Source organism: Pholcus phalangioides, unplaced genomic scaffold, assembly GCF_987345545.1.
Source record: "Pholcus phalangioides strain wild (caught in Gottingen) unplaced genomic scaffold, Ppha-v1.0 ptg000015l_1, whole genome shotgun sequence".
NCBI lineage: Eukaryota > Metazoa > Arthropoda > Arachnida > Araneae > Pholcidae > Pholcus > Pholcus phalangioides.
In genome coordinates this window covers 15,618,523-15,762,701 of record NW_028301608.1, presented here as the reverse complement: position 1 = coordinate 15,762,701, position 144,179 = coordinate 15,618,523, and the positions used below count along the sequence as shown (strand labels likewise).

General features: G+C 36.6%; 7 protein-coding genes across 11 annotated transcripts in view; 3 read left to right on the top strand and 4 right to left on the bottom strand.

Annotated features, from left to right (window-relative positions):
• Positions 1–5,881, top strand: part of gprs (speckle type BTB/POZ protein) — a 15,651-nt gene extending 9,770 nt beyond the window's left edge. For both annotated transcript variants that reach the window (XM_089242916.1, XM_089242915.1), the window contains exons 3-7: positions 707–857; positions 976–1,093; positions 1,918–2,075; positions 4,966–5,223; positions 5,361–5,881. In XM_089242916.1, coding sequence (XP_089099042.1) covers positions 707–857; positions 976–1,093; positions 1,918–2,075; positions 4,966–5,223; positions 5,361–5,651 — 976 coding nt within the window. In that variant the 3' untranslated portion in view covers positions 5,652–5,881. The remainder of the gene's footprint in view (positions 1–706; positions 858–975; positions 1,094–1,917; positions 2,076–4,965; positions 5,224–5,360) is intronic.
• A 3,519-nt stretch (positions 5,882–9,400) lies between these two features.
• Positions 9,401–19,156, bottom strand: LOC149075533 (vacuolar protein sorting-associated protein 26C). Its single transcript, XM_089242914.1, has 9 exons — positions 18,809–19,156; positions 16,118–16,261; positions 14,585–14,734; positions 13,980–14,060; positions 13,481–13,555; positions 12,697–12,777; positions 12,407–12,503; positions 10,199–10,324; positions 9,401–9,877 (listed from the first exon to the last, which is right to left on the bottom strand). The coding sequence occupies exons 1-9, from the start codon at positions 18,857–18,859 to the stop codon at positions 9,795–9,797; spliced, it is 888 nt and encodes a 295-aa protein (XP_089099040.1). The 5' UTR covers positions 18,860–19,156; the 3' UTR covers positions 9,401–9,794.
• Positions 19,157–19,384: 228 nt separating this feature from the next.
• xit (ALG6/ALG8 family glucosyltransferase xit) lies at positions 19,385–36,053 on the top strand. Its single transcript, XM_089242913.1, has 12 exons — positions 19,385–19,514; positions 19,788–19,866; positions 22,266–22,459; positions 25,042–25,231; positions 27,132–27,258; positions 29,055–29,155; positions 29,992–30,112; positions 30,264–30,394; positions 31,566–31,705; positions 33,088–33,185; positions 33,387–33,459; positions 35,673–36,053. The coding sequence occupies exons 1-12, from the start codon at positions 19,447–19,449 to the stop codon at positions 35,920–35,922; spliced, it is 1,572 nt and encodes a 523-aa protein (XP_089099039.1). The 5' UTR covers positions 19,385–19,446; the 3' UTR covers positions 35,923–36,053.
• Positions 36,054–38,256: 2,203 nt separating this feature from the next.
• On the bottom strand, positions 38,257–69,185 carry LOC149075531 (bestrophin-4-like). 3 transcript variants are annotated; one of them, XM_089242911.1, is made up of 10 exons: positions 68,621–69,185; positions 62,084–62,218; positions 55,509–55,675; positions 53,927–54,084; positions 52,676–52,753; positions 51,740–51,898; positions 48,752–48,832; positions 46,397–46,548; positions 44,786–45,061; positions 38,257–40,201 (listed from the first exon to the last, which is right to left on the bottom strand). In XM_089242911.1, exons 1-10 carry the CDS (start codon positions 68,797–68,799, stop codon positions 39,580–39,582), a joined length of 2,007 nt encoding a protein of 668 aa, XP_089099037.1. In that variant the 5' UTR covers positions 68,800–69,185; the 3' UTR covers positions 38,257–39,579. The 3 variants fall into 3 exon arrangements, with proteins under 3 accessions (XP_089099037.1, XP_089099035.1, XP_089099038.1); XM_089242909.1 differs by having other exon boundaries at positions 52,676–52,756; positions 68,621–69,127; XM_089242912.1 differs by lacking the exon at positions 68,621–69,185 and having other exon boundaries at positions 39,433–40,201; positions 52,676–52,756; positions 62,080–62,215.
• A 10,920-nt stretch (positions 69,186–80,105) lies between these two features.
• LOC149075530 (glutamate receptor ionotropic, kainate 2-like) lies at positions 80,106–108,211 on the top strand. Of its 2 annotated transcripts, none has more exons than XM_089242908.1 (15): positions 80,106–80,290; positions 80,454–80,609; positions 84,692–84,943; positions 86,006–86,214; positions 88,769–88,822; positions 88,941–89,102; positions 90,698–90,853; positions 90,947–91,051; positions 94,538–94,645; positions 96,034–96,234; positions 98,876–99,237; positions 101,708–101,786; positions 103,003–103,228; positions 105,644–105,915; positions 107,863–108,211. In XM_089242908.1, exons 1-15 carry the CDS (start codon positions 80,191–80,193, stop codon positions 107,977–107,979), a joined length of 2,559 nt encoding a protein of 852 aa, XP_089099034.1. In that variant the 5' UTR covers positions 80,106–80,190; the 3' UTR covers positions 107,980–108,211. The 2 variants fall into 2 exon arrangements, with proteins under 2 accessions (XP_089099034.1, XP_089099033.1); XM_089242907.1 differs by having other exon boundaries at positions 101,588–101,786.
• A 3,505-nt stretch (positions 108,212–111,716) lies between these two features.
• LOC149075529 (uncharacterized) lies at positions 111,717–123,180 on the bottom strand. Its single transcript, XM_089242906.1, has 5 exons — positions 122,982–123,180; positions 117,393–117,535; positions 115,820–115,915; positions 114,661–114,745; positions 111,717–112,270 (listed from the first exon to the last, which is right to left on the bottom strand). The coding sequence occupies exons 1-4, from the start codon at positions 123,031–123,033 to the stop codon at positions 114,692–114,694; spliced, it is 345 nt and encodes a 114-aa protein (XP_089099032.1). The 5' UTR covers positions 123,034–123,180; the 3' UTR covers positions 111,717–112,270; positions 114,661–114,691.
• A 3,489-nt stretch (positions 123,181–126,669) lies between these two features.
• On the bottom strand, positions 126,670–138,992 carry GABPI (zinc finger DHHC-type palmitoyltransferase GABPI). Its single transcript, XM_089242904.1, has 3 exons — positions 138,535–138,992; positions 133,888–134,067; positions 126,670–132,683 (listed from the first exon to the last, which is right to left on the bottom strand). Exons 1-3 carry the CDS (start codon positions 138,966–138,968, stop codon positions 132,479–132,481), a joined length of 819 nt encoding a protein of 272 aa, XP_089099030.1. The 5' UTR covers positions 138,969–138,992; the 3' UTR covers positions 126,670–132,478.
• Positions 138,993–144,179: the final 5,187 nt, after the last annotated feature.

The following is a 144,179-nucleotide window of genomic DNA, read 5'->3' as shown; positions in this document are numbered from 1 at the left end:
CTTTTGTTCGAGAAGTCCGTGTTATTAGTTATTCTTAAAAATTAACAAATCTCAGTAATAAACTGGAATGTGGAGAAACTTTTCTAAACAAGAACAAGACGCAAAAAGGAAAAAGCGGTTTCCTCGGAAATGAGCGGTTTTTAAGAGGTTCAAAATCAATAGGAAATGTCTTTCTGAGGGAAGAAACCTGACAAGCAATATATTTCCTATTGTGATATGGAAGCAAATCAGAAGGTTCTTCAGGAACGCCAAAAGGCAATGTGTTCAAAACTTTAGTTGATAATCTTTCCCTTCTCTATAAGTTGTATTACATGAGAAACATTTCAATAATCTGAGCTTGAGGCAAAAATTTATGAATTTCCCTTTTCATTTATCAATTTGGCGTTTAAAAGCATTATATACAATCATTATTCATTGAATTGCTCTTGTATGTGAGTATTTGAATTTACATTTAAAAATATATAAATTATAAAGCAAAATCTGCTAAACTAAGCTAAAAAGCAAATGCACAATGATCCATTTTTAAATTATTAGGAACGTGTGCAAGAAAAAGGACCAAGAAGATAATAGGGGAAATGGGCTTAATTTTTTTTTTGACGATGAGAATATACATATGTAAATTAGAGATGTCTATGATGATTGTTTGTCAATTCTGTCCCTTTGAAATTCTTTCTTTAAAGCAGTTTTTGCATAAATATATTTACAGCGTTTTCCATAAGATACTCTACGGGCAACAGCAACAGACACCAGCTCGAGAATCGCTGATGAAGAAACGTGAGTCCACCACCAAGGAGACCAAATTAAAGATGTTTCTGAAGCGGAGTAGCGAACCCATCTTGAATATTCAACTCACACAGGTTCGATTTTTTTTTATTGCCTATACATAATACAGTATCAGAAGACAAAATATAGTCAATATTTTACCAAGCAGTTTGCCTCCAAAAAGACTGTCCAATATTTTTATTTTTTGAAAAGGTGCCCTCAGGCGGTCATCAGACGCTGATCGTGGAGGAATTCGAACCGGACGTCTTTCGCCAACTCATTGAATATATACACACGGGATGCGTTACACTTCAAGCTAGAACTCTTCTTGGTAAGCATATCTTCATGTTGATCAAGTATGTTCTTGTGTCGGCAAGATTCTGTTCATCATATGGACATGAATTTCGATGTGTATTCGACCATAAATTATGAGCCCACCCATATCGACTTGTCAGAACAAGGACCGTCCAAATAAAACCATGGGCTCCAGTGCAAAAGAATGACCCTTCCCAATTACATACCAGACACTGCAATTTCAAATATTTGTATGTTGTATCATTTGTGAACGCGCGTTATTATTTTTTCAAATTTCGTCTCATCAAAATTCGGCTCTCTATGCACTTGAAGACCCAATGCCAAGCCACGGAAGGCCCATGCGTCCAAGACGGCCCTGAGTAGAATGGCAATATATTGCCGTTACACACATTATAAGACGTATCCTACGACGACACGTCTTTGCTGTGGTTGCTCATACAATATAGGAACTATGTTCTAGTTCTTAGTTTCACAAACTTCTTGTTCCATCGCCCCCTTCATCAGAATTATTTTTCTCTCATCGTCCCCAACTCAAGAGAACCTATAATCCATGTTCCCATGATCCCATGTTAAATTCGTAGCTTCTACCGCCCCCTGGACCAGGGGTGCTGGAATGATATTGCCCACTTTGGAAAACACTGTTCTAGTTATTATCTAGATGTGGGTGTATTAATTTGATGCTAGAAGAATCTATTTTTTAGTGACGTACTCTGATATCAGAACAGAGATTTCGTGCTTGGCGATAGCGTGAAAAATGTCGCAGCAGAATGATTTAAAAGCATGATATCGAATAAATTGGCGGTATAATGATATCGTGAAAAAATTCTGCCGATTTTCTAGGCTTGATGAACGCTGCGGATTATTATGGTTTGGATGAGTTGCGGAAAGCGTGCATGGGTTTCGTTCAATGCTGCATAAACGTCGACACGGTGTGTGCGCTGTTAGCATCAGCTGAAAAATACATACAGTACAAATGTACAAAATCACTCGTGCAAAAGGTAAGGCGTTGTTTCTTTATTTCTGTTAGAAATTATATATTTTCTCTTACTCAAACTCATTTCTACTTTGAACTCTCATATGTACGTTTCTCCGTATGATCATACTTATGGGAGAGTATAACCTCCATTTTCTTTTTAAATAGTACTTCAAATCTATTTCCTTCCTTGACTTGGATACGCATCAATCTGTAAAGTTTATAGCATGAACAAAGAGGAAAAACATTAACTCCTACCCTATGCAAATAGTTTCCAAGTTATTCAAATGCAAATACGAATTATTGTTCTCCTGTTGAGTCTGTTAGAGCAGACAAGGCCCGAGCTCTGCCCCTTTAGTCCTTTACTCTGTTGAGTCTGTCACCAATACCTTTTGGTAGGATAGGAAATACCGACAAAGAACGAGGATCATAATGATGATGAACTGCTATTGCTATAAGAGCAATTTAAGGGGTGTCACAATCCCTGTATGAAATATCAATTTTTCAGAGATGAATTGCAAATCAAATGCAAATAATTGCGTGTTAGTTGGTTAATTTGTTGTTTCAAAGAAAGAAGCAATGAGAATTATAGTGTAAATGTACATATATGTATATACAGGGTGTCTACTATTATCGTTGTCCAATGGCTATTCCCTGAACTGATGGTTTTAGAGACAACTTCCAATTAGAACAAATGTTTTGAATGATGTCGCCCATCAAGAATGAAAAAAATTGCAATAAAAAAGTTACAAAATTTAAATTTTTATACAGTCCTCCTATGCTCTAACTTTTGCCCTGTCTCTCCTAAGGCCAACAAAAAAAATCCATGTTTCTAAGTGCAATATCCGTTAGTTTTTACTATCAATTCCCTCTTTTCTCCCTTGTTTTTGAATTCAAATATCTCAGCAAATATTGCACTTACAAAAATGGAAACTTTTTGTTGGCCTCAGGAGAGACAGGAAAACAACTTTATAACTGGAAGTTAGAGGACAGTATAAAAATGTAATTCTTGAAAGTTTTATTAACTTTTTCATTTGAACAGAATTTAAAATGATTTGAGAAATTTTTGCTAATTGAAAGTTGTCTCTAAAACCAACGGTTCAGGAAATAGCCATTGGACAACGATAAGAGTGGACATCCTGCATATATATTGTAGAAGAAAGAAAAAAAACACTTTGAACACGATTTTCGTAGATTGCAGTTTTTGAGCTCATTCATGATATAAAAAAAAAATCAGCACCAAAATTCTGCAGAAATGTCTATTCAACAAGTGTTAGTAAAACGAACCTTTGATTCAGCAATTGACCAATGGGAAATATTTTTTTTTTAAAACGGTGAATTCAGATTTTTGAAATTTACATTTTTTTTTTCAAACATTAAAAATTCATAAAATTCTAAAGGACAGTCAGATATTTAAGTTCGAGGTTCATTTCACCAATTTACATGTCGAATAAACATTTTTTTAAAATTTCTGAATTTTTGGTTTCAGTAGTTATTTTTTTAATCTTACGGATGAGCTCAAAAACTGCTTATCTGAGAAAATCGCGTTCAAAATTGTTTTTTAAATACATATACAAAAAACAACGCCACAACAGGCAAAATGCCCAACGAGGTGGCTGATAAAAAACATGCCCATATATATTTTTTTTTATTCCATCATCCATTGTCCTGGGGCATCCAACAAACCAACTGACTTCATGTCAAGAAGGGGGGGGGGTCTAAACAGTTGAACAGGTGCAAACCTCTGTTGACCCAACCTTTAAAATAAGAATTCAAATCCTTCAGGAAGATGATGCCTATTGCATCAAAATTAGGCAGTGCATAAAGGTACCAGATACCTCTTCCGAAAAAACTGTTGTTTTTCCCGTGGAACGACTGTCTATATGCAACCCTGAGGAAGCCTAAGGGGAGGGTACAAAAAATTGACAAATTAGTGGTGCGAGCTGCTGATAGAGGAGGTGATCGCCCTAAATCACTCTACTCTAGGTACGGCCCATCCATGTCTGACCCGCACCTTGGCCAGAATAAAGACCACCTTTTATTGGCCAGGGATGTACGTCCAAATTAAAAGATACGTTGAAAATTGTCATTCCTGTCTGGGTAAGAACCGCAATTCCTTAAAAATAAATTGGTTTCCATCACAGAGGATGCCCATCACCAACAGACCTTTACAAATGGTTGCCATGGATGCTGTGGGTCCCCTTCCCACTTCCTCAGCGGGTAACAAATACCTGACACCTAAACAACAAATGCATATAGAAATGTCCTCTCCACTTGTTAATACAAGATTCATTGAAAGACTGGTTATTTGTGGAGATGAAGATTACAAGGAAGAAAATTCATCACTGCCCCCACGGGAGTTTGAAGCCCGGTCTCTCGCTTGCCGGACGAGTGCTCTCCCATCTAAGCTATGGAAGCAGAGAAAATATTACAACCTTGGAGCGTATATATATGTTGAAAGGCTCCGTACGTGGACGGCGGCAACAATCAACTACTAGTTCGTGAATGACATAGGCCACATGCGGCAAGCGAGAGACCGGGGTTCGAGTCCCCGTGGGGCAGTGATGAATTTTCTTCCTTGTAATCTTCATTTCCACAAGTAACCAGTCTTTCAATGAATCTTGTATAAACAACAAATCAGGAGAATCTCAACAAATCAGTGTTTTTCAACCGCTGAGCCGCGGCCCGATGAATGAGTTAAACCGGGCCGTAAGTGATTCACTGATTCATTTTTCCTCATTTATTTTCCATTAGTCATGTGTATAACTAAGCCATCTACTCACAAAAAAAAGATCAACTGGACCGCGGGCTTTAAAAGGTTGAGAACCACTGTTCTACACAATACTCTTTGCACTAATTATGGTGTACTTATATTCTTTGTTGATCGAAACGGAAAATTCTGTTACATTTTAAAGGTTTTAGAATTCGTTGATTATCACGGCAACGAAGTGCTCAGCCTGGGATCATTCGCTTTGCTACCTGAGCACGTCGTCAGGCTGATTCTTTCGAGAGAAGAACTCCAAGCTGATGAATTAACCAAGTTTCAAGCAGCATCTCACTGGAGTCGACGTTACTGCGACGCTGAACCAACGGCTGACCTTCGCGAAGTCATGGACAACTTCCTGGAATGCATAGAGTTCTATAAAATTCCTGCTGGTGTACTAATGCGTGAGGTGAGAATTTATTTTCCACGAAAAATAATTAAGCTAGCGATTGTTGTCGGTGGTTTTTTTCGTTTAAAATTCAAGAATACACAGAAAACGTACACGTTTGACATTAATCTCACGATTTCCTCTTCTCCATTTTACAGGTACACCCACTCGGAGTAGTTCCCGACCACGTGATCATGAATGCTCTGGCGTATCAAGCCGATCCGTCGAGCGTGGATTTCAGAAAAGTTGGTTCCCCAAATCGATTCCGACGAATGTCTCTCATGACTTCCTTGCCCAGTCATGAAGCATCTAACCTCTTGGCCACTGCAGCTGCTCCAGCAGCTATCCCAGAGGGATCAGACACCGATCAAGAAAAGAAAACGACAGGAAGATTCACCAAGTCAACCAGAAGACTTTACAAGAGGAGCAAGACATTGGCTGAAAGTTAGTGAGCTTTTTTCCCCCCACTGCCAACTATAAGTGTTCTGCAAAACAAACGCAAGATCTCCAAAGGACTCCCATGAACATGCATGATACAGAAGATAAGAAGTGATGCCTGTATAACGTAAGCATTTAACGCCATACCATTCCTGCATGGTGTTCCGAACATAACTACTACATTATGCATATTGTGTATTGTAAAAATTGTCATATAAATGTTTCATCAAATAAAATTTTGAAGAAAAAAAATTCTTTACAATATTTTTTATCCTTGATGTGTACGGTCTGATAGGAATCTCACTGATCAGGGGCCGTTCAAGTATTACGTAAGCAAATTTTTAGCCATTTTTGAATTCCCCCCCCCCTTGTCTGCAAAAGTAAGCAAAACCCTGACCCCCCCCTCCGTCAGCAAAATTTCGTCACGAGCTCTGCCCCTCTGAATCCTAACGCACATATTGGTGGGATCAGAGACGTACAGCAGGGGGGGGGGGGCATAGGGGGCTCGCGTGCCCCTCCTCCCACGTTCAAAAATTTATTTTTTTAATGCAAAAAAAATATTTTTTTATAGAAATTTCAGAAGAAAATACCTTTATATGTTACTAGAATAAATTTCTGTTAATTTCAATGTTATTTGAAGGCTGTGGACTCAAAATTTACCTATAATAAGTTCATTGTGACCCACCCTCTAAGCCATGTAATGATAAATCGTATAAAGGCCCGTGGACCAAATATGGCGCCCCGGAGGGTTATCTGATGCGGCCTGCCCTCCTCAAATCTAATTTTGTAAAAAAAATGAACTAAGCGGCACATCTACAGATCGCTAAAGTGTCCCGTGGTACAATTCTAGAACATTTAAGCGGCCCGTGGCACATTTTCAGATCACTTAAATGACCCGGGACACAGTTCCATAACACCTAAGCGATCCGTGACACATTTAGAGATTCCTTGAGTGACAGTGACATGTGCAGGGCTCCCACTCAAAAAATGAGAAAAAGTAGGAAAACGCAGGACTAAAAAGTAGGATGGGGGAGGGTAACCCCTTTAGACAACATAATCAGAGCAAAAAAATTTCAAATAATTAAAAAAAAATTAATTTTGAATTAATTTTTTTTTTATAGCACTATTTCAGTTTCCTATAAGATTGACTCAAGCCACAGCAAAATGATAAATGCCTTGGTTAAACCAATTTTTGGCCAAAACAGTGCACTAGCCACCACAGATGATTCTTTGCTGTCTCTTCTCATATATAATTCATACTTTTTTGGAGTCTTCTAAAATGCAGAGCTTGTCAACTCTCTTCGACAAGGCACATCATATTTTGAAGACGTATTTTTTTTAAGAATGACACTCCTTCGAGACCACTTTCAAAAGCACAGTGCAAAATGTGTAGATTACAAGATCTGATGTAAATAAGACAAAATGAACCAGATAGTTTTACTGCGTTGTTCATTATTTTTTAAATTTTACTGTTTTGTTCTCACATTTTACTGTTCAATGCCATGTCATTTCTGACAAATGAAGCACTTCTATTTCTAGCTCTTTGCTGAGCACATTGCAAATATCGTTTATACCTCTTCATGCCTTAAAAATACAGAAGACAACTGAATGCTATTGGGTAGCAGCAGAATCACCAAACCTAGAATAGGCCTATGTATCCAACTGCTTTGAAATGCAAACTGTTGTTTCACCTATTTGCACTGTAATTTTGAATGATGAATGTTAGTTACTGTCCAAGACCACGAAGTAATAAATACAAAATTATTTTTCATGCTTGTCAGTAGTAGTTGAAGACTACTGAATCCAGACAGAAGTTGTTAATGACTAATATACTTGTTGAACCCTCAAACTAAGCAAATGAAAAATTAATCAACCAAATGGTCCACATACACCCCCTCCCCCCCAAATAACCTTAAAAATGATAAAATTTCTGCTTTGGCAGAATCATTAATTGCATTCTTCAACATTTGTAATATTTGGCAATATATCAATGATTTCCTGCTCAATTAAATCAATTACACAAATTTTGTCGATAGGATTTGGTAAAAAAGTAGGAAAAGTAGGACAAAAACTAGAAAGTAGGACAAAACCGAGAAAGTAGGACAAAACCGAGAAAGTAGGACAAAAGTAGGACATTTTACCGAAAAGTAGGACGAGTGGGAGCACTGGATGTGACGTAGTTTTAGAGCACTTAAATGCCCCCCCCCCCAGTGCGGTTCAACATCACTCAAGTTACCCGCGGCACATTCTTAGATTATTTAAATGGTCCAAGGTATATAATTACGGATCACTTGAGTGATGGGTGGCAAAGTTTCCAGAGCACTTAAGCGGCCCAGACACATTTCCAGATCACTTGGATCCGCGAAACATTTAGAGATCACTAAAGTGGCTCTGTAGGGCACTTATCAATAGGGGGGGGGGAATGTTACTTCAACTGCCCACAAACTATCGAAAGGTTTTTCTCATTTTTGGCGCACCGAGTAAGATGCTATTAAAAATATTTAATATTTTCATAAAGGGCAGTTGATGACGTAAGCATTATCCAAACCCCCCCCCCCTGTCATCAAAAGTCAGCAAATAGGAAACCCCCTCCCCCCTCATCGATGATGACGTAATACCTGAAAGGCCCGTCAGGAAGAAGGAAATATTTCTCTCATACAATTACTTTTGTTGAATGCATAAAATATACATGCTCGCCAGTTTATAGGCTTATTTTAGCATTGACAAGCCCAGATATTTCGTGTGTACAGTATATTTTTCAATCAAATACTTTCCCTTATATTCTTTACTTTGCACCTGCTGATAATCGGGAGAAAGCCTACTTCATTAAAAAAACATAGCATTTCATAGAGGTCATTCATAGTGTCATTCAAGTTCTACTATGCAGTATTAAGTTACACATTGTAGAGAAGGGGAAAAAAGGTTATATGAAAAAGGTTATGTGATTTGACCAAAAAATAATGATACTTGTGATCAATGACATGTTTAAACGATAGCTAAAAATCTTTGACATCTATTAGTTCACAGCATTTTGCATATAAACATTTTGCACAATATTTTGAACATACAAACTGTTGATGAAAGGTATTTTCAACAAAGCACAAAATATTTAAAAAGTTCATGTTGAATTCAAAATTGAAATGCCTTCAGTGTCATTTCAAGGCACTTCTGGAAAGTAGAGAAGAGTAATCAGAGTCTGATATTAGGGCTAATATCTGTCCATGCATGTGGCTTTAATATGGATTGTTTTTGTGTATATTGGGCAAGTTTTTTAAAGAAAATTTATTAAAGAGAAAAGTCTTCAACCATTTAACTAATTTTCATAGAGAGAAGAGTGGGACATCTAGTTAATCATTATCAATAATAATTAGGTGCCCAACAATAGGCTGAGAATTACCTGTTGTTATCAAAATGGTGCAAAATTACACCAAACGAGAACCTTAAATATGATCAAAAACAGAATGGACAGCATACTTAGAACAACTAACATCACACACAGCTTCACTTTCCACAAATGGAGTTTTTTTATCACTTGAAATTTATTGGTGAATGCTATAATTTTTAAAAAATACCAACATTTCACTTATTTTCTAAAAGTACCATATGAATACAGTTAGGGAGTTGAAAGTTTAGACTACCTGTACTGAATACAGATGTCAGATGCCTTATTGATACGCTGAAGTATACAAGTATACGTTATATTGCAGCAGTTTATTATTGAATCGGAAAGATATCATATGCATAATGATGAAATACACAATAATCATGCATAAAAATTTTAATTTTTTCTCTACCGATAAATTATAACTGAAATCATGAAGTTTCAGTGTCTTCAAAGTTTTTTTTGCCATAATTGACAATCATAATGTAGGAGTTTAACAAAAAATTCAATTTCATGCAAACATGACAATCAAATCATTTATTTCATATTTTTTTACCCTAAAAAAATCATAGAAAATAGTTATCATGTTACTGCTCTGTAGTCATTTATACACTTGCTTTTAAAAAGGAATGTACTCAAGTTTCACACAGTGAAAATGTTCAACTTTTATTACAGTCAAGTTGCATATAGAAATGGCACAAATTTCGCCCCCTCCCATTTTTCTTAAACCCAAAAGTTACCTGAACCTATTTTTCAAAATAATATCAAATCCTCACTCACGCACAATTTTTACCGGAAAGTTTTCTACTATTTGATGTTCATCTTCAAATATAACAACCACATTCACTTCAAACTCTAGAAAAGAAGAAAAAAAACACACTAATTCAAACAATTTGTTCAAATAGAACAAGGAAACATATACATATATATATGCACTTGAAGTGTTTTTCTACAAATATATGTAGCTAATCCTTTTACTTTCCAAATTTTCTTTTATCTGCATGCATTTATTTTCAGTGGGAAAGAATTTAGTGGATATATCTCATACAATTTTATTTCTTTAACTACCCTTTTTTTCCCTTCAAAACTTTAACTAATGCAGTGAATGAGCAAATCTATGTTTTGAAGGAAAAAAAAACAATTTTAAAGAAGTTGAATATACAACCTATTACTCACCTATTTTGAAATTATTTGTCTCCAATGTTGGACAAGTAAAAAGTCGTGGGAAAACCATATAAATAGGAATAGCAATATTGCGGCATACATTTCCCTCGCCAATCTGAATATTTTGTATTTCTGTAGCTACAAAAAAGGCATTTTATAGAAATCATAATAATAAATCATGTGATTGTGGAAAATTGAATAAATTGTGTACATAAAATGGCTAAGAAGTTGCCAACAAATAAGGCAAATGTACGAAAAATACAAAGGAGTTTTAGAAGTTTTTGTATTTTTCGAATATTTGCGTTATTTGCTAATGTGATATTAATATTCTTGGGCAAAGTTCATCTACTCTTCCATAAAATGGTTCACCCCACAAATATGATTTGAAAATTTTTTAATTGTAATTAATCATAATTTTAACGGCAATAATGAATGATAAATTTCCATAGTCTATAACCATCAGTTAATGTTAATCTCTGTATATTCGCAAAGTTTCAATCAATATCAATTTTAATGCCAAATAAAATAAAAAAAATATTAATAATAAAATAAAAATAAACATGAAATGAAATATGAATTTAATATTGAAAAAATAAATGAAAAAGATTCCCATATTATCATAATAATCATGACAGTAAGTTGAATGTTATTGATAATAGTTAAAACTTCAACTCTGCACATTTTTTTTTTCCACAGCAGATTTTTGAAACTATGTTTACATTATTACTAGCAATAATATTCTTTCACATGTATTATATATATATATAAATAAACAAAATTGATGGAAGTTGTTTAACCTTCTAACTGTAAAAAAAAAAAAATCCTTCTTCAATAAGTTTTACATAGCTATTGTCAACTGAAAGAGTTTCTCAGAGTGAAGGGCCAGTGTCAGGCATGGCCCCTCCCCCCAGTATCAAAGGTGCAGTCAATTGATCTAATGTATATGTGCATATATGAATGGACATCAACAAAAACCCCAGCAATAATGACCATGCCCCCCACCACCAGACTTCGAAGTCTATCTCTGCCTGTGGTGTCAGGGCGAGCTCATTATCTAATCTAAGTGTCTCATCACATCATCAGGAAATGTCTAAGTTGCATTACCAGAAAGTGAGTTAGAAGATTTGTTGCTAGCTACAAGTCTAAGAACTTTCAACAGATGACTGGGCAAGGATCGCAGTGTGTACTTTTACTTCTCAGCTTGTCCAGTATTGGTTTTCCCTGATTGGCCATTATTGATTTGAACTTCATGAGCATCGTTTGTATGTGCAGAAGAATGTAATTTGACAAGAGGTGCTGAGCTATCAGATCTGTTGTTTCAATTTTTTTGTTGGTGGACATGGAACCAAGAGAGTCAAAAATTCTGCAGAGTGGGAAATCAGGCCCTATTGAGTTTCATTGGCTCTGAAGAATATCAAGTTGTCTTTGTTCCGTGGTCGCTAACAAAATGAATGGGATAGCCAATGAGATGACTTAGCAACTTCTGTTCAATCACATTCTTCTAGACGTATGCAAGAGTGATGCCCATGAGACATCAGTCTCAGTGCACAATGACCAATCAGATATAACAATGACCTGACAAGCTGTGCAGTACATGCTGCGGTGATTGCACAGTCAGCTGTTGAAAAGCCTTAGACTGACAGCTAGCTGCAAAACCTAATTTAGTACCCAATAATGCATTTTAGACACCCCAGATGATGTATTGGGGAAGACTGGGGAGAGAATGCACATATACTGACAATGACCCTTTGTCCAAAGAATTTCCATTTCTTCTTTCTTTTCTAGTCTCATATAATAAATTTCATTTTGTTTTTTTAATTTAAGAGCAAAATACTTTAAAACTTATCCACTGAGGAAATACCATCCCAGGGAGAGCAGCTGCACATAATTTTTAAAGAAATCATGTATTGGTTTTTAGAGAATTTAATTTTCATCAAGATTTAAGATAATGCATCAATTGCTTATAAATGATGGGAACAGTTTAAGTTTTATTGACTCTGCACAATTAAATTTTTGAAAACAGAATGACTTGTCAAAAAACTAATGCAAGTTCATCCTTCACCATGTCAATAGAAGGCTTTTATTTAGTTCACACTTTTATAATTTTGAACCTAAAAGTAGTCTCTTTACATATAAAGATCTAAGCTGTGTTCATGCATCAATCATACGCATGAACATAGCTCTTGTTGAATTACATTAAGAAAAGATAAAGTGTATTACCATCTCTTGAATATCCTTCTGCACAGCCACAAGTTTCAACTCTAACCAACTGCAGTTCTATGGATCGAATATTTGCATCACATTTTTCCACACAAATCTAAAAAAGTAATACATTTTCTTGAAATGAAATTTTGTAATAAAAAAATATTGAAAAAAAAAGGTTTTTTGGTAAAAACATTATTGTAGCAACAATTAGCTACATCACGAATAGAAGACATTAGAACCAATTAAATTATCTTAACCATAATTACACATAGCAATTGAATTATAAGAAAATCTCTGAACAGTACCTCTCCAGTGAATGGCTGAGTTATATTGCAGACAGTTGAAGCAAGATTCCCTCTTACTGTGAAAATCGGAACACTCTTACGCTGAAATTTTTATATAAAAAAAAAAATACAATAACATTTTTTTTATGTATCAACAATCTGTACAAGAGCAACAACGTACTAACTATGAGAGAAAAGGATACCTAAGATTTTATAAAAAGTTATAAATTTTGTTGCATAAATAAAATATGTATGTTTGTACCATAACATAAATAAAATGCTGATTCTTTAGAGCTCTCTTTAACCATTTATAAGCTCATTATCTATTCTTGATGCTCTCATTGTCTACTATTGATCAAGACACTATTGTAAGTGTTCTTAATGATAACCCAACGTTCAAGAAAAATAAATTCAATGATATAAAATATATGACTTAATGCAACACCAAATTTCTTCTAAATTAATATTGGATGATGATTTTTCATTAAATATTCAAACCACTTTTCTGCTTAAAATAATAATAATAACTAATATGCAACAAGAATAGCATCTTTCTTTTGTGCTCACTAGCAGCAAAGTTTTGACAAAAAATCAATTAGTGTAAATAAAAAAATTGTTAATGAAGTGTTCCATCAATCATTCTTAATTTGACAAAAAACAAAACAAATAACACAAGAATTCAGACTCATTATATGAACAGCTGTTTTAATCAGAAAATAAATTATGTGATGCTAGAGAGGAAAAAAATAAATTAATGCCAATGAATCAAAACAATAATGAAAATTGTTGAAAAATCAAAACTCACATATCTGGACTGTTGGAGAGATTCTGGGGTGATTACAAATGAGAGTGGAGAAATTTCTTCTTTTTGTTTTGAAGGCTGACAAGAAAATAATTCAAAAAATGGGAAAATGATGAAAGAAAAAATGAGAACATTTTAGTTATTAGGTGAAATTAAAAAATGTATTTTTTATTTAAAATGATAAAATTTTCATATTTTTATATCATGAACAGTTATGAATGCAATCGCGTTAAATCTATATCTATGATCTAATCAAGTATATTATATAAATCAACCACCAACAATAATACAAGAATGCTACCATATTTTATGCACCAAATTTTCCAGAACTCAAATCATTGCATGACTAGAAAAAGACTAACTTTCAGTTACGAAATCCTTGTGTTGATAGTGATTTATTTTGATCCCATAACTACTGCAGTGTCATAATATAATAGTAACAATCAAAATTTTGTGATTCTACACTATGAAGCAATATAAAAAATTAAACAGACAATCTTACCTCATACTCAACAAAGAATTCCACAGTTTTTTGCAAATCCTTATTTAAAAGAGGCCGCTTGATATCACATTTCAAAACATACTAGATGGAGGGGGGGGGGGAAATAAAACTTGACATACAGACGGAAAAAAATATATAAATTGAAAATCAAATTTATAAGCATCATTAATGGCATCATTATAAGTATCATGTACCCTATAAAATGTATACTTTATCAACCACATTTTCAAATATAGTAACAATATAATATCCCCTATATATATTCCCTATCTCTCTTTACATTAAATACATTCATTAAATTCAAAAATACACAAAATCATGTCTCTATTATAACTTAGACTAGGGGTCCCCTACTTGCTGTCCACCAAGTTCTTCCTTGGTGCACTTGAACAACAAACATTTTAATCACTTGAACAATGAATCATGCTACTTATAATACATTAGCAATTTTTGGAAACTTTCATCTTTTACACCTGTCCCTTTCACAAAAGAAATATGCATGAGCCCCTGGGCAGTAAAAGGTTTTGAAACCACCTAACCGGACATACAGAACAATGTTGTTACAAACACAATTTTGAAAATCAAGAAATGATTTAAATTTATACCTGAATGTTGATGAACACTCCATGGTATGTTTCATAAAGTATTTTTCCTGATCTTGGCTTCAAAGGTATTTCAAACGAAATTTCAGTTTTTCCTGGTGGTAATCTTCCAGGCTTTGAAATCTCTATCGAGCAGTTGACTAAACTAACAGGCTAAGGTATGAAAGAGACATAAAATATTATTCAGATACACTCGCAAATACTTTGATAAAATACAACATGTACAAGTACAGTGATACCTTGGTTAACAAAGATAATTTATTCCGGAATCACATTTGTTAACTGAAACTCTATTTCCCACAGGTTTCCATAAAAAGTCATTTGATTAGGTCCTGCCCAAAATTTGAAGATAAGTTTTTAAAACACCAAGAAGTGCTACAAAAAAGACAAAAACTGACCGAAGGCAAAAATGAACAGCTTCAAAATTGGATGAAGATTTACAGTAATACGAGATACTGAAGATCTTTCTATATTTTACGATATGTACACAACACCAGCTTCAGTTTTGATGCAACCCAGTTAATTTGTGGGTATTTTCATTCTTTTTTTTTACATAACACTGAAAATTTTTCAATATTATGTATTGTATCATATTACATAACAGTGAAAATAAATTTTCTATATTATGTGATATGATACAGGGCTGGAAAAATTGCAATAAAAATCTATGAGTCAAAAAATTTTTTACCCAAAGCAAACGGTTCACAATAATGTTTCTTTTGAATTTTTCTCAGGGGATAATGAATTTTTTAGTAGCCATAGTGACCTGGTGGCTGGGATTTGTTCAGCCTTGATAAAATCTGGAATAAAAGTTCCTTTGATCTTATACAGCCTTGTATATATTTGATTCCTATATACAGCCATAATTATTCATCAGAAAGCTACCATCACACTACTACTACTGTTTATTTGTACATGGACCTCATATACACACATTTCTCTTTCTTTCTTACAAATGAAGCATAGCTCCAGTCTACCAATATCAGCAACTTATTACCAAGTGAGTTGTGCTGGTGGAAGTGTGAGTGCATAGCAGTCTGACAGCGCATATTTGTTGTTGCATGTGAATATTAAGTGCTCCCATCTTTATTTAAAAGTATGAATGAAGTATAATGATTGAATATTTGTACATTGTAGGCTTGTTGATCTCTGTGGTGAGACTTTTTAATAGGAAGATCAGCTTGCATCTGCGCCTCAAAACTGGGCACCACAGAAAACCAACTTCAGCTGACTACCACTGTGTCAATGGTACTGTTCAAACCCTGTCAGTATAGCTGCAAAAATTAACATGCACATTACCCTGTCTTTGTCATATTTTTGTCATATCATGTCTTTTACCCCTTTCTGATGTCAAATTTATTTTTATCTCCCCTTAGCATCATCCTCACACATTCATTAAGATGTTCCAAAGATTCTATAGCTTTCCAATGAATAATCACAGCTGTAGACATCATAGAAAAGAGGGAACTTTAATTATGGAAATTCTGTGTATATGTGTTACAGATGTGGGTTATTTGAAAGAGAAGTTTTGCTTACTTTGACAGAACTGTAAAAGGCTTCCAAAACACCGACATTTTTTGGACTCAACTGCATATTAACAGACCCTTCCATCATAAGCGATATTCCTTCATGTTTAACTTCTGTTTTGCTGTCTATCATGATAAACCCATAGATAGATTCCTAAAGAAGAAAAAAAAACCCTAAACACACAAGTAATAGAAATATAAAAATTAAAAAAAAAAAAAAATCAACTTTTTTTACTGAGCTCATCATCAGCAGATTATGTTTAGTCAGCAACTTATTTAGTTACATGTTTTCTTATAGGTAACAATTCTTTAAATATTTTTATCATTAACTATCACTATTTCAATTAGTTTAACGTAATTTTACAATAACACGCCACCTGGCAGATGATTGGCTAGTGTGCTAGCCTTCGGCTATGCAGGTTTGAATCACAGTTTGGGCACTGATGTCTACTATATAACACTAACAAATTCCCTGCACAGATCTTAGGAATCGCTTGGGAATATGTGAAGATCATGTTATTAAAAAAATATATTAACCTTCAGTTGGCAAATAATTAGGCCTCTGTAACCATGTGTAATTATAAAAGTACAACTTGTAAAAGCTATAACCACACATGCACCTCGCACATATACCTCTGTGCAATTTTCACCAAATCTGCATGCAGATATAGCATATTCCTGCATATATATATTTCGAACATGTGTTCTGAATGTTTGTGTAGCCCCTAATGCATTTATGTTGTCAGAGACATGCTGTCAAAAAGTGGCATTAGACTTGTCTTGTTCAGGGCCAAATACAACTTTAGTAATATATTTGAATAATTTTGAACAGCCTGTTGTATCTCAAGTATAAAATTGGCAGTATCTCACGACGAGATTTCAACTAGAATTTTTGTAGAGGGTGGGGCAAACATGATTTTGCCGCCATCTCCACTATAAAGTATGATAACTTGATATGTGTATTTTGCTGTCAGGGGCAGTTGTCCTCCCCTTTGACCCTCACTTTTATTTTGAGACCAGTCTCCTGACACATCAAGCCACTAACAGCAGCAAATGCTAAGAAGACACATAACCATGCATGCAAAATGTCTAAAACTATAACTCTGACAAATATCAGACAACTATTTATTTTTAAAAACCCTTTACAGGTTTCAATCTTCGTTTTCAATCAGAAACATTTTATAATGTCACATATATTGTCATTCAAGTCTTTTTTGATAATCCCTTAGCGAATTCTCTCAAGTGTGACGATTATTTAGTGAGCAATGCTTATTATTTTGATAAATGCAAGGAAATATTTTGCGACGTCCATACATATTGATGAGAAATTTCTGCAAACCGCTCAAGGACAACAAACACATAGAAAGAACACACCTTTAGAGCAAATGATTATAAGTGCCTTTTAATAATCAATTGACCAAACTCAACAAAAAATTAGGTGGATAATTTCCAATATATGGTATACTGTGATTTGGTTGCTTTTTTATCACCAAACCCACTTTGATGAACTTCGCGGCAGAAACTCAAATAGTTAGTCATGATTTATGTATTATGATAACAGTCATGTATTCTTCGACATTTTCAGTTTGTCACCAATAGAAGGAATCATTTGTTCGCTTCATTCACAAGTACGTAACTTCTAAATATCAATAAGTGTGAGCCAGCTTTCTTCAAACCACCTGCTCCATGGATAGACCTTTGCACTGTATGGGAATCTTTTACTCGACCAAACCAACAGAAACCGTCACATACATCTTTTCTTACTACTAACTTCCTCAGTGAATGGCAGGTTGGGCATTCATTAATTGCTGGCTATTAGACCCATCTTCATGGAGAACTTGATGCTTCTTGACCTTTCAAATTGTAGACCGTGTAGAAACATTAAAACGATGCGATCAGCCATAATGCAGAAAAAAATGTATGGAAAAAGCTGCCCCAGAGAGGGTCAAAAACAGCACGGAATAAGCAGAACTAAAGTGTAAAAAAAAAAAAATGGCATGGAACAAGCCGAACGAAGTGGCAACAATAAGCTGATATAGAAAAGTATGAGTAGTGGCACCATCTACATTTCAGGACTTGGAGAATAGAATTGGTGACATATAGCTGTTTTGGCTCATCCGAAAATTTAGCGACAAAACGGAATACCATATATTGGGAATAAATCCATTGTTTCAAAGTTTCTACACCGTCTACAATTTGAAGGAAAGCCTCAGAGTTCTGCATGAAGATGGGTCTAGTAGCCAACAATTACAAATGCCCAACCTGCCATTCACCGTTAAAGTGGTGGCGAGAAAAGATGAACACAGCTGTTTCTGTTGGTCCCGTCCAGTAAAAGGTGGATAGATTACAGTACAAAGATTTATCTATGGAGGGCACATAGTTTGAAGGAAGCTGGCTCACGCTTATTGGCATTTTGAAAGTTATGTACTTGTGAGTGAAGCGGACAACAAATGCTTGGATTGCTAACAAACTGAGAAAATGTCAAATAATACAAGACTTATCATGTCTAACTTGTTTGACTAATCACTAATTTGTCACTAATCGTGACTAACTTGTTTAGTATCTGCACCAAAGCGAGTTCGGAAATAAATAAAAAAACTGCCAAATCACGGTACGTCGTACATTACGAATTACCCCACACATGTACTCTATTACTCTCAACAGTGGGTCTGTATTACATTATCTTTAACATTAATCTCACCTTTTCCCGGTAAGTCTTATTTTCACGCTTTAGCCGCACGTCAAACAACATATTGCACTAATTAGTGAGAGTTACTGATAGAGAAAAATAATTAGCAATTATATTAAATCAGCTGCTCATACTTTCAACAGCTTCATAATACACTAAAAAAAAACCCAACTAGAAATACAGATAAGAAAGTTATATATGAATTATCTGGATTCTCATATAAGTAAGTTTATAAAATGTTTATAATATATATATATTTGCATTTAGTTTAAAAAGTTGAAAGTTTCAATTTGGAGTCATATTAATACGCTCCCGCCCCCAATGTTTACAAACTTGTGTTTACAACTGCTATTCCACTTTGATTATACAGGATATTATGGATCTAGGTCTACGGTGACCAACGTGTCATAATTATTTTTATTTAAACACAATAACCAAAGATTCAAGTTAATATCTTTATTTGAAGTAAATTTATCAGCTAAAATATTTTTGAAGACATTCTAAACATTGCTTACGCTATTAAATATCCTCAGTATTTCAAAAAAAATAAACAAAAATTTAAGAGAAGTAAACAACTCTTACCATGCAAAGGGATTGTTTATCTTTCAAACATCAACAAACGACCCGGTTTTCAAAATTTAGAAATTGTCATGGCTCATCGATTTCCCGTTATTTGTATCTTCGCTGTGTGTCTCAAATTGCTGTTCATACCAATGTAGTACGTATTCATTAACAAAGGCCTTTATTTTTAAATGTATAAATACATTTTCTCCAATCATTTAGAAATAAACAAGTGACACAACCGTAATGCATGGTTTAAACCTTTTAGCGATCACGGGCGAGATATCTCGTTCAAACTTCGAGTGGAAGAAACTCATTCCAGCTTTCTCTGATTTTTTTTTGCCATGTTTGTCATAAATTTTGTCACTATACACGATTCTGTTAATTGTAGAATATGTTGAAAACACAAGAAGTTTTTATTTATTTTTAGTCATTCTACTGATATGGAAGTTCACCGTAATTGGATGGCTATCACTCATAATAAGTTCATCAGTGACTGGTATGTGGAGGTGAGAATATTTACACTGCTTTGCTAATTCTTATTTTTTTAATATTCATCTATGTTAAACAAAGAATGTAGATATTAGAGATTTGTTTCCTCCCCCCCCCCCCCTCAATATTGTAAAGAATTCTTAGAATTGAAGAGTGCATAGAGGTACACGCTGCATGCACAGTTTTCATCTGCAATTGTCTGCATCTGTGTTTCCCAAACTTTTTTGTCCCACCGTCCCCTTCAGAAATTTTTTTCTCCTATCGCCCCCAATGCACAATTTAATCTAACTGATAGGATCCTATGTTACACCCGTAGCTTCTACCACCCCCTGGAACATTTCAGGCATTTGATCAGAACATTTCAGGCAACATGGGCATTTCATAATGCCCATGTTGAGAATCACTGGTCTACATGTAAAAAGTTTGAAGCATCAAAAAAATATGTGAAGAAGTTAACTGTTTAGATTAGTGATTTGGAAAAAGTGTTCTGTGACCAGATATTTTGACTAAGGCAAATAAACATAGTAATAGGGCTATTATTTATAACTACTGTGTCTAGCAGTTTAAGGTGCTTCCGAAATGTCTCAAGATTGAGCTGGGATACCCCTAATGTCAAAAGTTTTAGAAGTCCTAGAATTTTATACATTGAAAAATTGGCAATATTTCCTTAATTTATTGTTAAAAAGTTAAAACATTAAAAAAAAGCTAACACTGCGATAGTTATTTGAGTTGTTTATCCAATTTAATCCATGCATTTTTCTCAACTATTACTTTATGACACACCAACTTCGGTTATATCACCAATTCACTACAGATCAAGTTAGGTCTGAACATCAGAGTCGATAAGGGAAGAACTTTTTATCAATATTCTATTCTGGGATTAAATCTGCCGACCTGATGGCAGCCGTAATGGTGGTAGATGAGCATCTTACCACTGCACTACTTGGGTGCCGTAACATTTTACTAATTTCGGAACAGCTTCGATATAGGGGACACGCCAAGTTGGCGACTTTTTTGTTTGGCCTTTCATGCTCTCTCACATTGCAATCAGAATAATGATGCAAATTCTTCAAGGAATGCTTTCAGAAAATTGGCCTATTATACAGTATGGGAAAATACAACAACTGGAGTTCAATAACATTAGAATGCTGTAGAGCAGGGGTTCTCAACTTGGGGCCATGCGTCCCCCCCCCTTTCGTTCCTGGGGATATTCTGGGGGGGGGGCATGGGTGGAAATTAGATGAAAGGAGAGCCACAGAGAGCTGTAAAAAATTAGAGCTTTCAATTATAATATGGCAGGAGAAAATGGTACTACTTTCAGAATCAGCACAATTGTCCATACAACCAGGATCATCACAACCCACGAGCCCATGTGTTCATGATCCTTGCTCATATCGGGCAGAGAGGAGACCCACATGATGAGATATGGTACCATGATTTTGAATGTAAGTATGTAGCTATTACTTCCAGCAATGCATGGGACACCCAGAACATCACTTTGCCCGGAAAGCCATGATGTTGAGAGGGCCATACACAAAACACCCACAAGAAGGAAGCTCTTTGAACTCTAGCCCAGGGTAGTTGCAGACGCATGTAGCTCACCATATGGGGATCTCCCCTTTAAAAAGTCTCGCCACAGAGAGCAACAGGCCTGCAACGACACAAATATTCAATCATTACACTTTATTCACAATTTTAAACATAGATTACAGCACTAAACATTCACACACATCACCATATACATGCTCAAACTGTTAGGTACACACATGCTCACACTTCCGGCACAACTCAGTCGGTAGTAAATTGCCCATGGCACTGGAGTTGTGCACGATTTGAAAGAAGAAGATGCATGGAGAGGGTTGACTGTACAGTTGGTCCATTAGATCATCCATTATTACACAGACCTATTTTTCCCATAAAATTCTTTTCTTGAGAGGGATGATCAACCACTTTCTAGATCCGTGCCTGGCCCAGGTTTCTAGAAATCAGTCTTATTTATGAAATTTTTATTCATAATAAATTTAATTTTGGCCAAATTCAATTCAATAAGTAAAAGGGGGGGAGGTTCTGGAATGAAGATGAGGGGGGGGGGGGCCCTGGATAAGATTAAGGGGGGGAGCCAAGAGAAGAAAATATTGTCCAAAGGGGGCTATGGGCTGAAAAAGGTTGAGAAACACTGGCCGTAGAGGACAATTTGAATTTTTGAAAAGTGATCTAATAAGTGTAATAATGCATTCTAAGGGTGACCCACTAATAAGGTTTGGATGCATATAATGAATCCCCATTGACAAGAAATTATCACTTAAAAGAGTACTGTCAAACTCATTGAAAAAAAGTTAATGAACAATAAAATATTCCATGACATTAAAAAAAAGTTTAATATAATCAAAGAAATTATTATTTTTCTCTTCTTTAGGAAACATCAAAATGGACTCTGGACTATCCACCTTTATTTGCATGGTTTGAATACTTCCTATCATTTCCTGCAAAGTATTTTGATTCTGACATGCTAAATATTCAAGAGAAAAGTTACACAAGTCAGAATACAGTGTTGTACATGCGTTTATCAGTTATAATTTCTGATGTTATATACATACTTGCTGTTAAGAGGTGAGTATACAATTTCGGAATTTTTATTCACACACGCACCTATGCGAGAGAGATATAATTTTTTTTTGAAGTAATTTGTGATGATTTCTATCTGCCGTTTATGGGGGCGTGGTAGCCTGGTCAATAATATGCTCGCCTAAAGTACCAAAGGATGTTTAGAGGTGTCGGCAGTTCGATACCCGGTTCATCCTTGTCAGAAAACTTTCCTGTCACAGGGTTATAACAAAAAATGGGGACTTGACCGCAGCAAGAAATTGCTACTGCAGGGATTCCCCCATCAAGGGGTTAGCGCGCCAACCTCTCGATGAGTATAAAAAACAAGCATGCCATTCAGAATCGACAATAAATTGTAGGTCCCGGTCTAATTAGCCCTCGTGTGCAGAAAATGACTGTGGGGCGACAAAAATTATCAAATGATCTGCCATTTATTGATTTACATATTATACTTATATGTGAATGCAGTAAACACTTAATGTTCAATTATATGCATCTAATGTCATAATTATATGCAGGGCTCCCACTCGTCCTACTTTTCCTACTTTTTGTTAAAATGTCCTACTTTTGTCCTACTTTCTAGTTTTTGTCCTACTTTTCCTACTTTTTTTACCAAATCCTATCGACAAAATTTATGTAACTGATTTTAATTGAGCAGGAAATCATTGATATATTGCCAAATATTACAAATGTTGAAGAATGCAATTAATGATTCTGCCAAAGCAGAAATTTTATCATTTTTAAGGTTATTTGGGGGGAGGGGGTGTATGTGGACCATTTGGTTGATTAATTTTTCATTTGCTTAGTTTGAGGGTTCGACAAGTATATTAGTCATTAACAACTTCTGTCTGGATGGGAAAAATAATTTTGTATTTATTACTTTGTGGTCTTGGACAGTAACTAACATTCATCATTCAAAATTACAGTGCACTTTGAAATGCAAACAACAGTTTGAATTTGAAAGCAGTTGGATACATAGGCCTATTCTAGGTTTGGTGATTTTGGTGCTACCCAATAGCATTTGGTTGTCTTCTGTATTTTTAAGGCATGAAGAGGCATAAATGATATTTGCAATGTGCTCAGCAAAGAGCTGGAAATAGAAGTGCTTCATTTGTCAAAAATGATTACACTGGCATTGAACAATAAAATATGAACAAATCCTTTTAAAAAATGATGGACAACACAGTAAAACAGGTTCACCTTGCCTTATTTGCATCGAATCTTGTAATCTATACATTTTGCACTGTGCTTTTGAAAGTGGTCTTGAAGGAGCGTCATTCTTAAAAAATGTATGTCTTCAAAATTTGCTGTGCCTTATCGAAGAGAGTTGACACAGCTCTGCACTTTAGAAGACTCCAAAAAAAGAATGTAATATACATGAGAAGAGACAGCAAAGAATTATCTGTGGTTGCTAGTATACTGTTTTGGCCAAAAATTGGTTTTGCAACCCAGTCATTCATCATTTTGCTTTGGCTTGAGTCAATCTTACAAATACAAATACAACGCCACAACAGGCAAATTACCCAACGAGGTGGCTGACTTAAGAACATCATGGATCCCCGAGCCATTTTTTGAAGGCCCTACCTACTACTGCTACACCACACTTGCATCCCGCCCACACTCCCACCCCCGCCCCCGTGGAACCCCCAACGAATCGGTACATGCGGGAATGTGCGTGTACGTGTAGTGAAACCTGACGTGAAGTTTTTTTTGTTTCTCTGTAATGCTTGTTATGTGTAGTGCTGCCATCTGCCACCAGTTTTTCTAACTATGAGTGAAGTGTTATGATTGAATGATTTATCGTTGTAGGACTGTTGCTCTCTGTGGCGAGACTTTTTAACGGGGAGATCGGCTCGCATTTGCACCTTGAAGTTGGGAACCACAGAAAACCAACTTCAGCCGACCACCACTGTGGGGTTCGAACCCGGATCCTCGCATCGCGAGTCCGTCACTATAACCACTCAACCAGCACAGCGGCCTTATAGGAAACTGAAATAATGCTATGAAAAAAAAAGTTAATTCAAAATTAATTTTTTTTTTGCAAAAAAAATTTTTTTAGGGATTTCTTTCCATTATGCTATGATTATGTTGTCCAAGGGGGTTACCCTCCCCCATCCTACTTTTTATTCCTTCGTTTTCCTACTTTTTCTCATTTTTTGAGTGGGAGCCCTGTATATGTCTCTTAAAAAAAGCTGCTGAAATATATAAAAATATTTGTATATATTTCAGCGACTTTCTTCTCTTTCTTTATTGCTCTCAATAAGTGGGAAAAATAATATGTTTTTTGCATTCAATTGAAGCAGATGATACTGCAGTGTTTCATAATCTATGATTCGTAATTTGACGTTCAACTAAATTGGCGTTGTGCATGCATAGGTGGATACCGGAAGGGCAGATATTCATCCCTCTCTAGGACTCAGTATCGGCTCATGCATGCATGAAATTGTTGGATAAACAAAAAATGATGATAAACATTGGAAATTGACGTATATGAAAAATTTTAAAAATGATGATTTGATTGATTGTGTGTTCATGCTTGCTTAAATGCTGTTTTTTAAAATAATTTTTTTGCTTAAACATATTTGCAGAATCAGTGAATCATTTTGGAAGGAATCTTCTTTAGATAAGGATTGTTCTGACCCATGGCTTAGAATTGATGTGATATTCTCCATGCTGATGCTGTTAAATCCTGGGCTTTTAATAGTAGATCACATTCATTTTCAATACAATGGATTTCTCTTTGGTCTTTTACTTTTGTCTATAGCTGCTTTGAAAGAGGTACTTTTTCGAAACTTCATTTCGTATCCCTTATACATTAAGGTATTTGTGGCTTGAAATATTCTTATTATTATTTTTGTATTTTCTGAAATTTTAAATTGTTTTACAACTTGTTTTGTGAATCACAAGCCCCACTGCACATGCTTTGGTGCCTCAGAAAACATGCCTGTCTTTTGCCTTTTTGCCAGTTTTTCAAACTGATTATGACCACATCATAAATTTTCAGTCATACATGATTCAGGATGTGTGATGCATCAACATCAAATATATCTTCTCTAGCCACCAATTAATTGCATATCTCATAGTCATTCTTCCCATATTGCTGTTTTCTGTAATCTGGCACTCTTAATTGCTTCAAAAACTACCAATTTTAAAATGTTTGTCTGGTGTATAGAGTTTTCCAAACTAGTCTCATCCGCATTCTAGCTTTCTCAAAAGTTCAACTGTCTCATATGCACTTAAAGCATTATGAAGGTTTTTAAAGCTGGCTGATACACAGACGAATATAGGAAAGAAAGAAAACTCAACTATCCTTGCATGGAATCGAACCCATGTCTTCTCACTCGCCAGATGAGTGTCCTAGACCACTAGATTACAAAGGCAATGAATCACAATCTTTCCTTAGAGATTATGTGCTCTGAATGAGACCGCACATGGACAGTTGTACCTAACTCAGGATAAAGCTCACAATTGCTCACACTGCCACCAGATGGTGACTTATCCAAGGAGGATGCTACACTCTGCTATCCATACGAAGGTTTTAACAGCTGGCTGATGCTGTGGTTTGTGAGCTTTGGCCTGAGTTAGGTCCAACTGTCCATGTACGGTCCCGTTCATCACACATGAGCTCTAAGGAAACATTGTGATTTGTTGCCTTTGTGTGTGTATAGTCTAGCTGTCTAGAGTGCTCACTCAGCAAATGAGAGGATGTGGGTTTGATTCCCTGCAAGGGCAGTTGAATTTTCTTTACTTCCAAAATTCATCTTTGCATCAGCTATTAAAAACCTTCGTATGGATAGCAAAGAATGACATCATCCTTGGATTTAAAGCATCATGTTGCCATTAGCAGCTTATACCTGTCACATCTCTGGACATTTTTGGCATGTTTGGAAATTCACTTAGACAATAATAGAGTGCTGGAAAAGTTCTAAAACACTAAGGTTAACTATACTGTGAAGAAATGAAATGAGGGAAGATGACAGAAACTGACATTTCTGACTAATCATATTCACTGAGACGTGCAGATGACATCATTGTTTCCATTTTCCCAGAATACTGAGAACCGCAGTGGACACTAACAATGCATTGGAAAAATTTGCTACAAAAAGAAATGAAATGGCTGATTTATCAGAAAAAACCAAAACAGAATTTGGGTAAAGGAAAAACTTCAGAACCCTTGGTTGAGAATAAAAATAATTAGCAGAAGTGTTCACATTATAGGGGTGTCCAGATTAGAGCGGCTCTACTGTATGCAAAACAAAATAGAACAGTTGTATAATATAAAAACAATGATAAAAATCCATAGATTTTTTGATGAATTAAAGAAAGTTTACAGTAAAGGCAGTATGATTTGTTGATGCACAAGCATTCAGATTTCCTTTATTTGAAAAAGGGGGGGGGGGTGACTATTAATCAGGGGTTTGAAATGCATACTTTTATTTTTCAAGGGGAAATGATTATTTTGCTGTAAAAGAAGGGTGATCAAATTGGAGGGGGGATCGTTAAGAGGAGTTTTACTGTACTAAATAAGTGTAATAATAATATATAGTACAGTAATTTGCCAGCGTTACGCAATAGGTAGAAACGACTATTAGCCTCTCTCATCAGTTGGTTTTTATTCTTTCTTTTAGTTTTGAAACTTTATTTTTGCTTGTAAACCACAATTTTCTTTGACTTTCAGGAAAAGTATGTGGAATGCGCTTTTTGGTACACTCTTCTGATAAATTTCAAACATCTCTATGTATGCCTGGCACCTGCATATTTTATTTATTTGCTGAAAAATTATTGCTTCACTAAACAATCATTGGGTAGGTATCGAAAGTGATTTAATTTCATTTTCTATGACTATGAGCTCGAGATGATCCTTCAATAATGAACTTTATCTAGTGTTATTTGCATGTTACACACATTTAAATTTTTTCATTCCATCAGATTCTTGTTTGATTCACTAAATGCAGGCTTATATTGAAAGGTATAATACAGGTTATATCAGGAAAAGCTTCCATAATAATCTTGAATTATATTTAAACCTCAAACTGTTCTTGTCATCTGCAAGTGATTGACTTGATATTATGTCTTGGTAAAAATTGAATTAGAAAAAAAAACAAAAGTTTTTGAAAAATTATGTACTGTAACTCACCTTAATGTATTCATGATTCTTCAATAATTAAATACATTTATCCCTCATTATATTGAACACGTTGGAAGATGAAGAAAAAATGTGATACATTGAAAATGGAATATAACAGATAACTTTTAGGTTGTACTGTTAATTAAATTTCTTACAGCAGTTAACACAGGCATGAAATATTGAAATATATGTTATAATGAGGAGCTACAGTATTATAAACAATTTTTTTCCTATTCTTCAATTCTATATGTTTTATAAACTTTTTAATAAATCAATATATATGATTGATTTTGTGTGTGGGTGTGTGAGATTTCTTTATACGAATCTATAATTCTGGGCCAATCTTAATGGAATTTTTCATGTATATACGAAATAGGACTTGTTGGTATGTATGAAAGTATATATAAAAGTTCATCAGAGCTAAACAAATTTCCAAAATGGTAAAAAAAACAAATTGTTCTGCAACAATGGTTTGCAAGCCTTAACATTGCCTGTGTGATCATGTGGGCATCATGCCGGACTCTCATCTTGAGGATCCATGTTCAAAACCCATTGGTTGGCACTGTGATGGTCAGCTGAAGTTTGTTTTCTATGGTTTTCCAATATTGAGGAATGAATCCGATCCAGTTTCCCATTTGAAAAAGTTTCTCCACAGAGAGCAGGCAGACCTACAGCATGATACTTAAGTAACATTAAAAATCAAGCATTTACCATTTTCACTTCAAACTATGGAAGACAGATGACAGCACCAGCAAGATCACAAAATAAGTACCACAAATAAGACCATTCGAATACATTTGGGGCCACACATATGCTCAGAACACACACATTCTAGGATATACCGATGTGTTAGAAATTCCACAGAGGAATGTGTGTATAAGGTGCATGCATGGTTAAGTAGTTGTTAGTTGGCCTCAACATTGACTTTTAGAATGTTTTAACTTTGATGACAGTGGTTATATAATGCGTCTCAGACATGTTTATCCCTTTATTATGTTTGTGTGGCACTTCAATGCTTCCAATGTATGGACCTGGGCAGTGCTTTTTCCAGCCTGACCCAACCAACATGGGTAAAGTGTTATATCCCGAAAGGGACAGAGCCCAAGCCTTGTCTGGTCTGACATGTATTTTTGCTAGTAACAAAACAAACTCCATATAAGGTCACTAAAAAAACAAAGATGAAATTTTTTGTGCAGTTGAAGGGATAATGTGGTATTTCAATTTGACAAAAGTTTTCATTCTCAATCCTGTCAAGGACATATTGCACTTGAATGTTAATTTTTCTCTCTCATAAATTGATTTGGTTGTTTTTCATACATTTTTTCCTTCATTATGCTGAATCTATCCATACATTCATCCTGGTTTCTAATGTATAACTTTCGAAAATCACTTTCATTTTTCACAGTATCTGCTTATGTTCAGCAAATTTTTTACTGAGAAATTTTTGTATTTTTTTATTCTCCAATTGCACAGGTGGGAACTTGTTACAATCTTTTTCTATCAAAAATTTCCTCAAACTGTCTGTGACAGTTGGCGCCATCACTATGATCTCATTTGGCCCATTTATTTACATGGTATGATAGATTTATTACTTATTTTTGTTAATCATTCATTTTGAAATATTTAAGTTGAATATATTCCCACATGTGTTTAATTTCAAGATTTATTATAAATCCAATGCAGTTAATTACAAATTGCACGTTAAATTATCCATTGTCTTAAGCATGAAATATTAATTGTATGTATGTACATATTTCTTTGTATCTTACATTTATTATTCAGTGTTTTTGCTACATTGGACTTATTGGAGATTAATTAAATTTAAATGATTCAGCAAATCAAAACTTCATGAGCATGAGTGATGGGAACAGTTGAATATTAATCTTAATCTCAATAAGACTAGTTTTAAAAGGTCAGCTAAATATTGAAATGACTTATACAAATACCACAACAGGCAAATTGCCCAACGAGGTGACTTATACTGATATTGTGATTAATATGACTCATACTTCAAATCAGGTAAAAGTAGCTTGTTTTGTAGATCTCTGAATGAGGCTAGTGATGACATCAAGAGTGTCAGCATAACAAGGCCCTCAAGGTGGCGTTAATCAAAGATCAGAAGCCCTGTATGACTATCAAAAATTTTTTTTTTCATTCACTCCTGCATTGTATTATTTCGTAAAACACACATATTATACATAATTTTATCCTTCCAAAATTTCTCAAGATTTCACCCAGATCTGTTTATAAGTCACACATAGACAACAAAATTTACTTGTGGGAGATTAAAAATAAATTGGTTATTTGTGATCACATATATCTTGAAAACTCAGCATTTCTATAATTTTTTTAAATCAAATGTTACGGTAATGGCAGTTAGTAATTATTATGACATTTATTTCTATTGTAGGGCCAAATAAATCAGGTTTTGAGACGTATTTTCCCGGTGCAGAGAGGTTTGACTCATGCATACTGGGCTCCAAACATTTGGGCATTGTATAATGCATTAGATATTGCTTTGTCTTTTTTAGGTATCAAATTTTTTCACATGCTTATATTAAAAAAAGTATTTTTGATTTTAGTTGACATATTCTCTATACTTACCATTCATTAATATTGGTAGAAAATTCAAATGAAATCTCATAAATTTGCATTTATTTCATTTCTTATTTCTTCTACCAGCTCAGAAAATGGGTTTGAAGATTCACTCCAACCACAGTATAACTAGAGGTTTGGTTCAAGAATATAGTCGTAGAGTTCTGCCATCAATTGGTGTAAAAACTACCATTTTCCTTGCAGTAATAACTATAATGGTTTGTTCATGTCTTGCATGCTATACTTTTGTTTAGTTATTTAGATAAACTTGGTAATGACAAATTTTAGAATTTTTTCTTTCAGTAAAGTTTCTGCATTTTTATGTTATAATGAATGAAAATTCCAATGTATGAAGTATTGTTCGAGATTTATTCAGATTGACACACTTAGTTAATGAAATAAAATCCTTTTAATTAATGTGAAAAAATGTGCTCTTGTTTTTAGGTATCAGAGTCACACATAAGCATTGAACCATTTCATTTTTAATAATAATTTAGTGGAAAAAATGAATTTTCTGTTTTTTTTATAAGCACATTTGGGATGGACTTTTCCCCAATTCATTTGATTGAACATGACACATTAACAAATAATGAATGATAATGGTATAAAAAAACATTTAACCAAGCTTTTTTTTTTGCCAGTCTTATATATACAATCAGTTTAATAAAATTAGGGGGAATTTTTGGTTTTCAGCATTTTTTCATTGGCTGCTTTTGTTTGAGTAATTAACAATCTACATCATATTGACTAATGAAATCTTTAGATTTGATTTCAGGTCAGTGTGTAATTTTTTTGCCAATAAATATACTAAAAAATGCTGATTTCCTGTTAGGTTTTCTATATATTTATTTGCTTTGAATTTGACATTTAATCTACTTGTCTGATTAATTATGATATATACTGAACCAAAAGGCATAATTTTACTGTAATAGTAGTATCATTTATCTGGAATCAATGCTTGCTTTACATTTTCCCTTTCTCTATTGATGGTAGTCTTCCACTGCTGACACTGTGAACCACATTTGACATTTTAGACAGGCCCAAGGTTCGCTTAGTTATACTACACACGTTATCAAAGAGCTCGGTGGACCATGCATTGAAGACCCCTGCTCTATTGCAATACTATTTCATTACGTGAGGCATGAAACAGCCATTAGTAAGAGAAATTAAATTCGAGAAATAGTAATATAAATACTACATAGACCACCCATTCTGCTTTCAATTATACATGGAGAAAAGTTGACACCAAGTAATTTAATTTTTCTAATATTCTTTTGAATTTTGTTTAAGCTATGAATTTTCTTCCTTTTTTTTTTTTTTTCTGAGACTTGATATTTAACTAAGGAAAATCAAGTATTAGTTTATTAACCTCCTTTATTTTTTTTCCAGCCTTTCTTATGGAACATATGGAAGAAACCAAAAAGCACCCAACTCTTTATTCAGAGTATTGTGAGTTGTGCTTTTGCCAGTTTCTTATTTGGATATCATGTCCATGAGAAAGCTGTGATGACTATCATACTGCCATTCACGTAAGTGTCATTAAATACACTGAAATATCTAAAATTAAACTGTGGTTACAATTATGCTTAAAAATGGGAAATTTTCTTTTCATATACTGTGATAATTTCATAGCTGCCGATTTCACATCTGTTGAATTTTTCGAAAGGCCCCAAAAAAGGTTTGAATATCTTCTAAAGTTTGACTGTGATTGAAAAAAATCTCTACTTGCGGGGGAAACGCTATTCACAAAGAATTTATCTGTGGGAAAAGGTCAGTTTTCACTGACTTTGCTCCCAGAATGCCATCAAATGCCTAAAATAAATTGTCACCATTGCTCTAAATCGTGAAGAAATGTTTCATTCTGGAGAGTTAAAAACAAAATTCCCCAAATAGCCAGAGTCAGTTTGACCTCTCCACAGTAGAATCAGTGAGTTTATCAGTGTTTCTGATGACCATACAGCCAGCTTATTCTGTCCGTCCCATTTTTTATAACTATGGCGATTTTTGTTGATGTTCTTTTGATTAATGAAAAATTCCTGTTTTTTTTAAAAAAAATCTTTCACATTTGTCTCTGTACAATTACAGAATTTGAATAGCACAAAAATCTCCCTAATTTTTGTTCACCAAAGTTAGCAGCAATGCCATTTGTATTAAATAATATCTTGTGTACAGTGACATTTTTATACAAACTATATGTATTGTGACTGTAAAGTCTGCTCTTCAAAATTTATAATTTCTTTTCAGAATTTCCTTGGTGATGTAATCTTACATCTCCACTTCTCTTCATAGCAATAAATGTTGTTCTCTTATTATGTGGTGATAGGTTTTTGCTCACCTTAAGCCTTTTATTATTTTGAATATCTTGTCATTAGTCTCCCTGTTTAATATTTTGGCAAAAATATTCTTGATATTGATTTGCAATCTTATACATTTCTTAAAATAAACCATGCTCAAAACAATTTTAAAATGAATCTGGTGATCAATGCAGTACTTAACATACCCTTTTGAGAGTTAGGGGTCGTTCAAGTATTACGTCAGCATCAGGGGGGGGGTTGTTTCGGATTTGCTGACTTTTGATGACAAGGGGGGGAAGGTGGGTTTAAAGGTTGCTCATGTCATCAACCACCCCTTTTTGAAGATATGAAATATTCTAAGCTGCTGACGAAATTTTGCTGAGGGGGGGTCAGTGTTTTGCTGACTTTTGCTGACAAGGGGGGGGGGGGGGGTCAAAAATGGCTGAAAATCTGCTAACGTAATATTTGAATGGTCCCTTAGATATAAACAAATCAATCATTTTGCATAATTTTGCTTTTGTCAGAAAATGACTGTATACATATCAATTTATTAAGAAAAATACTGAAATACATATTTCACTATAATTCATTCAGAAATTGTTTTTTCTATTGCACAGGATGCTAGCAGTCTCGAATGCAGAATACGTCACAAATTTCATTCTTCTATCCTGTGCAGGGCACTTATCTCTGTTTCCACTTTTGTACAAGAATGGAGGTAAATAATTTTAAAATACATTTTGTAATAATTAAAACTTCGCTTTATTTAAGTTTTGTTGTTTTGTCAATTTCCATTGTACTCAGTTTCCATCGTACTCCATGATTTCTAAAAATTATCAGAATTTTAAATTTTGGAGTTTTTTACAATTAAATTTTTTCCTCTCTAATTTTCCTTGTTGTTCTTGTTTATTTTCTCCAGAGTCACCAGTGAAGACAATTATATTAATTCTTCATTTGGCCTACATGATAACAGTGTTCCAAAAGCTTCACCAGTTAGTATTTTGTTTTTGAAAAGTTTTTCTTCTTTATGTTCATGAGATACCATGCAACATCCAATATTGACAAAATTTCCTACATAAAAGCAAACCAGCCAAATAAGTTGGCTCACCATCCCTGTGAAACATTGACGAAAATAATTATTTATTTTCCAAACCATAATGAAGCTAATGAATGTGTTTGTTTTGATTAATCTTTTTATAGTTATAGTTTCTTGTGGCTGCAACTTTGTGCAAGATTCATTTTGTAATTTTATAAATCATATACTGTCACCTCTTGATTTTACAAACCAGACTTATTTTTGTGAATTAGTCCCCTGGTCTTGAAGAATATATTTCTTTGAATTAAAACTAATAATTATTCAATTCCATAAGAACAAGCATCAACAATATTTTATTCAATATCAGTGAATTTATTTATATGGTCAGTGGCAAAATTGCTTTAAATATTTGAAGAAAATACAGTCAATGCTCGTTTTTGTGAACCTGTATGGACATGGAAAGTAGTTTGCAAAATCAAAAGCTTGTGAATGGGAAAGACGTTCAAAGGAATATTATATTGTTTGGGAGCAGAAGATTAGTTGGTAAAAAACGTGCAGTTCTTAAATTGAAAGTTTGTAGAATCAAGCGTCAACTGTGCAACAGTAATTTAATTAGGTTCTTTCATTTTTCCCTTTCAAACTGAGCACAACTCCCTCTATTGCCATGGACAGTTTACTACTGAGTGAGTTGTGTCGGAACTGTGTGTGTGTTTATATAGTGTTGTATCAAATTTTTAAGTGCTACCATCTATATTGATTCAATCAAATTAATAGTGTCTTCTAGGGCTGGATAAATCTATTGCCTGACATGCCCAGAGCATGCAAAAATTCTGTTCAGGCATGCATTTTTTTTATCTTAGTCCAAAACAAGGGGGAAATTTTTAGGGTTTATGGGGAATTTTGAGAGTTCATCAAACAAATGAGAAATGCAAATATATGTATTTTTTCCTCATTATTTAAATTCTTTAGTAAGTATTTTCATCAATAGATGGCAATATATTTGTTTTGAATCTATGGGGAAAATATTATGGAAAGGGAAATTTCGTTTGGCTCCCCCATAAAAGTTTTATGAAAGTTCTTTTACGAGACTTGGCAATTACAACCAATTAGCTTATAGGTTGTATTCATTCAAGTGTGACCAATATGCTCATTGGTGGCATTTGTGAACGTTAGTGTAATTAGCAGCCTTAGACTATGTGGCCATAACTGATCAAAACTCCAGGAAAAATTGTCCAAAATCGAACTGTGTGGAAAATGTCTTAGTGTTACAGAAAATTTTGGGATCTCATCAAACAAAGGAATGATTAAACATTTTTTTTAATGTAGTGCAATGCTCTTAATTTTCTATATTATCTGCATACTTTCATCAATAGATTGCAGCACATTTGTTTTGAACATAGAGAAAAAATTTTGTAGGTAAATATAGTGATAAAACTAAGCAATTTTTTTCGGGCATGTAACTTAAAAAAGGGGACCAGACCCCCAATTGCCCCCTCTACGGCCCTGGAGCACTCGCCTGGACAATGAGAGGTTGGTGGTTCTATTCCTAACAGAGGAAGGTGACTTTCCTTTCCAAAATTACCTTTGCTTTGCATCCAGTCATCTATATTGTGTATACTTAAGTTGTTGGTCTTATGTCTAATATTCACCCAAAGGGTAAAATATACCGAAGTAAAATATTTAAGCAATTGCAATAAAAAGGAAAAAAATCACAATTGAAAACAATAATATAATTCAAATTCATAATTTAAGGTCCAAAACTATGACTTTGTAGACATAATACCCTTTCTACAAAGTTATAGCTTCGGACCTTAAATTATGAATTTGAATTATATTATTGTTTTCTATTATGATTTTTTTCCTTTTTATTGCAATTGCTTAAATTTTAACAAAAGGATTAATATAATTAATATGGAAATTTCTTGACCTTTTTTTTATTTTAAATTTTGATATAATGACCACTCAATTTATCTGATCATTTTCTATGAAACAATGGAGGTGGGGTTATATATATAACAAGGCTTCGGTATATTATTCATTTTGCATGCATAAAACTCTTGATCTAAATATGCTTAAAAATATAAATTTCTCTCATTTTAAAGCTACAATGAAAAGTATAATATTCTTAAAATTAATTGTTAAAATTAATCTTTTTTTCAACTTTTCCAGAAAAAGTTATGTGAGTGGTGTTCCATGGATGCTGGTGCTGAAAGGTTTTATATTGCCAGCTTCATATGCCCTGTGCTTAGCAGGATTAAGTGTATCAGGACTAAACACGCGATTTCCATTCCTTCATCTTGTAATACTTTCATGTCTTTGTAGTGTATGCATTTTATATTGTTGGGTAAATTTTTCCCACAGAGTTTTTGTAGAGAAACAAAATGTACCAATCAGACCAGTCAAAGCCAAAAGAAAGTAAAATTTATTGTATAAAAGAAGTGAATTATCATATGAATTATAGCTTAACCTACTTCGACTATGTTTTATACTCGCAAAAAGTAGGTTATTTTTCTATTTGAAATTCAAATAAATATATTTTTAGAAACGATATTTACAATCACTATTATGATTACTTTACTTTTTGGATATGAATGGTTCAATTAATGATGGATTGATTTTCTTTTGTCTTTTATTAATTTATTCTGATTGTTAAATGTTTCCCATGCTCATCATTTTATTATTGCCATTTCATCCTTTCTTACTTGTGATATTTGTGAGCTATAAATATGCCAAATAATGATAATTTTCTTTATTTTTTGTGTATGAGTATTTAACTACTACTACTTAACAATACATGCATCTCGTACATATTTCTCTACAGAATTTCTAATAAATTGGTACATGCCGAAATGTGCCTGTAGGTGTTGTGAACGTAACGTGAAGTTTGTTTCTGAGTAATGCTTGTTGTGTGTAGTGTTGTCATCAATTTTCCTAACTATGAGTGAAGTGTAATGATTGAATAATTGTACGTTGTAGGTCTGTTGCTCTCTGTGGCAACACTTTTTAAAGGTGAAAGTGGCTCGTATTTGAACCTCTAATTTGGGAAACCACAAAAACCCGACTTCAGCCGACCACCACTGTTGCATCAATGAGGTTTGAACATGGGTTCTCATGATGCGAGTTCATTACTATGACCACTCGACCACTTATGAATATTTTACTGTAAATTATCACAATACATTGCTGTCTGTTACTGTGTTTGACTCACTTTGTAATATCCTTGACTTTCTCAAATGTTTTTTTTTTTGGTATGGTAGCTTAGTGTTTCTTAAACTTTTTTGCCTGTGGCCACCCTTTCGGGGTGTGCGACAGATGCAGTCACACCAGGTCCAGCATTTTGGGAGTCCTACACTTGTAGTAATAATAATTTATTTCATAAATTTTAAACATTTATCAATTTTTCCCATAAATTCAGAATTTTCATCTAGAAAGAATAATCCTGATTTTACTCCTTTCATAAATTCTGAAAACTTCCACCAATTCTACAAATATTTCTTTAATAAATAGTTATTAGAGAAATATTTAATAAATTTCATTTTTAATGAATTTAATAAATTATTATTTTTAAGTAAATTCTGGTTGTATTTAGTGTCCCTTCGAAGTAACTATCCTCTGTGCAATTCTGCATTTTTTCCATTGTTCATACAAAGATATGAATGCAAATTGCAAGCTTTATTTTTGTCACACCCTCCAGTGCCTTTGTGGCTGCTCGCTGCACTTCTTTGTAACCTAAGAATCATTGCCCCTTAAGCAAATTCTTTATCTGAGGGAAAAAAGGAAAAAGTCATGTGGGGGGCAAGATCAAAGGAATAAACTGGTTGTAAAAGTATTAGAATGTGATGTTTCCACAGGTAAAATCTGACACCAAAAGGGACCTGTGAGTCTGCATGATTCTGTGAGACGCAAGCGACCAGATCTTTGGAAGGCCAAGACGTGGGTGCTCCATCATGAGAATGTGCTGTCTCACAGGCCAGCCGCTGTGGTGGTCGGCTGAAGTTGGTTTCATGTGGTTCCCAACTTCAAGGTACAAATGCGAGCCGATCTCCCCATTAAAAAGTCTCGCAAAAGAGAGCAACAAGCCTATAATGATAAATTATTCAATCGTTGCATTTCACTCATAGTTAGAAAAACTGGTGGCAGATGGCAGCACTACACATAACAAGCATTACACAGAAAAAAACTTCACATCAAGTTTCACTACACGTACATGCACATTCCAGCTTGTACAAATTCGTTAGAGGTTCCACAGAGGAATATGGACGAGGTGCATGTGTGGTGTAGTAGTAGTAGTTGTCTCACGGGCCCCTCCTGGTGTCAGGTTACTTGTCAAAACATCACATTCTAATACTTCTACAACCAGCTTATTCCCCCCTGGATCTTGCCGCATGTGACTGCTCTCCTCGGATAAAGAATTTGCTTAAAGGGCAACAATTCTCAGGTTCCAAAGTGCAGCAACGAAGACACTGGATGTGGCAAAAAAAGGCTTGCAATCCACATTTATATCTTTGGATGAACAATGGCAAAAATACATAATTGCACAGAGTAGTTACTTTGAAGGAAACACCAAATATATATAAATAGATTCTATCTTGATTCATTCTTCTGTAATCTGAACATAGTACAAATGCATAAAAAACATAGACATACATGAGAAACAGCTTAAGGGAAACTAAAAGTAACAAATTACTTTTATGCCATGACACTGTAACTTTTCCCAAAATTCTAAATTATTTAATTTCAAATAAAAAAATAGTGTGGTTATAATATTTTTATTCAGTTTTTTTTCCAAAGGAAAATACATGTGTTACACCACAAGATTAAATCTCATTAAAACACATTAAATTAATGTGTTGGTAAAGGCTATCACATATAAACAATGTACAATAAAAATTTAATATGAATATAGGAACATATTTTTGGCTCTTGATTTAAAATGGCTCTCATCCATTTTTTAGAAGTTTGATTTTCGTTTTATTTACATAAACTTTGATAAGTTCATTTTACTCACTTCATTTTATGTATGAAATAATTCAGTTCATAATTTACGCCACGGTTTTTCAACCTTTTAGACATTGCAGGACAAAAAATATTTCCATGAGGCTTGAGGGCCAAGTCATACTGCAATATCTACATTCACACAGTGTCCTTGGGTAGGCCCAGCGGGCCCAGGGATCTAAATCAAACAGGTGGTCCTATATTATTTGAGAATCTTATTTATTTTGAGATTATTTCTTCATTGAATACAAATTCTTATTAATTCTGAAATTATTTATTAAATTATGAATATGCATATTTTTCATTAATTCTGAAATTATTTTTTCATTAAATACAAATTAATTCTGGGATTATTTTTTCATTAAATACAAATTAATTCTGGGATTATTTTTTCATTAAATACAAGTTAATTCTGGGATTATTTTTTCATTGAATACAAATTAATTTTGGAATTATTTTTTCCATTGAATAAAGTTTTCATCAATTCTGAGAGTTTAATTCTTCCCATTAAATGTGAATTTTCATTAATCCTGAAACAATATTTTAAAGAAATATTTATTTCCTTCAATTCTGTTTCGTTTAATAAATTCTGGAAATATCTTCTATCAATTCCCAAAATATTTCTTTCAATAATTCTAGAAATATTTTTCATTAATCATGAATTTTCATGAATTGTGAAATAAATACTTTTTTCCCCTAGTTCTAAAATTATTTCTTTCAATATTTATGGAATCGTTTCTCTCATTAATTATAAAAGTACTTATTTCAATAAATATAAAATTATTTATTTGAATAGCTTTGAAATTTTTCTCATTAATTCTGAATTCTTTTCTCCCATTAGTTCTGAAATGTTTTTCTAAAAGTAATTTTTTTTTGCAGCATTCCTATAAATTCTGTAACTATGTAAACCTTTTCGTCAACGAGCAACTGCGGAAAAGCTTCGAGGGCCGCATGTGTACCGCGGCCCGTGCATTGAAGACCCATGATTTAAGTGGATCGTGTTTGCGCATCTGTTGCATTTTACACGAAAGACAGGTCGTTGACTAATTATGCCTGGCTTTTATATTCCATTATTAAATTTTCATTCGCTTTCCGGAGACGGTGATCTCGATGGCTTCGTAAAAATAAATCTCGGCGGAAATGTTCTGATCACATTCCCTGACCTGTCAGGATAATCGTCTTCGTCACTCTCCGCCATCAACAAGTTTGAAGTACTGTCATTATCCTGGTCATCGATCATATCATCTTCCGTCTTGTCGGGATGGACACCAGAGTCATCTGGTGTGGAAAGATCGACTTCACCAACGTTCGTTGCTAAACGTTTCACGTCTGGCAGACTCTGAAAACGAGTCGTCGGTAAATCGGTGAATGAAGAACCGTCTCTTTCGTCGAAGGATTTCCTTCTGTGATCACTCATTATTATTGGAGGCGAAGGTGGTTCTATGGTAGCTGTTGGGGACGACGCATCGGCGGCCGTTTTGTGCAATAGCGTGAGAGGTTCCGGTCCGTCGTATGGGGTGGCCGTCGCTTGGAAGGCCACCCATTTGTTCTGAATACCACGACTCCCTTTTTTCTTGATATGCGGCAAGAAAGCCATTTTCTTCGCGGGCTTCTTCATATTCAACAGCTGAACGACAGATTTTCTCCTCTCTGGTGGTGGAGGCTTGCACTGTTGCATTTCAAGTGTAGTATCTTGTAATACCCTGTGAAAGATGGTACAGTCATATATAAATAATCACTCTTCTATAATATTGCACATTTCTATGAAAAACCAAAATCATTGTATTGGCTTGAAATGTCTGCAAAACGAAACATTTTAATTTCCCCTGAAACATAATTCAAATCAGCATTGTTGTTTCTCCATAAAATATTAATGTGTGCCAAAATCTTTTCAATACACGCGAGCATAGTTTATTGCTTGTGTGTAATATCACTGAAGTAAATTACAACCAGAGAGTTAATAAATCTTTTCTAGATAATATGCCTAAGTGAATTTGGAAAGAAAAGTCATCTGGTCTTCGCCGCGAATCACCTCCCAGGTCCTCTTGCAAACCGGGCGAGTGCGCTATTATACACACAACTAGAGACACGACTTTGCTGTCCTTTTTTTTCATCCACTGTGGCGTGAGGTGCTGAAGCAGAGACATTAGTAGCCTCCCTCAATTTCAATAAATGCCCCCCCCCCCCCCAGGTGTGACGATATAGAGAGAGAGAGTTTTTTCCCCTCAACCCAATATATCAAGGAAGTAGATTTTCCCTGGATATTATGCCAAAAATTGAACTCCAAAAGAAAGGTCATCTGGTCTCCACCGAGAATTCTGACCCTCTCACGCCGTGCGTGAAATAAGGTAGGCAGGGTCGTACCTTCAGTGAGATGAGTATGGTAGCGCACTTACCCGGTTTGCAAGATAACCCGAGTTTGATTCTCGGCGGAGACTAGATGGATTTTCTTTCCGCGTTCACTTTTAAGCATAATATCCAGGAAAGAGGTCCATTTCTTCGATGTATTGGACTGAGGGAAAAGCCGTTTCACTTCCTTCAACCACTATAGATAAGATGCTCATGGATTGTGCTTTGCTTAGTTTTTATGCGATGTACGAGAGGCACAAACAGTGCAACATTGTGAAATTAAAGGCGAAGGCAGCACGTAATAACAAGGTTAACATCGCCCTACACGAAGAGGGGTAAAAGCGCCAATCGTAAAAGAAAATAACTGAACCTCGCTTCTAACGGGATTGAATATTTCAGTTCATTATCAATTAGCGGCAATCCGCTACATGGAGAAGAAAATTTCTTTCGTTGGATGTTTGGTGTGTAACTAGCCGTTAGAAAACTGACACGTTAAAAAATTTCAAAACGTTATAAATCTTGATATTCGTCCGATCATAAAAACGGAAAACACTTTTCTGCATTAGTTTTTAACAAGGAATCACGTGTGTAATTCAGTGGTGTTTAGTCAGAACATATCTCCAAAAAATGGCTTTTTGATCTAAAAGTAAGTCTTGCTAATTATAACTAATTAGAAGTGAGATAAATACGTGCGTACGGTGAAACAACATGCTGGTGTATGATATCTTCATTTGTGTTTGTGTGTATGCTATATTTTTTATTTTTAAATGACTTTGCTTATATCTCAAAAATGTGATTTTGGAGTTATGTTCTGACCAAACACCACAGAATTATTGGGTGGTCGCTAGTATCCACCCTGTACATACTCTGAATGGGACCGTGCAGTGGACACGCGGGCATATCTTAGCTTACAGCTCTTGTACAATAATAGCTCAACATTGAGGTCACCAAATGGCGACGTACATGAAGATGATGTCACTCTTCGAAATGCATACAAGGGTTTTTGAAAATGCTTGAACTGTGAGAGAGATATCACCTTCAAATGTCTTCTTTCCAGTTACAGGCAATTCGGGGGAAAAAAAATACAGCCCGTTTCTTCTCTCTAATTGGCAGTATGTGTGAGTGGGGAAAACATCTTTTTCCTTTCATTCCCAGGGTTACTTAGGCTATTTTTCTCTTTTTTTGATGCCAGGGGCTTAAATCGCATGCGCATATCCACGTGCATTGACCAAAAAAAAAGTGATTTGTGTGACCCCAGGTTCCATTGCAAAATTTGTTTGCGTTGACGCGTACCATCGCCCTTCTCATTTTGATAGTAGACGGTATTTTACCTTACTTAAGATCCTAATTTTTCGTATTTTTCTGTATGAAATATGGTCAGTCTAATAATAATTATAATAAAACGTAATCGAGAAAGAAGAGATTAACTCTGTTGTAACGCGGGAAAGAATTTAACACGAAATGGTTTTTTTTATTCCTTCAACATTCTTGGCATCCACCAAGTTCGAGATAATTTTTTTTTCTCCCTCTTCTTCAGTCTCGAAATTCAAGTTGGGATTCATTCAAAGTTCTTCAACGAATCAGCAATAGACGGCACTTTTGTGTGATTTCAGAGTCATCAACGAAAACAACAACTGGCTTGTTTTTTTTTGTTTTTTTTAAACTCTTTTGTATGTTTACTGACTAAAAGATTCTTCGAGACAGCAGCTTTAGAACCATGATGACACCGGCTGTCGAAATCTATTTCGTTTCGTAGTTAGAGCGCGGCAAAGTTATCTCGAACATCTCGCTTCGAGTCCTCTCATGCTCTGTCTAGGGAAAAAAGGATTAGTTCGTGTAATTTAACCCAGTGGTTCTCAACCTGGGCCCTCCTACTAAAGTCAGGGTCACAACTAGAAACGACAATTTACTCTGTCACCCAGAGCCAGTACCCATTTTGATGCACCCGAGGGGCACAGTGGTAAGAAGCTCGTCTACAACCATGAAGGCTGCAGCCAGGTCCATGGGTTCGATCGTCTTTTTCCCAGGGAAAGAACAAGTTCTCCCTCTAAAGAAAATGAGGCGACCACCGATAGATGGTAACTTCATTTCCGACCCAATTCGATCGGTAGTAAATTGTAGTTTGTCGACATGGCTGGTAAAGTTGTAGTAGTATTCATTTTGGCACCCGCTTCCCCGTTACATCTGAATGGAAAAAGAGTAAACTCAGCAACCTTCCTAGTCCAACGCGCGGGGCACTAGACCCCTCTGCCCTTCCCTAGTTGCGGCTCTGACTATATATACTAATATTACGTACGAGTTGCACGTACGGTAACTCGTACATTCTCCTAGGGAATTTCCAACGAATTGGTTACGTGGATGAATGTGTTCTTTGCGTTTATATACATGGGGCCCCCAACGTATTTATGTTGTCAGAGCGCATCCTTATTTAGGTGGTTATACTAGTGACGCTCTACCTCCATATTTTGAAGTAAAAATTTCAGATGCCTGAATTTGTTTTTTCATGTTATGTAAGTATCGTGTTGAAGGTCTGCCTTCTCTTTGTGGAGAGACATATGACCCCTAGCGGTTTTGGAATATTCTGGGGGGGGGGGGCATGACAGGTGGTTAAGGATTCGACTGATAGCTCTGAAAAAAAATAAACATGTAAAGAAATAAAGCTCTGAAGTGGAAAAGTGTAGCTATATTTAGAATTCAGTAGAATTACCCATTGAACCAGGATGATCTTAATACATGGCAGTAGCATACGCATATGGAAGGAAAATTGTAGGACCAGCAGAACACGAAACAAGCACAATTCTGGCAACGTAGATTCGTTTGGGCCACACATACACTCAGAACACATTCCGGCCAACCGTTACCAATTCGTTAGAAATTCCGCAGAGGAATTTGTACGCGGTGCATGTTCGGTCAAATAGTAATATCATACGCAGGATTTTCTCGGGTGAGGTGATAGTCGAATCTCTAGTCTTACTTTCTGCGTACGCCAATGACGCACGGACCTCATCCAGCCATGACTCCGGGATCTCATGAAAAAGGAAAAAAATGGGAGGGACCTAATGATGACATCTAGTTCTAGTTTCGATAATAAGTATGTAAATATGTAAATAACTTCCATATAAGTACTTTGGCCCCCAGAACATCTTGCAGTCCATGATGAGACAGCCCTGCATAGATCTCTGTGAGAATGAAGCCCACTATATAAAATCTATTCCAGGCGTCTGGAAATGGACTTTATTTGTAAAAGTTTAACTTAATATAAATTCGCTTTATCCCTTTCAGACCCTGCTGCCACAAATGTGGGGTTGTTTTTTTGCACTGTAGAATTTTTTCTTTTGACTTCAGGGGGGTTGAGCCCTGACTTGAAGGATCGTGTAATTATTGAGTTGGAAATAGGCGGATAAGAACTTTGGGGGCTTTCATCAGAGGGGCAGCACTTGAAGTTGAACTTTCAGGGAGTTTTTAAGATGACTTCTAGGACAAAGTGCCTCCGGGAAAAGTGCGATTTATTACACGGAATTTAGTAATAAAATCCCGGAAAAAATTATATGTGAAGGTAAATGCACCCTGCATCATCTCTTCACTCGAAAAAAAAAAATTAAACGAGGTGAATTGTTTCTTCGCGCAAAAAATAAAAATAGAATAAATAAAAATAAAGATTTGCTGACATTTTTGTGTTTTTAATGCATTTTTTGAGTATCAAAAATGCAAAAACATTTTGAAAATTGCAAAAAATGGATGCTCGGGTCTGAAAGGGTTAAAGAAATTCGCTAAGTGGAAAGAGTTTCTTCTCCTGCAAGACGTGAGGAACCCATGAGAAGAAAATATGGTACGAAGAGGGTCACGAGCTAAAAATAGCTTAAGAAACAGTGTGTTAATCGATATTGCACACAATTTGAGGTAAAATCCCAAATATGATAACAGTGTAATGGCGTTACCCTTCAGCAGTGGTATCGTTGATTTCGAGGAATCCCTCCTCGTTCGGGAAAGCGAAGAGTGACGGGTTCGAAACCCTCCAGTTGTTGCTACCACTCTCCAGCGTGACCGTGTCCAAATTCTGATTAGAGACGCTGAACCTAGTGTTCAATTTGCCACCGACCAGTGTCCAGAGTGAAGCGCCTCGTTTACCCATTCCGTATGTTTGAGCGATTCGGTCCTCGTCGTCATCTTCTAGGAACTCCGGTACGACCAAATTTTGCTTCTCCTGAGGAATGCTTTGAAAGGAAATGACAAAAAACAATATTTTAACTTCGTACTATCTCATGATTTAATAAGAAAAAGTCAGGAATAAAACTGATAATTATACAAATCAGTGTTTTCCAAACCTTTTATACAGCTGCGAAATTAGCTGAAAAGTTACACGGACCGGCAAAAAATAAAGAAAAGAAGAAATGATTTGCGGTCTAACCATAAATGACTCAAAATTTGAAATCTTACCAGGCATGTATTTTTTTTTCAATCACATGCCGGACGCGGGAACGTAAAAACCCCCCCCCCCCAAAAATGAGTGAATGAACAACTGACAAATGAGTACAGCAGAGTCTCGCTTATCCGACATAAACGGGCTGGCAGAGCGTCGGATAATATGGAGGTGTTAAGGAAAAACCTATTAAACGTCAAACTATGTTATAATTTTGCACATTATGAACCTAATAATCATGTTTACAGCAAAACAACAGAAAATATTAAGTGAGAAAATGAACTTACAGTTACAGAAATATTTTGGAGTAACAATACAATACTTAAAAAAGTTCAGTCCTGTGATGATTTAAAAATTTTTTTGATCGTAGTTGCTTTCCCCCGACGAGTGCCGTTTCTTCGATGCCAAATCTCGCCATCTTTGCAGCATCATTATGTCGATTCCTGTAGTTTCTTCTTGTTGCTCAATGTTTTTAATTGAACTTTCTAGAGCCTTAACTCCGTCGTTATGTGAAATTCTGACAGCTCAACAGTTGGTGCTTGATAATTTTTTTTTTGCGGTGGGACGTCGGATAATACGGAAGGTCGGATAAACGAGACTCTACTGTATATTGGAATTGATGAACAGCATGGTATTGCGCTGAAGACACAGCAGCAGAAAAGAGTGAAAATAAAATGACTTTATGCATGACATCCAACCAGTGTCGTCTTAATGCATGGGTCCGACCGAGCACGGCCCAGAAACCTCAAGTGCAGAGGGACCTCATGAAAATTAGATCTGGTTCAAATTATCGAAAATAAGCATTTCTAGCAAGGTAGTGGGAGGGGGGCCTCAGAAAAATCATTTTAGTCGAGGGCCTATGTGTGATATGCTATTTTTTTCACATATTTTATTTATTTTTTACGTTTTTAATTTTTGTGAAAAAATAAAAAAAATTTTGTGAACAAATACGGAAATTTCTGACCTGAATTTTTCGTTTTTGCGAATAAATGCAAAATTTATGATTTTTAAATTTTTTTTTCCGAAATTTCGGATTTTTTTTTTGCGAAATTTGCGTATCCCTAACAAAAAAATCACCCATTTCAGCCCACTCCAGTTTTATACCCGGTTCGTAAAATTGAATGCTTACTGCATGCGAGCTACGGATCCTCGATATGTTTTCTTCTTGTAACCGACAGATGCTTCAGTATATGGCAGCTTCATGTCTTCTTGGTAGAAGTAGTTGTCTCTCACCAGAGGAGGAGGACTGCTATTCAAGAGATCCACTCCAAGGTAGGAGACCTGGTTGGAAAATAAAATGGTGGGAAATTACATTTTGTTTAGGCTAAGACCAGTGGTTCCCATACTTTTAAAGCGCGACCCCCTTTCGATAAGAATTTTATATTGGTGACCTCACCCCCCCCCCCCACTCTTTTTTTTAAACTTCACTTAAAATTTAATAAGTAGTGGATGAAAGTACATTGGATAATAAGCAGCACAGCTGAGAGTTAAGGTGTGTTTCAGGTTTGACACTTATTTACGTTGTGAACGAATAAAATAAATTACTTATTTAAGACATTTAAATTTTGGAAAAATCTTTCACGACCTCCCCCTCCTCCCCCAGCTCCTTTATGTGGCTCCCAGAGGAGTCGCAACCCACAGCAAGGGAACCACTGTGTTTAGACCATTGAAAAAAATTCTTTCACTATTTATAAATACGCAGACATTGTCATGGGGGTGGGGGGTTAGTATTTCCTTGTGTAAACACTACTGTAGAAATGCCATGCAACGGAGAAAGTCTCTGCCGTTTATACCTCAGCTTACTTACATACCTATCTTGCCTCATAGCAAATGGAATTTTCCATTCTTCCTACTAAATGCGCATGCACAATGACAACAAGAACAAAGGCCGTTGTGTGTGTGTGAATGATCTAACGTAGTAACGTTATTTTTAAAACAGATGTAGTGGAGATGAATAGAAGTTGAATGCGAGAGGTTGGGCGACATTTATAACTAGTATCGAAACTTGAAAAACTCCAAAATAAAGAAAGGGTGTGGGGGGGGGGGGACCAGTTCCCACACATGTTGATGTGAAAATGTTAATTTTTTGAAAAAGATGAGACAAACTGCTGAAGTTTCATGGCACCGCAGTGTTCGCCAATACGCATCTAGACGCGAGATTCAAGCATCAAAATTTAATTTTATGCCCAAAAATTTCATTGAGCGAAAATACTCCTTCAAATTTTAGGCAACTAAATTAATTTTTGATAGCGTTATTTCCCTCACTGATAAAAAAAAACTCCCTTTTTATGTAAATATTCCCCTCAAAATTTTGGAGAGGAGTGAAATTACTCTTAAAAGTCATTTTTTCGGATCACACTGTGGTGGCGTATCTAAAAATCTCCAGCAGAGGGGGAGAGAGAAAAACCCCATTTTTATCCATCCTCATTTCTTTACTGAAGAAGAGTATGCGGTTATTCGCTGGTGAAACTTTCACAAACATGGAATTCACAAAGGCGTATTTATGGATTTATGGTTTTGCCGCTTGTAAGCGCTATACAAATTTCACCGCCCTTCTCTCATTCAAGTCTAATTTTATTGACTCAAATTTTCAGCTCTGTGCCATAATCCTCTTGGTCCCCACCCTTGCAAATGCACCTCTGTGTCTCTAGGTCACTCTCATCACTCACATGCTCACACACTGTTTTGGCCACTTACATGCTTGCACGCGTTCTAGGTCACTCTTTTGGTCGCTCACTGACATAGTACCTCGCTCTCTAAGTCATTCTCTTAGTCCCTCACATGCTTGCCCACTTTCTTGTAACCCTCTTTTGGTCACTCACTGGTCGGGTTCCTTGATCTCTAGATCACTTTTTTGGTCACTTATGACCTAGCCACTCGCTGTCTAGAACACTCTTTTGGTCACTCATTCGCCTGGTACCTGGATATCCAGGACACTCTCCCGCTCAGACACTCTATCTCATTTTTTTCTATCAGTCATTGAACTCGTCCCTAGCTCTCTAGGTCACTCTTTTGTTCACTCACATGCTTGCAAACCCTGTAGTTCACTCGCTTGGTCATTTACTGATGCAGTGTCCCGCACTCTAGGCTGAAGCAGACGTATTGTTTTACCGCTTGCGGGCAAAAAACTAACACTCCTCTCCCATTCTAATAATTTTCTTTACCACGCATTCCTCAAATTTGACGCCGCTCCAAACTTACTGCCCGCTAAGCCCTCCCCTGTAAATACGCATCTGGGAATTCAGAGATGTTTGGTCTTCATAGGGCCTTCAACAAGAAGAGGTAGAAGAGGAAGAGGTAGGGCAGGAGCCCTACCTCTTCCTTAAGACATTGCCAAAGTTTCGTAATTTTCTGAATTGTGCGTGTGTTGTTAAATCTGCAGACAGCACAAAACAGGCAGTTCAATATTATGTACACCTTGTATTTTTATCTGAATGAAAATCAATAAACAAATACTTGAGGAACAGTATCGAGTCAATTTTACCTTCATGTGCCGATCAATAATCCAGTTCAGCTCAAAATCTTCGTCATCATCACCAAAAGGATTTATGAGCTGTTCGGCTACCTGTTAATAATACCATAAAGAAACAAGATATCAGCGAACTCACGTTCATAATGGAAACGGTTCAAAAACGTTATGCTAATTTAACAGATCGTCTTGCTATTATCTCAAATAAATTTGAACCAATAAAGGGTGTGGTGGTCATATTGATCGAATGTATTTTCCTCAAACATGATTAGAATGTCGAATTACAGTAGGGGGAGATGTGGAATTTATTCTAGTGGCGAACCTGATCATATGACTAATGCTTTAAACGTGTCTCTCTATTGCGTGAAAGACTTTAAGTAACTTTTAGTCTTTAAACGCGTTATATATACAAGGTGTACGTGACATGTTCCGCCAAACGAAAAAGGGTAATAGACGAGCCCAAGTAGAACATGAAACGCCCTACTAACCTTGTCTTATCTCGAACCGTTTTCGAGTTATGATGGATAATCGACCATGGGAGAAAAAATGCGTTAAGTCTAAAAAAACCCGAATTTGTGAAGTTTCTGAAAGATCTAAGCGCATAATCCGAAAAGGACAGAAAAAATCCTATAAGGTGACACCGATTTCCTTGAAATATCTGGATTTAATAACGAGCTACAAGCGCTAAAAAGATTAGCAAAGTTCAAAACTGAAAAATTTTCTCTTCTCTAATTACGCAAACACCCTTCTATAGCTACAATCGGACAAATTTACCAAAAACGTGTTCATTCCACCAGCTTTTCAGTCCACAATAAACTATATTGGTGTTCTGGTTCAGGACAAATTTAGCCTTTTGTGTGTTCGAAATACATCACCGAAAGCGGCGTTTGTCGAGGTAGATATTCGACGACAATTCGGAATTGACGAATACAGATTTTGGTGAATATTTCATTTTGCAGAACATAATCTTTCTCTAGGGGATGCTACCTCTATCTAAAGGTGGAGCAGGACGCTTGGACGCAGCCGTTTGGACGCGTGACACGTGTCCACGTGCCGTTTCGACGACGGAAAATTGGCAGGATCATTACAATCAATCATTTACAATTTATTTAAAAAAAAAAAACATCGATGAATTTCCACAAAGTTGGGTGGTCAGCACCGCACTCGGCTTGCAAGCGTCGATGACCTGCTTCTGCATAATTATTTGTGCGGGCTTTGTCATGTACAGTACGCTTACAAAAGAACCGAAGCTCAGACGGTGGCCGACTATGGCGTCATTTTCGACACAACCTTCCGATCGTTGATAATTTTTTGTCACTCCACTGTCATTTTCTGCACACGAGGGCTAATTAGACCAAGACCTACAATTTATTGCCGATTTCGAACAGCAGCCTTTTTATACTCACCAAGAGGTTGGTGCGCTAACCCCTCGATGTAGGGCTCCCCGCGGTAGCAATAATTTTTTTATCCGTCCCCGTTTCTGTTGTACACCTGTGTCAAGAAAGTTTCTGACAGCACCACCACACCAACCTCGACCCCCCGCTCTGTCCCCATAGGGGATATAAGCTGGTTTGCCGCAAGGGCATTGGTCACTGTGGAAAAACACTAGACGTGCCCAACGAGGAGAAATCGAACCATCCTACACAAAATGGGTGGAAATACATGAGGCAGGTGCACAAACTGGAAAGTTTCTGACAAGGACGAACCAGGTATCGAACTTACGAAACTTCTATAACATCCTTTGGTATTTTAGGCAAGTACCTTATCGACCTGGGCTATCGCGTCCACAATCTTCCCAAGTAATTTAATATTGGTATCAAACTTTCGTCAATAGCTGGTACATCGTCGTCGTTCATCCCCCGTAAAACGTCGATTGCATCCTGGATATTGGCCATGGATATAAAAACCAAACCAACCAATCAACCTAGGACAGGGTTGGAAGGTTGTTTCATGGTTCCACTTGGGCTCGCCTATCACATTCTTTCTTTTGGCAAAACATGTCACGTTCACTCTGTACAGTAGGTCCCTACTTGTAAATTGAATTTGAGAGTTCATTCAAAGTTGTTTTTCGCTTCAATAATTTCTTAGTGAAACCGCTATGATTGTTAGCGTATTTGGAGTCGAATTCTTGAATTAGTTGAAGCTTGAAAAATATACCGTATTCAAATGCTTTCGGGAACTTTTTATGTGTATTTCTCACAATTTTTCCATCTTTGGCATGAAAAATTTATGTCGAACAGTTTCGCAATTTTTCATTTCGCAGCATATTTTTAGCATAGCTTTAGTTTAGCAGGGTCAGAGTCAGAAAAAAACCTCTTGAAAATTACGCTCAAGGTATGATTTCGTTTCACCTAATTACTAGTATTCATATTCGCGTCTAGATGTGCTAACCAAAGACATTTTAGTTGCTATACTGAAGTAACTAGAACAGCCCGATTAAAGCCCGATTAAAATTTCCAGCCACTGGATTCAGATGCTGAAGCCCATAGTACGAGATTTTTCAAGCTTTTACTCTAAATATCGTGGTGATAATGGAATCTTAAATCCCTTTATCTATGTTCAAAAACACATCGGGACTGAAGTGAAAAAATTTACTTCCATAATTAGCGCTTCAGCTCATTAGAATCTTCTGTTTGGTTTCTCTCATCAAATTGATAAACCGATGATCCATGTGCATGGAATGCAAAACGAGCATATTAATTTTCAAGTTCCGCTTCGTGGTCACCTGTCCAGCTCAGAATTTAGTTTCTTTAGGACTCTTTCTTTCTTTTAAACCGATCACAACCTCGGTCTATCGCCATGGGGTATAGACCGAAATTCACTACCGAATGAGTTGTGCCGGAAATTACACGCATACCTAACTCTGAGCGCATATCTTGTGATGTACGTAAATTTTGGTGCTGCCATCTATTTTTCAAACTATGTGTGAAGTGTGATGATTGAATATTTTTAAGGCTCTGAAAACAAAAAGGGATAACCAAAGAAAGTCGTTTACTCACTCACTTTCAGTAATCCCATGTAAAAGAAGAGCTGAAAAATAGTGAACACGGGAATATAGAAATCGATTTTGTGAGTATTCGGCGTCAAGTCGGAGTTATCGTCGACGTACTGACGTCCAAATATGCAAGCCCCGAAGAAAGTATAAGTAGCTAGAGTTACAACCTGCAAATAGAAATTGTATTACAAGATTTTTATATACTTTTGCTTTTCTCGTCCCATTTTTCATTCCTTATTTTATTTCCAACATACAGGGTGTTCGTAATTAATGTACAGTAGAATCTCGACTATCTGGTCTAGTCTCTTGGCGCCATGACGTCGCCAAATCATCGGAGCTGTCTCCAAACTTCGCTAAGTTTGTTGCCAATTTGGCGATATTTACAGTGGAATGCTATAATTTTCAGCTTTACGTAAGATAATGACTGACTATTTGCAGGCGAAAAATGACATAATAAATATAAATAAGAACTATTTATTTAATTTTCTTAACAATATTTGTGTTGGACTTCCTTTTTTCTGTAATAAATTTTTAATACCTACAGTACACAGAAAACATTTACATTATGTATAAATTGCATTACAGTTATGTATAAAGTACTGACTTGTACCAAGAGGTCACAAAATATAAATACGAGTGGTTGTTTGTATTAAAATGGTGTTTTGATGGTATGGTGGGAGTAGGAAGTGAGCATTTATAGAGCTCCGGCCTAGCCGACTTTTCTGTTATCCGGCCCGCTGTTCCGCAGCATTATGCCGGAGAGTACGGATTCTACTGTATTTACATTCTTGAAACTGGTATAGAGTGATTTCTGAACATATTTTGAGCATTTTTTTAAATTAAAACCATTACTCTATGATGAATGGTTGATGAGATAAAGGACGAATTGGAACTTACAGGACACCCTGTATATACACACATACACTCATGTAATTATCTCGTACCTGAGTATAAACTAGAGGAATGCTTATCCAGTCGTAGCTCCATAGGATACCGCATTTTGATCGGAACTCATTAAATTCCTGCTAAAAGATAAAAATATGAGAGTACATTGAAAGCATTGACATTACTGCGTAAATCCATTGCCTTCATAGAAAATGATGAATACAATTTTTAATTATGGATTTCTGATGTGATGACAGTGCGCTATACAGTGGCGTAGGAGCCGGAGGTGCAGTGGGTGCTCAAGGATCCACAGTATTTTGTAGCACCGGTTTGAGCAATCCAGAACTAATTCAGAAATCGAAATTTTTTTCTTATATAAAGACCAAGTCAAACATCCACGGGTCTAAATCACTTCCGAAGAGTCTGATACTATACAGGGTGTCCTACAATTGCTGATGCGGCCGTTGTATCACTAACCGTCCATCGTAGAGGTATGATTCCAATTTAAAAAATGCTCAAAAAGGTAAAAAAAATTACCCTTCATCAGTTTTGAGAGTTAAAATACAGTGTGTCAAAAAATTAAAAAAGAAAATTTCGTACGGCTCCGTTGTCCCCTAACTTTCAATTAGAAGGTTATTGTCCTGTCTCTCCCGAGGCTTTAAAAAAATTCCAAGTTTCCAAGTGCAAGATATTTGAATTCAAAATGGAGAAAAGTTATGAAAAAACAAAAAAACTAATGGTGAAACGCTCTTTCCCTCATTTCCCGACTTTTCTCTGATTTTGAAATTCCAATGTCTCAGCGAATATTGTGCTTAGAAAATTGAAATTTTTTCTGTTACCCTCAGAAGAGACAAGGCAACAACTTTCTAATTGAAAGTTAGGCAACACAAAGGAACCGTACGAAAATTTATTTATTTTTTTCATTTCGTGACACACTGTATTTTCACACCCAAAACTGTTGCAGGGTAATTTTTTTAATGCCTTTTGAGCATTTTTCAAATTGGAATCTTAACTCTACGACCGACGGTTGATGAGGTAAAGGCCGCATTAGCAATTACGGGACACCCTGTATTTTGAAAAAGATATGATGAATAACTTAGAACTTGGATTATCCAAAATTTGATTATGTGGAAATCAAGAATACAATTTTTATAAGTGTCTATTGATGGACGAAAATCGGGATTAAAACATTCATGTGCGGACATTTTTCAAGCTTTTGTTTTTAAATATCGTGGCAATAATGGAGAATTTTTAAATCTCCTTAAATCTGTATTTAAAAACATATCGGGACTGAAGTGGAAAAAAATTACTTCCATAATGAGCTTCAGCCCATTAGAATCCGATATGTGGCATTCCTGCTTAGCTTCCCTCAGCAAATTGATGAACCACGTACATGGAATCCAAAACGTGTTGAACTCGGTAGATGGAACGGACTGCAACAACTCCAACTCGGTCTTCGTCATGAAACCTGCCCCAAATAAAAAAAAGTTTCTAAAATGTTTCGGTTTTGTAATGTTTTTTTTTTCTGTGCGTGATAAGGTATATACAGTCGAATCCCGTTTTAACGAATACCGTTATAGCGAAAATCTCGTTTTAACAAACACTTTTCTAATCCCCCAAATAAGTTTACATAGGAACAATGCTAGGTAACCTGGAATTCCTTTATAACGAAATTTCGTTTGAACGAAGTGATTCCTCCGGTCTCTTGGCGTTCGTTATAACGGGATTCGACTGTATGTATAATATGCCATATAAACCAATCATACTCTTATGAAGGATTTTCCTCAAGGTGGGGGAGGCGGTATTTTTTTTTACTGCAAAAAGTATTGTAATCTGCATACGCCAGTGAAACCAATTGTACATTTAGTGGTTTAGTTTAAAATATTAGAACACAATATCATAAAAGGAGGAACTTGGAAATATTGACTTAAATGTTAAAAATAATAGATAAATGAGTGAAAGAGATAAAATATACAAAAGGAGATGTAGAAAACTATGATGATAAAGTTATCTTGTATGTAAATGGACAGAGAGTGGAAGAAAAGGGGACATGTAAGTAAATGATAATGAGTTCACGATGATCATTTCTAAAAATCGCAGTCGGAAAGTAAATAATAAACATATTTCAATGTGGTTTGTTGAACAGATATTTTCTGGATATTATGCTGAGGTGAACTCGGAAAGAAAAGCCATCTTGTCTCCGCCGGGACACGAACCCAGGCCCTCTTGCATACCGGGAACGCAGAACGCATGCTACCATCTACACCATGGTTCCCCAAACTTTTTGTTCCATCGCACTCTTCTTCAGAAATATTTTTCTGAGGATCCTATGAAATACCCGTAGCTCTATCGCCGCCCTGAACAATTCCATCGCACGCCAGGGGGGGGGGGCGATATTACCCACTTTGTGGGAAACACTGATCTACACCATTGGAGACACGACCCTGCCTCCCTTATTTCACGGTGTGTGGCGTGAGGCACTGAAGTAGAGACAGTGTTATGCCATTTCCTGAAGTTGAGAGGCTACTACTCTCTCTACTTTAGCGCCTCACGCTACACTGCGTGAAATAAGAAGGGCAAGGTCGTGTCTGCAGTGGTGTAGATGGTAGCATGCTTCCCCGGTATGCAAGAGGGCCTGCGTTCGTGTCTTGGCGGGGACAAGATGACTTTTCTTTCCTAGTTCACCTCAGCATAATATCCAGAAAATATGTTTCCTTGAATACTTTACATAAATTTCGCTATTTTTTTGTGCAATGAAAAACATTTCGTCATTTTCATGTGATTTGAGCTTCCCGTATTCCCCTTAAAGGGAACGTTTGTGTTGAATATTTCGCGTAGAAAAGTACTACCGGCGGAGATTTAATGCTGAGATGTATATTAAATTTCTTATACCTGCTTCGACAAGATGTTCTCTCGTCGGGAAGCGCCTCTTGACTGCCATACTTATTGACCTCAGAACTAGGACGAGGGCAACGTTCAAGTACCTCATCAATGTTCTACGAAGAACGCGACTTGTCTCATCAGTTCCAGGAATGTACAAAGCGATGCTATTCATCAACCTGCAGAGGACAAAAATGATTAGCATATGACAAGATGATATAAATGTTACATTACCTAATTCCATTTCCTTTTGATAAAATTGAAGAAAACAATAACAACTTCAGTATCCCTAAATAACGATCATCGACTAAGTCTAGCGTGTATTCGTGTGATGATATAGAGGGCCACTCCGAGAGAAAATTGCACTAGCTGATGGTACCAATGCCGAATGGATGATGCAATGTTTTTGAAAATGAAGCCAGTTATTGTTCCAGACTTTAACAAGCGAGAATATTATTTTTTTTTTCAGTCAGTCACAAAATTTATTCAAATTCATTCAAAAACACAATACAATATAATATAATGTATAATGCGATATATCTAAACATATGCAAGTGTATCGATATATACGGGGTGATTAGAAAAAAACTATCCCGACATATGGGCCCCTAACTATCATACCATTCACAGAAACTGAATGAAATTTTGGCATAAGGTATTTTGAGGTATGCGCTCAAGAATGATATGGAAAACAACAGTGCCACTCTAACAGTTACGGTTACAGTGAGAAAATTTCGAAAATATCAAATGGCAACACCAAGTTTTTTGTATTGGAATGCGATCTCCATACTGAAAAACACTAAATAGCGTTGGAATGGCACCTGTAGCACGAAAATCCCCGGAGCTAGGCAAGGAAAAAGTAAAAAGGACTTTGCCGTGCACCAGAGCATTAATGTTCGTTTCATTCGTCACACCGTTTCTTCGATCCCAGCCTGATTAGTCCTCCACAAGGTCATGTGCAAAATTTGTGAAACACAATAAAATGCTTTATTTTATGCTGCTTCTCTGTCCTTATTGGTTGGTCCTCACTTTTAGCCTATCTGCCGCCGGTGATTTTCATGCTACAGTTGCCGTTCGAACGCTGTTTAGGGTTTTTCACAATGGAGATCACATTCCAATACAAAAAACTTGGTGTTGCCATTTGATATTTTCGAAATTTTCTCACTGTAACCGTAACTGTCAGAGGGACACTGTTGTTTTCCATATCATTCTTGAGCGCGTACATCAAAATACCTTATGCCAAAATTTCATTCAGTTTCTGTGAATGGTATGATAGTTAGGGGCCCATATGTCGGGATAGTTTTTTTATAATCACCCTGTATATATGAGCTGTCAAGGGGTAATTATGCCCGTACTGACAACCAATCAGCGAAATAATTGATCATAATCTTTTTCTGTAGCAAACCCCATTCTAAAATAAGCTTATACAATCTCGACTTTTTTAGAAATGTCCCGTTTTTTAAATTTAATATTTCTGCCAATTTGTAATTTTTTCAGCAGTTTAGCCCTTTTTATCAATTATAAACTTTCGGTCACAATTAGTGATGATGAGTATTTTTCTCGATGAAAAATTACTAGCCTAAGTGCCACTGTAGGCCTCTATTAATTTTCGTAATCATTATTACACTTAAAGAGCAATCACGTTGTTTTTCATTCACAAAAAGGAAAAAACCCATCCTTTTTCCATTTCTGTTCACCGGGTCCTTGAAAACGTGAGGCCCCGGTGTGACTGCACCTGTCGCACACACCCCTAAGGGCGGCTCCGATACTCAGCGGAATACAAAATCTTTCCTCCTGCTTGTCATTGAAAAGCAGAGGTAACCTAGCAACAATATCGTAAAGAGCGATATTGTCTACAATAAGCTGTACAGATTGTCCCAAACTGTTTGCACAGCGGATAACTCTGCAACCTTTCGACTTCAGTAACATACTTTCAATTATAAAAAGTGTTCAAATGACGTGTATTTACTCAAAATGTCTTAAATTTTTACGTAGACCCCGTGTGCTAAAACTTTCCAACTAGTGTAATGTAAATGCGGCTCTGAGAAGTTATTTACAAAAAAAATTGCATGGTTTTAAACGCAGTGTTAACGGAGGTACAGAATTTCACGTTGAAGTTTTAAGCATTTGCCACCAATGATTGAGTGGGAGTGAGTTCACACACTGTGAAACTCAAATTAAATTCAAAGTTGAAAAAATTCCGTTATTCAATTGCCATATAGTCTCTAAAACAGCAATTTTTGAGCCAATGAAAACTTGCCAGAACGTAACGATTTTATGTATTCAATATCTCAATAAATATTGCATTTAAAAATATGAATTTTTTTGCAAATGACTTTTTTCAGAGCGGGATTTCGATAATTGGAAGTTTTAGCTCACGGGAACTGTATAAAAAGCTAATTTATTTTTTTTTATGTAGACGACCCCTCAAACAAATTTTGAAATTTTAACTAAACAAACGTTATTTGAAAACTTTATTTGCAATTGAAAGTAATGAGCCTAAAGTTAACGGTTGCAGAAATATCTGCTGTGCAAACAATTCAGGACAGCTCTTACACGTAAATGACACAGTTAATTCGCGATAATTCGAATGTCTGTTTATGTCAAAGTTTTCACTCAGCCCCAGATTTTTTTCCGTGCTTTGTGTTAAAATTTTCCCTTAACTCAAAATTTTCTTTCGAAGTCAAAGTTTTCGGGATTGGGAAAAATTTAAAACGTAGAATTTAGCAGTAGAATTTCATATTTGTTAATAGAAAATTTAAAATTTAGCAGTAGAATTTCATATTTGTTAATAGAAAATTTAAAATTTAGCAGTAGAATTTCATATTTGTTAATAGAAAATTTAAAATTTAGCAGTAGAATATACCATTTATCAATAGAATTTACCATTTATCAATAGAATTTACCATTTAGCAATAGAATTTACCATTTACCAATAGAATTTATCATTTAGCAATAGAATTTACCATTTAGCAATAGAATTTACCATTTACCAATAGAATTTATCATTTAGCAATAGAATTTACCATTTAGCAATAGACAGTGCCGTCGGAGCCGGGGTGATATGGGTGCTCAAGCACCCACTATAATTTGTGGCATGGATCCGAGCACCCCCAGAATTGATTCAAAAATTAAAATTTCTGATATAAAACTAAAGACGAGCACCCACAGTTTCGAAACATTTCCCGACGCCCCTGGCAATAGAATTCAACATTTAGCAACAGAATTCTGTGGTGTATAGTCAGAACATAACTCCAAAACCACATTATTGAGATATAAGCATTTTCATTGTCATTTAAAAATCATAAATAAAGCAAACACACAAATACAAATGAGAATATCATACATCAGCATGTTGTTTAGTCATACACACGTATTTGTGCATTTATCGCACTTCTAATAGTTATAACTACCAAAGACTTACTACAAGATCAAAAAGTAATTTTTTGGAGATATCATGTTCTGACCAAACACCACAGAATTTAGCAGATTCATTTTTTGAATTCATTTGTCTACTTGCAAAAAGTGAATGACTTTCTCACGAAACCAAGGACAAAGTGAGAGGGACAGTCAAAAATCATTGGATTTTTTGACAGAAATAATCTTATACCTCGTATACACTTTATTTATAATTCGATTCATTTATACGCACATCACGTGTATGTGCGTTCGTTTTCATAATACAGTATGTACGTCTAGTTTATTTCTGAATGCTCTCATTCAATAATTAAAAATGATTAAATTAGAATAACTTATATTTTCGAATTTCTTGATCCCAGCAGTTTTGCTAATACACAATATCCGTAAAAATACTCCACTGCTATTTTGATAAATCTTTATTTTTCTCACTCTGAAATTAGAATTTCCGATAAGTCGAACTAACAATAACTCGAAGTTTTTTGTCAGCCGCTGCACATTCGACTTATCGAGATTTGACTGTATATAACAGTGTGCCTTACCCATAGGATAACCTCCGTAATTTTGAAATCTTTTGAATAGTAGCTTCTAACGACCCAGAATTCCGAGAGAAAAATTCTCTTTTAGAAGAAGTCAAGGCGAGGAAAAGGACGCAAAAATCCTACAAAGAAGCGACTTGCCTCGAAATAACGTGCACAGCCCGTCATTCTCCAACCACAACCCACTTATACACACAAGTAGTAAACACGACAACAGAACCTCTATCCGTGACATTGGCGATGTTGGTGAAAGTGTTCCGTGCCACCATCGAATTCGTGTTCATCATTCCTAAGTTAACAAAGTTCCAGTTTCGCGACGTGTAATTAGTCATCGGACAACAAAAGAAAGGCAACTCCCCAAAGAATGAATAAATAAGATTAGATCAATCTTGTGAAGAGGCAGCACCCACGCCCTTGTGTCTTCTCCTCTTCCCTCCCTCCTCCTTTTAGTGAAGATATTTTTAGTAAAATCTCAACTGCGGGAGTTTTTCATTATTATTATCATCATTTATTGTCTCAAAGCGGGTGCCTATTATTCTCCGAGAATTATTTTGGAAGCATCTTCTATTTTCAAACGGAGAGACGTGGTCTATATGGGAATTATTTTTTGCGACACGCAAGTTATATACAAACATTACATTAATTTTTAACAGTGAGACGTAGTGAAATCTCGAAACAGTGGAACCTCTCGATAGCGGACACCCAATGGACCAAAAAATTTGTCCGTTAATGGGGAGGTACGATATACAGTGGAACCCCGTTTATACGACTTGTGCATTTATACGACGTTTGGCTTTTTTCGCAATATTGGTTCCTATATATTTTAATTTCAAAATGTATATACGTTACTGTGTGTGAAAATGATACGCCGGTGATTTTGCGTAATCACTAGGGTTCGGATTTTTATGCTCCTAAAGATGAAACGTCGTTGCTGATCGGTAAATTCAGGGTTTTTTAACCTATCAGCAACGACGTTTCATCTTTAGGGCATAAACATCCGAGCCCTAGTAATCACCAATAGTCTCGATGAAGAAAATTTGATTAAATTTCACTACATTCATCACTTTCACCTGCGATTATTCTCAAATAAAAATGGAAAGTCTGATAAATATGGAAAAATTTATAAGCTTCCTTCTCTTCATTCTTCCTTCTGCAAGTAATTTTTCTCATACATAATACGTTCAATACACATATTTTGCAATAAAAATTAAACTAAAATAAGTGTGAAGAAGATAAAAACATTCGTAACAACATTATCAGTCTTGTAATGTTGACTTTCTTCCCATGTATCAACAAACAAAACCACCACATTATCATTCGAATTCACTATCCTGGACCATAATTTATTCAGCTAAATAAAGTAATTAATTGACAATTTGTGATATTTAACAACATGAGCTTGGGATTAAAAAAAATCTTAGTTGAATACGATAAATTCCCGGTTTATGACCGAAAATTAATAAATTAGAGTTTGCCGGACTTTACTGTCCGCTATCGAGAGTGCCCACTAACGGGGAGTGAAATACATTAAAGATCTATTTCACGGGACCGGAGATCAGAAAAGTGTCCGTTAACGAGGGATGTCCGTTAGGGGACCTTCCACTGTATAACGATACAGGAATATTAACGTGGTGGCGTGCCAACTTTATGTTGTTGTTGGCATCTATTTTGAACTGGTGTTGTTAGTACCACGGTAAAATGCAACAGTAAGTTTTACCTGCAGCAGAAAACTCTAATTACCGTATTTTAACGTGTATAAGGAACCCCCTCCCCCGATTTTGGGTTTAAATTTGGGAGAAATGTTGAAAATATATATCTATAATGCTATAATGTGTGGATACTAATATCCATGTATAAGAAACCCCCTCTTATTTTTGGGGCCCAATTTTCGGCAAAAAAAGGGTTCCTTATACACGTTAAAATGTGGTAATTGAATCAAATTCAGTTAGTTGTTTTACTCTGTAAAGTTTTTGCCGCACAACACTATTGTATGTGTTGTGCGGCAGAAACTAGCTCGACGGCAACCCTATTAAAACTTTAGGAGGGTAGATAATGCAAAATACCGATGTTAATAAACACCTTCGAAAGAACAAAAAAAATTCAAAATTATATTGAAGGTGATTTTAAGTGAAATACAAAAAATATCACTGTATAGCAGTTTCGAAACATTCTCAAGAAATATCGTTATAATTAGAGAGGTTTATCGTAGTAAATGATATCGTTATAACGATAGGAGTTTATCATTAGACCATAAGCAATTACAAACAAGATTCGAAAAAATATTGCTGTAGATTCGTAATATATTGCTGGGATTTATCGTTATATCAAGTATCGTTGTTGCGAGATTTCTCTGTATATTTTTCTGAATTTAGTGTGTATTTTACGACGATCATGTCCACTGAAGTGCCAAAAGTCATCTCTTAATATTCTACCTCTTAATATTGCTGCACTTTGCCGGGTAAAAGGAGGTGCCATACGATATTAAGAGGTTTCCCATGACTTTTGGCACTTCAGTGTATTATCTATCTACTTTCTTCTAGTTTCAAAGCTGTGCGAGCAATTTCCCCCATTCTTTTCTTTTGATTTTTTTTTTGACAATGGCTATCATAATTTCTATTGTTACTCACTCACTTGTCTGGCCAGGGAATAGCTATGTACTGGTTCCACCATCGGGTCGCTATGAAGGATACGTAAAATCCTAGCACAAAACTTAGCGGAATGAGATCCATGAATGTTGAGCAAAAGAAAACGATCCTCTCGAATATTCTATGGAACAAAAACAAAAATGAAGAAACGTTTAATTACATTCAAAATATTGAATTGTGTATTGTATTGATTGTTGTAGTGTGGTGCGTGTTGTGTTATGTGTGTTTTTCGGTTTTGTTCAATAAATGTAGTAGCCTACAGCGAAGAAAAGAAATGGGTGAAAAAAATAATTTAATTATTCTTCTTCATATTTTCACATTTCGTAAAGTTAACGCCGCATTATGTGCCGTTAAGTGGAGAAATAATCGAAATATATTTTTAAGCTTAAAAAATACTTGCTGAGTATTCAGAGCCAATTCTGAATATTTGAAATGCAATTCACAATTAGTTGATTAATTTTTTTTTAAAAAAAAGGTGACCTATGACTTATATTTTACGGGAAATTCCGTATTTCCATAATATTTCCATTTTGTATATTTTCATCAAATCCACCCCGGGGAGCGAGTGAACTCAACCCAACAAAACTGATGCTGGCTTCTACTCCGCAAGTTATCAAATCCAAAGGTGTTTAAGCGAGATGACTCGCTCCGATGCATATTTTATATATATATATATTTTTTTTCAAACCGAGCACAACTCAGGTCTATTGCCATAGGCAATTTACTACCTAGTGAGTTGTGCCAGAAGTGTAAGTGCGTGTACCTAACAGTCTGAGTGCGTATCTAGTGTTGTGTATGATTTTTCAGTGCTGCCATCTATATCTCAGAAGTGAAGTGAGTGATGTGTAGTGACTGAATATTTGTACTGTTTGTAGGACTGTTGCTCTCTGTGGCGAGACTTTTTAACGGGGAGATCGGCTCGCATTTGCGCCTCGAAGTTGGGAACCACAAAAAACTAACTTCAGCCGACCACCACTGTGGTGACGGTGGGGCTCGAACCCGGGTACCCGCGATGCGAGTCCGTCACTATGACCACTCGACCACCACAGCGGCGCATATTTCATATTACACAATAAGATTCTCATTTCGTTTGCTTTTTTTTTTATACTGTGTATATATAATATGACAAGTGTAAGATAACAGATGAGATGGCACGTGGCCCCCCCTCCAATTACTTTCAAAACATACCTTTATCCTAATATGTGTACATCCATCCCCGTCTTAACGAAACCCAGAAACTTTTCTCCAACTCCGAACCCCATCTCGTCTGTAATCACCACAAAATTTGTTAATCGCGACACTACCCAATTGTCCGGAGAAAATATTTTGTAAAAATTTTGAATGTTCTTTTTTGACACAAAATAAAGTGTTCCGGACTCTGCCACGAAGCTGGTCTGGAAGAGATCTCGGCAACGGGATAAGTCCAGTGTTGCTCTCTGTGGCGAGACTTTTTAACGGGGAGATCGGCTCGCATTTGCGCCTTGAAGTTGGGAACCACAGAAAACCAACTTCAGCCGACCACTACTGTGGGGTTCGAACCCGGATCCTCGCATCACGAGTCCGGCACTATAACCACTCGACCACCACAGCGGCGTACTTAATAGTACGGCGGCAAATTAATATTTGGTTTATAATTGTATTTAATTTTTTCTTTTGAAAAGCTCACGAATGTGTTTTTATGTTTTTCATGTTTATACTGGATGAGCCCGAACGAAAGGCATTTTCTCTCTCTCAATGTTTCATAGGAAAATATACTGTAAATACAGTACCATATACATTGCATGCATAATGAGAATTACTTGCATTAGTTAGTAGCGTATATCTTTCTTTTTTTGGAGTAAATTATGAATGTCTATAACAAGTTGCTAACCTTATTCCCTTGGAAGATATAGACTTTGATAATGTAGTTTTTACCAAATACCTCCGATGCGTATTTTTATCATCACGCTGTAGTGAGACTATTTTAGCTTAATTAACCGTACAGCAGTGAAGAGGACGAAAACTCTGTCCTTGATATAGTCTCAATACAAAATACTTGAATGCATATGGTCCGGAATTGTTGATTGTCAATTTGTCGGTAATACATTCATGGCTATGACATGAATGTCGCTCTTCACTTGTTAATAGAAGATATACAGAAGACTGGATGTTGTGAAGATATTTATTATTTTAGATGTTAATTTTTTAAGGAAGGACAAAACTCATCTCTGCCTCTACCGGGAGTCGAACCCGGGTCCCTCGATTGCCGGACGAGTGCTCTGACCACTAAGCTACAGAAGAGATAGAGATTTTCCTTCGCTAGAGCGTATATTCCTTAAAAAAAAAAAAAATAAAAAAAAAAAAATATATATATAATAATAATAATAATAATAAATAAATAAATAAATATTAACATCTAAAATAATAAATATCTTCACAACATCCAGTCTTCTGTATATCTTGTATTAACAAGTGAAGAGCGACATTCATGTCATATATATAGCCCTCTGGTGGCTCGTCGTCCATGAGCTATTAGCTGATCGATTTCACCGTCCATTGCACGGTTCCGTTCGGCATATATACGCTCTAGCGAAGGAAAATCCCTATCTCCTCTGTAGCTTAGTGGTCAGAGCACTCGTCCGGCAATCGAGGGACCCGGGTTCGACTCCCGGTAGAGGCAGAGATGAGTTTTTTCCTTCCTTAAAAAATTAACATCTAAAATAATAAATATCTTCATAACATCCAGTCTTCTGTATATCTTGCATTCATGTCTGTTGAAAAAACCCTATCCAGGCAAATTGTCATCCAGGCATTTGAGAAATTCTTTGTGTCATAGCCACCGAGCCCCGTCTTGGACAAAAGTGAAAGTCTGCACTATCTCCTTTTAGTTGTTTATTTGTGCTCTATCCATTTCTTTTGTGCCCATCCTAAAACAAAGGAACACAACAGCTGCGACGATTTTTGATAAGGACGCTGCTCTCCAAGATGTTTCGCAAAAACTTGATTGCATCAAAATGGTATCTGCTAGGCTACTAAGCACATAGAATACCTTTTTCTTCCAAAGGAAGTCGACGACAGCTATCACAAACGCATGTGTGTAATTTCCATGTACAGGGTGTTTCAAAAAAGAATCATCCGATTAAAAAAAAAATCATAACTATTCAGCTTCTAATCCGTTTTGATCGAATAATGTATAGGTAGAAAGAGGAAAATCTCGAGTTTCACGCAGTTGTTGATAGGTAGGGCTAACGTTCTCTCTTCGGCCGCCACTTCAGTGTTTGTCAAGATTGACTTTTCCCACAGTTAGAAACCGATTCGGATGACTTCTTTTTCCAGCAGGACGTGTCACCACTACACTGGAGCTTGCACGTTCGAGAATTTCTGAACAATCGCATTCCTAAACGATGGATCGGCCGTACGGGATCTGACGATTCAGATAAACATCACAAGCCTCCACGATCACCGGACCTCACAGTGTGTGATTTCTTCTTGGGGGGGGTCTATAAAAGACTACGTTTATGTGCCTCCCCTTCCAGCTACATTAGCCGAACTGAAGATACGCATAACAGCAGCCGTGGATGCAAACATGCTCGCAAAATTTTGGGGCGAATTTGACTCCCGTATAGACATATGCCGTGCATCCCAAGGGGGACATTTTGAGCAATTTTAATTTGGTTTGTGAAAAACTTTATGGTTAGCCATGTCATATATAATTAATCTTAAGTGTCTACGTTCAATATTTTTCGTAATATTCGTATTTCAAATCGGGTGATTCTTTTTGAAACACCCTGTATAATAATATTCATTTTCCCATGTAAAGTTGAAAGTGTGTTTTTTTAATGCTCAGCCTATATGATTAATTAAATGGTAATGAAATTATGCAATTCATCTACGGATGTTCCGATGTATAAAATTTATTCCACATTATGAAAACATTTTTTTGTGTGATGCATGGAAAATGATTTAAGCAGAAAGATGGATGTTTTGCAAGAAATCATACATCGCACACTTAATATACACAAGGCCGGAATCAGGCAGAACGGTTGTTTGCGCTGCAGAATGTTTTATAAGAATTAAAAAAATGGTCGTGCACTTACATGTGCAATTGCATTCTTTACGTACATCGACTTCTTCATCGACAGTTAAACTGTTAAAACGATTCTTGACGCGAAATTATTCGATTATTACCTTATTTTTTATTGTTTTTGAACGGATTTTGATGTGAAAGCGCATGTTTTAGGATTGACTAAAGATTTGACGAGGATCCACGTCTTTAAAAAGGGAATACGCTTCACCTAAATATGCAAATAAATCAGGCAATAAACTTTGTAGATTAATAATGAATGGAAAAAAAACCATCTGGACAAGTGTATTGACACTACCATTAAAAATCACCCAAACACTAAGGGGCCGTTCAAGTATTACGTCATCATCGATGGGGGGGGGGGGTTTGGATAATGCTTACGTCATCAACCGCCCTTTATGAAAATATAAGTTAGGATTCAGAGGGACAGAGCTGATGACGAAATTTTTCTGACAGGGGGGGGGGGTCAAAAATGGCTAAAAATTTGCGTACGCAATACTTGAACGGCCCCTAACATGTGTATCAATTTGGTAAGGTTAGATCAAACCCCCGATGACCAAAACAGATTAGAATCTTTCTTTTAGGTCATTTATTATGATGCCAAATACATTTGTGCACGTGATTTCACTTATTCAGTATCCATTCTTTGCGAGGTTCATTACCTCATTCATTTTACACATTTTGATAACGTGGGTGTTCTGTTCAACAGATACAGACGAGTGCCTTGTTCAGCTAAAAAATGCGTTTTTTGTGTTGATAACCCTAGGATGAAGAATTGCTATAGATGGTAAATGCATATAAATCGCCAATGGTCATGAAATGCAAAAGCGCAGATCCACATAAAAGTTTATGAAACCATAGGCCATTTTATATGTTCGAACACATTTTACTCAGGAAGCCCCTTGAACATCTTACAGGGTGATCAGCGAATAAGCCCTTATTTCAAAATTAAATATATCTACTACAAAGATCAATAGAATTATGCGGTAAACGGTACGTTTATTAGCAAAACTGTAAGAATGTTGTACAGAAATTTCGAAAATTTAGTGTTTTTTTTTTTAATGGCAGAGGCATTATCGGCCCCTTCTTCGTGCGAGAAACGATTACTACTGAACGTTACGTTACAATTTTGGAACAATTTGTCAGCACACATGGCGCATACCGCAACCCATGCAGTAACTTTAGGCGAATGCAGTGGTTTCTCTTCACACAAATGAGGATTTTCGGAACCCCAAAATCTCCAGTTTTGTTTTGTTTTTAAATTCTAAAAAATTTAAAAAAAACTAAATTTTCAAAATTTCTGTACAACATTCTTACAGTTTTGCTAATAAACGTACCGTTTACCGCATAACTCTATTGATCTTTGTTGTAGAGATATTTAATTTTGAAATAAGGGCTTATTCGCTGATCACCCTGTATCAACAACTTGCAAGTTCGTACTAGATTTTCTACATTTTTTTACAGGTTTTTTTTTTCCAAGTACAGTTCTTCTTAACGAGGGTACGTTGTTCTCATGAGTCTAAAAATTTTATTTCCTCAATTGAGCTGTTGTGTGTAAGTCGAAAATAGACTTTCGAGATAAGTAGTCCTTTTGGGAAGTTTCTGTAATTTTGAGTATTTGAATGAAGTGTTATTTTTTTCCTTCACAGTCAACTCAGTATATTGATTATACAGTATCTAAATATTTGAGCAATTGACGATTGAGGTTTGCAATTGAAGGTTAAGCTACCCACATATGATGCGAGTCAGGATTGCACGAAAAATGGCTTACACCACACTCTTGCACCTAATGGCTAAATTATATTTCATTCGAGTTATCCACTGGCACGTAATGAACGCCTCTTTTTTTCTCAGTTTCGTCGCTTAACCATTAAATTATGGTTTCCCGGTGGTTTCATATAAAATACACAATACATTTAAGGCAATGAAGCATTTCCATACTCCTATTATGGCCTAAATATTAGCTATTATACAGGTTGATCCTAAATTCATGGGGAAAACTTTAAGAGGTCATCTAAACAAGAATTTTTGATCATAGAATTTTGGACATAGCGTTTTTGGTCGAATCGCAATAGCAAAGGTGGTAGAGAGGGTGCCCAAACTCACCAAAAACAAATATCATATATTTCTGACGGATTTGCTGCGCTATGTGCTATCAACTAGTCGAGGGTGCATATGCAACTTCGGAAAAAAACGTCCTCTACCCACTTCGCTATTGCGATTCAACAGCACATTCTTTGACCAAAAATGTTTATTTAGCAGTCTTATATCGCCTCTCATGAATTTAGGATCAACCTGTATTATCATTACATTTACAATTTACTTGAAATCTGTAACACACCATATTTATAAGTGTGTTCGGAATGTTATAAGTATGCATTTTCTTGGTTAGTTTTACATAAAAAAATATGGAAAAGGGGCATTACATTATGTATATTTCTCTAGTAAAATGCATCTCACCGTTTCTGAAATTCTGTAAACGCGTATCTGTACATCATCGTGAGCAAGAAGTACGCTCCCGTAAATACGAGCAGTTCCCGGTACACCAGCTTCCAGACGCTTCCCCGCCATCTGAAAAGTAGCCTGATGAAACCACCCGATGTGGACGACGCCACGTCATACTGGTAACTCACGGTCATTCCGAGTCGTTAATGCGAACACATCAATAATAACGTTCATGGCATGGCCACAGAAAGTCGACTTGGAGATAACAAATATGAATCCCAGCACAATTTCGGTGATAACAGCAGCAGCAACAACAACAACAGTAACAGGATGCCATCCAAGAAGGTCGGTCGGTGGTGTGTTTGGCTTGTTCAACTGTCTCCCGAGTGGCAGCGGCAGTGCTTCAAGATGAGAGAGCTCCTCAATAAATTTTTTCGACGGCTCTTACACCAGAAAAAATAATCAACATTCTAAAAACTTTTTGGATGATGTCGTCGTCGTTCACTTGCGTGTGTCAAAAACGCGGTTTGGCGCACTTTTGCATCGCAGTGCACGTAAGTACCACCACCAACCAAACTGTACACGAATTGTTTTTTTTTTGTCCTCCAGCAAGAAAAGAAGAGAATAAGGAAGATTGACGGAAGTGCGGTGTTTTGCTCCCCATCATCCCTATATATAAACATTCATTGGCATTTTGCCTTTCACCAGCGTATCGGACTATTGTGTCTGATTTTCAACATAAAGGATTAGAGTTCACGCTTTGATCTTTATGCAACGAGACGAGATCACATTTTCTATTCAATATGTGACGAGACCTTGAACAAACAAAAATTAATTTTTTAAGCATTTTTTTTTGTCACTCGTGATCCACATTTGAAAAACCTCCAGAGAGAGAGAGAGAGAGAGAGAGAGGAAGAGAGGGAAGGTTGGGGGAGGGAAAAGCCCGAGTGCTCGGGAGGACCAGATTTAGATTAAATTTTTTAACTACTTTACGATCTAAGGACGTAATATTACGTCCAAACGCCAGTGGAATGAATTCAAACAAGAGAGACAGAGTTTGGTTGTGTTTTCTTTCCTCTCTCCTGATCATCCGAAAGCTCTTTTTGTTGCAACCTTACAATTTTTTTCCCCCCTTTTGGTTTTTCGTACACCCTGAAAGTGATTTTTTCCCTCACGTATGATGTATTTTTCTTATAAGAGTGAAAGAGAATAGGTAGGATAAGGGTGAAAAGAAATCTAGCTTTGTACCTAAATTTTCTCTTATCACCTTATCTTTTATACTGTCTTACTCTTTTATTTTTTTTGTGGTTTTCTTCTTCCCCCTTTTCTAACTTGCGGTTAGGTTAGGTAAAGGTTACTATAATTATTGCCGATTCGTCAAATAAAGAGCATCCCAATTTCTTGCCAATTCGTTTGTAAGTGAAAGGGGTTAATACTCTGTGTATTTATTCGAAAATCAATCTTGGGTTGGCACTATAAATATTGACTCAAGAGGATCCTGCTTTTAGTCTGTACTGAAATTTTTTTTTGTAGGCAGGGGGGGGGGGATCCTCTGGATTTTTGTGAATCGTTTACCTGACGTGAACGAGTTCACTCGAACTAATATATGTAAGGAAATGCATTTCATCTTGTTTGTTAGTTGAGCTGAGGCCCATGGCCCCCACATAGGGGGAGCTGACAGGGATCTAGCCCTGGGGCCCGGGACGGTTATCATCATTTTTTTTTACTTTTTCACGCTATAAATTAACTACAGAAGGGGCCCGTTAAAAGTCTAACCGAGGGGCCCGCAAAAGATCCCAGCCTAGGGGCCCCGCTGCAGGATGTGGGGGCCATGCTGAGGCCACACTCGTGTTCAGCCTGGCCTAATTCTTTCCAAGGTTGGTCATGGGCGAGTAGTGTCTCCACTCCACGATTGGCAAGGTTCGTCAAATGTTTGTCGCTGAAATGTACTGGAGGGCTGGTCAAAGAGAACGACCAGGACCTCCCAACCATTTTAAAGGAGCCGCTTTCCGTTCCCGAACTTCCGAACCGCCTGCCCACACATTGGTCTAAGAACGCTAACAGTCGCAACAAGTGTGGGCGTATAAAATTTTTCTGGAAGAAAATATTCGCCAAGGAACATTAAGTCAGGCTGAATTGGGCCAGTGTGAAGTCAGCATACACCTCCGGTGCTTCATTGCAGCAGGGGGGAGGTGAACAGTGGAAGAAAATATTTGCGAATGACTATTGGATCATAGAGTGAGTTTTGGGAACAAAAAAGTATTTTTTTTCTTCTTCATTCGGTTTAGTAAAGGAAACAGATTAAAGATAAATACCGGTTTGACTGTGGTAAAACCGGTTTTTAATTTAAGCAGTTCTTTGTATTATTCATAAAAGAGGTAAAGCCGGGTTTTCCTAGGAGTAGAATTTCGGCGTCGTGTGCAGCGTGAAAACGCTTATTGGTTAAAAACCTGAAATTCAGGTTTTTTGACCAATCACAGTTTTCACGGTGGACGCGCAGAAGAAAGTCTGCTCCTAGGAAAACCCGGCTTAAAGGAACAGCGCAAAAGGAAACGTAAAATAAGCTTGTCTGTTAGTTTATGCGAATATTTCCTTCATTTTCTCCGATTTTTGGATTAAAATACCTCAGCCAATTTATTGACTTAAAGACATGGAATATTTTTGTTGGTCTCAGGAGAGAGACAGGGCAACAACTCTCTAACCGGGTTTTTTAGGACAGGGTGACCAAATAACTTTTTTTTAAAATTAATAATTTTTTTATTTATTTTACTCTAACTAGACAACCTTTTGCGAGATGAATGACTTCTCTGAGGCACACACACGTTATTTGGATAACTTTTCCAATCGAAAGTATGCTCCTAGGATCAAAAGTTCGCGAGTTATTTCAGAATAAAGGGACTTTCTTACGCACACTGTCAGGCTGTTGAATTATGATGAAACACTAGGTTTACTTTGGGATTACTTATAATGGGTAGGGCTCAATACATTTCCGATGCTAATTGAACCGAATCAAACTTGATATAAATATGAAGATCAGGTTGTTTGAATTCTTCGGAAGACCAAATTGAATGCTAGTTGAAAGCTTTGAATAGTCTCAATACCAATGCCTTCTTGAAAAGTATGTATATGCTATATATAACCTCACCTAATCTCGTAAGAGAAATTATAATTATAGAAAATGCTGTCATAGAGTGCTTAGCGTTAATAACCTTCGTTTCGTCAGTTCTGGTTTCTTGATAAGTGGTGTGGAAGCCTAGGGGCCGTTCAAGTATTACGTCATCATCGATGGGGGGTGGGGGGAGGGGGTTTCCAATTTGCTGACTTTTGATGACAAGGGGGAGGGGGGGATTTGGATAATGATTACGTCATCAACCACCCTTTATGAAAATATGAGTTAGGATTCAGAGGGGCAGAGCTGATGACGAAATTTTGCTGACAAGGGGGGGGGGGGTCAAAAATGGCTAAAAATTTGCTTACGTAATACTTGAACGGCCCCCCTAGTTGTCCGGAATAGCCTTTAAACAGATGATTCCTGTCTATTTATAGACATCCCGCACGCTCAAAATGAACCATGGTACAACAGTGTATATTTGTTTCATTTTTTACAATTTTCAATTAAAATTGATTTTTGAATTTTGGAAACCCTGATTTCACAAAGTTCCCAGGTCCCAGTATGCATGAAAAATTCGGAGTGGGACGAACGAGCGAGCGAGAGCTAAAAAATATCAAGTGCAGACGTCTCCCACCTGTTGCTGGTAAGTAGAACGCCCAAGAATAATTGATGCTTGAGCCCGATTTCACCCTCGCAAGGCCCCAGTTGACTTCCTGATTAAGAACGTAGGTTCCATTCCAGGACTAGCATTATGCTAGTCCTTATTTGAATCCTTAGCATTATTTGAGTTGAGTAAACGTACGTCAGAATCGTCATATGGTTGCCTTCGCTATTTTCCAGTACGGCTTTTATTTGAAGAAGTGCGCGGATAATGCTTGCGATTTGAAAAAGGTTGAAGAGTTGCTATAGCACATGTGGGTCAGGACGCCATACACCTAGGCCAAGTCACGTATTCTTCTACGCAATCACACATCACTGAAAAATATATCATTAATAGTTGTTCAGAGACGGATTTATGGTTTTGCCGCCTGTCGGTTGCACAAATTTTGCCTCCTCCTCCTCCTCCTCCTCTGGTTCTTGTATAATTTTCTTGATCGATCATTCCCCAAATTTGTCGACAATAAGAACTTGCCGCCATTGTTGAATCCGTTATACGCTAAGAGCAAGGAAGTTTCTGGAAAAGAAGATTACTTATAGTAACGATTGTTCCAAACGGGAACAAGTGGCTTTACGTGGACATCCACAGAACGATTAATTTATGAAACTGGGATGTTCTGCAGTGTCTAGGAAAGCTGGACATAAATATACAGGCTCTGATTGGAGGCTGAAGAGAGAGTCGAAGTGATTTGTATACACACACAAGCAACAATTCCCCCCAGTGCAGATATAAATAAACACCGATCTCGGGAGACGAGTCAGTGGTGCTAAAGACTTTAGTCAAAGACTCACCTGCATCAATTATTCATTGTCTCCATTGTCTTGTGTTGATGGAAACTAATGAACATGGAGTTTCATGAACATGGAATTCAAGTATTGCTTGTACAGATATTATTCGATTCTTTGTTGCATTTGAACCTTCGACGAGTGTCATTACTGAAATTTACGAGAAATAATTTTTAAAAACGGTCAGGATTTCAGAATTGTGAGGATTTTTAACGTAAGGGAGTTGGTGCACGATCTTGGCTTCCCATGCTTTCCTATGGGAAAAAACTCCTTTCTTTAAGAAACATTTAAAAATCTTCTATTCACAGTAGGCACTGGTTTTTTCCCTGAAAGACTAGGGATATTTCTTATACAATGTAATACGAACATTTAGGAATTTAATTGTTGGTTATTTTTTTTATCGAATTTTTACTTCAAGAACATTAAACTTTTTTTTTTAATACCAAAATTTACCATGTTTTGTGCCACAAAATTGTTTTAAATAATTTTAATGAAAAATCCTCGAGTTAAATCATGTAACACCATAGTGTTGAGACACACACAGTTTCAAGACACTTGAATGAGATGTTCAAAAAAAAATGTTCCTTAACTAACAAAAAAACTTAGTTTTGAGAAAAGGGAAACATATTAGCATATGTATAATACCTGCAAGCAGTTTATATTAAAATATTTCTAGTACAGGGTAGAAAAAAAACTTGAATACAGTTGAACGCAGGAAATTTCATGGTATTTGAAAACTGAAAAATTGGAAAATGTGTTTTTGGAAAATTTGCATGTACCAACCCCCGTAAGTGAAGCAATTATGATATATGAATTATTTCAGCATGGTTCTCATTTCTCGGCACATCTTTGCGCCATGGTTCTGCGAGTGTGAATGTTATCCTTCATTAGAATTCCGTTCCAGTTTCTAAAAGACATAATAAACAAGATTTTTTTAACGTCATCCACACTCTCGTAATGTTGTACACCCATTTGTTCCTTCAACCCTTTAAGAGGTTTTTGAAATTTTCCTGATCCGCATTATATGTAACTGGCACATTTAAAATTCCAAAACCTTCCAGTATGTTAAGTATTTTTTCTGATTGCGAGCAGGTAACTGCTTCCCCCCCTCCATCCCCCAGCAAGAAAATTTACTCCGCCCATCGCTTTTATTTCCCTCACTATGATACAAAAACATGCGCGGTTTTCTAGAAAGAGAAATACTTTTTTTGGGAAGAAAATCTTTTTGTATTATTCATAATAAGCGTATATTTGTTTTTCTATTTTGCAAGTTCTTCCTTATTAAACCTTGAACAAGAGCTGACTCCTCATACTGGTAGTTACAAATACAGATACAAGATACAAATACAACGCCACAACAGGCAAATTGCCCAACGAGGTGGCTGACTTAAGAACATCATGGATCCCCGAGCCATTTTTTGGAGGCCCTACCTACTACTGCTACACCCCAAATGCACCCCCCCCCCCACGGAACCCCCCAACGAACCCGTACATGTGGGAATGGTTGGAAGGGTTGGAAGGGGAACGATTGGTTGGAAGGGGAATGAAAAACATGTTTTATTGTAAAAACAGTTTCATTGCGTTTTTAGAAGACGATATATCTCGGGGTGACAGAAGTAAAGCGGATCAAGTTTGACAAAATATGCCGGCGTGACAAAAATAAAGCAGACCAAGTTTGACGAGATACCTCGGGATTGCCGCTGAAAGGGTAAAAAAACCGAAAAGATGGTAATATGATGATTTTGTTTCAGTTTCGTCATGATGTTACCAACTTTTCTCAATATACTCATCAACAAATTATTTCTTCGTTTCAATATGTCTGAAGATGGCCTTGACTGATTGTTTTTCCTCGGAACGCTACGTCTTCAGTCGAAAATCATAGCGCTCATAGTGGGCACAAACTTTCCAAAAACCGATCTTTCAGTCACTTCCTACAATTCACGCATGATACAATAGGCAAAATAATCGACCGAGTAGTTTGCTTCCAAATTCGGAAGAGAGATGACAGCACTTTTACAACACATAACAGTCACTACTGAAGGGGAAAAAAAATTATGCTTGGTACAGGGCATATACACTGCACATTTAGACATGCAATTCATTAGAAGTTCTTCAGAGGAATATTTATGAGTTGTTTATGTGTGCTTTTGTAGTAGCAATTTTCTGCATTGCACTGTGTCTTATTTACCAGACCAGAATCAAAGTTTCCCCCCAATCCCAGCGCCTGAGGGCTGATTGTGGGAATACAAACGGGCCCAGATAGGCCTATGAAAACTGCTTCTTATTTCAAGTTTTGCTATGGTTTATGTGACAATGACACGCCTGCCTTTCTCAATGTGATCTCATAAACCCTTTCCTAATTGTATCCAGTGCAGGATGTGACATGCATTTATCTTTACTTCAGAAAATGACAGACAGATGGCAGCATGAACACGAAACAGGCGCAACTCAGCAACATAAATACGTTAGGGTCACACGTACACTCAGAACATACGTTCCAGCATGTACCGATTCGTTAGTAATTCGGTAGAGGAATGTGTACGAGGTGTACGGTAAAGTAGTAGTAGGGTGTGACATAACCACAGGATGAACTTTGAATTTTTCGAGACTTTTATCCACCGTCTAACATTGCTGGGAATCATGGCCCCCACATCCTGTAGCGGGGCCCCTAGGCTGGGATCTTTCGCGGGTCCCTCGGTCAGACTTATAACGGGTCTCTTCTGTAGTTAATTTATAGCGTGAAAAAGCAAAAAAATGATAACCGCCCCGGGCCCCAGTGCTAGAGCCCTGTCAGCCCCCCATGTGGGGGGCCATGCTGGGAATCAATGCATTGATCACCATACACTATCTGAACAGTCTTTCAAGGATATCTGCACTTGGGATCAGGGCTATACAGTAAAGGCTGTTTCATCCCTTTGAAGTCGTGCTTGTCGCCTTGGCTCATTGGGCGTTGTCTGGGAGCTGCTGTGTACGTCACGGCCCTCATAATTTTTTTTAGCAGACGACATCAGCACACAAGACGTACCATTCATACGGCTTATTTGAAATTTAAGTTGCTTACTATACATATCCTGCTTTAAGTGAGAGATTTCTTATTCTAGTTTAGGCACCCATGTAGACGCTTATCTGTAGGACCGGTTGTTGAGCTCCATTATTAAAGATAATCACAATCAGAAGGTTTTAAATGAATAAATAGGATTTATTTGGTACGGACACATAGAAATGAAGGACATCACATAACAATGGTTGCTTGCCGACTGCGAAGAAAAACATTCGATTTTATATAAACTTGCGTTGTTAGGTAACAATCATTCGCACCAGAAAATTGCGAAGCGCGACGTCATTATTTTTCCGCAATCGGTAAAAGTTCAAGTAGAGGTCGCTACACTAGTATTGCTTAGTGTCACTGGTACGCGTTGACATGTTGTATTTTTATAATTTATAAGTTAAGATTAAAAATAATTATGCTTAAAGTTAATTAAAGTTTATTTAAATTAATTTAATTTTAATTAATTTAAAATTAGAAATGGATAAAATCCAAGAAATAGTTGATGATTCATAATGTCTTTTGATATTTACATTCAAACTAATAATAATAACTGCAAACATTGTACTTATTAGGATTTTGTTTCATATGTTCTTGCTTTCCATGTTTTTATGTTGCAGTTGTATTGGTAATAACGCAGCGAATACTTCTAAAAGCTACACCTAATTCAAATAAAAGAAAAAAAGATAATCAAAAATTATTATAGAGTTCAAAAGATAATTGAAATTATCTGTCTGAAGTTGGCTTTCAGTCAATCCAATGAAAGTTAAATAACGTACGTGATTCAATTGAAATAGATCCGAGAAAAATATTCTTAGTGGAAGTTCCCTCATAAGAGCAAATTCAAAATTTCTTTTTTTTTAAATCTTTAAATGGCTGAACGAAGCAAGCCAATAAATAAACAGATACTTATGAAAATAATCAAAAAGATAATTTTGGAAAGAATTCGGTAAAATGGGCGATACACAGCGATTGCAAACTATCGTAATTAACAAGAGAACGGGCGCACACCGAACTCGGTTGTCAGGACAATCACGACCGACTTCGGCGTGTCATTAAACAGCCCTTATTACAGTCCGTCTCAAAGGTTTAGACCAGGCATCTTCAACCCGTTGCTCGCGAGTACCACGGCGCTCTCTCCCAGAGTGTTCGATGCTCGTGTCCGATTTCGTGCTAGCGAGCACTTGGTCAACGTTTCAACTGAACACCTCGTACAAATTGCATTCAAGGATTGAAATCATCCTGGTTTCATGCGTTCGCATGTCAAACTTCTCGTATGGCTGCTCTTCTTCTGATGGTACAGGTAGTGCTCGTGACTAGCAAAAGGTTGAAGACCACTGGTTTAGGCATTATAGATTTTTAACTGCGTCGTGGATATCATTTGAAATTTTGATTTTATTTATTTTTTGCTTGTGACCAGAGTACAAAAACTTACTATAAACTTCAGTAGTTGTCGAGGAAAATATGTTTTGGATTTTTTAAACTCAAAATTTTGAAAAATAGTTGTCTTAAAAGTTTAGAAAACTTTCCAATTATATGAAAATTTCGGAGAGATTGCGTCTATGTGGCGTATCAGAGACGTGATAATATTAAAGTGGAAAGCTATCGGATTGGTTTTCATTAAAAAAATTTGCCGAAGTCATCGCATATTTTGTACGATGAAATCCTTCGAGTATTTCATAAGAAAGCAAAAAGAAAGACTGTAAAAGGTTGCTTTGAGTAGTTGTGATGTTATTGATGTGCACTGACTCAACGTGTGTCCCAAAAGTACAAACGTGGTTGTGGTAGGCAACGCAGTACACGTTTACACGAAAACGATACCGTTGAAAGGCCTTTGCACGAAATTATGAAAGATCCCGGAGTGAAAATTTCAACGGATACAGTTCGCATACCGATCAGAGACACTTGTATTTGATTCGTAAAAGAATGGTTAGGAAATCGCTTGTCACAAGGAAGCACCAAAGACAGGTGAAGAAGAAAGACTGAAATAGGCACGAAATCATGTTTTATTATGGAGACAAATTGCCGTAGTTTCATATCATATTTTACCATATTTTTGTATAAAAAAAATGGAACTCACATGTTCCACACAGATGTTTTCAGCAGATAGTAAGGTGGAGCTTCGATAATGGTATGGGCAGCATTTGCTTCCATTGGTAGGGCTTCCTTAACTTTTGAAATTGGTCGTCAAAACTCTGATGCTTAAAGAAGATCCCCGAGAACACAATTTGCTACTGGTTGGAGAAGATTTAGAAGGACCAACCTTGACATTTCAACATTATAAAGTGAAAATATATCTTTTCTTACACTGGCCATCGATGTGTCCTGACTTGAATCGTATTAGGAATATATGGTGCATACTTACTTACGATAAATGTGTTTGCAAATGAAATACAGTATTCGACTGTTGATGACTTGAAGAGTTCTATCGAGGAAGAATGGTATAGGTTTTCATCTTGAAACCCTACAAAATTTATCTAGATCCATACAGGATAGTGTGTTTGAGGTTGTTAGAAAAAATGGAAAGTCTATTAGCTATTAAAAGTCTGTAATTTTTGTAAATCTAAGTTTTCTCCAAACTTTTGAGGCAGCTATTTTTTTGTATTTTCGATACCATAAATATTCTAAATGTTGTTTCGTAGAATTTTGTTTCTATAAATGTATAAATGATTCAATATTATCCATTCAAAAGTACTAATTTTACTCGCCGTATTTTTCTTGTTATTTTAAGAAAAGTGCATTATCTAAACTTTTGAGACGGACTGTATATAGCCTTGACATGGGATAACCTCCCTCTTTAACAAGGCTTGCGGGGTTCCTCGAAGGGTTATTGACAGCTGTTTGATCATCCAGATAGCACTCATCCACCGAGATCGCTTCAAACATCTGTATGAGATTTGAATCGGGGGTGTGTCTAGTCCTTCGACATTAATGTCTGATTGTGATGCGCCACCAATGAAGTCACAATAATGCTAAGTCTGTAAACTAAGTTCAGATACGAAGATATATTTTTGGATAGAGAGGAAAAATTCAACTGCCCCCCTGCGGGAATCGAACCCACGCCCTTCCACTTTCCGGATGAGCGCACTAGACTACAACGGCAACGGATATCTCAATCTTTCCTTGGAGCTCGTGCGCACTGAACGGAACCGTACATGGACGGTCGGACTCAGGACAGGGCCGTCTTAATGGGCCCCCCCGGTATCATGGGTCCCCGGGCCAAATGGTTTTTCGGAGGCCCTACCTGGTATATCCTGGAAAATTTCAACCAGATCTCATTTTTGAGAGGCCCCTCTTCTCTTGAGGCCTGGATGGGACCATGCGTTAAGACGGCACTGACTCAGGCCAAAGTAGCTCACAATTGTTGACACTGCCACCAGATGGAGACTTATCGGAGGATGATGGCGACTTATTCGCATCAGCCAGCTGTTAAACATCTTCGTATGGATAGCGGAGAGCGACATCATTCTCGTATAAGTTAAGGTATCTGTCCACATCAATAAATTCTGATTGGTAAAAATAAAAATAAAGCTTCTCTTTAATTTCAGTAATGACTCACGTGCTGCGTATATTGATATTCCTTCAGTGGTGCATGAGAAATAATGGATTTACTTCCAGAATCTTTGTCGACGTTCACCATTTTTCAAGCTCCGTGGTCTTTTGTATACATACATAACTGAATATTATATATATAAATGCGTATTTATATATATATATTTTCTCACGCTTTCGAGTATTTCTCTGTGTCTCGGGTTCAAGGAAGAAGCAAAATGAGCTCTTGATCCAAGATTATTTTTAGACGCTTTTCCCGCGTTTCAGGCTTCATAAAAAAAAAACCAAAAGTTCTCTCTATTCCTTTACTTGTTTTCGTTCTTTCTTCCATTCACCTTATTCTTTGTGCCAAGAAACGAAGCGAGAGCCCAGAACGAATAACATACGAAAGGGATTTAGACTCGGCTAGAAACAGCCGCAGTCTATACAGCGATGGCTGCTGCTGTTTCACTTAGAAAAATTTTCCATGTATTGTGTTGTGTATCGTTTTTTTACGTTGTTGGTCACGGTTTACCTAGTCGTATATACATCGGTGAGTATACTGCCATTTCTGCACGCGATATACTTCGCTATAAACACGAATGATCGCGAGAATGAGCAAAATCAAGTGCGGAAACCTACATAGGAGATTCAATCATATCAATCTTATTATTTTGTGATCATACCGTCCAATTTGTGTAATTTTCTTGCCATAGGTGGACTGTTCGATACCGAAGACAGGGAGCAAGAACTAGCGTTTGCATCGGCTGTAAATTACGTCAATACTGATCCAACTTTTCTTCCTAATTCTACACTTCATGCTCATTCCCGAAGACTAGACAAAGATGACAGCTACAAGGCTTCCATGCAAGGTAAACTTTTTTTTTTTTTTGTAGTTTCAGTGTTATTCATTGGGCAACCAATATGTATAACGTGTTCTGATGAATGGACACACGGGATCTAAAGCCATCTTCTTCTAAAAGCAGGGCTTTTTAATCAAATTTTAATTTAATCCCCATCATCGCATAGAGCATATCCGTTTCAGTATACTTGAGTCTTTTAAGATGGCTCTACCCCTATTTGTTCGCAAGTTAGGATGACTTTTGTATATTTGCAACCTCTCGTGATCATTTTGGGATGCCCGGGAGCAAAAAAGATGTACAACACGTATCTTGTTCATGTGGAAAGCATATAGAAAGATTAAAAAAAAACAAACTCGAATAACTCGTGAACGGAGTGAGTTAGAGCCGTGAAAGTATAGCAAAATGGCCACGCGGTAATGGAAGAGATTCATTGGAGCACCTCCTAGTGGCTACTTCGTGAACTTTCCTGACAAGTTTCAAGAAATATGCAATTTCAAAGAAAATTTTTGATTGGGTAATTGTTGAAGATTATCTAATTAATACTGAAAATGAAACTTAGTTTACTATGACTTTGTAATTTTCTGTTTAACTGATATTTTTGCTTCGGTGATGAACGTATAAACTATCTACATAATTTTGACATGAATTTAATTCTTTAATTCTGTACAAGTGTACATTACCATGGGTAATATATTTTTTTTTAGTTTCGATGTATCCTCATGAAGAACATGCATGATCAAATTGATATCGAATATTTTGTTTAGAGGATTTTAGAGTTTGTGTGTTGTGGAATTAACTCATATTAAATGTTTCATATTTATGAATTTGATAAAATTTTCTTTCATAAAATCAATTAAATTCAGTGATGGAACAATAATAGTCAGTCCATTACTAAGGTGCTGGGAAAAAAAGAACTGAAAAACAGTTATAACTTGAAAACTTGTACTTGTAGGTGCATGAAAATTTTAGAGTGACAACTATAAGTAGCACTAAAAAATTTCCACTAACAATAACTTTGATGTACGCTGCCCTTTATCAGAATTGTTTTTTTTAATTATAGTAAAGGTCAAAACCTGGAAAAAAGTATAATGATGCACAATTAAAAATTATACATTTTTAATCAGAGGAGACACCTTTTTTCTTTATAAGCTTTATTTTTCGAGATGCCATTGATAGATGTGTCATTAATAACTAGTTGTTTCTTCCAAGCTTTTTTGATCAAAGCAGTAATATCATGTTTTTTTCCGTACTGCGTACGATTTCTATACGCTTCGTGAGTCATAATGCCACGCACGTGCTCTATAAGACTAAGAAAAAGATTTATCAATCACCACTCGAGGGGTTCCACCGAGTTGGCTTCAAACCAATACCTTTCTGACTTCAAATCACGAACAGGAGCATTATCCTGTTGAAACAAAAACTGTCTAAACATTATGAGAGATGCCTCGAAAAATAGAAATTCTGTCAAAACTGTCTCTATATATCCACGTTCCCAAGATATAACTGTCATCGCATAGGTCAGTGATATTGGAAACCATCGAATCCATCGAAATTGCTTTTCATCAAAGAAAACATCTTCGTAATTAAAACATAATCACCGAGAGATAGACGCTGTTTGCTCAGCCCCGATTCACGTCGCTTTTATCTGCGATGTTTTATAAGGGAAGGTTTTCATTTCAGTTTTGCATATTAGACATTTGAATTTTTTTTTATCACATTAGGCACAGCGTCAAGTGCGCAAGGCAAGTTGCATTTCTTCTGGAATGACACCAAAGAATTTTTTTTTGACGCATAAAATGTGAATAATATCGTCTTTTTCTGAGGAATGGTAGGAGAAATCCTTTTTGTGTGCCAGTTTTCAGCTCATAATTCTCGGGCCCATTTATGAAACATTTACAAACGGTCTTCAGTCTTTAAATTCTTGTCGCCATTTCATGACCAGGCACCGAAGTTTCTTTGAGAGAAAATATTTCACTTTTTTTAGTGTCCAATAAATATGTTGTCTTTGGCATCTTCACACTTTCAGAAAAAATATTGATTTCCCAGTGCGTGCCTGATCGAAATAGTGCGTAACATATCGGCAAGCATAACAAGCTCGAAACATATCGGCTGTTACGCCAATATGAGAAAAATACCAATTTCTTTCTTCGACGTCAGAAAAAAAAACCACGCGTGCCTTTATATTCATTTTCAGGTTTTTTGACCTATGCTATAATTTCAACAATTTTTTTCTGAAAAAATGCTGCACTCATGAAAATAATTTTTAGTGGAAAACGTTAAGTTCTACTTGTAGTTAAGGAAACAGAAATTTTCTGGATATTATACTCAGGTGAACTCGGAAAGAAAAGTCATCTTGTCTCCGCCGGGACACGAACCCAGATCCTCTTGCGTACCGGGTAAACATGCTACTGTGGCGGTACGCTAATTCTGTCACTGCTAACCGACGTCATCGCTTCAGGGATGTTCTGCCTGTAGTGATGTACAGTCGCTGCCAACTTTCGTCACAACCGATCCAGGTTGTTGCACGGATCATGTCATTTGCATATCCAAAAAAAGTGATATGCGCTGTGTATAAAAGGATTGAGTTATGTTATGTCGTTGCTGCTTCACTCCGTTCACTCGCTGGTTGTAACCGTTAATTCTAAAAATGTAAATTTATATTCTGTCTGCTCACAGGCTTTTGTGCTGTGCAGCATATCTTAACTTCTAACAAAATTATGTTTAATTATTAATTGTTGCAATAAACCTGTTTTATTTGTTACCGCTGTGTCATCCGTCTTTCCGTGAGTGCCTTAATCCGTTGTGAGATGAACACGCTTAATCCTGTCTGACATTGTCTATAAGGATCCTATTTTTTGGAAGCATCTATCTACTTGAGATATCTGGAGGCCCCCGGCGACAACCGAGAAACTACCATCTACACCACTGGACATGACCCCGCCTTCCTTATTTCACGTGCTGTGGAATGAGGTGCTGAAGTAGAAGCATCTCAGCGGCCTCTCTTAACTTCAGAAAATGGCCCCCAGGTGGGACAGTAGAGAAAGATAGACGATTTTTTTCTCATTTCATGATATCAAGGAAACATATTTTCAATAAAAATAAATGACAATATCATAACTTTCTCCGATGACACTGTATTACTTTACTCAGGTGACGATTTGCAATCTCTAACTAACCTAATGAATACCGATTTAATTAGAATTCGAAAATGGTTTGCTGCAAACAACCTTCAGATAAACACATCAAAAACTAAGTTTATAAATTTCTTTTCCCAAAGTAATATTCACTTTTACCCTAATTTAATTTTCCATAATCACAATTGTACAATTAGTTCTGATTGTAATTGTTTATGTCTCGAACAAATTAATACAATTAAATACCTTGTTAAATACATTGATCACAATCTTAAATAGAAGAGTCTCACGTCAAGTATTTCCAAAAGAGATCACGCGGCTAGCAATTTATAAATTTTACTATCTCAAGCCTTACGTGAATCAGTTGTTTTTACTAACTGTTTATTACTCCTTGTTTCACTCACTCCTACTATATGGTCTAACTGTCTATGGTTCTGATTGCCTTTTAACCCTTTACCCTCTAATCAGCCTCCATAAGAGAATAATTAGAATCATCACAAATAATTTTACTACACCATCAATACAACTTCATCAACATCTTGGAATACTTACATTACGTCAATTATAAGTGGTATAAAATCTATTCTCCTCCTATTCAAAGGTCAATTCTCCTTGCCTTTAAATACATCTCGATCTCCAAATAGACAAAATAATATGTATTCAATTCCGTTACCTCATAAAACACTTTTGAAGAAACATTTTACTTATCTTATCCCAAAATTCTACAATACATTACCACCAGAAATCACTCACAATACTAATTTATCATTCTTTAAAACATGTTCTGGAGTAAAAATCGTTTTGACCGTAATGAAAAGAAATTCATACAAAAATGTTTAAAATGTCCTTAGGATCAATTGAAGCAGTTTTGTTTTTTTGAATAGACCGTACATGCTCAACGCTGTGTAAGCGGCTTTATTATAGGGAATTACGATACTTGTTATTTGTTGTTTTCAGTTTGCGATTTGCTTCAAGTGGGCGTGGCAGCATTATTTGGACCGCAGTCAGAAATCACTAGCATGCACGTTCAGTCAATATGCGATGCTCTGGAGGTGCCACACGTCGTATGCCGTTGGGAATATCGACTTCAAAGAGACGACCTGTCGGTAAATCTCTACCCTCACCCGAAGACGCTGAGCAAAGCCTACGTCCAACTCTTGGAGCGTTGGGATTGGAAAGAGTTCTATTTTGTCTACGAGGAAAATGAAGGTTAGAGGAACTACAGGTTTGTCCGAGAATTGTTTGCACAGCAGATATTTCTGCTACCGTTGACTTTTGAGAAATCCCCGTGCGGTAAAACTTCCAATAGGTAGAACCCGCTCCGGAAAATAATTTGCAAAAATTTCATATATTTTAAATGCAATATTTATCGCGAAATATTAAATACATAAAATCACTATGTTTTGGCAACTTATCACTGTGTTGGAAAGTTTTAACACTCACGAAAGCTGCCATTTCCAAGGACTGTACATATACAAATAGAATTAACTCAACCATTTTACTTGTTTTATTACAATAAAAGCAATTAAATTTTTTGACATTATTCTTTGATTACAGAATGTTACAATTACAATTACAGAATGTTTACAACTTTGAATTTAATTTACGTTTCGCAGCTCGAAAGTTGCCATTTTTAAGGACTGAACATAAATAGAATGAACCCAACGCCATGTTTGCACATATTATTTTTTTTTATTGGCATTAAATAGCAATTATGTTTTTTGACAATTATTTTAACGATCACAAACTTTTCAAGACTTTGAATTTAATTTATGTTGAGCAGTTTGTGAACCACACCCTCAATGATTGGCAACAAATGCTGAAAAATTCAAATTCAAATATCTCCGTTAATATTGCATTTGAAAATATGCAATTTTTTGTAAATAACTTCTCAGAGCCGCATCTACATTTCACTAACTGGAAGTTTTAGCGCACAAAGTCTACATGAAAGGTTAATTTTTCCATTTTTTTCATTAAAATGACCCTCTAGAAATTTAAGACTTTCGGTGCAACCGCACGTCGTCATTTTAAACTTTCTGTAATTGAAAGTATGCCTTTCTAAAGTCAACGGTTGCAGAAAATTGTGCAAACAATTTGGAACAGCCTGAATAATACTATAAAATACAATAAAGCTATTAAATTCTCGAAACTCAGAACGTATAAAACGTTTAAAACTGCCATTGAGAGCAATATTTCTTGATTTAATGACTTCAATCTTCTTTAATGGAATATACCCGTCAATATATTAAATCCCCGTTATGTTTCTAAAAGGTTCGATACGACTTCAAGATTTCCTGAAGGAATCCGAATTGAGAAAATGGACCGTGAAAGTTTTCCAGTTGACCAACAGCACCGTTTACCGAGAGGTGTTCTGGAAGGTTAAAAGGACCATCATGCCTCATAAATCCAAAGATGACCTGTTTGATCATCGTATAGTCTTGGACGTGCCACGTACCAGCCTCTTCGACGTCCTTAAATCGGTTAGTCACGACCATTACGTGTTTAGTTTGACCATCACGAAGATGATATTCACAAATTAAATACGCGTGATATATGTTGGCAAAACAATCAAGAAAAATAAATGTGAAATGTACAGGGTTAGCGAGGGAAATAAATCCCTTTTCCTCACTTCCGAAAGCTCTGAAGTGCGCTCTACTGTTCCGAATGAAAAAAAAAAATTGTATGTGTAATTTTACTAAAATTTTATGGGTATGGCGAACTCTATGGCGATGATCAACCATAGGCTGCATCATCTCTAGTGTTATTTCTACCCAATAATATTGACCAAATTTTCATCGTAGTATTCCCTGAAGATAGTGTCATCTCTAGTGTTATTTCTATGTAGATCCCCAATATTTAATTTTTGAAATTGAAGTCTGTACTACAGATGATGCTCATGACATTTATTAAATAATAATAAAAAATAGTACAAAAATCTGTCGATACGTGGCGCTGGAGCACACATATAAATATTGCATATGCATACGCTTATAAATGTTTAATATGTTGCACTAAAACTGCTCAATACGTCTCCCTTCATTTTGTACAACGTGATTTAATTTCACAATAATAATTAGTAGTTAATTAATAATCTATATATATAAAATTGATTTTCTGTGTGTGTGTCTGTGTGTGTGTGTGTGTTCTCTATACAAATCTACAATTTTAGATCGATCGTCGCCAAATTTTGCATATATACCAAATGGGACCCAACTTGAACGATAGGCTACTTTAAAATTTCGTCAGCCCAGGGCAAATGCCCCAAACGGGCAAAAAACTGTCCGGCAACAATGGTTTTTGGGCCTCAACAATCACTTTCCGAACGTTTACTTTGGTTACCGTGGTTCCCTAGCAATGCGTTTCAGACGTGTATATGCCTTTACAACGGTTTGTCACTTCTTTAATCCTGTTAGTATATGTATAATAGTTTATGCCTTTATAATGGTTTGCCACATTTCCAATACTCTCAGTAATGAGGCTTTTAGAATAGACGTCATAATCATCATCAGCATCGCTTTGAGAGTCAGGAAAAGGGTGATCCTCATAGAAATCAGTGCTAAAATTGTCGATTTTACTGTAGAAATGCGGAAATTAGTGGGATTTTCCGCCCCATCAATAATTTTAAAAATTGTATTGAATTATCGATTTTTGAAATATTCAGTTCGCTTAGAGATATACGAAGCCCAGGAGATTAAATATGAATTAATTAGCCAAACCTATACTTTTGAGTTGGATATTCGAGGAATATCATTGATTTCATTTATATCTTCTCAAGTATGAAAATTAATGTCTACATATTGTCTCTTTTGATATGTATTTGCATGAAGTCATGTGGGTTAGGATATTTTAAAATTAGTTATGAGCCCGTGAAAAGTGCATCGAAAAAATTCCACAGCTTTAACTAAGGATTTTTGGAAGCTGGAACAGACAGATGGATAACTTGAAGTTCGGGGGTGGGGGGATCGAAATACCTAGCGCCCCTTAAAAAAAGAAAAATATATATTCATTTCTACGTTTCTGTGTAAATCTAGATTTGTTTATTTCATGAATCGCGCAGGAAGTCGCCATATTGGTTAACTTAGACACGGTTGGTATGTCCCTCAAGAAAAAGAGAGGGAGATATCACGTGATCCAAAAAAGCCTCATTGAAGAAAACCCGGGCAGCGCCGGGTATTATAGCTAGTAATTAATAATAGCAAAATCATATTTTCTGCAGCTGAACGTAGTAAGTCTGCCGAAATATCTAGATTCTAGAACATGGCAACCGAATGCTGCCCTGTGCGATTAGAGAAGTGTTTTCCAAAGTGGGAACGCCCCCCTCCTGGGGGCAATGGATGGGTTCGGGAGGGCGGTAGAAATTTTGAATGTAGTATAGGATCCTTGGCATTGGTTTGAGTTGGAGGAGGGGGAGGCGATGTGTGAAGAAAACATTTATTTTAAGAAGTGGGCGAAGAAATATATGTTTGGGAGACTGTGGAGATTAGAGCATATTGTCCAAAACGAACGGGGGGGGGGGGCATATTGAGCACTTTCGTGCATATTAAATATCTTTATGTGTAAGCATATTAATTATTTATATCTGTGCTCGAGCACCACCTATCGACGGATTTTTGTACTGTTTTTTATTTTATGAATGACAAGTGCATCATTTGAATCACGTGTAGTACAAATTTTGAGCTGTAGAACGCACTCCAGAGCAGGACCGTCTTAAGAGTGTCATAGGTCTCCCGGACCGAGTGATTTTTTCTGAAGACCCCTGCATTAGAAATACCAGCCTACCAATTTACATACTTGCTGCCAAAAATTGCAAGCGGATCTAGTTTTCACGAATCCCCACTGTACTCGAGTCCCCCGGGCTTTACTCGGATGGACCCATGCGTTAAGGCCGCGCACATAGTGAGGCGACCAAGAGGCTAAGGGAATGTAGAATAGAGATTAGTGACGAAAACAGCTAACCCTTTACATTATTATTATTTTTCCATTAGAGATTTTCGTTTTACAAAAAAAATTCATGCACTATTTCTGTATTTTCAGGCGCAACAAGTCGGAATGATGACAGAAAGACAGACTTACGTCATCACTTCTCTAGTTAGTTCGAACCTCGTTTGTTGTCCAATACAAATATTATTTTTAATGTTTATTAATTTAAGTATTCTTGATAATTTAAATTACGTGCCGATTTTTTTTTTGTCCTGTCTACTCGTAGGACGCACACTCCATTGAAATGGAAGACTTCCAGCACGGGAAGACCAATATAACTGCATTACGTTTGATCCAAGAAGATACAGTCGAATTCCAGAATCTACTTATGGACATCAATAAAGCTTTGAGTATAACCGAGAGTTACATGCCTCTGAAAACTCTTCGTGTAAGTAAACAGGGTGGATATGCTATCGATCGAACAATGATTACACCAATAATTACCAATAATTGATTCCTTGTGGAAAACTAATATAGAAGAGTGTTTTTTCAGTGTAAGAAATTGGACGAATATTAACGTTTTGAAATTTTGTGGCGTGTCAGTTTTCTAACGGTCAGTTACGCGCCAAACACTCAAAAACAAAAAAAACAAAAAAATTCCTCCCATGGAGAGGGTTGACGCTAATTGAAAATAAACTGAAATATTCAATCCCGTTCGAAGCCAAGTTCAGTTATTTTCTTTCATGATTGGCGCTATTTCCTCTTCCTATAGAGCAGCGGTTCTCAACCGGTGCTCCGTGGAGCCCTTGGGGCTCCATGTGCACTTCCCAGGGGCTCCGTGGCCACTCGAGGATAATAAAATAAATCAATAAATTTGATAAACAAACAAAAAAAGAGGCCTAAAAAGGGTGTACCTAAAGGGAGTATAAATAATATACTAAAAAGGGCTCCTCGAGTTAAACAGGGCTCCGCCCCATAGAAATTATACACTGAAAAGGGCTCCGCGAGTCAGGAAAGGTTGAGAACCGCTGCTATATAGAGTGATATTAACCTTGTTATTACGTAATAATTTCGCCTACTATATTGGCAAATTTATCACCAGATTTGTAAGGTGTTACCCAAACGAGATCAATTTGAAAAATTGTTTTCCCAAAATCACCGTTTCTTCTTGAAGAAATGCGATAATTTTTTTCCCCTCACTGTTAAATCAATTTTTTTGGGAGAAAAAAACTGATTTGTACAGCTTTTGCTTTCTTGGTTACTCTCAGGGTTATAGCATTGTTATCACAGGATATTGTAATATATCGTTGGCCTTCTCACTCAGAGTCTCGCATTTGGTGGCAGAGTCAGTAATTGTGAGCTTTGGCCCGAGTTAGGTCCGACCGTCCATGTATGGTTCCGTTCAGTGCACACGAGCGCCAAGGAAAGATTGAGATAGCCGTTGCCTTTGTAGTCTAGTGTTCTAGGGCGTTCACCTGGAAAGTGAAAGGACGTGGGTTCGATTCCCCGCAAGGGCAGTTGAATTTTTTCTCTCCTTCCAAAAAAAAATATATCTTCGCATCAGTCAGCTGTTAAAAACCTTCGTATGGATAGCCGAGAGTGACATCATCCTCGGATGTTCCAATTAGAAGTTCCGCCAAAGAACATGCACGAGGTGTGGTTTAGTAGTTGGCCTTCTCATGGTCAACTTACGTAACGCAAATTCTACTACAAGTAATTGTATATTGAGTATTATCTGGCGTAACATAACCTTGGTTGTCCTTGCACCAATAAAAAACAAACTCTAATCCAAAGGTGCATATTCACCCTCCAATGGTTGACAGCATACATCGCAGCAAATCCGTCAGGAAAATGCGGTATTTGTTTTTGGTGAAGGCTGTTGCGCATTTTCTGAAAACACCCTTTATCATCTTTGCTATTGCAATTCGATCGCACATTCTATGATCAAAAATGATTGTTTACGTGTCTAATATCACCCCTTAAAGTTTATCCCATGAATTTAGAATCACCCTGTATATAGATCGACGATTGTTCTTATTTCAGACTGAAACCGTTCTGATGTACGAGATGGTGAAGCTTTTCGCAACCGCCCTCGAATCTATGGACGTGAGCAAAAACGTGAGAGCTTTCCCTCCGGTGTCATGTAACGACATGAACAAAGGAAGCGACGGTACTAGTCTGGTTAATTACATGAAAAGTGTACGTACGCACTTTTTCTTTCAATTCAAGGGCATTTCTGACCATACGAAGCACAACCATATTTCATTATAATCACTGAATTTCGTTTTTTAGAGTGAGATGACGGGATTGACTGGTAAAGTGCAGTTCGATGCTGAAGGATTCCGTTCACTGCTGTCGTTTGATGTGCTGTACCTAACAGATGACGGATACGAAAAAGTAAATAGTGCTCATTAATGTCATTGCTGTTACTGAATTAAATATGAAAATAATAATTTGTAGATGAGTTTTTTTAATTATATTCAGTCGTTCCAAGCAGTTTCAGTCAGGGCTATATAGTAAAAAAATCATATTCAGTTGAATCCCGTTATAACGAACTCCAAGAGACCGGAGGAGTAACTTCGTTCTAACGGAATTTCGTTATAAAGGAATTCCAAGGTTTTTGCATTGTTCCTTGCATTGTAAACTTATCTGGGGGGGATTAGAAGATTAGAAAAATGTTCGTTAAAACGACATTTAGGCTATAATTATATTCGTTAAAACGGGATTCGACTGTGGTAGGGGCTGTTTCATCCTTTTAAGTTGCGTTTGTCGTCTTGGCTCAGTGGGCGTGGTCTCGGAGCTAATGCTTGACGTCACTGCTCAAACACTTTTAGCCGACGACATTAGCATACGAAACGTGCTGAATTTACCTGACTTTTTTACATTTTAGTTGCTCATTTTACTGTTTTAAGTGAGTGATCTCCTGTTCATGTTGTTGTTGCAGTGGCGCAGGTATGAGTGCGTGTGATACTTTTATAATCTTTTTATAATCTATTAAGCTAAGCAATAGAATAAATCCTACAAATAGGTGGTAAGAGGTGTTTTTTATTATTAGCATTCAAAATAATAGTGATAATTTCAAACATTTTATATTAGGATTTTTTTCACGTTTGTTTCCCATGCTTTTACGTTGCAGTTGCATTGGCAATAACGAAACCCAAAGGTTCTAAAAGCTACAGCTAATTCAAATGAAAACAAGAAGGTAATCAAAAATTATTAGAAAGAAATTATCTGTCTGAAGTTGTCTTTCAATCAACACAATAAAAATTAACTAACGTACGCGATTCAACTGAAACGGATCCGAGAAAAATGTTCCCAGTGGAAGTTACCTTATAAGCAAACGCAGAAATTTCTTATTCTAAAATGTTTAAATGGTTGAACGAACAAGTCGATATAAATATACAAATACTAATGACAATAATCGAAAAGATAATTTTGGAAATAATTCAGTAAAATGGGCAGTACAGTGGTTGCAAACTATCGTGATTGAAAGGGTAGCAAAGCGGGAGAACTCAGTTCTGTTTGAGAAATGACGTCAAGCAAAAACGTGATTGATGTAGATCATAGTTTCCCAACCTTTTTTGTCCCATCGCCCCCTTCTTCAGAAATTTTTTTCTCCCATCGTCCCCCAACGCAATCTAACCCATAGGATCCTATATTATACCCGTAGCTTCTACCGCCCCCTTGGAACATTCCATCGCTCCCAAGGGGGCGTTGACGCCCACGTTGGGGATCACTGATATAGATGGTACCGATTCCAGCGAGTCATGAAACAGCCCCCCTTATTAGCCCTAAGGCTTAGTAGGAGCATGTTTCAGTTACTGTGGCATCTTTCTATCATAATAAAAAAAAAATCCTGCGGTAATATGGGTATAAGCTCACTGAGATCTTCATTCTTGATTTTATCTCGTATTCAGTGTATTTAAAATATGTATTTTTACGAGGAGTTTAATATGGAAGAACAAAATTAGTATTTTAGGCACTTGATGAAAAAAGAAAAATTAACAAAATACTGCTCATGTGGAAATATTTAAGACATTGAAATAGTTAAAAGGAAATGTTTCAAAGTTTTTTATTCCCATCTATTTTACTCTTCTATTGTTACTTCCATTCTTTCAACACCCATGTTACAAATAACATGGCAAAAAATACTATATGGGCTTGACATTCTCTGCGTAACTGAAGGTGAACATGCAGAAATTTTTCAGTAAGTAAAAAAAAACTTTGAAACCTTCTCTTTCAAATGTATTAAGGCAACTGACTACGTTCGAATGACGATTTTTTTTCGAAAATGGTTTTATAAATTCACATTTGGAATTGTATTTCACACAGAATCCAAAACTGTTTTATTCTTGAACATGCAATAAGTAATAACAAAGTTATGGCTGGTTTAAATCATCTGTATATCAATGGTTTCGAAGGCATCAAACAATTTTCCAAACGCGTTTGTCTTTTTGAAGATTCATTTTTCTTCGTTACTTTATTTCACGCGAAACCAAATTTTTCAAAAACTATAGAAGATATTCTCATGAAATTTTGTGACAGCTTTCCAGATAACATCAGCCGTGCAATCAACTAAGATGCTCAGAATTGTAATCTTTTACAGCTGTTTGAATGAAAAAAATACAATTTTTTTTTTGTGAAAATTCACGTATTGTTTCACGAAAACTTTCATATCTCAGAGAATATTTCGTGTATCTAAAAACATTTAGTTCATTGCTCAGATAAAATGCAGTAGACATACAGTATTAAAACTAAATTGTAATATTCAAATACATTGTGTGGTTTTCAGTGTACAATGTCCGGCGTAAGTACTGAAAATGAGTCAATTTTTTGAGAACATAATTTAGAATATCTCGGAATTTTTTTAGAGATATTTCAGAAATTTCAATGGATTTCTTTATTTCCATACAGCATTTTGATTGAAACCGCACTCGTTTTGTGAAAATCACAGTATTTAAAAGAAAAAATGCACCGTACGTAGTCAGTTGCCTTAAGCCGTTTGTCTCTAAAAGAGGTCAGGGCTTCTGGACCACCTTGCATTATTTTAACCTAGTAATAAATATTAGGTCTGAACAAATTTTTGGTATGTGCCTTCAATTTAGAAACAAAAACAACCAGTTTAATATTTTAAGTTGAATCAGCTAAGTACCAGCTGCCTAAAATTCCTTCTGATATAATATGTTTGGGAATATACGCTAATATATATACAGGGTGATTCCATAATTCTCCCTCGCCGCATTTTGCTGGTGAAACGTGGATCCTAGAGGCGTACTTCAAATTAGAAACAGTGCCCAAATAACGAGTGGAACTCAGATACGTCATTCATGTTGAAAGGGGTTGTATAGCTACTAATATATAAAAATGTTAACTTTCTATACGGACACCTTGTCCTCAAAACCCAATTAGAGTAATAAAAAAAAAAAATTCCACGTTTCTAAGTGCATTAGCAGAGAGATATTTGATTTCAAAAATCTGAGGAAAGTTGGGGGAAAAAAACAGCATAAACTAATGGACAAAGCTTCTTTCTCCCCTCGTTTAAGCTCTTCTTTCCCACCTTTGCTACGATTTTTGTGAATTCAAATATCTCAGTGAATATTACACTTAGAAAAGTGGACTTCTTTTGTTGGCTTCAGGAGAAACAGGTCAACAACTTCATAATTGAGGACAGGGTGTCCGTATGAAAAGTTAACTTTTTAATCTTAATAACTATATAACCCCTTGCAACATGAATGACATATATATCCGAAGTCTACATGCTATTTGAATACTTTTTCTTCGTGGGGAGTAGGAGGGGGGGGGGTTCACCAGTAAAATGCGGCAAGGGGCAATCATAGAATCTCGCCCTTGTATAAATATTACAACTTGAATATTTATTTTTAGATAGGAATCATGTTGCCAGATGGAACGATTGACATCACGCGCTCTTTATCCGAGTATACGGAATTCACCGACTTGGAAAACAAGTGCTATACAGTCACGACTATCCGAGTAAGGTTTTTTACTAATTTTCTAGTGGTAATACATAATGTTGTGTAAGATAATTTGACTGAGATTATTGAATAAAAGCAATAGGAGATATTGTTACGTTGCGTATCTATTTTAACTACGGATGGGACGAATAGTGATATTTGGCCGAACATCAGTTTTCTTAAAATTCATCACAATTATGAATAAAATTGGTATTTTAATTGAAAATAAAATTATTGATAATTTCAAATGATTATTTATGTTACTTACAAAATCAATTTTTTTTTTCATTACTTATTACCAATTTTACATCTAATTAAGTAAAGGTGAGCCATTATTTACTCTCAACAAGTAAAGCATCCTAAAAAATTTATGACTTATTCCTCTTTACATGTTTGCTCCTTTTGCCTTCTTCACGTATTTCAATTTGTATCTTGTCTAGGTTCATATTTCAGTTAGTGAACTTGCATTACTGCTAAGGCCCGAAAATGGTCAATTCTCGACGGGGCCGGCCGCTTCGCGAATCGGCCAATTTCGTTAAATATGGACCGGTCAATGTCCGAATTTCTGACATTGTCCGGCCAGTTTTCGAAGTGGCCGGTGATCCATAGCCAAAGTCAGATGACAAAAGACGTGATTCAGAATCATCTTCAAGTTGGCGTATTTTTCGTGATTTTATGCCCACGTTAGTTATGGCAACCCATCAAACAGCGGTTACACGATGCGGTAATAGTTTTCACAAATTTGGTGGAAAAACTATATGTTTATATAATTGTTTTTTATAGTTTTTTCTCTTTCGTCACATGCAGCTAATCCAGTACAGCTGCTATATATGGACATGTATCCCGCGTTGGCGATTGAAAAAAAAATGGATTTGGCTCCTACTTGGCCTTCTTACATCAGCACATCGCTCCGGCTACTTCACGAAATGGCCGGCCAAAGTCCGAATCATTTTTGCAATTCAGACTTTGGCCAAAACTCTTGGCCAATTCGTGAAGTATCCTTCCCCGTCGCGAATTGGCCGCACTTCGGGCTTTGGCAATAACATATAATTCATGCTCACTTCCATCTTGTTGCAGTAGGATTCTATTTTTAGTTTCATATTTTCCGAATCTTAGAAATTCACCCTGACATATTATACGCCTCACAATAAAATATAGTCAGATATTCCAATTAATGCAATTTTCAAAAATTAGTTTGATTTACACAGACATTCGGCGAAAGGGCCGAATACGGAATAGCAGCTGAATATTTGTCCCATCTTTAATTTTAATGTATTCTGTGTGGTGTAAAATTGCACGAATACCTGTACCTTTCGGTCTCTTCATGCGTGTCTCATATATGAAGTTTGGATATCAAGTTTAATATAATATCAATAATAATAAGTGACATTATGGTTGATTATCCAGAGTAAGGGATTCGTGGTGCTCAAAGAATCATCCGACAAACTGATTGGAAACGAGCGTTACGAGGGTTACATCATCGACCTGATGCAAGACCTCTCCAGAAGACTCAATTTCAAATACGAAATTCGTATCGTCCACGATGGCAACTATGGCAAAAACAACGGGACTCATTGGAACGGCATGATTGGTGAAGTCATGTCAGGAGTAAGTATCATTCACTTCGATCCTATCTCTTGGGGTCTCGAGCAATATTTATTTTCATTTTCTTTGCACCATATTTGCTTCTGGTGGTCTCTCGTCTTATCCCGGGCCCCACCCCCTCATCCAAGAGTGAGATCCTTGTTACTTATTGAACTGAATTTAATAGAAACTGAGAAACAGAAAATTTTATAAATTATAACGATCTCTGGAATCATGGGCCAAGTATGGATCCAGAAGGTGAGTGGTCATCTGATAATGGTTAAGGGGGTTTACGGAAAATTCACCGACCAACAATTCACCGGCGGAAAATTCACCGACCAACAATTCACTGCTGAAAAATTAACCCACCAACAATTCACCGCTGGGAAAATCCAACACTGGGAAACTCATCGACCAAAAATTCACCGCTAGGAAAATTCACCGACCAACAGTTCGATGCGAGTCAGCGAGTGAGCGATTGAGTTACTGAGTCGTGAGCGAGTGAGTGAGTGACCGAGCTATGGAATCCGTGAGTGAGTGAGCTACTGAGTGGGTGAGTGATCTAGAGAGTGAGTAAGTGAGTGACCTAGTGAGTGATCCTAAAGATATGGCGGAAAGTTTTAATAATGACTTTATAAATGACTCCCTCGCTGACTCGCATCGAACAGTTGCCGGTGAATTATTAGGCGGTGAATTTTCCGGACGTGAGTTGAGGGCGGTGCGCCACCTACACAGACTAGGCAGCACTACGGTTTCAACAGCTGGCTAATGCGAAGATGAATTCAGAAAAGAAAGAAAATTCAACTGCCCTTGTATTGTGGGAGAATCGAAACCACATCCTCTCACTTACCGGATGAGTACACTATACCACTACGATATAAGAGCAACGAACCTCAATCTTCCCTCAGATCTCGCGTTCACGACGAACGGGACCGTCCAGCGTAGTAGTCTGGCGCGCTCATCCGATCAAGTGAGAGAACGTGGTTTCGATTCCCCACAATATATACAAGGGCAGTTGAATTTTTCTTCAAAAAAGGTTGGGAAACTATGCTCTAGACCACAGTTTCCCAACCTTTTTTGTCCTATCGCCCCTTCTTCAGAAATTTTTTCTCCCAGCGCCCCCCCCCCCAACGCAGTCGAACACATAGAATCCTATGCTACACCCGTTGCTTCTACCGCTCCCCTGGAACATTCCATCGCCCCCCCCCAGGGGGCATTAACGTTGGGAATCACTGCTGTAGAGCAATGGTATCCAAACTGTTTGAGAGAAGCGTTTTTGCCCCCTCCCTTCTGACCAACAAATATTATCGTTGACTCCCTTCATAAACTGACCGTATGTCCTCCCGGTTTTCCGGGACATTCCGATTTTTGCCAGTAATGTGACGTCCTGGAAGCACTTTTCGGAACGACTTGTTAAGGTTTCAATTATGCGATATATTGATTTTCACGATAGTTTTCAATATATATATTTTTAAATATTATGCAAATATATAAATTTTGTCTTTTGATGTAAGCCACTTAGTATTCTTTATGCAAGATAAGAAGCGTAGCGAGGTGTACGCTCCTTAATTTTCGTATACAGGGTGATTAAAAAAAGAATCATCCGATTTAAAAATGATTCTGAACTTTAAATCACTGCAAAACTGCTCATAAAACATAGACATTTCCCCCCCCCCCCACTATATTCATATATACAGGGTGGGCAAAAAGTCCGTAGAAACTTTAAAAATTCATAAAAACAGGAAAAATAACAGAAATAAAAAAACGGTTTGCAGGGTTAGCATCGCTAGCTCATGGGGATTTTTTTTGACAGGGAAAAAAATAACTAAAAAAACAACCGATAGGTGGCGCTGACGTACATAAGTCGAAGGAAAGATACGCAAATAACGAACAGAATGCCTCCAAATCGTTTCTTACAGCAGTATGTGTTCCACGTGACAACCACCCCACAGGGGATAACACATTACTTGATACACTGAATATTGTACAACTAGAATTTGATAAAATTACATTGTATAATATACATCATACTAATTAGCTCAGCTGAGTAAATGCACTTTTGTTTTGACATATTTTTGAAATGAAAACGAATTTCATATTTTGACGTTTTTATTTTGGAGAATATCTCGCGACCACCTCCCCCCCACCCCCCCCCCACCCCCACTCCCAGTTCATTTACGCGATCCCAAAGGGGAGTTGCGACCCACACTCAGGGAGCCACTGCTCTAGAGCAATGTTTCTCAACCGCTGGGCCTTGGCGTCAGAAAAGCCGGACCGTGAGTGATTCACCGTTTCATTTTTGCCGATTTATTTCCGATTAGCAATGTTAATGACCGGGATTTCCATTCAAAAAAATAATTCAACCGGACTGTGGGCTTCCAAAGTTTGAGAACCATTGTTCTAGAGCAGCGGTTCTCAACCTATTCTGACTCGCGGAGCCCTTTCCAACGTATAATTTCTATGGCGGAGCCCCGTGTGGCTCGAGGAACCCTTTTAAGTATATAACTTATATGGTGGAACCCTTCAGACCTGTTTTTTTTTATTTATTAATCAAATTTACTGATTTATTTTACTTTCCTCGAGCTGCTGCGGAGCACCGGTTGAGAGCCGCTGCTCTAGAGCACAAGCGTGAGATTATTCACTCAAATTGTTTGATTGATTGCAGGCAGCTGATATCGCCGCAGCAGACTTGACCATAAACCAAGATAGAGAATTGGCGGTGGATTTCACGATGCCATTCATGAATACCGGCATCAGTATCCTCTTCAAGAAACCCACCAAGAAAGTCACTTCACTTTTCAGTTTCTTGTCACCGTTTTCTGTCGAGGTATGGATTTACGTGATCGCCGCGTACGCGACGGTCACGGCGGTCCTCTTCATAGTCGGCAGATTGAGCCCTTACGAGTGGAGCAATCCTCACCCTTGTCGAACCGAAGACATGGTCGAAGAGAATGCTTTCAGTCTTCTCAACAGCATGTGGTTCACCATCGGGTCGCTCATGCAACAGGGATCCGACGTATCTCCAAAGTAAGTTCTTATACATTCGAATCCCGTTATAACGAACTCCAAGAGATCGTAGAAATCACTTCGTTATGACGAAATTTCGTTTTAAAGGAATCGCAGGTTTTTTGCATTATTCCTATTGTAAACTTATCTGGGGATTAGAAAAGTGTTCGTTAAAACGAGATTTCCGCTATAACGGTATTCGTTAAAACGGGATTTGACCGTATACGTTTACATCTGAATTAATTCGACGTTTCTCCTGCCTATATTGCAGTCAATCTCAGTTATAACGACATCGAAGATTCCGTGAAATTTTGTCGTTATAACAGAGGTTAAAGTTTTCAAGTTCCTTTTTTGACGAAAAATACAATCAGATGAAATCAAATACGGCGCATGAAGTTATTATCTCATTATGAGTATGATGACCATATTTGATCGAGGAAAACACGGGAAATTGGGTTAAATTATGACACCGCCGATTCTCACCAAACATGTTGCCAATTGTCGGTTGAATCACCAAATATATTACTTGTAAGTAACTCTTGGTGAAAAAGAAAATGCATTTCAAGGTAAAGAATAACAAATGAGATGGACATGAGAACATGAAAATGAGATGAATATTTATAGTCATATTCATTTTATGGCACAATTTATGTGTGAATTACGCAAATTACCTTCATTCCCGATTCTAGTAAATATTAGTAAAGAAAAAACTTCGCTGAAAAAACGGGACATCTTTATAGAGAAATAATTGGGAAGGGCGAAATATATTATATATATATGGGAATGCTTTTTATATACCTTAATTCGGGGCTACTTTGCACCAATCCCGGAAAAAAGATTCATCGTTGCCCAGCGGCTATTCTAATAAAAATTTCTAGTTTTGGTTTTTCCCGACAAGGGACATTATCGGTCAACTCATGTATTCGAGTTGGGCGCTGTAGCCCAGGTCATTAAGATACTCGCCTAAAGTACCAAACGATGTTTAGAGGTGTCATGAGTTCGATACCCGGTTTGTCTTTGTCAGAAAAATTTCCAGACACAGGAGTACAACAGAAACGGCGACATGACCGCAGAAAAAATTGCTTCCGAAGGGAGTCCCCCCATCGAGGGGTTAGCGCACCAACCTCTCGATGAGTATAAAAAACAAGCCTGCCTTTCGGAATCGGCAATAAATTGTAAGTCCCGGTCTAATTAGCCCTCGTGTGCAGAAAATGACCGTGGTGCGACAAAAATGATCAAATGATGTATTCGAGTTAGTGATGCATCAGCTATTTTGGATATCGTTTGGTAAACATATCCATATTTTCATCTGAAATTTTTGTCAAGAAAAAATTGCAGTTTTCTGTCAAAAACGACTTAATTAGAAAGTAAATGTTGTTCATATTGATGTGCAGAAACTAATTGTCTTTTAAATCATGCCAAAAATTTGTAATTCACTGTTTATTTATCATTATGTGCTCGCTCGATAGTAATTTGATGATTACGTTCCGAGGAAAACTGAGATCACTTTGCATCACCCCAAAAGTCATGCAAAACAACCCCAAAGTAGTTTGTTTATTTCGTTTTAGATTCAGTTCAGCTCAGTATTAATCCTATTACGTTCAAAACAAGGGGGGGGGGGGACAGTGTTTTGCTGACTTTTGCTGACAAGGGGGGGGGTCAAAAATGGCTAAAAGTTTGCTGACGTAATACTTGAATGACCCCTTAAGGGAGGGTGGAGGGGGGTTGCAAAGTGACCCGCCCTCCTATGGGTTACTTTGCATCAATTCAAAAAACTGAAAAAAAAAAATTTCGTGACGCCTTTTTATAGCAACAGACTTGCTTTCACTTGATCTTAATGAACCTGCTTTCAATACATCAACATCATTTTCAAAAATAATTTTACATATTTGCTATGCCTAGCATTATTTTTTTCCTAATAAACTCTCAAGAACGGTGCGAAGAAACCCTATATTACGGTACTGGTCATGCCAATGAACATGTCGGGCGTCAAACATGAAATAAACTTTTTTCTTTTTCAATGTTAGGTATAAACAGGACGACAGAAATTAGGACGAACAACAAAAGCTTAGGAATGTTTTGGGGAAAACGTCACCGAAACGAAAACAAAAGCCACGGAAAATTTGTCATTATATACGAGTTGGTACTTTTCATTGACGTTATAAGCAAGGTTCATTAGCAATGGGAATCAATCCAGACCACCAACTGTCGACGTTATAGCCAAGGTGTCGTGATAACCGAAGTCGTTATAACCGAGTTTGACTGTATTTTCTCTCAAAGTCAATTAAGAAATAAAAATATATTCATTATATTAAAATTATTCTAATTAATCAATTCGATGAAATATCAATTAATTAATCTACTTTCCCAGTTCGTCGTCCACGAGAACGATAGCGAGTATGTGGTATTTCTTCAATCTGATTATGATATCTTCTTATACTGCCAACTTGGCGGCTTTTCTCACCGTCGAGGAAATTGTGTATCCCTTCAGGAGCGCCAAAGAACTAGCCGTGCAAGAAAGAATCAAATATGGCTGCCTGAAAGGAGGCTCGACCCAAGCTTTTTTCGAGGTAAGACAAACTTCATACGAATATTTTTGACGTCTTACAAATCTGCTATCTGACGGAAACGGCTGAATTTCTGAAGAATCGCTCAGAGTTTCTATGAAGTGGGGGGGGGGGAATATTTTTTAGGAATTTCCCACGGTAATGTCACTATACCACTACTACTACTACTTAACCGTACATGCACCTCGTACAGGGGTTGGACAAAATAATATGAACACCTGTTAAAAAAAAACAACACTCGAGGAAACCTGTCGTATACTCCCGCCCTCTGGTGTGGAGGAGTGCTACCTAGCGGGCGTGAATGTGCACACATCAGTCTAGTCGTAGCAGTGATAGCGCTCGGATGCGAAATAGTATATTGGGGCGTTAGAACTGCGTTATATGGCTGACCTCACAGATTTCGAAAGGGGCATCATTGTGGGAGCCCGTCTTGCCGGGGCCACAGTAACGAAAACGGCCACCCTTATTGGTGTCGGGAGAAGTACCGTGTCGACGGTAATGAAAGCCTATATCAAACAGGGAAAAACATCATCTGCCAAGCATAACAGTGGCCGAAAGTTTTGCCACAATGCAATACACATTCTACTAACGCGAAATAAAGTAGTAGTTCTAAAATGGATTGGGGAACATTCACTTCTGATAAAATGAAGTTTCCTAATGTTGCGATTTAGCCAGTTTACGATCAAGGACGTAATGTTGCGATTTAGCCAGTTTACGATCAAGGACGTAATGTTGCGATTTGGCCAGTTTACGATCAAGGACGTAATGTTGCGTCTAAACGCCAGTGGAATGAATTCAAGCAAGTCCTCTCTCTTCTTCGCGAAACTTTGCTGTAATTCTATGATTTTTTCTCCTCTTCGTTTTTTTTTCTCTACCATGAAAGTAATTTTTATCCCCCCACAAATGATGTATCTTTCTACTATATACTATATAATAAGAATAAAATCGGTCCAACTACCGATCCTTGTGGTACACCAGGTGTAATTTGTCTTTTAAAACGTGAAATCAAATTTACTTCGAGCTCTGTTAGAAGACATTTTACGTTTCTGTGACGTTCATATCTATAATTGGGGGCGTCATAATTCAAGCTAACAGAATTAATCACAGGATTACAATACACTACCGTATGAAGTTCATTATATCAGATGATTTTACTTATTATTAAAAAAAGTGATGAAAAGGTCAGTTATTGGATGTTAATTATGTACATTACTGATAGAATTCCACCATCGACATCTATCAAAATATGTGGAGATTTATGGCGAAGTACAACGACGAGGTCCTCCTGCCGAACAACGAAGCAGCCAAAGACAAGATATTGGACAGCAATTACGCCTACTTCGCCGAAGTCAGTATGATCGAGTATCTGGTTGAAAGGGAATGCAACTTCACTCAAATCGGTGGCCTATTGGATACGAAAGGATACGGGATCGCCGTTAAGAAAGGTCTCTACCCTTCAAACACTTTGAACCTGTTGATCGGTTGAGTGTTGATAATATACAGGGTGTCCGAAAAAGGACCCCCTGATTATAAAATGAAATAACTCCGGAACGGTGATTCATAGAAGAATAAAACTAGTATGTATAAGAATAAAACAGTATATTTATTATGAAAGCCGCAAAAATCTAACACAGAAGTTCAGAAATTAGTTACAAATATTGCCGACAGGGAGTGGGGCGCTCTCCAATCACAGTTTGGAGTACGAGAAATAGGCGATAAACTGTCCTATGCAACGACTGTTTAGTTGTTGCAATCACATCATAAATAGATTCAAAATGTGCACCTTTCGCAGCACAGAGAGGCTGCAAATTTTCAGTCACCCTCTGTAGTGCCTCAACGGAAATGGACACATGCCTCACAGATCAAATCTTGAAGCTCACCCAGTGTTACAGGATTGTTCCAGAAAACAGTGTTCTTCGATTTGTCCCGCAGAAAGTACTCCCGGGAGTAAGATTGGGTGAGTATGGAGCCCAATCCATGTCTGTTCCAGTAAATGTGGAATAGTTCAATTCAAAGACTCTGTTTCCGGAGTGTACCTCAAGAAACGGAAAATCCGTTTTGGTACGGTTGGTATACTTGGGGGGGCCCCCATGTTGCGTGAACCTCGAAGTGCCTCGTCGATCCTTCAACCCAGGCGACAAACTGTTCCAAAACTGCGACGTGCCGTTCAGTAGTGATCGTTTGTGCTATCTCTGTGTTGCGTAGGTTCACATTTTTGAATCGGTTGTCATGTGATTGCAACGGCTGCTTGCAAAGGACAGTTTATAGCCTATTTCTCGGACTCCAAACTGTGACTACATCATACAGCGTCCCCTGTCGGCAATATTTGTAACTAATTTTGAAACTTCTGTATCAGATTTTTACGAGTTTGTTTTCAGAATAAACATACTGCTTGTTTTATTCTTCTATCGATCACCATTCCCGTGCCATTTCATTTTAAAATCAGGGAGTCCTTTTTGGGACAACCTTTATACATGTTACGGTAAATGAGATAAATTGATTATATAATGCATAATCGACGATCTTCTCGGAAAGTTGGATATATTTATCACTTTTAACGGTGAATATGCATGATACTCAAACTTAACTGGTAAATTTGATGAATGTTAAAAAAATAATGTGTATTATATGCAATGATAAATTAATTTGATAAAAGGATGCGTAATATAGGGGTGCCATCGTGACATTTGTTGAATGACAGTTCATTATATCGGGGTACAATGGTAAAATTTGTTAAATAAGAGTTCGTTATGTCCAAAGATCCGATTTCAGAATTCGTCAAATTGGAATTATTTCGGGGATAACCGGAAAAATTCGTTAAATTATCAGAGTTCATCATATCCAGTTCATGGGCTCACAAGCATGGGCCCTTTAAACATAATAAATTTTATCACGGCAATGAGACTGATTCATCAGAATTACCAATATGAAATAAGACAATTATGCATAATATCCGGCAAATGTGATGAGTAGGAGTTTTATGACTTTGCATATTTCGCTATTTGTACGCGATAGAGCATTTTTTTTATGATTTTCAGAATTTTAAGTTTTCTTCCCCATGATTTTTCACAAGTTAAGGCAAATTTTCATATTTTAGAGCATTATTTTGCACATTTCAGTGGAACAATGAAAAGGGATTTTATTTTTTTTCCCCCACACAACACAAGCTCTTTCTTCCCCAAATTTCCTTTCCTACATTTACCGATTTTTTGGCAATATGAGCAGAGAGAAAAATTGGTTCTTTCACTTTTTTTCCTCATTTCTGGCAATGATTGGTGATTTCTCAGCGGTATCAGCAACAATTGGCAATTTATTGCGAACCTTCGGCATCATTTTTGGTAATGATCGGAAATTTACCGCCTATTTTTCTTGAAGGAATATAGTCAGCCTATTTATAAAGGCGTATTTTTTAGGTTTTTACGGCATATCTTTAGTAAATAAAAATTCTAGCCCTAGTGATCAACTTAGTACGATTTATCATATTTACCAACGATGCTTGGGCATTATGCATAATCACTGGTAAAAATTGGAAATTTAGGGAAATTTATCAAACTAATTAAAATGGTCGGCGATTATGCATAATAACCAGTCATTATGAATATAAATCGGATTTTTCACATTTAATGTAACATATACAGTGAATGTTCGTTATAACGACCCACGTTATAGCGACCACTCCATTACTACGACCGGTATAATAAGTTCTAAATGTTTTCATAGAACAACTACATATATGTTTTACTTTCGTATAACGACCCTCACAATATAACGTCCGTTCTCGACGGAACGAAGAGAGTCGTTATATCGAACGTCAACCGTATAATGCTTACATTTCAATTCACTGTTGGAATTTCCTAAAGGGAATCGCAAACTGGCCGCTTGGCTAACGGGTGGCATCTTGAAGATGCAAGAAGACGGCAGTTTATTAACGCTCAAGGAAAGATGGTGGAAGCAAAAGAAAGGTGGCGGCAAATGCAAAGAGGCATCAAAGAGTTCCAGTTCTGTAACTGAGTTAGGACTCGGCAACGTCGGCGGCGTATTCGTCGTTATGCTCCTCGGAATGTCCTTGTCAGCAATGGTGGCCGTTCTCGAGTTCCTTTGGTACTCCAGGAAAATAGACAGGCCTAGGAAGGTGAGTGTTACAACGAGAGTTCACTATCACGGGAAAGAAACATTTTATAACCAGCGCTTTATGCATGGGTTTTTTTTATACTTTTTTCTCCATATTTCACTATTTTTACGCGGTGGAGCATATTTTAATGATTTTAAGGCATTTTTTTTGCATATTTCTATGCATTTTCAATGTAATTTTTTTCTTTGCCATTCCATCTTCTTCTGAAAGACTTAAACACGGTAGAAAAGGATTTCTGGTGATCTCTTAAGTTCTCTTTCCACAATATTTTATTAAACTTTTAACTAGGGCTGGTCCGGTTTGTCGATTAATCGGATCAGTTAATCGATAGATTTTTAATCGCAGTTAAAACTTTTTGTTGAGTTAATCGATTCGATCAATTCAATTAAATTTGGATTAAAATTTTTATTGGAAGTTTGTGAATTAACTTGATTTGTTTGAAAAAAACCGATTAGATATCTTGCACAAAATGTTCTTTCTACACAGAACGTTTTCTATGTAAGTGTGACTATATTATTAAAAAATATTTGAATCAATATTTTGATCAAACTTATTCGATTTAACGAAAACTGATGATTTAAATTTCAAATTTAGTTTGGAGTTTTAGAAGACAAGACTAAAATTTATTATCTCTAGTATGAACAGTAGTTTTTCGTATTCTTCGAAGCATTAGCTCATCTCCTCACAAGTACCATTCAAGAGGAGTTTCTAGGAAAACAAGAACAGCATAATCGGAAGTAGTTTTGAAATCTGTGAATAATAACCGAAAACAATCATTAAAAGAAAAAAAAAGTGACAAGATCATGAAAAAATTATAAGTTTTGACAAGGAAAACGGCAATTTAATATGCTCAGTCTCACAACAATATATATATTATGAAATTTGATATGTTCAGCATGTTAAATTGCTTGAAGTGGGCAGCTTTAATTTCTTTTAACTTATTCTTATATTTGTTTATATCTACCGAATAGGTGAACGAAATGAATAAATTATATTTTATAGCATCTATTAATTTTATATGGTCACAAAAAATATTCTCTCGATTAAAATTCGATTAATCGATTAAAAAAAGTTTATTTAAAGAGCTGAAATTTTTAATCGATTCCCAGCCCTACTTTTAACGACCAATGTTCCCAATTGGCTATATTAATTAGAAAGAAAAATTAACCATGTGCATGAAACCACGATTTTTTTTCCTCCCGAAAGCGTGAGAAATTACAAACTAAATTCAGGAAACAAAAGTTTTGTTCATATATATATATTAAGATCCAGTATAACGGGGATCAGTTTCGGTTTTACAGTGAATCGCTGCGCGTAGCTATTCCAAACTGGTATTTTCCAAGTAATTATGCGGTTATTTAATAGTTTGAAGAATCAAAGCGATTGACTTGTATTAATTTTACCTCACAACAATAGGTCCCTGTCCAAGAAAAAGTAGGTTCTTTTTCTGTGAAACGCATAGAGAATTTCTAGAAACTTAATTGATCAAAGCTTGTGTGTGTGTGTGGATATCGTAAACTTGTTTTCATGTTGCAAGTTAGTTTTAGTGATCCAGGCTATCTTAAACAAGGCAATAGATTTAACTTCTGATAATCACCGATCATCGCGTATAATTAGTAGCTCTGATCGACTGAGAACCGTTGAAAATTGTTAAAGGAAAGACCCTATTAATCGATTCCAGATCCGTGCATTGCGAGACGGGAACATTGAATAGGCGGAATATAACTGCCTATTATATAAGATATTTTCACATCGGACATCTAATTTTTTCCCTCCAGAAAGTAAATGATTAGCTCACAGAAATCGTTAAAACATCACTTAGCAGAGAAAATTTTTCTTTTGTAACCTTTTTTTTTGTGTCCTCTGGTTCGTGAGCTCAGGTATTTCAGAGAAATTTTCCACAGTAATATTTCACATGTAATCGTTACTGTACTGCTTTTTAAATAGGAACCGCCATACAAGATGCTTCTAAAGGAAATCAAGTTTGCGGTGCTCTGTGGCAGCTCAGAGAAAATAGCTCCGAAATTAAGAAGCAAAGAACCTGAAAAGCCAGCAAAGAGCTGAACTTGACATCTTGTTCATTTCTTTTGTTCATTATTAAACATCATACGTATTAAAATTAGATGGCTTTTTTTCTCTAAATGGTTACGAGTAATCACGCTGCCACGTTTGCTCATTTTCACCGGATTATTCAATCTGAGTTGTGAACTTGCATTTGCAATGAGAAATTGAAACATTTGAAGGATTTGAAAATCTTGTTTTTTACTAAATTTTGCAATAAAATTTTTTTCAATTAGTCATGATTATATGATTGCAATCATGATTACGATTAATGTAGAGTATGGAGGCTACTTAAATTCGAACACATATCATGTCACACAGGGCCTCCCGAATGCTAACTTTGCCCAGGGCCTATCTCAAGCCTTAGTTGGGTTATATCAGCAGTTTTCAAATCCCTGACAAATTCATAAATCTTGAGTCAATATCAAGTATGAGAAGAAAAAATTAAGTTTTATGATAAAGTTTAAAATTGATGGTATACAGTTAATGGTAAGTAACAAAGGAGACCATACTTACAGCGGGACATTGACGTTTTCGAATGGGGCGCAGAGAAGAGCGCGCGTGTACTTTTTGGCACACGGAGGCATAAGCTTTGAAGATAGACTTGATTTTTTGGAAATGTTTACATTGGAAGATCGCAGATGTCGGGGGAATATGATTGAAGTGTTTAAAATTTTCAACGAGATGAATAAAATAGACCAGGAGTTATTAATACATCGTCAATCAACTGCTTCGACAAGGGAACACCAGCATCGATTGGTAAGGAACAATTCTAGGTTGTGGTATCGCAGGAATGTTTTCTGTTATAGGGTTGTTAATAAATGGAATAGCTTACCCTAGGGTGTCGTGAACACTACCACAATTGACGCGTTTAAAAAGAAGTACGATAAACATATTGGGGTAAATCGAGAAGCTATTCATTCTTAGATGACACAGTCATGATTTTTTATGAGCAGTATATTTATATTTTGTCATAATTTTATTGGTTTTCTATTGCTCATATTGGGTTGCTGTATTTTTCATATAGTTTAGACATATATTCGACATCCATATTTTTTACGGACCTCAGCCACCTCGTTGGACATTTCGTTTGTAGTGGTATTGGTATTAGAGATTCAAAATGAATTTCAAATAAATTATTTTTCATAAACACCAGATCCATGTTAGTAACCTTAACAGCCGTGACTAATTATCAAACTGATTATTAATTAATAGTTATAGTTATAAATTAATTAACCGGTTAACACCGGCTAATGAAAAATTTGGAGAATTGTTATAGTAAATGATATTAAAACATATCAAGTTTTCACAACTAGTAGAAATCAATGTTTCTATTAGATAAAATTTATGAATTTAATTTATATCATACACAGGGTGCAACTAAGCTAATTGTCAGAAATGTAAGGGATGATAGAACTCGCCAAAACAAACAGCTTTCACCCTACAATGTTGGGTCGGGAAGCAAGCGGCGAGCCGCGAGAGGGCACCTGCGTGGTGAAAATCGATGATAGAATCTGTTATCCAAGACTTTAAAACAATGAGCGACCACCAGCTGCAATACAGTTATCATATCGGCGACGAATGGCAGCTGAATGATGGGTTCTGCCAATTTCATCCAGAGAACCCCCCCCCCCCCACCTTCGTGGCTTGCTTTCTGACCCCCCACACTGTATTGTGAGAGTTGTTTATTTTGGCGAGTTCTATCACCCCCCTTACAGTTCTGACCATCACTTTAGGTACACCCTGTATATTATGAGAAACCTTAAAAGTTTATTTTTATCGTTAGATTAATAAAACGCGTAATTATGATTTAATGGGTCTCGTACCTTCTAACTTAGTAAAAAAACTATGATCTCTAATACAAATAGTATTAAACATTCTATTTAGCCATTGATTTATTACAAATGTTTTACACATGTTCTTGATTGTATGTGCTATGTATATATCCTTTGCTTCTATAAAGTTTTACACATCTTGGATACGTAATTTTTTTGTAAATTTCCAAAAAAAATGCATTAAAACAGTTTGTGCGTATGATAAAGTCAAGGTAATTGAACAGAAATTGATTCAAAATAAAGAAAACTGTTCAGTGTTCATGAAATGAAGCAAAAGGTTGAGATTTCTTTGACTCTCCAATCTCATTCAAAATTAAATTTTAAATTTAAATTTTGAAATTCAGATTTCATTGAGTGAATGAAATCTCAAACTTTTGCTTCGTTTCATATATGTGTGAACTGAGCAGTTTTCTTTATTTTGAATTAATAATTATCAAGTTACATTGATGTGATGTTATTTTATCATGTGAGCAGCTGTTTTTAATGCATTTTTTTTGTTGAAAGTTTACAAAAAAATTAAATATCCAAGACATGTTTACCATCATATGATACACATACAATCAAGAACATGTGTAAAAAAATTTTTAATACAGTAAATCAATGGCTAAATAGAGTTTTTAATGATATTTCTATTAGAGAGCATAGTGTTTTACCAAGTTAAAAGGTATGAGACCCTTTAATACGAGATAATGAGTGAGTTAACTCCGTTTTAATTTCTAATATACTGCATTTGATTCATTTTATAATTTTTTGGTTTCATTGTTGTATTATTAGTATTGGGGGTAGCCATGCGTCTTGGAGTTGCCCCGTATTTTAAAGAGATATCACAATGTCATGGGTACATAATATTAAAATCTTTTCCAGACATTAATATAATGTACATCTATAGGCCTATATTTCATACAATAGAAAAAATTAATTAAAACAAAGACTTGAAGACTAGTGAAAGTTTATGTATTGTTTTGGTAATATCTGTTGAAGATAGAGGCAAGTGAGAATTTTCCCGAATTTGCTGGTTAATGCACACGATTAATATGTAAGTCTATATTAATTGGTGCTACCACCCGTATTCTAAGCTGACAGCTATGATAAATATATGGTTCAACATTTTCATTTTTGCATTCTTGAAACCGTAATTACAATCTGATGACGAAATATTTCCTATGTAAGAAATAATTATTTATTTACAGTGTGATCAGCGAATAAGCCCTTATTTCAAAATTAAATATCTTTACAACAAAGATCAATAGAATTATGCGGTAAACGGTACGTTTATTAGCAAAACTGTAAGAATGTTGTACAGAAATTTCGAAAATTTAGTTTTTTTTTAAATTTTTAAAATTAAAAAAAAAAAAAAAAACTGGAGATTTTGGGGTTCCGAAAATCCTCATTTGTGTGAAGAGAAACCAGTGCATTCGCCTAAAGTTACTGCATGGGCTGCGGTATGCGCCATGTGTGCTGACAAATTGTTCCAAAACTGTAACGTAACGTTCAGTAGTAATCGTTTCTCGCACGAAGAAGGGGCCGATAATGCCTCTGGCGCATACCGCAGCCCATGCAGTAACTTTAGGCGAATGCAGTGGTTTATCTTCACACAAATGAGGATTTTCGGAACATCAAAATCCCGTTTTTTTTTCCTTTAATTTTAAAAAATTAAAAAAAAAAACTAAATTTTCGAAATTTCTGTACAACATTCTTACAGTTTTGCTAATAAACGTACCGTTTACCGTATAATTCTATTGATCTTTGTTGTAGAGATATTTAATTTTGAAATAAGGGCTTATTCGCTGATCACCCTGTATGTTTTACATTATTTTTATAAACATATAAATTTACATTATTTTTTCATGAAAACCATCAACTGCTACATATACAAAAGAATCAAATATGTTTTGAAGCAATGTTGCACACAATATTTAATCGAAGATTAATTTTACTATCATTCATGAACAAGTACAGTGAGATCACGAAACACATATTCAGAAGCATATTCGACACATACATAATACTGTACAGACAGATACAAAATACGTCAAAAAAGCAAATTTTAAGAGTCAAATAATAAATAGTAGTTGGGATCGCTTTGCAATTTTTTTTTTTTTTAGGGAAAAAATTCATTTTTTTTTCAAAAATATATTTTAATTATTTTTTTTTATATCGTGGACATAATTTTAAACATTTTATTTCTAAAATTAATCTTATTATCCTATTTAACACATGAAATAAATGTTTGAATTATAGCAGTTCAAAGCCGTTAACAGAAGAAGATAAGTTTATATAATTAATTTTTCTCTACTTTTAAAAAAACATCATGGAGTGGACCAAACACCTAAATTACTAATATTTGCAATTTATGGGATATGTGCTTAGTTAACATCTACAACGACATTAACTGCATCGTCCTTCTCAGTAAGTTCTCGGATTCAGGAGCGTCTTTATAAATTTCAGTCTTGTAATTCCTAAAGAGAACAAAATTCCATTGAAATGAGTCATAGAACAAATAAAAATTGTAGAATTCAGAATAAAGAAATGGCGAAACACGTTGAAGATGACACGGATTTTATCACCAAAAAATCTAATTCCATTATTCACAGGGACGTAATTACTTGTACTTGGACAGCCGAGTGTTAAGCCAATACCTCCTAGATAAGTGTTTTACAAAGTGGGCAATATCGCCCCGGATGGGCGATAGAAGCTGCAGATTTAACAACATAGGATCCTATGGGTGCACTTGAGTTAGGAGAGGATGAAAGAAAAAAAATTCTGATGAACGGAGCAATGGAACAAAATGTTTGGGAAACAATATGTCCTAGATATTAGGTACACTAAACTCTCTAGGACAAGGTGCTTAATTTTTTGGGGAATGTGGGGGCCACTTTATTGGTTTGAAACATGTCGCGGGCCACTTGAGCAATCTGAAAATGTGCTTCGAACCATTCAAGTTATCTGAAAATGTGCCACGGGCCACTTCAATCATCTGGAAATGTGCTTCGAATCATTCAAGCTATCTGGAAATGTGCTTCGAATCATTCAAGCTATCTGGAAATGTGCTTCGAATCATTCAAGCTATCTGAAAATGTGCCACGGGCCACTTCAATCATCTGGAAATGTGCTTCGAACAAGCAGGTCGCTCAAGTGATTTGTAAATGTGCTTGGGGATCACTTCAGTGATTTGGATATGCGTCGTTGGTAGCTTAAACACAGGTCCGTCATTTCCCCCCGGCTTTCGAAAATACACTAAAAATGCTATATATATATACCAATATATATATATATACATACATTGAGTACATGTGCTTTGTCCCCCCCCCCGGAAAAGGTCCCCCCCCCCGGAAAAAGTTGAAATGACGGTCCTGTTTAAACAATCTAGAAGTGCGCAATGGGCCACTCGAGTGATTTTATAATCTTTTGTGGGATACTTGAGTGGATTGGTAACTACTTAACATTATTTGTCACGGGCCACATTAGATGACTCCGAGGGCCACATTTAGCCCACAGGCCGTGGGTTGAGCATGCAACAAACCGAAAAAAGTTTCTTTCTCGCTGGTGTGAAATTAGATATCAAAATTTTAAAACGAAAATGTACTTTTTGAAAAATATGTACAGTGTATATGTTACGTCCAAAGCCCGAAATCGGTCGGTTGACCAGGCAGATGTCCGAAATTCGGACTTTGGCCAGCCAATTCGCAAAGTGGTAAAGTATGAGACTAAAAATGAAAAATACACACAAAAATGATAAAACATACATTTGAAAGTACACGGAAAAATTAAAAAATTCATAAAAAACTGTTGAAATATGCATTTGAGAATATCGAACTATGCGTAAAATGGAAAATATACTTTAAAAATTCTTCAATGTGTCCCATGGGAATAATTGAAAAATATACGTAAAATAAATAAAAAATATTCATTTAAAAATGCTGAAGTTTCCCTAAAGAGGGAAAATATGACCCAAAAATGAAAAATATGCATATTAAAAGCACTGAAGTATGCCCCGAGAGAAAAGAGAGGAATGCTGGAAAACTGAAATATATGCACTAAAAATGAAGGAAGCACGCATTTAGAAATGCAAAAATATGCATTTAAAAATGTAAAAAAATATGCATTTAAAAATGTAAAAAAATATGCATTTAAAAATGTAAAAAAATATGCATTTAAAAATGTAAAAAATATGCATTTAAAAATGTAAAAAAATATGCATTTAAAAATGCCACAAAATATGATATAAAATAAACAATACTCAATGATGAAATATTTTCTTAAAAAATTTAAAGAAATTTCATTAAATTTGAAGAATAAAAAGATAAAATTAGTTTTGAAACCATTAGTACCATGCGATTAATAAAAAAAAAATTCTAAAAAAATGCACTTATTCTAAAATTTCGGTAATTTTACGCATTTATATGCAGTAACTATAAAAAATGCTAAAATACACAATTGCATATGCACTTATGCATTTGCATACTATCCAAGATCTCATTACAGTCGGCGCTCGATATAACGACACTCCCCCACTTCTTCCGGACATTACATTGGGAGGGTGGTAAAATCGAAAGTAAAGCATATATGACAGTCGTGTGATGAAAACTTTTGGGATTTATCCTACCGGTCGTTATAATGGAATGGTAGCTATAACGGGGTATATATGGGGTCGTTATAACGAGTGTCGACTGTATATGACCATTATATTTTCATGAAGCGTAGTTGCATATCAGTGGGAAAATTTAACTCGTTGATCTTGGAACGAATTGCTAACGTAATTCGGGGTATCATTGCATATACAACCGATATGGTTTTTTTTCGGTTTTGCTAGCATTTCTTATTGACAAAAAAGTTTGCAGTAACTTACTGTGGCGGCTGAACAGACACTAACACTAGATTTATGGCTTCTTGAGCACACTTCTGGTTTCATAATACTGTGTGTACTGCGTCGTCTAAACAAAAAAAGAAACAACAAATAAAACTCATTGATTTTCACATGTTATATTTCCTTGATACATGTATGTATTTAGTTCCACTAAAAGTCTGTCAAACAGATCTAATGTAAAAAAAACTCACTAATTATTGTTTGGTTTTAAGCGTTTTTTTTTGGGGGGAAAACAAACTCAATTTCTCAAAAATTCAAACAAAGTTTTTTCAAATGAAAGAAATTCCTGAGAGAATAAAGCTATAAAACACACAATTATAGAAACCAAATTTTCTGATGCTTTCAATATTGTACAGGTTGAGAATTATTAATACGTTTAAAAATTTATGCTTTTTGTAGGGTGATCAGATGACCCGTATTTTCCAGGACATTCTGGTATTTTTCACGTTTTCCGGCCCTCCCCGCTTATTTTAAAAGAGATGTTCCGTTCTTTTCAGCGAACAGAATGATTTTCGCTTCTGAATAACTATTGCATGAATTTATTCATATGGGTAGCTTTATAATTACAAATCTGTATTTAATAGTAGAAGCCGTTATAATTCATTTCACATTTGCTCCGTGATTTTGCTGTTGTAGGTTTCAATTTGAATGGAGTTTAGCTGTCTAAAGACCAATACTCACGCCAGCAGGCATATCTTTACCATGATACTATTGTAACGCGAAAACTCAAGCAATTACCATCTTCAGTTTAAAATATGGAAGACTGATGGCAACAGCAGCAAGAACACTAAACAAGTACAACTCTGACAACATGAATACGTTAGGACCACACATACACTCAGAGCACGCATTCCAGCATGCACCGATTCATTAGAAATTCCGCAGAGCAATGTGTACGAGATGCATATACAGCAAAGTAGTAGTAGTAATGGTGGCGTCTATATACCACTCACCCCCCGTCATTAGCGATTTCTTTGATACAATTGTGATAACTTAAGGAAAGGTTGGCGATTATTTTGGCGCTGTCCCACATTGTTCTGTAATTGGCTCGATAAAATATGCCCCCCCCCCCATACGTAAATCATCCCATACATTGACGACCCGTCCCTAATCGGCAAGCATTACGTGAGACACGATTTACCTCAACAGGACTTCCACTGCAGCTCTTCGTCTTTTCCCTTTCGATTGTCGTTTCTTGTACTTTTTGCAATTCTTTCTCTTCAGGTACAGGTGATTGCTTCATGTAGAAAGAAAAAAATATTTCACAAATTAACACTCATTTATTTCATAATTTTAATTATTTTCTTTCGAGAGAGAAAATAGAATTATGTAATAATAAGCATTCTAAATTTTAATATGGAATAAGTGAGCACCAAATGACACTCCAACTCATGGGAGCTCACTTGCTTCAACTTGGTAAACTGATATCATGTCATACAACCAAAGCCTCCTAGATACTATTATCTAGGAGGCTTTGATGTAAACGTCTTCTTAATCGTCATCTCGAGGAAAACTGAAATAAACAAATAAGATGGACCTACATTCAGAATTTCAGAAAAGCATAGTTGTGAGCAGAAATTCAGAAATAGGAACGGGAGCGCAGAAATTCGGGGGAGGCAGTTGTGAGTAGGAGCAAAAAGAGGGAAAGCAGAAATTCAGAAGAGAAGCAAAAATATGGAGAACAGAAATTATGAAGAGGAGCAAAAAAAGAGGGTGAGCAGAGATTCAGAAGTAGAGCAAAAAAGGGGAAGAGCAGAAATTCGGAAGTAGAGCAAAAAGAGGGAAAGCAGAACAGCAGAAATTCAGAAGAGAAGCAAAAAGAGAGAAAGCAGGCAAAAAAAGAGGGCGAGCACAAATTCAGAAGAGGAGAGAAAAAGAGGGAAAGCAGAAATTCAGAAGAGGAGCAAAAGAGGGAAAGCAGAACAGCAGAAATTCAGAAGAGAAGCAAACAGAGGGAGAGCAGAACAGCAGAAATTCAAAAGAGGAGTAAAAAGAAAGAGAGCAGAAAAAAAGCAAAAGAGTAGGGATGGATTCAGCAAAGGGCAGAAAGAGTAGAAAGTGGAAATCCACAAAGTAGCGGAAAAGGGGGGGGGGGAAGAGCAAAAACTCAGGAAAAGTCAAGAGAAGCAGATATTCAGAAAAGGGTTGTTGTGTGTGCCCCTACCTCTGTTAATCGAGTAACGACCATGGACGATTTCTGACGGGATTTCAAACTCATCTAAAAACAGCCAGAGAATTTAATTTGTATGTTCAGATTCTTCTAAGGATGAAAGGATGTTCATGATGATAAATTAATTGGTCGCGGTAGCCCAGGTCGATAAGGTACTCGCCTAAAGTACCAAAGCATGTTTAGAGATGTCGCGAGTTCGATACCCGGTTCGTCTTTGTCAGAAAACTTTCCTGACACATAGGTACAACAGACACGGTGACATGACAGCAGAAAAAATTGCTACCGCAGGAAGTCCCCCATCGAGGGGTTAGCGCACCAACCTCTCGATGAGTATAAAAAACAAGCCTGCTGTTCAGAATCGGAAATAAATTGTAGGTCACGGTCTAATTAGCCCTCGTGTGCAGAAAATAACCGTGGTGCGACAAAATGATCAAATGATCAGATTCTTCTTGATGAATGCTGATTAAGAAGACGCGATATTCCTTGATATCGATTTCCAAGTCAGTGTAGAGATCACTTGTCAGATTACAAAAAAAAAACTTACTGAAGATGAAGTAGAAGAAGAATACGAAGAGCCCACTTTTTTCGTTTCCGGTGGAGGTTTCTCAAAATCTTTGGCTACATCGACATCATCATGCGACACATCATCGTCCATCGGTGAGTAATTTTCCATCGCTGTATGACTACCTGGTAATTGTGTGAAAATCATGTAAAACCCTGATATTAATGCATCTTTCAATTCATATTATTAATTGTGAACAGTCGCCATATTTAACTGACACAACTCAAAGCCATCTCGCTCATAGATGGCGCGAAATTCCGTGTGGGGGAACTGATAAACTGGGTGATTCCGCTAATAAAAATCCTAAAATTTGCCAATAGGGAGCACATGTAGTAGAAACTTTATTCGTCTCCGCATAGAGCTGGAAGATCTTCAGCAAGATACGTACATTATACACGAAAATTCAGGCATCCTCCATTTTCACTTCAAAATATGGAATGAAGATAGCAGCACTCTTAACTAAGACAACATAAATACGTAAGGGCCGCGCACGCTCACATTCCTTCACGTAACTAATTCGTTAGAAATTCTGTAGAGACATTCTACATGAGCACGAGGTGCACTTACGGTTCAGCAGCTGAAAATAATTTACTCGAAATGTATCGAAAAACCTTGAAATGTGAATTCTGAACTATCTCGGATTTCTTCCTTCATCTCAAACCAACCAATAGCCCGGTCTATAGTCAATTTACTACCTAATGAGTTGAGCCAGAAGTGTGCGATTGTATACCCAATAGTCTGATTCACTCTCTATCGTCGAGGCTCGTGCTTGGTTTTCTTAGACTATTGGGTGTGCGTGAATTTTAGTGCTGCTATCTACACTCGATGCTCGATATAACGGCCCCCTTCGACCCGACGAAAATGGACGTTATACTGAGAAGGTACCACCCGGAAGGTACCACCCGGAAGGTACCCGGAAAACCACCGGGCAAATTAAAATGTGTGTTAATAAATGCCAGGAGCTTGGGTAACAAGAAAGATTTTTTAGAAACTATGATAGTTGTGGAGGACTTGGATCTTATAGCCATTACAGAATCTTGGGCAAACGATGGGGATGAATCTTTCTTACACATCTCCGGATACGATACTTTTTTGAGAAATAGATCTGATAGGAAAGGGGGTGGAGTGTTGATATACGTGAAATCATGTTTGAAGGCTAGAGAGTGTAACGTGCAGAGAAGTGATATTGAAACCATATGGGTTGAACTTGAGAACAAAAGACGTCATAAGCTTATTGTTGGGGTTTGTTACAATCCACCGAATAGGGATCAAAATTATATCGCCAAAATGCATGATGAAATTTCCTACATGTGTAAGCGAAAGAGGGTTCTCATACTAGGGGATTTCAATTACCCGGGTATTGATTGGGAGAACCTTTCATCTGGAAATCAGTATGAAAGAGACTTTCTTAAGTTGGTGCTCGAAAATTTTTTGTATCAGCATGTATCAGAAGCCACTAGGGGTACTGCTATTTTGGATTTAGTTCTTACTAGTTCTGAGGATCTAGTTGAACATGTTTCGGTGGGGGAAGAGTTTTCTTCCAGTGATCATCGTATCGTCAGATTTCTCTGTAACTTTTCCTCGGGTAAGGTTGATAACAAAAGACTGGTTCCTTGTTTTCGGAGAACTAACTTTGATGTTTTGCGAAGAAGGTTAGCGGAAGTTTTCAAAGACCGGTTGGAATCAGTAGGGGTGGTAAGTCAATGGGAAGAATTTAGTACGAAGCTGTCCTCTGTTTTGCACGACGTCATACCCTTTGTTCGAAAAAAGCGTGTTTGTACATCACACCCTCTATGGTTCACGGATAGCGTGCGGAACCTTTATCTTGAAAAGAAAAGAGCATTCAGAGAGTATAAAAGTGGACGAGGTGACCTATCATTGTTTACTGATAAAAGAAGACTGTTGAAGAAAGCGATAAGGGATAGTAAAAAGCAAGTTGAATCTAGGTTGGCGGATAACATTGGCTCTGACCCAAAATCATTTTTTCGATACGTCAATAATGGATGTAAGGGGACAGTTGGCCCCCTCTCGATAGGAGGCTCAAAAGTAGAGAGCAATGTAGGCATGTGTAGTGCTTTCAATGACTTTTTCGCGTCGGTTTTTAATGGAGATAATGATATTCGATATACGGGTGTTGCATGGGGTAATAAAACGCTCAACGATATTCAAGTGGAAGACGTGGAGGTCCTAAATCTTCTAAGAAATGTATGTGCAAGCAAAGCACCAGGACCAGATGATATCTATCCCAGGGTTCTCAGGGAAGGTGCTAATGAATTGTTGGGGCCAGTCGCACAGATATACAGGAGTAGTGTTGCTGAGGGTATCGTCCCGAGAGATTGGAAACTGGCTAACGTTGTTCCTATATTTAAGAAGGGTAGTAGAGAAGTGGTGTCTAATTATCGTCCAGTGAGTTTGACGAGCTCCCTCGCGAAAATTTTGGAAATTATCATCAAAAGGCAGTTTGTGAAGTGGATAGACGAGAATAATGTATTGTCGGATAATCAGCATGGGTTCAGGAAGGGGAAGTCATGTGTAACTAACCTCCTTTGCTTCTATGATTACGTGACTAAGGCTTTGGGTAAGAGCAAAAATGTCGACGTGGTTTACCTTGATTTCCAGAAGGCATTCGATCGGGTCCAACATGGCAAACTCTTGAAGCGTTTACACGAGATTGGAATAGGGGGCAACTTGCTGAATTGGATAGAATCGTGGTTAAGAGATAGGTCGCAACGAGTTATGGTGAACGGGGAATTCTCTGGTTGGACAGACGTCACAAGTGGAGTTCCTCAGGGAAGTGTCCTTGGCCCCATACTTTTTTCACTTTTTATCGATAAACTCGATCAGGGTATCGATGGAATTACTAGCAAATTCGCAGATGATGTGAAGCTAATGGGGGTAATCGGGAATGAAAGCGATAGGGAGTTGCTCCAGACCAACTTAAACAAGATTGCAGCATGGGCAAATGAATGGAGCATGACGTTTAGCGTAGATAAGTGCATGGTCGCTCATTTTGGTTCGAACAACCCACGGTTCTCTTACGAGTTGAATGGTGTCACTATCCCGGATGCAACTAGAGTCACCGATTTGGGAATTCTCATTGACGAGCGACTTAAGTTTTCTGAACATTGTTCAGCGGTTGTCAAAAAATCGAATAGAATGCTTGGTCTCATTTTCAAAAAGGTCTCTTCGCGTTCTCCTAAAGTCATTCTTCCGCTTTTTCGAGGCTTAGTTCGTCCTGGACTGGAGTATGCTGTAAGGTTTTGGAGACCATACCTACAGAGGGACATAGACTTGGTTGAAGGGGTGCAGAGAAGAGCTACGCGTGTCCTTATTGGCACACAGGGCTTGAGTTATGAAGAAAGACTTCATTTTTTGAATATGTTTACAATGGATGAACGCAGGTGTCGAGGAGATATGATCGAAGTGTTCAAAATTTTCAATGGGATGGATAGGATGGACCATGAACTTTTAGTACACCGCCAATCGACTGCTTTTACAAGGGGACACCAGTATCGATTGGTGAGGGACAATGCAAGGTTATGGTGTCGCAGGGAATTTTTCTCCAATAGGGTTGTTAATAAATGGAATAGCTTACCCCCGGAGGTAGTAAATTGTAACACAATTGACACGTTTAAAAAGAAATACGATAAACATGTTGGGGTAAATCGGGAAGCTATCCATTCTTAGAATAAGACAACCATAAGTATTCTTTATGGGCATTGTATAATATTTTATCATGTGTATATATTGTTTGTAATTTGTGTTAATTGCATTTTTAATTGGGTTGCTGTATTTTTGAAACATATGACAACCATATTTTTATGGGCATCTTTTTATCAGCCACCTCGTTGGGCATTTTGCCTGTTGTGGTGTTGTATTTGTATTTGTATTTGTATAAGGTCGTTATATCGAAAGTAAAACATATATGATAGTAACTATATGCAAGCATTTGGGATTTATCTTAACGGGCGTTGTGTGTAATGGAATGGTCGCTATAACGTAAGGTGTCGTTATAACGAGCGTCAACTCCATTATGACTGTTTCGACAACAACAGCTTCAAATTCAACCTATGAAAATTAACGAAATTCATCAGAAATTCAGATTTTTTTCAATTCTGCTCAATTACGAACGTACGTTACGTCTCGGCGGGCGTTAAAAGTGAAATTATTTCACCTTTACCAGTTCAATGCAGCAGCCGCACTGATTTTGTTTTTGGTGAATTGTGAGAATCCATTATAAGTTCACGTACATTTCCAGTTCACTCGTTGAAATCACTGGTTTGGAAGTTTGAAGAAACTGGATGATCTCCAAGGTCTATCTTGATAGTAGTATCTCGAACTTATCATCTTGATAATTTAAACTTAAAAATATAACACGGGTTGTGATGAACATTGCTTCAGAGTCATGACAGGTGGCCATCCAGCACCTCTACAGATAGAAATGATGACATTCTCATCATTTTTCGTCACTTCTCCAAGAGGTGCTGGCCCATCCCGAGAGGTTATATGAAGACATTACACTCGTACCCCATTACTTCTCAGACGTTATTAGCGATAGGAATTCCGGTTGTAGGAAATGTTGTGCACAGGATGAAATTCTCAATTCAGGAGACCCTTAGACTACGAATAATAATAATTATTATTATTAGTCCAAGGTAAGAACGGTGGATGCAATTGAACACTGCAAGTCGTAAATAAAAAAGTGAGGTTTCAGTTCGGTTTCGTCATCGCAATCGTTGCCCATCGCAAGTCTTCTAGCACTGTAAAACCAATTTTTTCCTCCTATCGTCGAATTTCGGAACTTTTCTTTTCTTGCAGAATACTTCTTGCCGGGTCTTCATTATTCCTCATACGAAATTCTGTAGCATTTCCATCGAGCTACAGATGGTTTTGAGTAAGGTTCATTCAATTATGATTTTCCTACAATTTGTTTGAAACAACGTTATAACAAACGTTATTTCTTATACGTCATCAAAAAAAAAACACACACACACACACATTAGGATTTTTCATTCCAGTGCGTGATTTGATACGATCCATTTTTGAAATATTTCAGCAATCTCGAAAAATCAAGTTGTTAAAAATGTAAAAAAAAATGATTTCTTCAAGAGATACCCATAAAAAATAACTCAATTTACGTAAATATTATAATCAAATTTTATGCCAATGAATCTGCAATATTTTTACAAGCGTTATGATTGGTTTTTTCAAAGAAAATTGATTTAAAAAAAATTTTTAATTCAGCCTTTTACTCGAATGAGAAATACTGTAAATATTTTCTGTCATTGCAATTTCAATTTGTATAATTTTCCAGGCGTTTTTTGGGCGTGCACCTAGAAAACGACGAGAATCAAAACCAATTAGGTATCGTACCTGGGAAAAATATTCCCACTAATCTGGTCGACATCCAAAAGTACAAACGAGGTCCACGATCCCAACACGTTTCTTATTATGTCGCCTTTTGAGAAGTGCATTTATAAATAGACATATATTTATTTACATATCTCATTCGAAACGAAACTTATTAACAAAACTTCAATTAACATTTTGGGAAATCAATAATCCACTTACCTTCATTGGTCATGTATTTTCCATACTGTGCCACAGAAGCGACGCAACCCATGATTTATGGAAAATTATCACAAAAATTGGAGAAATTCACGTTATAAATAATGACCTGTTATAAAACTAGTACAAATAAAATGTGTGTATGGCATGAGGATGATGTTTACGGACACAAACGCGCTGAAATTAAACCTGCGCCCCGCGCAACTGTTTCTTTTAAGAAGCGGAAGTTTTCTGTGACTGGCAAGATGCCTGCTAATGGCGACCGGCACCAAATTTAAAAAAAAAAAAGGCAAGGAGTGTGTTAAAAGAAAAGAAAGAACCCTTCACAAAGTAAATTGCATTAGCCAGGAAGGAGTGGCGCCCATTGTGTTGTTCTGTTAATAACGATCTCATCCTTGTGGTGAAGTTTATGGAGAACTACGATGCAGTGTTTAACCTGCGTAGGCGGATTCATTAAAATGTTGGTCCAATGTGTCTCGTTGGGTTATCTCTGAAATTGCTTCAAGTTCCAATAATCTTGAAGACACATTGACTTAAGGATGTGTCAACTTTAAGATGCAAAGAATACTAAACCTCAATATTCCGAAAACCCGTGACACTTACTTGTCTCTAGGGAAAAATATTTAAATTCTAGAATTATAGTTAACTATCCAACTGCGGTTTTCACATTCGGAGGAGCTAGATTAGTTAATTAGATTGTTCGCTTATTTAGTGTTCCGTGATAAGTATCCGAAAAGGATATTTCTACAGTAAAAGAAATAATTATACGGTTGATTTCTTTTTTTAAATTAAAGTAAAACATGAGAAAAATATCAGTAAAAACGAGTGAAATATTAATTGGGGCGAAACCTAAAAATTGCAATTTTCACGAGGCTCTTAGCGAAAGAAAAAATATCAGTAAATAAAATTTATGCTTCAATTTAATGCACAGAAAAAAATAAATCTGTCCGTGGTATTTTAATGAAAATTCAATGAGATATTGAGAACAGAAATTCTTAATTTATACCAGTTTTCGTAATTTTGAGACATCCGTCCAGGGAATTTTTAATTGGGTTGCTATATTTTTGAAATATATGACATCCATGTTTTTATGGGCATCTTTTTCTCAGCCACCTCGTTGGGCATTTTGCCTGTTGTGGCGTTGTATTTGTGAAAAAAAGCAAAAATTTCATCAAAATCTCAGAGGAAAAAAATTTCTTCCGGTATAATATTACAAAAAAAAGTGCAAATTTTGCTGATTGACGGTTTTTTTTAATTGTGGGTAGTAAAATAAATGTTTTTTTGAATTTTTTCCAATTATATTATTTTATTGAAGTGTAACTATTAAGCTTAATTTCGATCGTTTTTCTTTTTTTTGCTAATATTTACTATAATTTTAAAATAAACCGTATAGAAGTTTTTTTTTTTCGGACACAATTCGTAGGACACCCCTGTACCTATTTTACAGAATTTATATTTAATAAAAATACATGAAAATATCCCTAAGAAAGCGAAAATAAAAAAGTCACTATATTGTTTTAAAGAGTGAGATATTGATAGTAATAATAAATAATAATAACGTGACCCTCACGTATTCCCAAGGGATTAACATGATCTGTCCAGGGAATTCGTTAGTGTTAGTAAACATCCATGACCGAACCCAGACCTGCACAGTGAGAGGTTAGCTTCCTAACCACTCGACTGCTTGGCGGCAAATTTTGAGAATTTTAATTTCTTTTTTGTATTGAAACATGCATTCAAACCATAATATTGTCAGGGTTGCCAGACGCCAGCCCTTCACAGGACCGATATAATTTAAGATACACTGCTCAAAACAATTAGGGGAGCACATGGTTTTAACAAAATTACGCAAAGATGTATACCGATAAGTAACATAAAATGAATCATCCATAATTTAAAGCCTAGCAGGAAACGGAAGAAGAAAACTTCATATGCAAATCAAAGTTCATGACGTCAAAAACCAGAAAAAGGAGATAAGGGCAGAAATCGGGATGTTGCAGAAACGTCTGTTTCACTGCCGTAACTGTGAAATTCGATTGCGCAGTATTTTTTTTTGAGACAAGGTGACTTGAGAAAGTCTCAACAACGTGATTTCCATATTTTCAAAGAATTAAAGCTTAATTCCAAATTTTTTTACGTCTTTTTTCTGTATTGCGCATTGATACGCGTGTACTATCCATTGTATCCAATACGTGGCTGTCTCGCACGGTTTTCTTCACTTTTTTGCTTGCTCCCCTATTTGTTTTGAGCAGTGTATATAAAAATATTCCCTATATTATTTAAATTTTTGAGTTCTACCTAGCCGTGTATAACCTCATGAAGCTATCCAACGCAGCATTAAGATCTATTCTCAAATACTAACCATACTGTGTAATTATTATGTAACGATTTTCGAGACCAGAGGACATTATCATAACGCCGGGATTACACTATAAAAGTTTGATAAAAGATCGTTTACAAAACTTTAAAAAACAACTAGTAAGTCCACTTATTAAATTCGCTCGAATATAACCAATGCGCTTATTGGTTGTATTTTCAGGTTTTATATAAGATCTTTTATCAAACTTTTATAGTGTAATTTCGGCGAAAGACATAGATGCCAATGTGATGTACATTATCACTTTGAGAATCTTCCAAAAGCAAACAATAGTATCTTTATATAATAAGGTTATCATCACAGAATGACGTCATTATACATACAGGGTGTCCTATACTTGACAGGCTTATTTGAAAAATTAATTTAAAAAAAAACATGGGAAGAGATGGAAATGCCTCATTTGATGCATTGAGCTTGGAAAAATTTGAATTTCAGTCAGACAATTAATTTTGAAATTAGTTGCTAAATTTTTTACAACAAATATAGAAAAATCTAAAACATATAATTTTCATAATATCCACAGTTTACAGCAACAACATAACAAAAGTGTGATATCATAACAAAATCCGCAGACACCAGTGTAAACGTTTCAGCTGGGTTTTGAAAATGCAGTATTTTAGTTTCCAGGCTGCAGCACCATCTGTAGTAAAAAATACTTTTAATTAATTTTGAAATTGTTTCGACTGAAAATTTAGTTTTCCCAAGCAAAATGTAGCAAACAGTACATTTATATTCCTTCCTTCCCTTTTTTTATTGGATTTTAAACCGGGCCTGTCAATTTTGGGACACCCTGTATGTTTCTGTGATCAGATTGCAAAATGTCACAAATCACTTTTCCCAAAAAATAGAGCTGTTTGCATTCTGGAGTCTTGTTCATCAAAATTATGGAAGGTGACAAAATTTTGTCAATTTCTTTCAGTTTATGGGGAACCAACAGAGGCAAATTGCAATAAGTCAAAAAGCCACAGTATGACACTTTTGCAAAATATTGTTTACAAATTTGCCCTCGCAAAATTTTGAAAAAGTGACTTGTAACATTTTGTCATCTGAGCACAAATTTATTAAATTCAAATTTAAAATGTAGCAGAAAACAAATTTCTACTACAACAAGTTATTTTTTTTTAGCAAATAATACTTATAAAAAGTCAGCCTCACACTTTCAATAAAATTTTTCAGTCATTTCAATTGTAAATAATTTATTGCATGGACACATCAAATTTATGGTTATAACAATACGACTAACAATGAAAAACATACCCCGAAATAATATTTTCAAAATAAAGCACATTACAAGAAGAAAATTATGACATTGCATTTTCACACCATGATATATATTACATGCTTAAGCACAGATGTGAGATGACAGATGAAGAGACAGAGTGTGTGATGAAATTTTTGTGCAGTAATATAAAATGTGCAATGTTACTGGCAAAGTTATTTTTAATCACAAAAGCAAATATTAATGCACATTTACTTACTTTCCTATTTCTACTCGGAACACAAACAACCAGGTTAAATCAAATAGCATATGAAAAGAAATGGTTTTCAAAATAAGACTAATTATTGATCTTTGCCGGATTATGTAAGATATAGCATCCTAAATAATAAGAACTTTTTTTACATAAAAGTGTTCTTTTATGTATAGTAGTTTGTTAGTACTCTTTAACATTATCGTGTTAATCATAAGCAAATCTCACTATTTGCTTATAATTAACACAATAATGTTACTTTTGAGTATTATTAAACGTGTGTGTGTGTGTATATATATATAACAAGTAATCAATGGTAATATTAAAATTTAATTTTTCTAAAAATCACTAAAAAATTGGAGCCTTTCTTACATCTTAGTGTCTAATGCCAGAAACACAAGAATTATGTTCACAGTCATTTATGGAAGAAACGTCTCATGACATTTATGTGTTTGAATTAGGGATGGGATGAATACTCATTTGGCCGAATAACCAAATATTCGGCGGTCAAATATCAATTTCCTTAAAAGTCATTACAGTTATAAATAAAATTGGTGTTTTTAATTAAAAATAAAATTATCCGTAATATCACTTTTACAAGGGGACACCAGTATCGATTGGTACAGTGGTTACCATAGGTTATGGTGTCGCAGGGAATTTTTCTCTAATAGGGTTGTTAATAAACGGAATAGCTTACCCCTAGAGGTAGTAAATTCTAACACAGTTGACACATTTAAAAAGAAATACGATAGCATGTTGGGGTAAATCAAGAAGCTATCCGTACTTAGAATTAGACAACCATAAGTCTTTATTGGCATTGTATAATATTTTATCATGTATATATATTGCTTGTAATTGCATTTTTAATTGGATTGCTGTATTTTTGAAATATATGACATTCATATTTCTATGGGTATCTTTTTCTCAGCCATCTCGTTGGGCATCGTATTTGTATTTAAACGATTGATATTGAATTTTAATTATGCTATATATTTAAATGAATATTAAAAAACTGGTAATTGAACGATTTATGTTGTGATGATATTGACAATCAAATTTAACGATGACATATTACGTTCTAATATTACTAATGAAATGAATTTTTTGTAACACTTTTTTGATACCAGTTTTAAATCTAATTAAGAAAACATCAACCATCATTTACTCATAACTAGTAATATATCATAAAAATCATGACTTGCTTTCTTATTTCTCCTCTCGAGATCTTACATATACATAGCTCAATACATATCTTGTTTAGGTACATCTTTCAGTTAGTGAATTTGTGTTATTCATGCTCTCACTTTTTTTTTTAATAGCGGTAGGATTCTATTTTCAGTTTCATGTTTTCCCTGTCTGAGAAATCCTCCGACACACCTTTCCCACAGAAAGGGATATACAACACACAATAAAATACAATCAGCAAATTTTGAATTTATGGTAAAAATTCAAATTAACATTATTTTTTAAAATTAGTTTGATGCACTTGAATTTACACAGATATTCAGTCAACTACCTAAGCATTATTCAGTTGAATCGAATACTTGGCAGAAGGGCAGAATACTGAATAGCAGCTGGATATTCACCCCATCTTTAGTTTTAATGCTTCATTTTGAAAAAAAAACAAAAAAAAAAACATGCACACGCACAGTGTTTATGAGCAATTTATACTATACAGTCAAGATTTTAGCAATAGAAGCTGTATGTTGATACAGTAGAGTCTTGAAACTTTGAAATTCCAGATAATATGATGTGCTGGAATTTTGAAAAATTCCTCTTGAAAACCTCTCGGTTCTTTGTAAAGCACGCGTTCTGTTTCATTTTGTCCAAATTTTCTCATGAATGCGATAAATTTCAGTTGGAAGAGATCATGATTCTCTAGACTGGGGTCTCCGGATCCCCAGGCACCCCTATATAGTAAATTTATATCAATATCTATAATGGATTTATAGTGCAAAAAATATTAATATCAGTCTCCTTAAGGCCTCCCTTAACCAGTGTCTATGAGTCTTGGCAGTTGCATAATGAATTAAGGGGAAAAAAAGATAGGAGTAGGAATGCCCCCCCCCCAAGAAAACCATTGTTTAAATCACTTTTTGGATAATCAGTTTCAAATATATAATCCAAAATGATCTTGGTTTAGTGAGACTCCACTGCACTAGTTTTGGATATTGATCATTTGATCATTTTTGTCGCACCACGGTCATTTTCTGCACACGAGGGCTAATTAGACCGGGACCTACAATTTATTGCCGATTCCGAACGGCAGGCTTGTTTTTCATACTCATCGAGAGGTTGGTGCGCTAACACCTCGATGGGGGCCTCCCTGCGGTAGCAATTTTCGCTGCGGTCAAGTCGCCTTTTTTGTTGTACCCCTGTGTCAGGAAAGTTTTCTAACAAGGACGAACTGGGTATCGAACTCGCGACACCTCTAAACATCCTTTGGTACGTTAGGCGAGCATCTTATCGACCGGGCTACCGTGTTTTGGTATATCCTTTACATTGTTCACATGTAACTTTAAGGTAAAATAAAAATCCAGGACCTTTGAAAAGGAAAGGAAAGAACTTGTGACAACAGAGTGATTAATTTTGAATTTTTTGTTTGAAAATTCCTGACACGTGTAGTGCTTACATGAGTGTTTCTCGACATTTTATAGATGTTAGAAAATATTCTGCAGGTGCAACTTTAACAATAATATTATGTTTCTTTAAGAAATAAAAAATCATTTACATACTGCATCAAGTATGAAATTCCGGCTTCCCATACAAAAAAAACCAGATATTTACATTGTGGTCTTTCATTCATTTTCACTACGTACAAGATAATTTTAATAATCCCCACTTTTTATACTGGGAACCAAGTGAGTCCTTTGGTCCCCTGGGACCAAGTGCATTTGTATAGTATCGAACACTTTTTGTCATGGGTATTAGGTCCATTCCAGACTTCACGAAAATTGTAACTTTATCTGTGATTCCAATAAGCGATATTTACTGTATCACACAGTAGAACCTCCCCTAACCGACACACTTCGGTTAACGAACACTTTTCTAATTCCCCGGTCCCATCAAATAGGGCTTTAATATATTTCACTTCCTGTCAGCAGATGGGGTAAATCCGGCAAATTCTATAGTTTTTTTTTCCTAACTAATTTATTCATTTCAAGTCATAAACTGAGAATTTATTATATTCAACAAAAATTATGTTGAATCCCAAGCTCCTGTTGGTAAATATGATATAAGCAGTCAATTAATTAACTGAACATAACTATGGTCCAGGATGATGAATTTGAACAGCAATGTGTGTTGGTTTTATTGGTTGATACGTGTGAAGGAAACCAACACTACAAGACTGATAGTGTTTTACCTTCTTCACACTTAGTGTAATTTAATTTTTATTGCAAAATATGTGTGTATCATCTACGGTTAAAAAATTTTCTATATTTATTGCCAGTAAAAATGAAATTTAATCAAACTTTTTTTATTGAGACTATTGCGATAATGTGTGTATATATATATATATATATATATAATACACACACACACTCTTTTGCAAAAGGAATGAAGCACCCCTAAAAATAATCAGACGATCTCAAAATTTCAAAAGCAAATTCCTTTATACCTTTATAAGTACGCAAATGATTGAATTTCCATGGGCAACAAATCTTAACTTTGGTCATAGCGAGTGTTTCTACTGTGAAACTCTAGCGTTGTATAATTAAACAGGTAACAATCGCATGTGGGTGGTTTATCTTTCCTCGTTGTTGCCATTGCAGTTCCCTGAAGACACAACCAATAATGCTGTTACAATGTTGTCAAAGCCCTTATAGCTAATTGGAGGACTTCGAACATGGTCACATAGTCGGGATGCATGAAGTTGGCTGATACCGAGCAATAGGCCACCACTTGCACCATACTGACACAGCTCTGGAAGGCCAAAATGCACAAATGCGAGGCAAGATCGGATGATTGTGCGACAAGCCAAAACTTTTCCAACAACGTCATTGTCCACTACTGCCAAGTCCAACGTGCCACAGACTCTTCCATACCACATGTTGTACCTCCCATCATCTCACGACGCTTGGTTGAGGCAGGGTTACACTCACAGCTGCCTTTAACCCCACAAAATTCGCAGAGTCATCTATAGTGGCATTGTTGCCGATCGTCATGGATAACAGCAGACTGGCATCACATAGTGTTCAGCAATGAATCCTGCTTCAGTATTGAAGCAGATGACTATTGGACCAGGGTGTGGAGGGTCGGGCCAGGGGTCCCAATCAGCCTTTGTTTTCTGAATCTTTTTATCACTCCAATGACGTATACCAATCATGTATCATCACAGCCAGGGAGGGTTTCACCAATTACTGATTCGAGCACCCAATGTGCAATTGCTAGACATTGATGGATCCTATGTCTTTGGATTTTTAATCATTTCATTATCTGTGTGTATGAGCTTTATACATATTTAAATTCAATAATAGTTACTTCCTTCATGGTGCTTTTTTTTTTTTTTGCAAAAGAGTACTTGTATAACTCCCAGTGTATCACTTTTAAACAGTAACATATGCATTTTAACATTAAAATGTAGTACAGGAATTCCCATTAGTGGACAAAATTTATGGTCCCATGGGTGCCCATTATTGAGAGGTTCTACTGTACACATAAATTTAGCTATTGTTATATAAACGATTAACATTTAATTTGTATAAAGCAAATTCTTAACAAGGTACAACGTATATGATTTCCAAGATCAAAAATAGTGGTAGCAAAAAATAACGAAGAAAATTAGACATAATTACATAAATCACAGCTTTGAAAATAATAATAATAATAAATTAGCTACATATAATAGAACTAAAACAAAACAAAAATCATAATTTTGAGATCCTTTTACAATAACACTCACACACAAAAAGCTTTTGCATTTATGTTTGAAATCTAGTTTCGATGAACTTGATCATTTTTTTTTGTTTGAAAACAAAAGCATGATATTGTATAAAAAATACATCAGTTAAATTAACTAAATACAGAAGTAATATCCATCAATTCATAGGCAGATACAGAAGGAAGGCAGAGGAGGCGGCCACCCACCTCCCCCAAAAATTAGTATTACTAGCATAGGCAGAAGGTGGAAAATCCGCCCCCCCCCTTCAAAGAGCTTGTATCTGCTTATGTATCAGTTATATATTAGACACAAAAAGATTGTAAACGATTTGACCCTATTTAGTGTCACAGATGTTTACTAGACCATGCGATCAATTCCTTTGAGGAGGGCTTTTGCACATGTCCCAAGTGATCATTTTAAGCATAGATGATCTACTTTGATGCTACAATTAAAGTTGATTCCAAACATGTATAATTCAAGTCAAACGTCACACATATTATAATGTTATTGCATGATATGTAGGCGATGCTTTCACAAAATTTTGAAAATTTAATCCCGAAAAATTAAACTTTTAGCACCGAATCACCATCATTTTTACATGAAATTTATCGCTCTAGATATTGATATAATAGCAAAAGAAAACATTAGCATTTCAGAATACTGTCATGTGAATTTGTTTGTTTTCTTTCATCCTGATATACAATGAGACGTCGTCGTGACGAAAAAAGATATGATAACACTAGGCATTTACTCATCTTTTTCTCTCTTCCAATCATATACAATTTTCAGGTTTCCCAAACCAGAATTCTTTGCAGTTGATGCAGAACGATTTGTGATACGATGCACCGAGGCGGCCATTCCTCCATTCGTACAATGTGCTGTTGTATGATATTAGACACAGTTGAACTATGAAGGTCGCCAAAGCGTATGCCGCTATGACACAAACATAGATAGCGCTTGTAAAACAAATTGACATGCTGGAAAGACAGAAGAAAATCACTTAGACATAATGTATAAAACAAGTTTTTGTATAATGAAACGTTCATGACAATAAGTACATTTTTGTTAATTTACTGAACATTAAAAATTATTGACATGGCATAGCTGCCAACTCTGGAGAATAATTCTGGAGGTTTTCACGCGGAAAATTTCGTACAAAAATTAACTTAAAAGGGATCTTTTGAAACATTTTAGGGATTTTTCATTAATAAAAAGAAAATTTTAGGGATATTTTCCCATTGCAAAAACCATGACACCGAGCAAGCCATCGCTAATCATGGCCAACCAGTAGGTTAAAGTCCTTGGATAAAATTACCTCTGAAAAATCAAATCTTGCAAACTAAAAAAGATCTTTGCCGGGCCAGAAACGGAACATATGGATAAAGCAGATACATATGATCATGCCAATTTTGGATTTCGAAAGGCCAGATTGACGTGCTGATTGGCAATTTCGTGTTTTCTCCCAAAAATCTAACTGCTTTCCACAATCACGGGCGGAATTTGGGAGATAAAAGAATTTTTCTGGAGTCTGGGAGTAGAAATTCAGGAGACTTGACAGCCATGCAGTATCTTTGGCCGTCCTGACTTTTTTAATAATATTTCCTTATTTTCTCATGAGTATGCACAGAAGTTTTTCTTTGCACGCCAAAAATTAACATAACAACTTGTACAAACCCTCCCTCTTTTTCTCTCCTCTGGTTTTTATACTACCAAAGGGTATCTCATACGGTGCGTGACCGACAGGAAGCAGCCAAAGAGCAAAGAAGAAAACAGAGCTCTTCTCCATGGAAAGCACTGCCGATTCATCTATATTTCAGAAGTGAAGTGTAATGATTGAATTACATTTGTACCATTTGTAGGTCTGTTGTCCTCTGTGGTGGGACTTACTATCGGCTTGCATTCATACCTCAAAGTTGGGAACCACGGAAGACCAACTTCAGCCGACCACTGTAGCGACAATTATAGTTGTTTCACAACTTTGTACAGAGAAACATAATTTCATGAAAATAAGAAATATTTTCCAATATGTTGCCATATGTGATGGCAACAGCAAAACCTCCCGTTTTTTTTTTCTCTCCATGATAAATTTGTTATGTAGTTAATTTTTAGATGGAAAGAATTTTATACAACATAGTTAGCCTGTATGAAAGGTTGACTAAAATGAATATTTCAGCTACTCACTGAATGTCTCCGTACACATCTGTGCAGTCATCCGGGACTAAAAATGTTTCGCCCAGCACGAACACCGGGTGGCATATCGTAGTAAGTGTTAAGTTAGCAAAGTAGCAGCAGGAAGTTATCGTAAGTAGAAGAAACATCATGAAGTACTTGTGATTCCTCACTCCCACGCATACATCCAACCTAAAAAAAAAAAAGTACACAAAATAGAGGCGTTCAAACATCATATAATGATCAGTTTCAAACTATACTATTTCAGAATGTGTTAGAATTCTCAGAAAAATTAAATACCGTGTTTGTGTATTTTCTGCTGCTCCCAGTTCCTCCAACAATTTCCTACTTTTCACTCTAAAATACCACGCCTCTGATATTATGAATATCTTGCGCAAACGGGAGGGAGTGGGGCGCATAGCTTCTGGCTTGTGAGCAGAAAGGAAGGTATTTTTGGCATGCTTTTAATGGTAGCCTGAGTGCTTTGTGTTGGTGAAAACAGAGTTTAATTACCCCTTTGCGCACCAAGTTGACGCCAAGACCTCAGGCTGCAACACTCGTGCAACCCAACGCATATTGCAGAGAAATAAAAAAAAATGTTCACAATTCATTGGTTTTTCCCTTATATTTCATCCTCTTTTTTCAACTGCACAGTAATAATCCAAGTTACACACCCAGTGGCCTGAAACCTGAGAAACAAAACACACTCCCACGTTACTATTCCTATGAAACCTCTAATGTATAGGGAGTGTGCTGGAAAGCAGCCAATCCCCCAAGGAATCCCAGAGGTGGACCTACAGCTACAACCCCATCAGCTCCCCACAGTGCGCACCCACCAGCGATCTATGCCGGAACAGCCCCCCACAGACAAGAGACCAACCCTCAGCAAAGCCTGAGAAAGGGTGAGTTCCCCAGGCCATGCATGCCACTGGCACCAAGCATCTGGAAACGAAACACGGAGGGCCATCTATTGAGCTTAACAAAATACAAAAATACAAAGGCCCTTTTCTCCGAGGGCAGAAGACAAAAAAAAAACCAAACAAACACTGGCAGCCGCAGACTGGCCACGCATCGCCAGTGATCCATCACCAATCTGGGGTGCAATATTAGCTCTTCTCCGTCACCAGGGAGACGACCATTCACCTCCCACATAGCCATCTGCCACAGAGAGGGTGGCTCTCATCCAATGTCTATCGTAGAGCATCTCATGCTCCCACTCAGCCACCCAGTGGTAAAAAAATTAGGAACACCCTGCTAATACACCACTAATATTGTGTGGACCTATTCTGGCTTTGATAACAGCAGATAGGCTATTCTTCTAGGCAATGGGCCCTACAAGTTGCTGAAATCATTGAGGGGGAAGTGATGAGAAGAGGATAATGAAACAGGAGGCCGCCTGGCAGTCGAGTGGTTAGGGAACTAGCTTCTCACTGTGCAGGTTTGGGTTCGAATCCCGGTTCGGGCATGGATGTTTACTAACACTAACAAATTCCCTGGACGGATCATGCCGATCCCTTGGGAATACGTGTGGATCACGTTGTTATTATTAAAAAAAAACAAAAAAAAAAAACAAACCCGACAACTCTTAATTCCCTCAGATTAGAGAGAGAGAGATAGAGAAGTTGGTGTTTCAGACCTTTTAACAGACCTTTCAACCTCGTCCCAAAAATGCTCAGTTGGGTTGAGATCGGGTGACTGAGGGGAGCCATTGTAGCAATTTAAACTCTAAATCATGTTCCCGAAACCAATCAGAGATATTTCCAGCCCGTGGGATGGTGCATTGTCCTGCTGGAGATAGCCGTCATCATCAGGAAACATCATGGCCATAAGCAGCTGCAAGTGGTAAGCAACGATGTGGAAGTAGGCACTGGCATTGACGAATGCTTCGAATGGAAATATGGAACCAAGACTATACCAGGAAAATGCTTCCCGGACAGTGATTCCAACGCCATTTGCTCAAACTGTTATCATGTGGTATGCCAGATCCATGGTTTCATTCTTCTTGCGCCACACACTGATCCTGCCATCAATGTCACAGAGAAAAAATCTTGACTCGTCAGAACAGACAACCTTCTTCTATTCATCAAGTGTCCAATTTTAGCAATTTCTAGACCACAAAAGCCGTTTTCTTTGGTTTTGCAGTGAAATCAAAGGGACTCTTGTTTGTTGCTGGCTATTATTAAAACCAATTTGTTTTACGATCTGTCGTGTAGAGCATTTGGATATGCTTTGAAGTGATCTTGAGTTCTGTTTCACAGCAATTTGTAGCGTTGTAGCTCTTCTGTTGCTGCACACAATGAGTGCCAGATGCCTGGAACCTCTTTCATTCACAAGCCATTTCCACTTGAAGTTTTTCGGCTTAGCTGCCATTCTTTGAAGACTGGCGATACTGTTGTATGAGAAAAGCCAATAAGATTAGTGGCTTTAGAGATACTGTAAAATGACATAAAGATGCCCTTTGGACTTGAATAACCAAACAGCGCAGAAAACACTTTAGTTCAATTGCTAACATGCCTGAATGTGAATATACAACGGTATAGATCAGCGATGGGTAGAAAGGGACCATCCTATTCATAATAAGTTCTCATCAATTATTGAAATTATATTAATCAACAAGCACTTATTTTGAATATGGTGGTCCCTTTCCACCCGCCACGAGTCTGTACCATTACATTTGCATATGAGACATAAAAGAGGGGAATATAGTAAAATTGCTGCAGCTATAACCACAGTTGTGATTTCGCTTTAATTTCGCCATGACGGCTCATGAACCCCCTCACACAAAGCTGAATAAAGAATCTTCAACCACTTTGCTCTCACATATAAATAGTAAAAAATGTAGTGATTTACATTGAACATTGAAGGACCGGACACACCCCGCTTCCCATCTCAAGGAGATATCAAAGCGTTCCCGAAAGATGGGTGCATCCGGAATTTTATTAAATATGTATATATATCTATATAAATTTGTATAACAGAATAACAAGTCCAATTACAGGAGTATAAATCAACGAAATAATTATGATAAATCATGATCTAAGAATCAAAATCTAAATTGATATTATAGCGTCCTTGGGGCACATCCGGACTTGATAATCAAATTCCGGTGGTGGCGGTCTGTCCGCGTTCGTTGGATGTCACTAGTCGTGTAGGCCATACAACGACGAATCGATGTGATGTTTGCGTGTAGTGATTTACAGCAACGCAAATGTATTTGAATGTTTGTGAATCAATAAATGGTAGCCCAACTCTGTGAGCAGTTATTATTGTCATCATGATGCATCTGAACTGCAATTTAGATTAACTCAGGCCCGTCATTTGGGGCGGTTCAAACAGCTTTTGAAAATACACTGAAAATGGTGTGTGTGTATATATATATATATATATATATATGTGCATATATTGAATACATGTTCTTTGCCCCACCCCCCTGGAAAAAGTTAAAATGACGGCCCTGGATTAACTCACAAGAAAATGTAATCATAATTTGTAACAGCGCCATCATAAATATTTCACTAAGCAGGTTTAAAGCCTAGCAAACAAAGGAGACAGTAAAATATAGTCAGAGCAGCCAAGTCCAGAGAAACTAAACGTTGCCAAGGTATAGTCCTCAGACCACGAGATGAATTTTCACTGTGTCATGTCACATTGGATGATTTTATTCAATTTTTTTTGGTAAAACGATTGCACATCGAGAAAAGTACATCAGTGACTGAGCTTTCACGATTGGCATGTCCTTCTAGGATAAAATAGAATCGTTTGACGTGACATGACGTGCCTTAGCCAAATCTCATCTCGTGGTAGGAGGACTATACCACTTTGGATTTCCGACTTTCTGAAGGGTATCTAAAGTCCATGCCACCCGTATTGGGATGCTTTTCTTGCAAAAGAAAAAAATTGGCAACAAATTGCCAAAAGTGGTTTTACTATAGCTGACAGCAGTGAACGTGAGGCGGTTCACGCCAATAAGGGGTGCCCAGACCTGAAAATATCTACCTCAGACCACCAGAAAAGCTATGGCGAGGCGCTATGTACCAGGGTTACTGCCTGAACACCCAGAAATGATTGAAAAAACCCATCTTCATATAGAAGTCGATAACACTTCTCGACCCTTTAAATTACAACCATGCAGATAAACATTAAATCTACGCGATCAGCCATAACATTGGGGAAACCCCCACAGGAAATAGTGTGAAAAACGTCACAGAAAAAAAGCAAAACCAACTTTGAGCACAACGAAATAGCAACAATACACTGGAAAAGGAAATTGGTGCAGTGGCGCCATCTACGTTTTAGGACCTGGAAGAATTACATTAGCGGCATATCGCTGTTTTGGCGCATACAAAATTTTGGTGACAAAACAGTATTCCGTACCAGGGACGTCTTAAGGGCATTATGAGTCCCCGGGCCAAGTGATTTTTCTGAGGCCCTGCGTGGCCAATTTTCGAAAATTTCAACTGGTTCTCGTTTTTGTGAGGCCCCTCTTCTCTTGAGGTGCTTGGGTGGGCCCATGCGTTAAGACGGCACTGTTCCGTACATTGGAAATTGGCCCTGTTTCGAACATCCACTATTAAATGCTATTTAATGTTTATGTCTTTTTTACATTACACAGGGGGCACCACATGCGCTCAATATAGATTTCCACAAGTATATACAAACCATAGATTGTGATGGTCCCGTCTCAGGATACAAGCGCCGCACAGTTTGCAGTGACTGCTCCGGGGCATGCGGAGCACGCAGCAGCTGTCGTATCTGGGTAACTCGGGTCCCTCGGACTGACCGGGGTCCTTCACGAACAGCCTCACCTCTGACGAGTGCAACTTGGTCAGGTAGGCGAACAGGCAGACCGCCACCTTGAGGCATATCAGCGCGAAGTTTTCGTAGAAGTGGATCTCGAGGTACTGCACGACCTCGATCTGGAAGACGGCGATGCAATACAGCATCGACGTCAGACTCCACCAGAAGAAGAACCTCGTCCTCTGCCTGCAGCGGATGAACCTGAAATACATGGCCGACAGTATCAGCACCATCAGCACGAACACCACCACCGTGAAGGCTACACCCTGAGCCGCCACCACGATCGACGAAAGCATCAGAAACACCGAAATCAGCGGGTGCATCTTCTTCTTCTTCTTCTTCAATTATACAGGGCTTTATGCCTTCGGGCCATCCCCTGTTAGAGAAAGAAACTTCCACAAGAGCATAGAATATGTTATAAAAATGTACTAACGAAAGAGCTTTCAACAATCACAGAACACATAGAAATTTCAGCAATTTCCATTCTTCCTTCTTCTTCAGAAGGGTATGAAAAAAAGAAAAAAAAAAAAAAAAACACAAACCAGACGAAACAAACGCAGATGGAGATGTTATATGAGATGGAGAAGAAGTCTTCAGGCTTAGGGGACGATGCTAAGCCGCTTTAAAATGATATGATGACATGGAGTCCCTGGATGAGTGTGTGGTAACAAAAAATGAAACCAAACAACCAAGGTAGAAAAGGACAAAAAACCAAACGAGAGAAAGAAAGAGGGGGAGAGAAAAAAAACAAGAAATAAAAACTCAAGAAAATCGTTGACTAAGGGTAACAAACCTCTCAAAGCAACAGATAATGTTCTCAGGTCTGCCTGAACAGAACTCGGACCAACACCTAACTGGTGGAGAAAGAGAATTAAAAGTTGAGAACCGAACCTGGGAGAACCTAATACAAGAAAACAAAAAGTGAGAGGAAGTTTCAGGAATCTTGCATTGTAGACAGAGAGGGTTAGCCATTTTCTTAATACGATGTAGGTATTCGTTCAAGGGAGCTCTATTGCAAATAAGTTTGTAAAATAAACATTCCAACCTTCTATTCGAAAACAAAGGGGAGAAGTTCTGGCAGCAGTTATAGAAGGAGCTAAACTCAGGAATAGATAAGAAAAGAGCATTGCGAATATTTTCCTTGAAGTGGCGATAGTAAAGAGAACGAATGTCCTCTACATAAAGGCTAGAAGGTAGAAGATCAACAGTAGTAGAAGCTACAGTACGAACATGATTGTCAATAGTTTCATTAATGGCAATGCCCGAATGACTTGGGACCCAGATTAGTGATATGCTGTTAACCAAAGAACTAGTATGAACCAGTTGAGCATACAGTAGGTGAGTCACCGTAGATGAATGAATAGAGAAATTGTCGAGAGCCATGATGACTGATTTGGAATCCGTAAATATGAATATTGAAGAATTAGACGATTGAATGAAGGATCTAAGACCTAAAGTAATAGCAAGGGCCTCCGCAGTGAAAACTGAGGAGTCTTTATTAATGAACCAAGACTTGATAACTTTTGTAACCAAACAGAAAGCTCCACAAACCACTTGAGATGATTTAGACGCATCCGTAGCAATTACATGAGCATTCAGCGGCAGAGACTCAATGTACTCTTGGAATATTGTTTGATAAGGGATGGTAGACTTAGTTTTTTGAAAGTTAAGACCCTCCGATATGAAATAGATATTTGAGGGTATCCACGGCCAAAAAGAATAAATTGGACGCAGCATGGACCTGTGGGAAAAACCAATGGTATTATTGAACTGTGATATTTTCCTAGCCAAAGATGGCGAGAGGCGACAAAAACCCGAATCTATATGGTTAGAGTGACCCTGCGTGGGAGAGGCTGTGGCAGAAATACAAGATAACCCAATCCTGAAGAGAATGGAATCCTGAAAGGAGGGTAGGGCGAGAATGGTTCTGAGTTTATCTATGCGAGTTGACGTAGGGAGGCCTAAGATAGATCTCATCGAGGAGTTATAGATTGTGTTTATCTTGGTGAGAGAAGATTTGGCTGCATTAAACCAGGCCACAGCTCCGTAACCAATGGTACCTCCAATGATGCTCATTAGCACAGGTTTGAGGAACTTGCAAGGAATATTTCTTGATGAGTGAGAGATGGAGCGACAAATGTTTAAATATAGAGTGCCCTTAGAACGCAGAGATGATAATTGTTTTTTCCAGGTGAGAGTACAATCCAGATGAACACCCAGAACTTTCAAGTACGGATCAAACGGAATGGATTCGCCATTAATGTTGAAAGAAGGAAAGTATGGAGGTCGTCTCCGTGAAAAAATAGAAAAACGAGATTTGGATAGAGAGATGCACAATCCACTATTTTCAGCCCATCTGAGAATGTTAGGCAAGGTGTTCATCAATCTGAACTCAGCATACTTCCCATCTAACGCATTCATCTGAAGGAAAATATCATCAGCATACATAAAAAACTTAATGTCAGAATTAATATATGAGGTTATATCTAATGTGAACAGGGTGAAAAGTACTGGGGAGAGGGTAGAACCCTGTAAAAGACCGCAGTTGGGAGCAAAGGCACCAGATATGGAACCCCTCCAATGAATGACATGTTTACGGTTCGAGAGATAATTAAAGAGCCAAGTTAAAAATTTACCATGAAAGCCCAAGCGGGCTAATTTGGCAATGAGCAAATCATGCCTCACAGAATCATAAGCAGCTCTCAAATCTAGAGCAATAATGTAGCTAGTATAGCCCCTTTGGAGGGCATATGAAATAGAGGACACCATATCTTTCATGCAAATCTCAGCACCAGTTTTTGGTCGAAAACCATAAAAATTTTTTGGAAAGAGCTCAAATCGTAATGCAATCCAGGTGATCCTAAAAAGAATGATTCTCTCAAAGATTTTGCTAATAGTGTTTATAAGGGTCAGAGGACGAAAGTTCTTCGGATCAGTAGTTGGTTTTCCTGACTTTGGAATAAAAATAATACGTCCTTCTTTAAAAGACGGCGGCACCAGCGATGAAGACCAAAGGGTATTAAAAGCATTCAGAAATTCAATCCCCTTATTTGGAAGGAGTTTGTACACCTTCAATGGAACACCATCTGGACCAGGGGTAGTTGAACGACCAGAACAAATGGCTCTACGAATTTCCGTGGGAGTGAACGGTGCATCCATCTGAGCCTGGAACTCACGAGGAGGACCATAAAAAGTAACGGTTTGAGATCGGCCAGGTGAAGAGAAGTGGTAAAATTTTAAAAGTTGGATCTGTACGAGAGGCTCGACATAACTATTATTAGCAATCTTGAAAATATGCCGGGAATCATCCCAAGTTTTCGCCACGATATAACGGTGTCTACGCAAGACAGAAAAGAGAACTGAGGGCTGAGAAAAAGGATGAAGTTCTTGAGCCAGAGTCTTCAATCGTAGAATGCGAAGGTGGCGACGAAAAACCGAAGCTAATTTTTTATATTTAATCCAGTTGGCCTGAGAGGGCACACGGCGAAATAAGCGGAAAGCCCGTTTTTTTTCGATAAGAGCAATACGCCCTTCTTTATCCAACTTAAGCCAAGGTTGTTTCTTCCGGTACACAGAGTACCTAGCTGAGTTAACAATGGAAACAACATGATTGTAGATACTGTCGAAATCGTTAGTAGCGGGGATGACAGAGAGACCTGCCATTACTGCTGACCATTTAATGTAACGGAATTCCTGAGATATGAATTGTTTATTCAAAGAGACGGAAATTTTAATTGGCAAATGATCACTATTGAATAAGGATTCACAGGGAGTCCAGATAATATATCTATAAAGACCTGGACTACAGAAACATAAGTCGATATAAGATTGTGAGTCCTTGCTATAAAAGGTGGGGCAAAATGGAGGAACTAGACAAAGGTTATGATTAAGATACCAATTAAATAACATAGTACCTGCAGGAGATACAATATGTCCTCCCCAGTTTGGATGATGACTGTTGGAATCTCCGATTATGATGAAATTCCCAGAGATGTATGAGAAAATATTGTCAATAGCAGCGATATTGAAAACACCTGGAGGACGATAAAAATTTACAACATACATAGAAAAATTATTTAGAAAAACTTGAACAATCATAATTTCAAAAAAGGGGTCCGAAATTTTCCATATCAAAGATGAGGAAAGAGATGAATTTACCGCGGTCACTAAACCACCACCTGGGAGAAGTCGATCATTTCTAAAAATCTGAAAACCAGCAAGAAAAAAATGGTCCTTCGGTTCCAGAAAAGTCTCCTGTAAACATAACATATCATAGTTTAAACAAAAATTTCTGATAAAGGTTGACTTGGACTTGATGCCTCGGACATTCCATTGAAGAACTCTAAAATTCATATTATTCATAGTATTTTTTTTTTTTGGAAAGGATTAACTAGAAAAATATATTGAACTGAAGAGAGGGAAAAAGCATCAAATTCACAGAAAAAAAAAAAACAAAAAAAACAACACTTATTTTTGGGAGAGAAAAAGGAAATATCAAGCGAGAAAAACACAATAGGAAAGGGAGGGGAAAAAAAAATCAAACGAAGCTCGATTTGATCACAAAAATAAGAATACTGAACTCTTGTCAGCTCTAAATGAGGTAAAGAAAAACCATTATCAAACTCGATAACAGAGAGAAAGGAAAAAAGATCAAACGAGGAACAAACTTTAAACGAGAGGGGAAAAAAAAGGGGGGGGGAGACAAAAATGAAATTAAGTGAAAAACTAGGTTCCAACATTTGAGGCCAAGTCATTTTTCAGTCTCTTAGCTAATCGTCTTTGTTTAACCCTTTCCGCAGGAGAAGTATAGAATTTATTCGATTCAGGATCTTGAGAAAAGTCACTATCATCATTATGCTCAGGGGGCAAAGGTTGATTGAAGATAGCAGTCGAAGGACCAGAAGTGTCCATATTTACATTCGAATTAAGTGGCGGTATTATATTCACCTTATGTACAGCTAGGTTAACCGAATTGACTATTTCGGGAATAAGCGCTCTAATAGAGTCATTCAGCGATTCCTGAAGACTTATTTTCAGATCTTTAAGTACAATTTCTTTGATGGCAGATACTTCCGCTTGGACCAGGGAACTGATCTCAGCCTTGAGAGCACTGAAGTCAGATGACATGGAAATGCTGGTCCGAGCAGCATATGAAGAGGAATTCATTTTACATCTTTCTCGAGCGATGTTTATTGGAACATGATGTTCGGCTTTATAGTGATATGCTTTTGACTCCAAGACATAAGCAGGGCACTGACGATCAGAGGCAAGATGAGTGGAAGCCTTACAGTTAATGCAGGAGATAGGGTTTTGGCAGGTTTCATGGTTATGATTTTGGCCGCATCGTTTGCAGATCTGAGATGATACTCTACAAAACTTTGAGCGGTGAAAGTAGCTCCAGCAGCGAAGGCATTGATTAGGACGCTCAATAAATTTACGTGGTCGAAATATCAAGAACCATAACTTTATTTCCAGCGGAATGTTCCTACCAAGAATCGTTACCAGAA

What these genes read in the sequence shown, in the direction of transcription:
- GABPI (XM_089242904.1), bottom strand. Translation starts at nt 138,968, where the DNA reads ATGCTTTCGTCGATCGTGGTGGCGGCTCAGGGTGTAGCCTTCACGGTG. An exon ending in CGGGACCATCACAATCTATG is followed by an intron (nt 134,068 to 138,534) that starts GTTTGTATATAC and finishes TTTTTTTTTTAG; the next exon opens with GTTGGATGTATGCGTGGGAG. An exon ending in GATGTGTACGGAGACATTCA is followed by an intron (nt 132,684 to 133,887) that starts GTGAGTAGCTGA and finishes CTGTCTTTCCAG; the next exon opens with CATGTCAATTTGTTTTACAA.
- LOC149075529 (XM_089242906.1), bottom strand. Translation starts at nt 123,033, where the DNA reads ATGGGTTGCGTCGCTTCTGTGGCACAGTATGGAAAATACATGACCAAT. An exon ending in AAAATACATGACCAATGAAG is followed by an intron (nt 117,536 to 122,981) that starts GTAAGTGGATTA and finishes CACAATTACCAG; the next exon opens with GTAGTCATACAGCGATGGAA. An exon ending in GCAGTGGAAGTCCTGTTGAG is followed by an intron (nt 114,746 to 115,819) that starts GTAAATCGTGTC and finishes TTTTTTGTTTAG; the next exon opens with ACGACGCAGTACACACAGTA.
- xit (XM_089242913.1), top strand. Translation starts at nt 19,447, where the DNA reads ATGGCTCATCGATTTCCCGTTATTTGTATCTTCGCTGTGTGTCTCAAA. An exon ending in TTGCTGTTCATACCAATGTA is followed by an intron (nt 19,515 to 19,787) that starts GTACGTATTCAT and finishes ATTTATTTTTAG; the next exon opens with TCATTCTACTGATATGGAAG. An exon ending in TACATACTTGCTGTTAAGAG is followed by an intron (nt 22,460 to 25,041) that starts GTGAGTATACAA and finishes ACATATTTGCAG; the next exon opens with AATCAGTGAATCATTTTGGA.
- LOC149075530 (XM_089242907.1), top strand. Translation starts at nt 80,191, where the DNA reads ATGGCTGCTGCTGTTTCACTTAGAAAAATTTTCCATGTATTGTGTTGT. An exon ending in CTTACGTCATCACTTCTCTA is followed by an intron (nt 88,823 to 88,940) that starts GTTAGTTCGAAC and finishes GTCTACTCGTAG; the next exon opens with GACGCACACTCCATTGAAAT. An exon ending in CGGGATCGCCGTTAAGAAAG is followed by an intron (nt 103,229 to 105,643) that starts GTCTCTACCCTT and finishes AATTTCCTAAAG; the next exon opens with GGAATCGCAAACTGGCCGCT.
- LOC149075531 (XM_089242909.1), bottom strand. Translation starts at nt 68,799, where the DNA reads ATGACCGTGAGTTACCAGTATGACGTGGCGTCGTCCACATCGGGTGGT. An exon ending in GCTATTCCCTGGCCAGACAA is followed by an intron (nt 55,676 to 62,083) that starts GTGAGTGAGTAA and finishes TGTCCTCTGCAG; the next exon opens with GTTGATGAATAGCATCGCTT. An exon ending in AACGATACCACTGCTGAAGG is followed by an intron (nt 40,202 to 44,785) that starts GTAACGCCATTA and finishes CATCTTTCACAG; the next exon opens with GGTATTACAAGATACTACAC.
- LOC149075533 (XM_089242914.1), bottom strand. Translation starts at nt 18,859, where the DNA reads ATGTTGTTTGACGTGCGGCTAAAGCGTGAAAATAAGACTTACCGGGAA. An exon ending in ATAAGACTTACCGGGAAAAG is followed by an intron (nt 16,262 to 18,808) that starts GTGAGATTAATG and finishes TTTCTTCTTTAG; the next exon opens with GAATCTATCTATGGGTTTAT. An exon ending in GACAAATAATTTCAAAATAG is followed by an intron (nt 9,878 to 10,198) that starts GTGAGTAATAGG and finishes CTTCTTTTCTAG; the next exon opens with AGTTTGAAGTGAATGTGGTT.